At 39.8% G+C, this 143,310-nt stretch overlaps 8 protein-coding genes across 18 annotated transcripts; 5 read left to right on the top strand and 3 right to left on the bottom strand.

The window, feature by feature from the left end:
- Nucleotides 1-4,443: 4,443 nt before the first annotated feature.
- LOC308140119 (KN motif and ankyrin repeat domains 1-like) lies at nt 4,444-15,577 on the bottom strand. Of its 7 annotated transcripts, none has more exons than XM_080509795.1 (10): nt 13,181-15,577; nt 12,007-12,159; nt 10,774-10,882; nt 10,045-10,173; nt 9,837-9,924; nt 9,000-9,195; nt 7,862-8,010; nt 6,009-6,209; nt 5,170-5,268; nt 4,444-5,080 (listed from the first exon to the last, which is right to left on the bottom strand). In XM_080509795.1, exons 1-10 carry the CDS (start codon nt 15,441-15,443, stop codon nt 5,018-5,020), a joined length of 3,450 nt encoding a protein of 1,149 aa, XP_080365921.1. In that variant the 5' UTR covers nt 15,444-15,577; the 3' UTR covers nt 4,444-5,017. The 7 variants fall into 7 exon arrangements, 6 of the variants coding, with proteins under 6 accessions (XP_080365921.1, XP_080365920.1, XP_080365919.1 ...); XM_080509794.1 differs by having other exon boundaries at nt 9,000-9,216; XM_080509793.1 differs by having other exon boundaries at nt 9,000-9,219.
- Nucleotides 15,578-22,711: 7,134 nt separating this feature from the next.
- fbp1b (fructose-1,6-bisphosphatase 1b) lies at nt 22,712-26,444 on the top strand. Its single transcript, XM_080509680.1, has 8 exons — nt 22,712-22,931; nt 23,760-23,922; nt 24,012-24,104; nt 24,553-24,693; nt 24,814-24,951; nt 25,737-25,856; nt 25,982-26,171; nt 26,255-26,444. The coding sequence occupies exons 1-7, from the start codon at nt 22,762-22,764 to the stop codon at nt 26,168-26,170; spliced, it is 1,014 nt and encodes a 337-aa protein (XP_080365806.1). The 5' UTR covers nt 22,712-22,761; the 3' UTR covers nt 26,171; nt 26,255-26,444.
- A 12,174-nt stretch (nt 26,445-38,618) lies between these two features.
- On the top strand, nt 38,619-40,527 carry LOC308140702 (growth arrest-specific protein 1-like). Its single transcript, XM_080510582.1, has one exon. The coding sequence runs from the start codon at nt 39,074-39,076 to the stop codon at nt 39,851-39,853; it is 780 nt and encodes a 259-aa protein (XP_080366708.1). The 5' UTR covers nt 38,619-39,073; the 3' UTR covers nt 39,854-40,527.
- A 7,452-nt stretch (nt 40,528-47,979) lies between these two features.
- c9 (complement component 9) lies at nt 47,980-53,600 on the bottom strand (the record flags this gene model as incomplete). Its single annotated transcript, XM_080509810.1, has 12 exons — nt 47,980-48,137; nt 48,253-48,487; nt 49,984-50,159; nt 50,470-50,589; nt 50,720-50,960; nt 51,049-51,107; nt 51,198-51,360; nt 51,448-51,586; nt 52,048-52,189; nt 52,309-52,459; nt 53,336-53,426; nt 53,527-53,600. The coding sequence occupies 12 exons, from the start codon at nt 53,598-53,600 to the stop codon at nt 47,980-47,982; spliced, it is 1,749 nt and encodes a 582-aa protein (XP_080365936.1).
- A 6,569-nt stretch (nt 53,601-60,169) lies between these two features.
- Nucleotides 60,170-68,117, top strand: dab2 (DAB adaptor protein 2). 4 transcript variants are annotated; one of them, XM_080510240.1, is made up of 16 exons: nt 60,174-60,326; nt 61,644-61,706; nt 62,485-62,761; nt 62,989-63,128; nt 63,475-63,573; nt 63,669-63,800; nt 63,888-63,971; nt 64,241-64,267; nt 64,366-64,410; nt 64,525-64,587; nt 65,282-65,896; nt 66,430-66,565; nt 66,654-67,271; nt 67,364-67,536; nt 67,631-67,712; nt 67,800-68,117. In XM_080510240.1, exons 3-15 carry the CDS (start codon nt 62,617-62,619, stop codon nt 67,688-67,690), a joined length of 2,337 nt encoding a protein of 778 aa, XP_080366366.1. In that variant the 5' UTR covers nt 60,174-60,326; nt 61,644-61,706; nt 62,485-62,616; the 3' UTR covers nt 67,691-67,712; nt 67,800-68,117. The 4 variants fall into 4 exon arrangements, with proteins under 4 accessions (XP_080366365.1, XP_080366367.1, XP_080366368.1 ...); XM_080510239.1 differs by lacking the exon at nt 61,644-61,706 and having other exon boundaries at nt 60,170-60,326; XM_080510241.1 differs by lacking the exon at nt 61,644-61,706 and having other exon boundaries at nt 60,170-60,326; nt 67,631-67,708.
- Nucleotides 68,118-70,665: 2,548 nt separating this feature from the next.
- On the top strand, nt 70,666-82,997 carry LOC308140398 (uncharacterized protein). 2 transcript variants are annotated; one of them, XM_080510164.1, is made up of 28 exons: nt 70,666-70,762; nt 71,438-71,643; nt 71,741-72,389; nt 72,795-72,898; nt 72,999-73,064; nt 73,230-73,385; nt 73,477-73,610; nt 73,715-73,809; nt 73,904-73,958; nt 74,046-74,180; nt 74,271-74,504; nt 74,702-74,765; nt 74,851-74,992; nt 75,077-75,186; nt 75,297-75,660; nt 75,848-75,982; nt 76,420-76,456; nt 76,546-76,659; nt 76,758-79,545; nt 79,636-79,796; nt 79,891-80,024; nt 80,741-80,792; nt 80,920-81,073; nt 81,159-81,304; nt 81,548-81,649; nt 81,746-81,992; nt 82,105-82,330; nt 82,404-82,997. In XM_080510164.1, exons 2-28 carry the CDS (start codon nt 71,444-71,446, stop codon nt 82,518-82,520), a joined length of 6,921 nt encoding a protein of 2,306 aa, XP_080366290.1. In that variant the 5' UTR covers nt 70,666-70,762; nt 71,438-71,443; the 3' UTR covers nt 82,521-82,997. The 2 variants fall into 2 exon arrangements, with proteins under 2 accessions (XP_080366290.1, XP_080366291.1); XM_080510165.1 differs by lacking the exon at nt 75,848-75,982.
- Nucleotides 82,998-86,244: 3,247 nt separating this feature from the next.
- On the top strand, nt 86,245-103,500 carry LOC308140198 (rhotekin-like; the record flags this gene model as incomplete). Its single annotated transcript, XM_080509883.1, has 12 exons — nt 86,245-86,435; nt 87,373-87,419; nt 89,745-89,798; nt 90,185-90,302; nt 90,522-90,767; nt 90,861-90,955; nt 91,046-91,152; nt 91,246-91,374; nt 93,048-93,210; nt 100,025-100,123; nt 101,227-101,314; nt 103,452-103,500. Exons 1-12 carry the CDS (start codon nt 86,275-86,277, stop codon nt 103,498-103,500), a joined length of 1,356 nt encoding a protein of 451 aa, XP_080366009.1. The 5' UTR covers nt 86,245-86,274.
- Nucleotides 103,501-105,150: 1,650 nt separating this feature from the next.
- Nucleotides 105,151-108,767, bottom strand: arid6 (AT-rich interaction domain 6). Its single transcript, XM_080510414.1, has 6 exons — nt 108,668-108,767; nt 107,960-108,116; nt 107,742-107,794; nt 107,314-107,411; nt 107,063-107,219; nt 105,151-106,714 (listed from the first exon to the last, which is right to left on the bottom strand). Exons 1-6 carry the CDS (start codon nt 108,677-108,679, stop codon nt 105,398-105,400), a joined length of 1,794 nt encoding a protein of 597 aa, XP_080366540.1. The 5' UTR covers nt 108,680-108,767; the 3' UTR covers nt 105,151-105,397.
- Nucleotides 108,768-143,310: the final 34,543 nt, after the last annotated feature.

Here is a 143,310-nt window from a genome sequence, read left to right on the forward strand (position 1 = left end):
TTTCATCCTGACAGAGATTTTACTCTAATTGGAGGCTAAACTGGTGGCTGCAATCCTTTTATTGTCTTTAAAGTCCCACAGATTGCCTCTCAGGAAGGCAATAACCCCCATCAGCCAAAACAATGTGAAAACCAAATGTTGCAAATCGATATGAAATTATCAATAATTCAAAAACCCCATCCTTTTTTTGGATCAATTCTCATGTTAAAATATCAAAATTAATATTTCTGTTAATAAACAAACATACTGACACCACATGTGCTTATTACTGCCTTATAAATCCATCATCATGCGCTGACCACAAACTATAATAAGGAATTTTTAATAACAACCTATTTAAAGAAAACACCTTTAGCTTCTTTCTCTTGCCACTTGATCCCAAAGTTAACCTTAAAACATTAAACTTAAGGACAAATATCAGCTTTGTATTGGTATTGGTGATATCACACATCACTGGACACACACACATGCTCAACTTCCCATGTCTGCGTCAGATGTTTTTATGATAGTTTTTGGGGGAAAGTTTTGAATGAATGGATGCTCGGGAAGCTGCTTGTTTCACAAAGGAATGGAATTTTTTTTTTTAAACAAGGTTTGTTTATTCAAGATTCAGTTAAACAATATTACATTGGAAATTACCAATAGTTTTTCCCACTTTTCTTCCCTCCCCGAACCCCACAGTCAACATATAACAAGAAACAAGCCAGACAGGTTAAAAGGAAAAACAAATACAATAATAATACTGTCAATAATCACTGCCAATAAAATACCTCAGAATGCACACAAAGATGTTGTGTAATTGACTAATCTACAGTAGGCTTTCCTTACAAATTATTAGTTTACAGCTATACAATTTCAACTGCATCCATCTTTTGGAAATAGGCAAGGAAAGGGTCCCAAACGTCGTGAAATTTTTTAACTGAGCCTTTTGTTGTGTATCTGATTTTTTAAGGAATGGAATTTTAAAGAAATATTTCTCATGTAGGTCAGCTGAATGGATGTAGTACAGTACTGACATTATATGAGCATGTAAATATGGTGTTTTGCAGTGAATTTGTCAACAGACAGTTGTCTTTTTACACAGCCATAGAGTAAATATAAAATACAATTGCAACAGTCAAGCATTGAATCATAATAAAACAAATTAAAGTGTCAGAATAAGCTCTTCCAAATCTTAACCCCAGTAAAGTAAAATAAATAAATAACTAAATAGATAAAAAGGTTAACAAGTAACCTTCCCTCAAATGATTCCTAACAGCGTTTGATGATTACACCTGAAAATCGATAATTTCCTAATGTCTGGTTTGCTGAACAGGAACAAAAACATTATGTTTTCATGATGAGTTTTCTGTCACCAGTGCAACAATTGTTTATACTGGTGACATGAAATGTAACCTAATGGAAAATACATTTTGATTCTGTTACGACTGCATGTTGCAATTCGTTTTACATGTTGAAAAAAGATGAGTTGCATCACTTGCTCACCTGAAATATTCAGAAGAGCCACTTAATTATTCACGGAGCAGCCGATGTAATGAACCTGCAACATTTTGTCACTGTGCAGGCGCAAACGTGGCCACCCATTGACACCATGTCTGACATTATTGTAACAGGATCACTTATGATTGCTCATTTTATGTTTCTCACATGCAAGATTCCACTGATGAAAAAAAAGAAGAAGATCTGAGCTTCTTACTGCATCTCCTCAAGTGAGCAAAAAGGCATGTTGCTGTTTGTACTGGAATAAATGACTGAAGCGTCTCACCTCGGTGAAACACAGATATTATTTCTGAATTATGTTCCCAGGAACCACTTGCTCAAAACTGCTGACTGTTACCATGGCAACAGCAAATTTTGATGGTGGACCTTGTATATCATTGTATTTTATTGCCGTTGCTGGGAAATGATTCAGAGAGCCCTCAATCACACATGCACAAGCTTGTCGGAATGGGACACGGTGACACGCGGGGTGGCGGTTGCCCGCGGCATTGAACAACAACAACAACAACAACATCATTTTATACTCGGGGTTTTTTTTTGTGTTTTCTTCTTTGCAGCTTTTCATCTTTCACACCGAAGCACCACTTTAAAAAAAGGCTTGGAAACAGGTAAAATGCAAAATGTGTGGGCAGCACTGGGAAACAAAAGCTTAGTGACAGAAAAAAAAAAAAACACTACATGTTTCATTGAGGGAGAAATATCTTTAGAAATTTTGTTTTCTTTGGGGGTTGAAAATAAATAACACCCCCCACCCATACAACACAACCATCGGGTCATATAGTTCTGTCATCATTGTGTAAATACCGCTCTTTTTATTGTAACATAAAAAGTTGTTGTTAGAGACTTTTAAAGAAGTAGTTTACGACAATTTAAAGTCAGTACAAAGAAACACAAATACATCTTCCCATGCATCCCAGCTGAAGGCAGAAGACACACTGGATGGGTATACATCACAGGGAAAATACAGTTACCAGTCACATACACACACACACACACTCACGCACACGCACGCGCACACGCACGCACACACGCACGCGCACACGCACACTCATAAACAGGAGAAGGAGAGTCACATAAAATGGTATTGTTTTATGGCAAAATCCACAGATGTAATGGTGCTATACGTCTAACCCGCTGGTCATCCTCTATAACTATTGGTTTACACTAAAAATAAAAATAAAAAAAATTAAAAAATCCATCTGACAATTTACAGACCATTTGATATTCAAAAACAAAATATTGCATCGTGATTGCATGCTTCTTATCAAAAGCTGGCTCAAGTAAAAGAAAAGGTCAAAAACTACTATGAGTTTACAAAGATGTTGAATAGAATGACATACTTCATAACTTCTGGGTAATAAAAAAAAAATGCTAAAAGATTTGTTGCTTCATATCGGCTGAATGCCCCTGGTTCAAATCGAGGGCAGGCTTCTTTACCTTGCTTTTGTGGAGTTCTACGTGTTTGTGCTCATGACTCAGGAATATGCATTTGAAGCTAATTACTCTGAGTAGCTCCCTTTCAGGGTTCTCTGCAGCAGATTTTGCAGTATGAACATTTCATTTATTTTCTGTAAACGGTCTTAACTTTTCCATGGTTAGTTCCGAGCAAACAAGCAGAGATGTGGAAGTCACCTCATACGGTTTCCTGCTAAAAGGTTAATGTCAAAGATAAACATTGGGACGTTCCAGTCTATTTCATGGATGAGTAACAGCTGCAACATTGTGGTTCCTTAAAAGGGTTCAAAATAGGAAAAAAAACAACAACAAATCTTTGAATTTATGGCTCATCACATGCGCAATTGCCAAAAGTGCTCTTATGGGAGATTAAAATGAGATAGTCTCTCACTTTCAGGACAACTTCAGAGCAGGTTTATCACCCCACAAATACTGCACCCAGGCCAGTGCCCCTCACAAGGAATATTTATTCAACCATCCAGAACTGTGGGGCACAGTTTATTCTGGGTGTTTGATAAATGATTTATGGCTAAGTTCAATTTTTGTTTAGCTTTTCAGTTTGTGCAAACAGCAGCAGAGCCAAGAATTACCCGGGCTCTTGAGGTTAATATCTACAATGTCCAAAGCAAACAGACCAGGTTGGGAGAGGGAGTGTTGTATCTCGCTGCATCGTCTTCTATGAAATATATAATGAGTGCTCATAGAGGTGACAGTCAATGAGGTACACTGACTTTACTGAGGATACAGAGAGGGAATGAAGCTGTGTGGGTTTTTTTTTTGTCTTAAAACAGAGAAGAAATACCTCCTCAGGATATAAATTAAATACATTTTGGTTTTATTTATACACACCAATAATAGAAGGTTACCACTTCACATTCAGTGGAAAACAAGGAGGGAGAAAAAAAACCCCACAACAATAATTCCAAAAAAGCAAATATTGATGACAATGGAAAAGAAATACTTTATGTCTAAGGAGGTTCGGCAGGACCAGATCCAGACGGAATGTGGGATAAAGCCCTTTAATTTGAATGAAGTTGTATATTTCTAAATGCTAAACTGAGTCAGGTCAACTGGACTTGGATAATGGGGGTGAAATGTCATCCAAGACATAGGAACGGGTCCAGCTGACCTGATTCAATTTGTTTTGAGATGCTTTCTACCTGGAAAAATAAGAATATGCAATAAAAATGTTTGCTAATAATAATAATTTTTAAAAAATCCATCCATTTTCCATCAGTTAACCTGAAATGCATGTTTGTTTGTTTTTTGTTTTTGTTTTTGTTTTTTTTACTGTGGGAGCTGAAGATAGCTGACATATGCATGGGGAGAATATGCAAACTTTATTTGAAAAAGGCCTCCAAAACCCAGACTTGAACCCGGAATATTCTTTCTGTGGGGAAAGGGCAACAACCACTATTCTACAATGTGGGCAAGACAACATGCACATGCAAAACTCAAAAAATTTCACAGTAAAACAATAGCTCGTTTAATATTTATTTTTGATATACAGTATTTACTAAAATGTCATTCTTGTAATACATACAATAAGTGTTTAGATCCTAAAAAATTGGATAAAAAAAACTTGAGCTGGAAAATAACCACATAATTAATCAATACTGTGAATAATACCGATAAGTGTAATTCTAATTGTGTTGAAATATTATTTACATATCACCGACCACCTTCGATAGCATGTCGTTGTAGTTTTGGTTGATAATACGAAGAAAGGGTACATGATAGCAAGGTTCTTGAAATATCAGTTCAACCATAAACACAGTAAAAGCAGTAGATTCTATTTATATATCTCTCTGAAAAAATACAGTTAATAAAAATACAGCAATAAAACAGACTATGTATTTTAACTGTTGAGTGATTTTTGTATATCATGCACTTTTAGTGTTGCAGAATTTATATTATAAACATGCTTAACAGGTGAAAAGTTGGAAAACCTGTTGTTCAGCAATCATAATTCACCAATTCGACCCACTTTTACGTCATATAAACTCTGTCACTTCAAACGCAAGACTCATGTGGCATTCTCTCTATCTTTAAGGGTGTCGTTTCATTCAAAGATGTTTCTTCCGCCAGTGGAGTGAAGATTCCCACTGTGCCGAGCCACTGCTGCCTGTTAGGACACAAATACATTCGCGCAAAAAAATCCTCCTGTCAAACCATCAGAATATGTAATTTGTGTTACAATGGAAATCTGCATACCGCTGTCTGTCCTTTGGAGAAATTGGCGTGAGCGTAAAGGAGCACTGCGATGTCATTGTGTCCCGCCTCCAAAGCAATGGACAGGGCCGTGCTGCCATCCTGGTGACAGATGAAATGATCCTCATTGTTCCTGATACTGACGTCATGACAATATAAAATACAGCAATTTCAAAAAATATTGCCATGTTTCATTAGGCCAGAAGATCGTTCTATTCTTGATAATCAAAGGGAATAATCATCTCAATTACTACATTTTAAATAAAACATTATATTATATTTTCTCAGAAATTCATTCTGCAAAACAGTAAAATGTCCAAACGTAGTTTTTTTTGAGGCATTTTAACTCATGTAATAACGCTTTTGTAATAATATACTACATTTTGTAATAAAATCCTTGAACACATTTTCAAATAAACTTTGCCGCATTTTATAATAACTTGTTACATATTGCAAAGGTTATTATGAAATTTGGATGTTCCACTTTTATTTTTTTTTAAGAAAATGTAATAATTTGGAGCATTATGTAATACATTTTGCCCTTTATTCACGTATATTTAATAAGAATATGATTCAGTGGGACGAGAATTACATGTCACTCTTTGCTTCTGCCAACATATCAATGGCAAAACGCAGGGCTCTAAATCATTTCGATCAGCTGCCATTGTGGCTGGTAGATTTTTTTTTAAAGTTACAAGTCAGTCAGTATTTTCACCAGACATTTATTATTGAAATGAAGAAATGGAAAGGTCACCCTGCTTTTCTAATAAAGTGCCTGAAACAAAATTCGACCACATCGGAGCTTGAAGTCAGCAGGCTCACTGAGGCCGTGACTCACATACACTGTCAGTCAGGGTGGCGTCACACTGGGCTTGTGCCAGCAGCAGTTTCACGATGTCGGCATGGCCGTGCTCGCATGCACACATCAGCGCCGTGGAGCCCTCGTCGTCCTGGACGTTGACCTCCGCCCGCTGCGTGAGCAGCGCCCGCACCATGTCCATCCTGCCGTGGCTCACAGCGAGCATCAGAGCCGTCTGACCGGCCTGGACAGCGGCCGGCGATGGCCAGATGAGAAGAAACTGGATGAATGAAGCTGAATTCACACTTTTCAGGCATTCATGATCATATTTTTTTTTTAACAGGATTGAACTTAAAATGTGATCTCAAATATAGACTTTGATATGGAGAATGAGTGTGACTATACAGAGAAAGAATTTACCCAAGGAGGACAATGAAGAAAAACAACATAACTTATAACTGTTTATGTCCTATTAAATCCCCCACTTCGCATTTGTCTGTACTTTCCACTCAAAGATCACATTTTACGACCACTTATTGTGCAAATGGATCATACATTTTCTCTCGTCGCTGCATTTCTATTCAGGCAGTGCATCAAAACCTCAGGTTATCACAGGACACCTGCAAGCGTTAAATGTTTCAGCGTGCAAACATGCATTTTAACATTTAAGATAAGCTTGCACTCTTACTTAATTGACATTGAAGTGCGATTTATGTACTGAATGACAGACACAATATATACTGTGGCTTGAGTTGCTATCATTGGTGTTTAAAACATGAAACATTATCAATGAGATCAACCATTTTGTCACCTCAAAGAAGAAGAGAAGACTGATATTTGTTAATAGCAATGATAATATTTAACCTCTACTTTACTGAATCCCCCTAAAGGGGACCCCACTTGTCAGAAAAATTATGGCCACAAGGGGGCCTCCGAGAGACGGTTGATATTAGCTCCATATCAACAGCATAACACTTAAAATTACTTAGATTGCAATGACACATTAGGCATCCCCCCTTGTGGGGCCCCATTCTGTCTGCATGCTGTCTGGTGCTGTTGATGGACAGGACACAATGGAAGAAAACAAAACCCCAAAACCAAAACAAAAGGAGGATGAAAAACAACAATGAGACAGTGATGAGAGAATGTCTTACATCATAAAAGCAGTAATGTTACTCGGTTCCAGGCTATACTTTTCCAAACCATGTCTCCACTTGTTCGAAGGACATGCTAAATGACACAGACGGTGAAAAGCTTCTGGATCTGTACAGTAATCTCAGTATTGCACCGTGTCTCTTCACTCTTCCTGTGACATGAGCTTTTCAGCTTTGAAACAGATTTGAGGTCACCCTTGTGCCAGGAGATACACACAGAAGTTATCAGCCACTGTTTTTTACTGACAACTTACCAGGAGTGGAAAGTATATTTTTCAGATATCTGTATGTCTTCTGGTGAATTTTTAACTTTTCCTGCCAACACTTGGTCATAAATATATGTACGTCTTACACTTTACATTCTGAAAATCGGCTCATTTTTTGTTTTAACCGCTGTGAAGATGATTTAAAGTGGAAAGCTCAAGCAGTTGACAATAAAAGCAATCGACACTGATGTTGCAGAAGGTAAAGAATTGTACTTTTAAACTTTTGCTTAACTAAATCCTTTTACTCTCATCAGTCTTTTTTGTGTGCAAAATTATCTTCTGTTTAAGTCAAGAATAAGAGTGTTTTTGCCAACTCAGCAACTGTACTCATCACAAAATTGCAAGCAGAGAAACTTAAACCACAGAAAAATCTACTTTCATTTGTACCATGGAAGAACCATTCACACCTTTTCACCCCACTATGCAGTAAAGTGCCTGACTTTCCAGAAATGGCAAGAAAAGCATCATAACCTCACCCTGACCTGGCTGGCCTTGGCATTGACGTCTCCTTCAGAGAGGAGCTGCTCCACCACGCTCATGCTGTCTGCATTCTCCACGGCGGCGAGCGCCGCCAGCATGATGGGCGTGTAACCCGCCGCGTTCTGCTGATTCACGTTGCACACCTCTGTGGGGGTGAAGGTCCATCCGAGGTAGTGTGTATTTAAAAAAAAATTATAAATAAAGAGAGAAAGCAGAAAGTGTGTCACTCTTTTAACTCAATGTATTCATAAATTAACATCAACTTAACATTTATTTACAGTATCTTCACATGTTATTCATGCTTAATAGAATACAGTACTTGAGGGCTCACATTGCACCATTCAAGGTGAATATTCTTAATTTAAATATAATCACGTGACACTGAGGAATAATTGGCTCTCCCCCCGTTGTTTTTGTCACTTTTATATTTTTGTTTACAACATATTTCTATTCAACCTTCCCTTGGGTAGGAGATTTGGGTTTGCTGTCTTTTGAAAGCAACAGCAAGGCCTCGGTGTAAAAGTAGGAAAACAATGCTGTCCTTCTGAGCCCCTCTTCAATTTGTCTGGAGAAAAGTTTCAGAATAGCCTGAACGATCTTTCTGAACCGCACATTCATTTAATTTATAATACATTTGTTGAAAAATAATCAAGCAATCTCCATTCAATATCAAAGCGGGAAGAGAAACTGATTTTTAAAGATCAGTTTCTTTAATCACAACTAAGGTGTTGTGGTGTAGTTTTCAAACACACAGACTCATTTTGTGAGACAAGCTGTGATTTTATGAATATATTGTATTTCATAGACGTTCACAATATTATGTTGTTGTTCCAGATGCAGTTTTACTTGCTCGGCTTTGCTCCCTTTTGCCCCCCAGTGGCCGACTGGAAGCACATTAAGCTGCACACAGAAAAACTTAAACCAGAGCACTTATTTGGCTTGTGTGCCGTTGAATCATTCAACCTTGTCCTTGCTTGGGTAACTGTGGTGAAACACAGCTCTGCAGCAGCTTTTAAATCACAGCAGGTCAAAGAGCATCAGTCAGATTATGTCTCCTTTTGAAAACGAGTTAAATGAAAATATGGACGCCATATTACGCAACATCCTCTACTTTGCCTTTGAATGTTAATATACCTGCATCCAGCAGCTTCTTGACAACGCCGAAGTTGGAGTGCGAAACGCTGTAGTGTAGAGCGGTGTTTCCGTTGCCGTCGGCCATATTGGCAATGTGTTGCAACACCGAGGGCGAAATGGCCCGAAACGTGCACAAGTAGTCCTCCACAGTGTCGGGAGAGGCCGACTTGTGACTGGACACGGAGAACCATTCCTGCTGGAGTGTGTGGAGACAATCCTGCTGTGAGGAATTAAAAATAAATAAATAAATACGCAGATAGGAAAAATAAAGCACATGTTTTGTTTTTTCAATAATCATTCTTAAATGCCTTCCAAGTCGTTGGAGTTGAGTTTTAATCACAGCAATTTCAACGTTGGATTGGGTAATTATAGTGATGTGACTGAAAAGAAAAAAAGACAGACGAGCAACATAATCAAACAACTCAATTCAAAAAGCTAAAAGATAAGGTAATAAAAGAAAAAATTTTGATGCCTGCTATTATGATTCTCGACATTTCTAGTTTCAATACGATTGATTTCCCTTTCCGATATATTCCTGTCTTTGATCCTTCCGCTGAGTTTTTCCTTGTTGTTTGGAAAGTATAGCAGAAAAGCCACCGTGCTCCAGTCCAGCAAAATAAATGTCCCCGCTGGAAAATTACCACACCGACACATTCCAGCTCTTTTTCTATCCTATGCCAAAGTCATTTCTTTTTTAAATGACATACTTGTACACGCCCCGGCCCAACTTCCCTCCACACCCGTTTAGGGACATACTATTAAATGTGCACATATATCCAGGATCACACATCTGCCCACACAGAAACCTCCAGACTGGATGAGGTGAAGGAAGCGTACCAATTCCCTGCTGGATAAAGTGTTGTCATCACTCAGATGCATCTTTAAAGCTTGGCAGGCAAAGAACATCCTTTCAGTTAACTTGTACCTGAAAATCGTCAAAAAAATAAATGGGTTAGAAGATGATAAGAGGCGATCCTGAGTCTGGCTTTAACCCTTTTAGTGACTTCTTCCACATTACCTCTGTTGTGTATATAACTTTACAGACCCTTTAAATCTCTTGTTGGAGCCGTCTTTTCCCTTTCTCGCTTGGATTCCGTCTTGAGACACTTCCCTCTGTGTTTTATTTCCTCTTATTTTCACCTCTTCCTGCTCGTAACTTGAAACAGGGTCCAATCTAGGAAGGCAACAGAAGAAGTCAAGACATTACTTTTGTCTACAACATCCCAGTATCCCAGTACAGTTAGTTGATTACTATATTTCCTTTTGCTTCTAATTATTTATGACTGGGGTCAGTGAAATGTTTGGCCGGTCGGTGGGAACAGGGATGAATAAATCTAATTAAAGACCCAAATATGCTGAATGTTAAATACACAGACAAAGATGGGGCCTAAATTTTGGTACATTTACAGGGATGTATCGGAAAATAAAAATAAAAAAGACTCGTACCACTAACGACCTGCTGGGTGTTGAGCATTACACCTAATGTGTGACCAGTCAAAGCAACAGAGAAGACAACATAACTTGAAATGCAACAGAAAAGATGACCCCTTTGAGAAATAACTGTCATTGTATGCCTAAATAATGATTCACATGACTTGTGTGAGCAGGTTATCGACATCTTCACTGGCAAAGTTGAAAACATACAGCAACAAATCACACATGTATTATTAATTATACATGTATGGCTGCAGTACAAAAAGTTACTAAAGTTCAAACCAGCTGTTGCGTGTTTCTTTACAGTGCAACGCACTGTCGGAGGCATTTTAATACGCACCCTGTTGTCACTTTCAAAAACTTCATGTTTTTTCTGTTGCTGCTGCAGCTCTGGTCTCCGTTATGCTTCTTCGTCTCAGGCCGAGGCTTGCCGGCATTATTTGACCTGTCTAGGAACAGTAACACAAGCCTCAGCGTGATAACACAATTTATTTTTAACAACGCGTCACCTAAACAAATAAGATGTTTTCTGTGGTGTGAGATTGTTTGCCGCGACACAGTGCTTCATGACGGAAAACCTCTTCATTTCAATTTTAAATGGTGTCACTTTTATAAGGAACATGCATTTGTGGTGTGAGCAGCAGGGATGAGCATGTAGTGTGCTTGTGACTTTCCTTTCGGGCTCCTTGGCTGCCCCTCCTCATGTTTGCTTGCTGTTCTTCACCCTGATGTCTTTCACCTGTGCCTGAGTGTGTGATTGTTGTCACCTGGTGGCTTTAGTATATAATGGGCTTTTGTTGTGAGTTCCGGCTCTGTGTTTTTCTGTCTCTGCCTTTATGTTGCTTCGGCACTTCAGTGTCTTTTTGTGGCCATTGCTCCTCTTTAACTTTTACCATTCAGATTCTTTGATTTTTTTTTTGGTTTCCCCTTTTTTTAAAAATAAAGTAACAACCTTGGTTGACCACCACTTCTCTCAGCTTGAATGTGACAATGTCGTGGTGTTGGCAGAGAAGATTTAGCAGATTTTTAATGACTGAAACCAACACAATTGGCTTTAATACTCATCTCACAAATGCATGTCACGAACAAACGAGGTACTATTTAAAATCCACAGAAGCAGCGTCGTTACAAGAAAGCCACAATCTACCAAACACAATTCCCTTACTTTTTTTTGTGCTACGTTTACCTCTAATTAAGTTTAACTTGTCGCAAATCTAACAATGTATTCCTTCAAATCTGTCGTCCTCATTTGAAGAGCAAAAGCTCTGTCCGACACTGGTTCCTCCTCCGACGTCTTCAGTTTTAGACCCTGAGCCACAAACTGCCATGTGGGCCGAAAAAACCATATGTCATTCCAAACATTGCGAGTTTATCCTTCACAGAGTCCACTTGCCAAGCCAACGATAACCACTTCCCCCTCTCAACCCAGAGTACAAGTTTAAACTGTGCCTTGGGAGTGGCCTCAAAGTCAAATATTTTAAAGCTAAAAATACATTTTAACACTCCCAGCAAGATGTACTCTGGACATGACTGCTTGGAATTACAAAACATCAGCTTAAACATGCCTGATTACCTTGCAGAGCAGAGGATGCCTGCTCCTCCAACATTTTAATCATTCTTTTCACTTCCGATTCATTACTGCCCTGTTGGCAGTGTCCTGGACTCAATTTGTCACACTGAGGAGATTCAAGTGGAACAGGAGACGGATCCTGAATGTCTCTGCTTGCTGCAGGAGGAAAAATAAAAGAGAGTGGTTTCTTTTTTGAAATGTATGCAAGTGGTTTTGTAGATAAGAATTGCATTCAGCACACTGTAATAAAGCATGAGTTATGTTTTTACCTCGGCTGATTTGTGGGTGGGGCTACTGAAAATCAGATCTTCTAAATATCAATTAACTGAAATCACATGATTAACACTTTCTCAGGAAAGTAACCTTAAAGGCTGAAAAAGTCGGTTGAACTCAGTGGCTTATTTTTCTGTCGTAAAGCTACAAACATCAATATAAGCTTGTAGGTTTGCCAGTTGAGAATTGAGTCTGAACATCTTAAAATATCCTTTGGAGGAAAAATGTTGACAAAATTCAAAAATATGAAGGTCAAACTATTTTGTATCAAAGTTGAAGGAGTTTAAATCAAATGCTGCGATATCAGCTTTTTCCAACATGCTGCAATGAGTAATATGTATATGCAAAGATTACATGTGAAGATATGATGTGTGCACAGATTATTATTTTTTATTAATTTTTTTTTTAAAATATGCATGTAAAACCAAAGCTGATTTTATTGAAATGACACCAAGATTTTGGTAAATTAAAGGTAAAAAATATGTTTTTTCAATGACACCAAGACACAGATTATCTTTTTCTGTTTCAGATATTTCATCAATCATTGTACCTGTTTTAAGATTTGAAATACATTTTTTATGGTTGCAATCTGTTTTTGCCATTTTGTATTAGAACAATAGATACATTTAAGCATTAATCTGCACGTCACAAACTTTCATACTTTGGTTTTAACCTATTCCAAGAATTTATAATTAGTAGGCTGCAAATGTCAAGAAAATCAGCACAATAACAGTGAAATATATTAATATGAAAAAGGTTCTAATGAATAATACAGTTTTAAAACAATTCTAAATGAAATGAAACAAAATGTTGTCTAATAAAAAAACATGTCAACATAGTCTTCTATTCACATAAAACCTCTAATCAAAAGCTCTTAAATGAAACTGAATTTGAGTTGTGTTACCGGTTAGCTGAGTATTGCGCTGATGGATTTCTTCCTCTCCTTGTGTCGCAGCTTTGTTGTTCCAGGGCAGCTGGGAGCCGCTATTCCCTTGGTTGCTCTTACTGTCCGTACAGTCCACTGCCAGGAGGTCACCGTGCTCCCGAAGGAGCCAATGCATCTTCTCTATGTAATGGTTGAGCTCCTGGTCCCACTGCAACTGTGTAGTTTTCTGGGTCTTCTGGTCAGGTGCACTGGACAAAACCGACAGCTCCCGTATCCTTCCTTCGCCGACCCCGACGCTCTTTGTCTTGACGGGGTCCGGAAGATGAGACGGTCCAGAGGCCATGTTCCGAGTCTTCAATCCAACCAGAAAATTCTCATTGATGTTTGTGAAACCGACTCCAGTGTCTCTAGTTACCTTCGTTGTGGTCTCTGGTGTTTGTTTCGAAACACCCAGATTTGCCCCCACGCCAATTGTACGGGTCTCTGTCACGCGTTTGATGTCTTGGACCCCGCTACCTACGGATACCGTTCGAGTGAGAGTGTTTGTGGTGTTGGTGTGCTTGTCTTGGGTGCTGAGGAACGTATTGGTGCTGGAATCGACACAGAAAGCATGGCTGGTGTTTGTAAAGCGAGTCACTGAACTGGACAAAGTGTTGGTGCGCTGTGAAGCGGTCTGGGGTGATGCCATGATTCCCAGATCAACCCCTCTGACTGGGTCTGTGGTCATACCTTGGGAAATCACTTCTTTGGCTTCACTTATGGTCACATTAACGGAACAATCGCCACAAGCCACTGAATGAGTCTCTGCCTTTTCCTTCTTTGACCTCAGCTGCTTCACTGGCTCCTCTGTGTTGCTTTCTGCATCGCACACTTTCACCTCTGTCCCAACTCCTTGTGTGCTTGTAAAAACATGGCTCCCCACTGCCTTATCCCGAGTCGCCACTCGCTCTCTGACCTCCCATCGGTGCATAGGTACATCGGGCCCCGTGCAAACATCTGTCAGCGTCGGTTCACAGGATACTCCCACAGTCTTCAGCTCTGTGACTTCACCAGTGCAGGTATCTCGAAGTTCTGTGTGATGACCCACTCCCTGACTGGTGGTGTGAGGCCTTGCCTCTATGCTGATGCTTGTAGTGGACGGCCTGGCGGAGACCGCCTTATCAACCCGGTTTCTGGCGCCTGCAGCATGAAGCTCCAGTTTCAGACGGATCAACTCTGTTTGGAGAGCTGATTCTTTTAATTCTGCTTCCAAGTGACATATTCTCTCCTTTAAGGCAGCGTTTATTAGCTGTTGGAGCTCGAGCTCGGCTTCCTGTTCGGTGTGAATCCCAAGATTGACTTCAGACACTTCCGTAGCGGTGGATCGTGTCTCTACCTGATCAGTATTAACACATTTGTTTTCTTTGAGAGGGACAGATATGTCTTTGTCCATGCCAACTGCAACTGACTTGACAGCTTTGTCAAAGTTGGGGCATTGATTTTTTCCACGTGATTCCACTAAATGTTCACCTTTGACGGCTCGTTCCCACGCCCGCATCTCCTCAGTCAGTTGTCTGAAGTCGGCGTCGTCATTTTCATCTTCAGTGTTCACCTCAGTGTCACTCCCCTCTGTGCCACATGCCCTTTTCCAAACCACCTCATTTGAACGTTCATTGCTGCCTTGGTTCCTGACCTGAGAAGCCAGTTGCCTTTTCTCCTCCTGAAGCACTGAGATTTTCACCTGCAGGACGGGGATGAGCTTCACCTGCTCCTCCAGCTCTTTCAGCCTTTGCAGAGCTACGACCATCTGGTCACGGACATGCTGCAGGTGTGTGGGGCCGGTGCCGGTAACGGGAGTGCTTCGACCAGAGCTCTGTGGGCTCAGCCGCAGGCAGCCTGTACTGCCTCTGCCGCTCACAGATGAGCTAAGGTAGAGGTGCGTATCAGATGCTGTACCGGCAGGCTTGTTCCCATTGTTGTTGTGATTATATGCCCCCAAGCCGGTGAAGGGTGAGGGTGACCCAGGGGAACTCACGCCTCCAAAGCTGGCCAGTCGTCGACGGGGGTACGGCTGGGGTGGTTGAATGGTCACTTCCTTGGTCGACTGCTTGGCGTTCTCTGCACAAGTATTTTCCATCACAGGGCTTGGTCGTTGTGAGGCAAGAGATCTGGCAGCAGGCTGAGGCTTTAACTCGGAAACTATTTGAGAGGTCGGTTGAACTTCACTCCTGGAGGGTTTGTTTTCCAATGAGCTGGTGTGCGGTGGCGGAAGAGGGGGTCTGCCTCTAGCCGTAGAAGACATGCCAAGCAGTCTCGTATCATCACTGACAGATGGCGATAAGGACTCTGCAGAATGCCACTGGCTCGGCGAGATGCCACTCTGCGATTTTTCTGCATTATTGACGGCCACTCTGGGCCTCCTCCTGAGGCTTAGTCGCTTAATGGCGGCGCAGTTTTGGAAACCTTCCACACACTTGAGGTGGTCCACGTCTGGCAGATAACTGAAATCAATCCCGCCAAAGTCAGGGACACACTCCTCAGTGCTTTGACCTGTCACGCCAACAGAAAAATAGGCTGAATTTATTACTCTTCCACATAAAGAGTCATAATGAACAAAAAATATAAGCAGTTGGCTGAAAAGCTGGAAGTCCCAAACACAATGAAGGCTCATAAAAAGCTAAGCCAACCAACTTTTGAGAGTCCACACATATTTTATATATTCACCCCCAGTGTTTAAAAGCAGATTTAGTAGTTCATTCAATTTCAAATACAAAAATATTTCTTCTATTTTAAACAATCAAAATAGCAACCATTGAGGTTGTTTTAAACCATTTCAACCCCTGAAAGCATTTTTTTTGCTTTAAGAAGTTCCCCAGGAGTTCAATGTAGATGGAAACTCTGCAAAAGCTTTAACTGAACTCTAAACCTTGAGAACAAATCACTAATACTGAAAACATAAAGAGAGCTGAAGACTTTATCACAAAATATTGTAGAGAAAAAAAAAACATGCTAAATATCCAAACTCTGCAGCTTCATACCGATTCAGTTCATAAACTTTTGTCTTCTGTACTCACCTCAGCAAATGCTCATCAGAGAAACGTTTCTACTTCAATCTCCTCAAACTGTCTTTGACGATAATCTCTGAGAGTCGCCCTCTCAAGAGGAGGAGAGACAGAGGAGGACTTACCAATATTGTAGACACTGTTTTCAGCAGTCACTTCTCTTCAAATGGTATGTCTCTCTACATAGACTGAACCCACTCTATAATTACTGTGCAACTCTCTCTCTCTAAAATGGCCAACCATTCTCCTGGCAGCTTGTCCTAACCACAGACATCTCCCAAGCATTTAAGCCCGTGGATAAACAAAAAAAAAAGCCAAGCAGATGCTTGAAATAATTTCATTGTAGTTCATTGAATGTACACCATGCTGATGAAGAGCTTATTTTTTTAATAACATTTCCATCAATAAACTAAACACTGAATATAATTTGTGCACTACTGGCAGAAAGGCATAGAAATTCCATGTGCATCCAAACTATTGATATAAAAGAAATAATAGTTACCTGACATATTTCTCATGATGTAACTGCCTCGAGCCATGAATGTATCCAGAAAGTATCACAAATGGAGGTTTATATCAACAACAAATCTTGATCTGAAAATAGAAAGAAATGACCGTAAAATCAACTTCACACGGTGATTGGTAGCTTCTTCAAGTGGCCTCTTGCTGCCTCCCTCGTCTCTGGCGCAGCACAGATTCCAGCAGTCAATAACGGCTATAACATTACAATGCTTGCATAAAGGAAATGCAATACTGTGCCGCGACACATTATCGTTAATTCGGCGAAAGTACAGAGAGCGAAAAAGCTGAGAGCAGGACAGTGACTCACCTCGATGCTATGCTGTATCACTTTCTCATCAGTAAGCACCTTTTGTCTACAGCTTGCTTTCTCGAGGCCCCCCTCTCTTTATATAACACTAATATGTTTCTCCTTTGACAGAAAGTCAACTATCTAAAAGCATATTATGTAAAAAAAAATATTGATGGGGAGTAAAGAACTGATATTGAGCTCACAAGAGTTTTCTTACTTTCATAGAGTGACATATTGTTCATTAATGTAAGCTTGTTTGAATGTTAGTTCAAAGGGCTTTTCTGTGTAGAGATTCTACAGTATGTTTCTCCTGCACCAGTGTCAAATGACTAGGAATAAATGATTCATGTACGTATGTGTACACACTGGGGGGAAAAAAGAAAAGAAAAATAATGTCAAAAAGCAGGAAGAAATTACTATTGCAACAACACATCATCAGTAGAGTAAAACTAACCTGTCTCATGCAGTTGCATGCACTTTCAGGTTGCCATTCATACCTTCATACCCCTCAAGACTTAATACATAGATACATTGGTGTAAAACAAATCCATCTGAAGACTTATTTTGAGCTGAAGCCTGTGCGAACAAGTTGAAATTGCATCGCGTCTCATGCAATAAATCCAAAATGTTGTCTTTAGAGTTGCCACATTGGCTCAAAGCACCACTCCTGCTGCTCTCAAATGAACGTTAAAGCGTTATTTAGATTCAAGGTGAGGCATTTTATAACCCAGGCATAAATTTATGGATACATTCTGTGTTTTCTACTGAACTCCAACACATAGTTTGAACATAATACAGACACAACACAGCTGAGGTGTTCTCAAAGCAACTCGGACGTCCCAACACATCATCAGCTCGCATATTTAGACTGACCTGCAGACACAAACTGAGGCTTTTCATCTGGGAGGATATTTATTCTGATCTCAAGCCAAAAGTCTCAGGCCTACTTAAAAATCACAAAATCTTCTGGGGTCCACCCAACTCTAAAATCTCAAACCTGACTGAAATACAAGCCTGAGATTAATTCTACAGAGGTTCAACATACTTGTGAGACTTAAAAGTTGTAGTCAAGTGTGGCAAGAATAGATCCCTGAATCAGTTACGTGTACTTTGCCAGGAATCTCTTGTACATCTTTAAACATATGCAGGACGTCAACCTTAAGATAATGACTCCATATAGAGCTAATTTGAGTTGGAAGTTTGCACATCTGAACCTGCAGTAGTAACTTTCACTTATTAAAAAAAAAACCCAAAACACTTTTCTTTGTTTCTTTGTAAGCGACATGTACTAATTTGTAGCACACTTTTCAAAAACAGACATCGAAAGACCTTCAATCAAAAATGAGTGTTTTGCATTATCACAATGAAAGTGGGTCCAAAGTCCTCTCAAAGACTTATTATTATTCAGCAGTCCACTGGGAGACAAATTGCACACAAATAGAGATGATTTAGTTTTCTGGCTACTCTTATTGGAGTGGGTGCCCAGCCAAGGTCTTTTCAAAGTCAACTATTTCAAAGTCAAATTGGCGGAGTGCAGAGCCATCACTTTGCTATTACCATTATACCACCTGTCGGCAAGGACGGGGAATTTAAAGCTTTATCAAGGTGTGCAGAATAAAATCAGGGAGGTAGGAAGTCCCTTCAATTTAGATGAAGGGTCATAAACTTGAATGTAAATCTATAGGGAATGGCTACAAAAAAACAATATGTCATTTAACAAAATCCTTGGTTTCACAGTTTTTTGTTTGTTTTAGTTAACTTAATAACCCTCTCATTAAACCAGTTGCATGAGTTTCTCTTGATATTTCACACTTTTTTTTAACTGTTGCTCATAATAGGCGTGAATGTTAAAACACAGATACATGCAGTGTATATATGCCTCATGTGGCAAATCTGCACTTAACAAGTAACCTGATAAGATCCACCGAAACAATGAATACATTTTGAGAGAAAGTAAAAATATTTAAGTCATGTGACTCCTTAAATTCCACTATTAAAGCGATGAAGAAAGTAGGTAAAATTAATAATAAACAGTAAACATTTACTTTAATACCTGTTTTGTGGTTATGAATTCTCAGCTGAAAAAAATTATATTTTGTGTTCAGGTCTGGTATGGATTTTCTGGACAGGATGTTTAAATGTTATTCGTGTGCATGTATTGGTTGTCTACTAGGTTTCCTCACACAGTCCAAAAACATGTATTTGAGGTTAATTTATGATCTGAATGAGTCAATGCAAGTGTCTGTGGTTATGTGTCTCTTTGTAAGATGAATATTTTCTTGCACGTATTATCCTTTTCTTTGTGTAGTTCTGTTTAAGCCAGTGTTTTTTTTGTTTTGTTTTAAATCGGATTGATTCTGATTTTGGTATTTTCATATTGTGATTATTTGTTTCCTTCAGGCTTTTTCAATCTACAGTGTATCTTTAAATGCATTTTTCCATTTCAACCTTATGTTATGTTGTACTTCTTTGATTTGATCTGCTATCATTGATATAACCTGCACGAAGAGTTGATTTATTCAATTTACCTTAAAAAATTTTTTGAAAATAAATCACCTTCAGCCACATCAGATCTCACTGTTTTAGGACAATGGGACACAAACTCTGACGCTATGTTGCTGAAGTCTGACGCCTTGTGGTCACAGTGACGAATATCTATAGCTGCAAGTGGAGGAAAAGTAGATAGGAAAGGAGGGACTATTCGGGTGTACCTACGCTGTTTCTTGCATTACATAGTTCAGATCTTTCGCTTTTAATGTGCATATGAACTCACCTGTGAGCCTGCATTACTTGTACCTGTGCAGAGATGGATGTCAACGCCTACATGTTCAGCTGGTGTCCAAGTAAAAAAAAAAAAAGTATTACCGTTTCAGTTCAAAATTGTAAAATACTACCTTTTCAAGCAATGATTCAACATCTTGAACGCCTGCGATTATTTGTTTTTGGCTGCTTTTCGGTCACTCCTGAGAAGAAGTTGTCACCCCCACGCAGGTACAGGATGCACACTGCGCGTGCGCAGACGGTCGTCATCCTGCAACAGGCGCTCTTGGTAGTCGGTCAGGTGACGCAAACTAAAATATTGATGATGTGTTTTCTTCTATTTACTCGATTACACACACACACACACACACACACACACACACACACACACACACACACACACACACACACACACACACACACACACACACACACACTGCATGCCGTCCACGGAGATGCAACTCGCTCCTGCATCTTGCAGTTTGTCCGTAAGATCCGTTTTGATGTTGTTAAAAGTTAAGATATAATTTAAGCGACTCCTAGAATTTCCATGAAGATTATTCAGCAGAACTGTGAAACTTATTCAGCGCAACTGCTTCTGCAGAGATGTCAGCAACAATCTAACAGGATTTCAACCGTTCATCGAAGATTTCTTCATGCGTAAAGTACTTAGCGACATCATGTGGACGTATTGCAGAAATACATTATGTAGAGAAAAAAAAAAATCGTTTCAAAGGACAATTTGAAGGGTTCCCCCCCCCCCCCCCAGGATCACTCTTTTTGAAACAGACTTTTAAAAGTCAAAATATATAACATTACAATTATTTTATTGACCAATCCTATAGTGTTCAGCATGGAAAACCTACAATATAAAAAAACCAACCTAAACCTGCCTCCAATTTCTCCATTGTCATATTATTACTATATTTATATGTACTGTGATTAAATGCGGTATCAAACTATTTAAAAATGTATGTAGTTTTCCCCCAAAAAAGAATCAAGTTAGGTGACCTCGTGCACTGACTAAGAGGTGGGTTCCCAAGGTTAAAGGGCAAAATACGCAAGTGCTTGTGTAAATATATGAGAAGTTTTAGCAGCTCTGTAAAACTATTACATTATTGGCACGGCTGTTAAAAATTCTACACAAGCAGCACTTAGTTCAATTTGTCCCACAGCTATTGTATGGCGTCATTGTCATTAACCCAACATTTGAAAAAGAAAATATATGCAAGAAGATAAGTTCGGAGGTTTCCAAATGTGGCCAGTCCTTTGTGTTTAAGAGCAGATGTATTAAATATACACACAGGGTCCAATCTTGCCAGGTGGTGACCCTGCAAAAGGTAAAAATTGTTAAGAGAAAATGAATTTCATGCTCGATGTTCCCAATTGGTTTACATTGGTTTAGTTTTTTTTCTCTGAAGTTTTAGAAAAAGATTGATTGTGCCTGCTCCTGCTCTTATTATTACTTTTTCTACTATTCCAGTCCAGTTGAGATGAAACTGAATTGGAGAAGAAAATACAAATGACTGCATATTAATGCAACCATGATGTTTGCAGACAAAACTTTTTACTGAGTCCATAACATTTCCTGTGTTGAGTTCGCGTCAATCCATTTTCTACATGTCTTTATCCAACTCAGGGTCACTGGACATAGAAGTCAATCTCTGCTGACTATAAGAGAAGAACCGGTTACACCCGAGGCAAACACAGAAAGACAGACAGATACAGTCACATTCAGAACGACAGGCAGTTTACATACATGCATTGATAACATTCCTTGACATTTATATTGTATGACTGTGCATCATTAGTCTTACTGATGCAGTCTTGTGCTTCTCAATTTCTGTCTTTGAATCAGGGGGTGTTGTTTCAGCCTTTTAAACACCAGATACACTTAAGCTATGTTTTTTTATATGTTAACCCAAAACATCAGGTGTATGTTAATATCCATAGCTACTCCTCATCGTGTCAGTAGTTATTTCAACAGATTTTCTTGTTGAGTACAAGGTTCAGCTTTGTTGTGAAACACGTCAGTGACTCGTTTTGCGTAAGCTGATGATCTAAGTGACTCAGTAAGCCATGGGAAGATGTTTTCCATAATACATGTGTGGCGCAGAAATCACCACAAACTTAAAACCATCTGCATGTTGACACACACATAAACATGCAGTATGTCCCACCACGTACTCTGGAGGTGTTTGTCTTGCTCATACATGTTTATCACCAGAGTTTATCGCCACTGAAGACATCAGGGAGAGAGACAACAATGACAAAGAGCTCTGATGTGAACTTTACACTTCTTCAGGATCATGCAGGGGAAGCATGTCTAAGTGGGCTGAGTAGATCAGGAAATGTGCTGAGGTGGTCACATAGAGAACAAGTTGTTTTTCTGTTGAAAACTTAACAAGTAGTACCACTTATTTTCCATGATTGCACTCCGACATGTGTAAGTTTTGGCTTGAAAATGCAATAAGTTGTTACATTTAAACCAAGCAATCAAAGTGAGTTAATGTAATAGTTGCATGGAAAATAAGGAGTCATGCAACAAACTAAAATAGTGTTTGTTGATACTGTCAGAGAGAAAAAAAAGGACTGAACTATATTTTAAACAGTTTCTGTGAAGAGTTTTTGTATCGAATATCATGAAACAAGAACCAGCTGTGTTAGAACAAAGTGTTCATTCAAAAATGTTTCCTAGAACTTGTAGAAAATCCCCGTCAGGAATGTGAATGAATCAGTGTAAAGTTTTGTCACTTTAAAACAAAAATGTGCGCTATCTATTGAACTTTGCTCCGTTAAACCCTATGTCACAGAGGTGATCAAACCAGTCTCTGTGTGTGAGGGAAGCTGCGCTCTGATTGGTCAGAAGAGATGCACACCCCTGTCGCTTCCCACATCTCTGCACCGGGAGTTCACTTTTTAACTTTGGAGAAACACTCCTCTGTACCACATTAGGTCCCCGTCCCGGTCCCAGGCCTGACAGCAACATGTCCGACAAAGGAGCTTTTGACACCAACGTGCTGACCCTCACCAGGTTTGTTCTGGAAGAGGGCAGAAAGGCCCACGGCACAGGTGAGCTGACAACACTGCTCAACTCCATCTGCACGGCTGTCAAAGCCATTTCCACCGCTGTCAGGAAGGCTGGGATTGCTAACCTGTGAGTACTTTTTATTCATTTATTTTCTTGCAAATCATTAACTCTCCCTTGTGAAGTTAGTTGCAAAGCGGTGTTGTGCATGTCTCTGAATATCACTTTTATGCAATGAGTTTAACGTGTTTCAACTAAAGTTGCAGTCAATCATTGACAATACGTGTACAAATGTGTTTAAAATACTTTAAAAAAAGACAGACTGTTCACTTCAGCATTTCCTGTTGTTGCACACAGTATAGGAGGGGTGTCAAACATACAGCCTGTAGGACCAAAACTGCCCACTAGGGGGGTCGAATTTGGCCTGCAAGATGACATTGCACAAGTTCTTTCTGATTTATTCACTGCAGATCACAATGTTTTAGTAAGAGCAGCAGATATAACAAAAACCCTGACACCGGATCAGTGATGCAGCAGTGAAAGCTATTGTTGATGCTCACTGAGTCGCAACACAGTGTGACTTTGTAAAAACATGTGGAAGGCTGCAAGATATCCCAATTGGTGTTGATGGCTGTTGGACATGTCACTGTATTTTGCACCAGATAACATAGTTGAAGCAGCTTTATGTTTCGTAAACATGTTTATTTTTTTTCTTCAGAAGTTTGGAATTGACCAAAAATTTGTATTTCGGGGTAATCATGCCCCAGAACCGAGATGAATTTGACACAGCTGCAGTGTATGGCACGAGAATCTGTGCGCTGTTGGCCTATGGTCAAGTCTGCACATGTGCACGTCCCTGAGGGCAAAGATCAACAACATAGTTGACTTTTAGACCTGGTGCCGACATCCCTTTGTCACTTTACTTTTCAAAACTTTATTCTTCACCTCGTCCCGCAGATATGGCATCGCTGGGAGCACCAACGTGACGGGGGACCAGGTGAAGAAGTTGGATGTCCTCTCCAACGACCTGGTCATCAACATGATCAAGTCCTCCTTCACTTCCTGTGTGCTGGTGTCGGAGGAAGATGAGAAAGCCATCATCGTGGAACCAGACAAGAGAGTAAGTGCATCTGCATGCATGCATGAAGGCATGAATAAGATTTTTTGGAATTTGCATTGTTAAAAAAATAATAATTATTTAACCAACAGGGAAAATACATTGTGTGCTTTGATCCGCTGGATGGTTCCTCCAACATCGACTGCCTGGTTTCTATTGGAACAATCTTTGCTATCTACAGAAAGGTCAGTGATTGTGATACTGCATGCAGACTTTTATAAGCTATAAGGTTTTTGCAGCAGCAGCTATTAACTATGGTCTTTCTCTGAGTTCCTATTTTTAGCCATGAGAGCTGCATATCTCTAGAGATGGCACTGTGGCCAGTTCAGACTGAAATAACATGAAATCATGTACAACGAATGAAACATTTAACTTTAATGATCCGAGGGAAATGTCTCAACTGCTTCTGAAATACGCTTCTTCTATGTTGACTCTGATACTGATATAATTGTTCAGGGTTAGCATATTAAACTAAGAGGCATTATGAATAAGTGCTCAAGGTTTTGTAAAAAGTCCCAGTAAAGTACAATCGCTGTGCCGCAAATACCACTCAAATGTTTTTCTAACTGTATGTCACATCTCATTGGTTCACATATAATCACATATAATTGCCTTTCCTCATGTACGTCACAGACCACGGATGGGGAGCCGTGTGAGAACGACGCTCTGCAGCCTGGAAGGAACATCGTGGCAGCTGGTTATGCCCTGTATGGCAGCGCCACCATGATGGTCCTCTCCACTGGCCAGGGGGTCAACTGCTTCATGCTCGACCCCGTAAGAGATTTACTGTAACAGATGGAAACAAAACACGATGTGAAGAGGCTTTTTTTTTTTTTTGTATGCGTTTTTTTTCTTCCTGTAAATAATGTCTGAATGCTTCTGTGTCTTCTTCAGTCAATCGGCGAGTTCATCTTGGTGGATCGTGATGTGAAGATTAAGAAAAAGGGGAAAATCTACAGTCTGAATGAAGGATATGCACAGCAGTTTTATCCTGATGTGACAGAGTACCTACAGAAGAAAAAGTTCCCAGAGGTAAAGCCATGGAATAAAAGGGGAAAGGGTAGCTTTACCAACCATCCATCCATCCATTTTTGTATGGGGGTGGGGGGCATAATTCATTCACAACCATTCAAAACATATAGATATTCATAACATGAGCTAGACATCTAGTATCAGCATTGTGAGGATATATGGTTTTTGATACAGAGTAAAAAACAAATTGAGGCGATGATTAAAAAAAAAAGTATTTTATTGAACTTATAAATACATTTTCAAGAGTTCATAACTAGGTTCTTCCTGTGCCTGTGGTTCTTGTTTTTCTTGGTTCTCAGTCCAAAAACATGGATTTGAAGCTAATTGATGGCTCTCAACACAGAAAAACTCTTTGTTTGTTGTTTACTGGGATTGATCCAGCAATCGTGAGCCTAAATGGGGGGAAAAGCAGTAGGTATCGAAGTTGGGTGGATGAAGTTGCATCGGGTGTTGAGAGAAAGAGGCTCTGGCTTGAAAATTAACAACTGGAAGTGACAAAACAACAAAAAGGCTGAGATATACTGAAAAAACCAACATGCTGACAGGTCAATAACTGGAATTACAGGCTGTCAGAATGAATGAGGGAGTTCAAGATTGATGAGAAGCTACACCAGTAAACAAGAGTTGAGTGAAATGGTAACAGTTAAAACAGCTCTGGGAGATAGAGATCAGCTCTGCAAGTCTTTCTTTTGCATGCCCTCTTCCTAGCGTATATTAACAGATGGCGCCATAATACATCATGTTATTCACAACACTTTGAGAATAACATTTCTGCGTTGTTTCAGGACGGTTCGGCTGCTTATGGCAGCCGCTATGTTGGCTCTATGGTGGCTGATGTTCACCGTACGCTGGTGTACGGCGGAATCTTCTTATACCCTGCGAACGTCAAGAGTCCAAAGGGCAAGGTGAGTTGACGGACGGCGCTTCAGCCTTCGTTAAAATATCAAATTATCCTTGGTAGGTTGTTTGAAAATGCACACGTCAGACAATAACATGTGTTGTCGCTTCTCCCTCATTCTCTGTTTGCCAGCTGAGGCTGCTCTACGAGTGCAACCCCATGGCCTTCATCATGGAGCAGGCTGGAGGCATGGCCACCACTGGATCCGTCGCTGTCCTGGACATCCAGCCCACCACTATCCACCAGAGGGTCCCCGTCGTCCTGGGCTCTCCTGATGACGTGCAGGAGTATATTTCCATCTACAAGAAGCATCATAAATGAGGTACCGTCATGAGAACTGTGTGAAGAAAGGCTTCAGCAGGCAGACCGTCCAGTGAATTACTGATGTTTGCTCTGTATTTCCAGTGTCACAACCAGGTCAAGTCTGGTGTTAACTTAAATGAGGGGCTGGACATTCAAGGTGCTTTTCATTCGTTTCCTCTGTTGCACTGAAGAAGGAACCAAGTGCTTCACTGGACCGGCTAACTCTGTTTCACACTGAGCTCATTTCACCCTGTCGCTTTGTGTCTGGGGAGAGTTAGCCTGTATTTTTTAAATAAACACAAATACAACGACCCGTGTTTCTTTTATTGTGGCTCCCCAAGTCGTTTTGTTATTGTTGATTTTTCTTTTACAAAGTGAAAAATCTTTTTTTTACTCATGAAAATATAAAACATTTTTTTTACAAATACAACATAATCTTTCACCTATTATGGCCAATTTGCCACAACTGAGTGGTGTTTGCAAGCAAAAAACACAATTTTGTTTCACGAGTGAATACATTTGGGTAGTAAAGAGGTAACCACGTGCGAAAGAGCAATTGCTACTTTAGACCATTTAAAAAGAAAATGATAGGCTAAAGTGAAAAGTAATGCTTATACATTTTCACAAAAGTTACTCAGTATTATAACAGTGGGCATCTGCTCTTGCACGCTCGGCCTAGTTTTTACTGTTCATTCTGGGAATTTGAACAATAGAAGTTATTTTTTATGATTCTTTTCAGATCACTAAAGTTAATCATGCAGCTCATTTTATTGCATTTTATTTTGACACAAGAGCAAATCAGGATACAAGCACAGATGTTTCAGAAAAACAGAAAAGGATATTATTGTCTTCCCCTCTGTTATTTGAATAAATCAGTGACAGAAAAAATTAGTCCTGTTGTGGTAGCACACAAGACAAATGATCAGTGTGAGTATATGTGCTACATGTGCATAGACCAAAACACTTTTCTTTACCAGAACACTCTTGAAACCATCTTTTAGGAAATTGCTGTCATTATAGAGCTCAATTTTTCAGAATATGGGAGGATGAGACCCCAACCACTGAGCCTGAACCACATCCCAACTATAAGCTGGATGTAATCATACTCACAAATAATTTAAAATTTGTTTGAATGGCCCAATTAATGTTTTCCACAAAATAAGATATTATTGTGAAATCCAGACAACAAAACCATGGTGTATCTTTTGCTTATAAATAATGGTCAATACTCCTACCTAGACTATATATATACAATTGTTGTTACTGTTACATTCATAGTTTTGAACTAAAGCTTATTTTCCGATTTCAGTTTATCTCAGTGTAAATTCAAATTTTTTCCGCCATCAAATTACCAATAGTTTTACAGTTTTACAGTTCAATTCTTCTTGATCACTGGATTTTTCTTATCACTTTAAAAACTCTCTGGCACACACGATTTATTAGAAATAGGTATGGAGGACAAAGTGCAAACAGGGAAACTCCAAACCATTGTCTCAAGACATCGAATGGTCAAATATGATCAACACGGACGTGACTAAATTTGCCTGAGGCCATGTTTACACGTACCCATTTTTTTTTTTTTTTTTTTAAACGTCATTTACACTGACCCACACATATAAAGCTGGTTCGGAGCTGCTATGAGAATGCCAAACCTGTAGGGGGCAGTGTAGCAAGAAGCATGAAGCCATGATAGCCAATCAGAATCCTGGGGAAAAAAACACAGGACGCCACGAATTGTGACGCAAATATCCCTCCTACCCTCCTTTAGATGCAAACAGAGACACAGATTTTTTTCCAGATCTCCACTGTGGACAGAGTTGACAGGAATAATCGTTTATGGTGAGTCGTCGCTACGTTTATGTGTAAATCCACCCAAACACAGAGAAATATCACAGTTTTTTTCCCAATATCCAGGTACATGTAAACGTGGCCTTAAAAAGGGTGGGAAAACACTGAGGATACACAGTACACACACACATACACACACACATAGGAGGCGTTAACAAGGCACAGCTGACACGATCAGATGATCAGCCAGATTATTTGATTGTATCAGCTGTGGGGGGACATGAGGGCAGAGTCATCAAAACTTAAAGCAAGTTCAGCTGCCTTTTCCAAACTTTTTTTTTTAATAAAATATTGAGAACGAATCCTAATAAAAACAAACACGTGGAGGGTAAACCTATTAATCATTTTATTCAAACACATTTTTTTACAATTATTCACCATTTATTTGAGTCATAATTTAACACTTTTGACAGTTGCAGACTTAATGTATCAAAATCAAAAGCATTAAATTGGAACAAGAAACACTTTTTGTTGCCTTTGGATCAAAACAGCCATTAACAATAATTACTCTTGTGAAAAACATCTCGAAGTGGTCCTTCAATAAATATTACCACTTCAAGTGAGACAAAGCGTGTGCAGTGTGAAAGCTGAAGGAAGCAATGTGGATCGTGTATCATATCAACATGTTTTCTGTTTGACATTTAAAAATCACATCTTTTTCTGTTTATCTTTGCAGTTTCATTATGTCCATTAACAACTGGCATCTGAACTTTTGATGATTTCTGGCATGAGCAACACACCCTGACAGGCTTTAACGGCCTCAGAAACGTTACGGCTTTGCCACAAAGCTAATGAGCCGTAGACACTCGCTGGAAAAGCTACAAAAAAAATAACATCTCACAACAGTATGGACATACAAAAGCCTCATTCAGTCAAGTTTATTTAGGAGAGCTGTCGCTATGGTCCGTAAAAAGACATCATTTGCAAACTGTATACCCCCTTAATGTACTTTTGATGATATCGCAACACAAAATGTTTGCAATTTAAAGGTTTCTTTGCAAATTATTATTCATTATTCATTATTTATTCATTAAACTGCATATAGGGGATGTAGCGATGTAAATAACATTAATTTAGACCCTTTCAGAGACGTCGGTTTCGTGCATGTATCGGTGGCTCCACTTTGCTGGACGGAGTCCACACTGTCCTGACGTCCACTGAGAGCTGAGCCACTTCCTCCTCTCCGTGTGTGTCAGCACTCGAGGGCCCCGGCGTCCCGCGGGACACACAAACACTTACAGACGCACTTGTTTATTTCGATTTTGTTCAGACTGTGTATGATTATAGGTTAGAGAGTCAATATTTAGATTGTGCAGGAAAAGCTCAGCTAAGTCTGTTTATTTTTCACTTTGCTACTGTGCGAGGAGCGTGTGTGTGTGTGTGTGTGTGTGTGTGTGTGTGTTGTTGAGATGACAGATACTGTTTGGAACAGTTGGATTTAGTCTTAAAAACAATGCTTGTTGTTTGACAGTGTACTGAAACCATCAGCCTTCATTTTAAGAGAGCTATTCTTATTTAATTGTCTTAAAAATAGGCCTTTTCCTATGTTAGAGATAGAACACGAGAGATGGTGATCGCTCACACTGGCAGAATATATTCAATAGGCCCCATTCTGCTAAGTGAGCGTCTTTATCCCCGAATAATAATTGAGCATGAATTTTCAACTTCTATTTGAGAATAACAACATTTTTCCGTTTCTGTTCTTCAAATTCAATTAGCAACACCCCCACTCCTTACTTTTCCCTCCTGTTTTTACCACGACATCGCCTGTGGTTTCCCTGTAAAAAGAGTTCTTCACCATCAGACTGACATCCAGTCCAGGTCCAGACAGGCTCTGTTTACTTTACACTCTAATGAAGAGCGGTCTGTGCAGTCTCGGGTCTGTCTGAGCAGATGACAGCTTACTCAACAACATCGCTCTCCTCTTCCTCCTCCTCCTCCTCCTCCTCCACCTCTCATTCTCACAATTGCTGGCCGGAAATGATGAGCACAAATGCAGCAGATCCTCGGCTTCATATATTTTTGTATAAATAAAAGAAATACAGAAACATATTCAAGATTAAATCTTCTATCAGAAGCCATAGTGGCTTAATTGCAGCATCGCAAAGTCATTCTAATGATTCTTCCATTATGAACACTATAGTCTTCGTGGTGCATCATGAAAATACTTTAAAACTGCTTCGCTTTTTTGTTTAACTCATCTGCATGGCTTTCCTCAGCAGTTAACAGAGAGCCAATGTTTGAATCCAATATAAACTCTGTCTGTCCCAGACCACCCTGAGTGCAGCTAACTGCTAATCTAAATATTGCTTCAGACCTTTTGTCCAGAATAGAGTTTCATCTGTACCTCATGCTTGATTTATATCAGCTTTTCTTTTTTCTTTTGTTTCCAAGAACTCTGAAGATGATTTAGCGGTCAAAAATGTTCCGAGTCACTGCAAAGAGCAGTAAAGCCTCACATGTTCAATCTGAATCTGACATCGACAGTAATGTCTGATTGTCGAGAAGCGGTGTCACCCTGGAAAATGCTTTGATGTAAAGTAGGCCAAGTTAAAAGGTAAAATAGTGGGATGTTTATTGTAAAAAAAGCACTGATATTCCCTGCGGTGCAGCAATCCGGACGATTGACCGGAATCTTGCCTCTGTTTTGACAAGCTGCTTCAAATAGAGAGAAAACCAAAGTATTTTGATACCTGTATGTCCCTCCGCTTTGTCTGACTCAGGGTTAAAAGGAGTCAGGCCCTGCTTTCTCTGGACGGAGGCGGGGTCTAACATGACAAGTCACCCGTACATAACTGGACGGCCACAGAAAGACAGGAAGTTACACACAATATGCACAGCTTAGAGTCAACAATTAGCCTGATGCATGATTTCTGAAAAAAAGGACACAAATTCAAACAGATAAGCAATCAACCTGGACTCAATCCAGGAGCGATGTCATTACGCTGTGTCATATCCACTCAGATGATCTTTATTGGTTTTGTTAGATGTGTATCTTGATCTGCCAGTTGGTTATTGGCTTCATTTAGAGGACAGTTGGAAAAGACTCGTGCTGCATAACTGGTGGTGCTGTTGGACTAAAAGTAGCCAGTACATGTATGACTCAATGTCTACATTTCTAATATTTGTTGATAGATATTCTTTTGAAATCCCCACTATTAGAGCCACTGCTATAAAAAAAAAAAAAAAAAGAATGGTTTCAGATGAGTTATACAGATCTGTCATGATTTGATCCCAGGCTCGGGGGCCAATCATTGTGGAGTTTACATATTCTCTCCCTGCATGTACACTATGTTTGTTTTTTTGCTCCAACTATCACAAGAGATGTGTGTAAGGTTAATTGGTAGCTGTTAATTGTCCTAGGTGTGTGTATGTAGCAATTATTTAAAAAAAATTTTTAAAAGCACTAGCTATAAGACACAGTTAAGTAAACTGCAGAAAGGAAAATTACATTTCCATGTTTGTGTATTTGAATTTTTGCTAATTCTTCTTCGTGTATGTGAAAAAATACAGTTTGTCATTGAGCGGGTGACAACGGGTTAACCCTTTATCAGCCAGGTTCAGGTATAGCTTCTTGCCCTTATAAAGGAGGTTTCTGAGATCATTTTGTGGTTTGTGGGGGGAATGTCTCAAAATTCTGGCATCCAGTATAGAATGCTCTTAGATGTGTTCATATATGCATTGAACATTAATCTACATACATTTTCCTACATTAACCTCAATGGTTGAATATAAAACATCTTTTTTAAGACTTGTGTTACACTATCTGCAGATAATCATCACAGACATGTACCATAATACCAAAAAGCCTCAGATCAGCGCACGCACATATTTCCTCTGTCCCCAAAGTTTCCGAAAATACAGGATAATCTGGGAAAATTGGTCTGGGCTATTTAAAAAAAGTGTCTTGTATTCTGCACAACACTGTGATTACTCAAATGTCAGAGGAGCCTGAGGTCATATCTCATTTTCTGTCTCCTGGAACAGCAGCTGAGCCTAAAATGTGCCCCACGCTGGCAGGAGGCCAAACGGACTGAGCTGCAGAATGCACCATGAAAAATGAAATGAAAAAACCCCCCCCAAAAACCGAGTTATCTTGTAGTCTTTTCTCCAACTTCTGAAGAACTGAGCCGACTGTGTGAAAGCTAAGAAGTAAACCCCCAGCAATTCTTTCCATCAGTTTTGAGAAAACCCACCCTCGTCTGAATGTTGGGCGGCTTTAATTTTCAGAAGTTCAATATTATTGGAACTGAAGTGATCCTCAGATGAAATGATTATACTGTACTTCGAAACCTACTATTTAAGGTGCTTTGAGGTTAAAGGGAAACGTTTTCAAATATGATTATCCATTTTTTTTGATGACAGATACACAGTCAGCACAAATACTGTAAACATTGCTATTTTGCTATTTGATGGCTTAGATATTCCCAGAAGCACCTCTAAATCTCAGAAAACTGACACTTGTGATTTTAGGGTGGTTGGGCTTTACTAATATGTTTGTAATACTCCCGCCTACTTTAAAAAAAATGTCATTCTTACACTGTGGACACAGGAAATGAGCTGGCTACAAAAATAGATGAACTAAATAGAGCTGTACAAAGTGGAATTACATCCAATGTTACTTGCAATACTATGTATTATTACTTGCACTGTTAAGAACTGATTTGAAATGAGTACTGCAGGTACACATACTTTACTTTTGCTGCTTCTTGTTGCTGTCTTTCGTTCATCTTTCAAGTTCACCAACATATGAATCATAGAGCATGAATGAATCAATTGGGGGGAAAAAACTGATGCAAATCCTCACGTTAAAAAGCTTTAATATTGAGATGACACTGTGTGGATTTGAGACAATATCAATTTTTTTGAAGGCGTAAACCCCCAAATATGCTTCCTCTACGCATGTAAAATTCTTACTTACTTCAGTATGGTTGTTAATCAATACGCCCAGTGGCGGACAGAGCACAATGTTGGTATTATGTGGGGAAAGTTTTTTTTTCTAATCCAAACACTGAGTCTTTTGTTGAAGAGATCGTTATTTCTGCTGCTGTCCAAGTTCTGTTGTCTTCTTTGTTCTTTTTATTGGTTACTGCTCAACACTGCCCCCACATTTCATCGCTGGTATTACTCTGTTTGGTACATCTCCAGAGACTCGCCGAAAAAGTACAAAATTAGATGCATAAACATAAAGGTCCCATCCTCCAGAATGAATAAATCCGAAATGGTTTCCAATCAACTCGTCAATGACAGATTAATTGCTTCAGAAATGACTGAACTTGTTAAAACTTTTACAATAAAATCTTCTGCTCTGTCTCAATCAACATGAACAAGATGAATCTGTGAAGTGTTAAAAACACCAGATCCTTTGTTTTGAGTTGCTTTCCTTCATGTTTTCTTCTCTTTCAGTTGCTAATTGAAGCCTATCCCACATTGATGAAGATGTTTCATTGATGAACTTTCTCCGCAGCACAAGGTGTTCATCCTCCTCTTCAGCTCTTGGATGCTGGACAGTATTTTTTTTTTTTTTTGTCAGGTTTCAGTCTAAGCTCTGGTACAGTGAACAATGTCTTCTGTGTGTCGGGGTTATGGTGGTGTATCCGTTCCTGAGCTGCTATTTCCTCTTGAAGAGATACACGATCTCAGTCTGGAGAGGAGAGGTCAAGTTTCAAACAAAAACTACAGCTGCTATCTGCCATAAAGTCTCAGTTTGTTTTTTTTGTTGTTGTTTTTTTATTCGAAACCTCCTTTTCGACACAGATATCCAATAGAAGTAATTACCTGGGAGATTCTGGGGAGAAATTGGCTTGTCTTCACTATCTGCCTTACTGTGTACTGAGCAGAAATATGCCTCTCTTATCTTATCACCAGACCAGTGTCTCAGTATCTCTATACAACAGGCCTAAGTAATCCGGGAGGATTCCCATTGTTCCATAAAACACAGACTTCACTGCAAAAGTCCTTAGTCTTCTGCTATCAATTTCAGTTACCCTCCTTTGTGTCCCTTTTCTGACTCTTTGCTCCAATTTGTTCTGCAGGTTTGTTGCTTTTGCTTAAAAAAAACCCAAACAAACAGGCAAAACACAAATCATTCACTGTGAGCTATAGGCCTGTGTTTTTCAGAAATGTGCATTTCGCTCAGTGCATCCTCGCTTAATGCCTGTTTTTAAATGTTTGGCTTTTGTAATTTTAACACTGAGTCTGTTTACGGCCAAAAATGACCCTTGTTTGAACTTGTCCTGCGAGTTCAAAGTCGAACCCTATCCCTGCTGCTTTTCCTGATGCACTCCCCCTCGAGGGATGCACCATCTTGAAACCATCTTGGAAACATCCTTCTGTGAAAAAAAACCAAAAACATATGGTGGAGTCTGGATAGCGTGAAGGAGACGTGAAGAATATTGAGAGCACCCGACATCCGTATGGACTGATGACGCATCGGATGCTATCAGAGGTGAGTCTCAACTATAAAACTCCTGATATGGATGATAAAAATAGAATACCGTCTGCAAATTATACCACTACCGGTCGCCATGTTTGTTTACAAGTGGATGAGCGGGCGGAGGGGGAGAGATGCGCAGCAGCAGGCTCCATCGCCTCCGGCAGTCTCTGCGACCATGAAAGAATCTTTCCACCTTGGGAGTCGGTATAAAAACTTTGTGGATACAGTGGATCCGCACACTGGTGTTGTGTAAAACAGACCCCCCCCAAAAGTGAAGAAAGTTTTGCAGATACACTCGTATTCGTTGCCGTGTAAACGGGGCCTCAGTGTAACCGTATACATTCATGAACGCAAACGCGCGAAATGAATCGACCCAAAGTGTCAGAATGATGCAAAGACAGTATCTGTGAGGAATTAGGGAACTTAAAAAACGAATATCTAACTTTTAAAAGATCTGTCTGCAGCAAGTCTTGCGATTTCCCTTCAACTAACTGAAGTCGCTTCAGATGAACGTCAGACATTGAGACCAACCCACAAGGTGCTGACAGTTCAGCTCATTTGTCACAGCAACACTACAATCGTCCGGCTGTGTGCACTTCAACACAAAAGTCACTTTCTAAAAGCAACTGGTTCATTTTTACAGGAACAAGTAAAGGAACTAGCTGACACCATCTTAGGTAAACACAGTGGCATGTTAACTGGGATCTCACAAAACAAACTCTTCAGGTCAGAATGAAGTCCACATTAACTATTTGGTGCCACATTATCTCAGAGAAAAATCAGACTCCAACCTTCAGGGAACCATAAACATCTGGACAAAATGTCACAGCGGTCCCTTTTTATAGCTCTCGATTTTTGAACTGGCCATATACCTCAGCCCACTGAAATCGTTTTGACTCTGCATGGTTTTTTTTTTTTTTTTTTTTTTTTTTTTATCCCTCCCGTGTCTCATTTTTCAGGTGCATACCAGGAAAACAGATGACTTCAGTGCCGTGCTGTCGACTCCATTCAAATTGTTCACGTGATTCATTTCATAACCATGCGTGGGGTTATTTTTCCCCGTCCGCACGAAAGTGATAGAAAGTCTTCTCCATCGTGTTAGAAGAAGACGGGAATGGCTATAATGAGTATATCTGAGGCAGACATCTGAGAAGATTTCCCGAGCTGCACAGAAAATGAAAAAAAAAAAAATGCAGGCAGGAAAACACTTGGCAGCTTTTTTAACATTGACTCCCCTTTCTCCCTCGACTCCCCCCCCTTTTCTCTCTCCCTCTCTCCCTCTCTGTCTCTGAGCTTGGAAGCACTTGAATACAAAGTTCAGTGAATTGTTCTGGCAGTGCATCATGTCCGTAATGACTTCTGACAGCAGTGGAGACAAACCGAAGAGCACGTCTGCCTCTGCACGAGTATTTACAAATCTCCTCTGGGGGAACCGCATTCCAATTCTGGAAACGCTATTACCATGAGAGTCGCCATGAAAAACCGCATGTACTGGATCTCATATCTGAAGGTACTAGTTTGAAATAAGCAGGCGAGAGAGCCTACAAGACACTGGGTTTGGTGCTGCCACGAGAACTGCAAAGTTCAGGGAAAAAACTGAGAGTGTTGGTGTCGTATTAGAGAAATCCAGGAGGTACAGTTTTAGGGGAGGGAAGCAGTCGCCTGCTCCATCGTATGGAGCTCAACTGAATCTGGCCGTTGTTCTCACCTGGCTGCCGTCCAACACTGATGGGATTTTGCTTTCTGCTACACATTACAAACTTTCTAAAAGTGAAATGCAGGCAGACATAGTCTGGGTGTGTCTTCAGTTTGTTCTCACTGCTTTGTCCCCGAGAGAATCAAAGGTACACGAATGTTTCGTCTTCGATTAGAAACCTTCACGACCAAAAGAGCTTTTTTTTTTTTTTCTCCTCCCCGATGTCCACCAAAGAAAATCCATCTGGAGTCTCAAAACATATTTTCAACCCTCAAAACAAAGGCATGCAGTTTCAATAAGTGGGTTATACACTGTGGGATATTTGTTTTTACGAAATTTAACTATTATCAACCAGACATTTTACTGCTGTTTGAAGTGTTTTGGCTTTTTTTTTTCTTTTGAAGCCAGTTTACCAGTTAAAGCTGTTTTCAATTTCTTAGTAATTTTAGTGTTTTTCTCTTCTTCATTTGAGATGTTTTAGCAGCTTTGAGCTCTTTTTATGGTGCGAAACACTTTGTGGTGCAATATTTTTGTATGAAAAATGTAGCAATAAAGATTGATTGATTGATTAGCTGTTTTCAGCTACTTTTAACAGATTTTGCTATTTCTATTTGAGCTATTCGTCATCTCAAATAATTGATTATCAGTGTCGCTGTTGCTTTTTAAAAAGTAGCTCCAGCCATTTGAGCAGTTTTCCCTTTCTTACCTATTTTGTTAGCGGTTTTTACTTTTTTTGTTTTTTTTTTAATTCACGGTAGTATTTATCCATTTCATGCCATTTTCTCTACTTTTTTTTTAATTTTTTTTTTTTACCTGTGGGCTGTTTTCAGGAAATTTAGCCATGTTAAGTGTTTTAGCAATACCAATTGATTTACTTTTTCTGGGAGGTGTTTTGCTCTTATAGCAATTTAAAAAATGTAAGTTACTTTAAATACATACATTTTTGTTGTTATTTTCTTCCCTTTTATTCCCTAATTCCCCCCATAGATCTGACATCTCGGCAAACATCATTGTTCGCAGTGAAATGGACCCCTGGCCTAAGCTGTTTTGGATGATGTCAGGCTCTTTGTAGTTATGAGCATTTCACCATTTGAGCTTTCTGTAAGCTCAACTTTGAAATTGCCCTCCGTCCAGTCTGCGGTCAGCCTGTTGCTCTGGAATGCCAGCTGTATGAGCTGGAGAGGGGTGTGTGGGGGGTGGAGGGGGGCTGGAGGGGGCCTTTGGGTTGTTTGGCTATGAAACCCTCCTGCACTTGTCTTGACTCCTCTCTAATCTCTCTAATTGGAATCGGGAGGTCTCAGGGTCCCCGGTGACCTGCCAGATTGGGGTGGTCATAGTTTGGTGATGTGACGGGGTCAGAAAGAACAGAAAATGGGTTATATAAATGATCTTTTTCTTTTCTTTGCTATAGTTTGTTCTGTAAGTCCCCAAGGGCCCATCAGGCACTTTACATGTATTTGAAGTAGTTTCACAATGGATGCTTGTTTATCTGGCATGTGTGCTGGTCACACTCCTCTTCACTCTTTTTTCTTTTGTGAGTATTGCTGGAAAATGTCAGAAGGCAATGACTCAATTATTTATTTATTTATTTATTTATTTTCGGGCTTTACTAATAATTTGGCTCCTAAAGTGTTAATACTTGTGACACCACATTTTCTCTTTTTGGATAAATTTTTTTCTGCTTTGTGGTTACATTTCAGATCAATGTGTATTTTCTTTAATAAAAGTTGAACTTGTTGTGTACATGTCAGTCCATTCTGTATCTTCTTCCATTTGTGGTTAGTGATATTATTATGGCTGTATATATATTATATTTATATACCCCACACATGCTGGCACTCAAGATGTCTGAGGCTGCGATGTGTTCATGTGAAGACCGAATACAAACACAGTCCTATTCAGAGCCGATATAAACAACAGGAGAGAATGTGGTCTGTCTTAGTGTCTTTTTAATGGATATAATTTGAAAGATAATACCTTTCAATCCTTTCGCTTACCACATAAGCATAGAGTTACCCTCAGACATTAGGCCAAGGGTTCTCAAAGTCCCTCCAACTGTCATGCTGCATGGTTTGTTTCACAAAACAAGTGGTTGATTGTGGTTGGACACCAAATTTCCAAATCTTTTCCCATAAGATATAATCGTTAACGGCTGTTTGGGTCCTTGGAGACTTGAAATATAGTAGGTTATTACACAGTTCTTGTACTTAATTCAGTTCATCTTCACTATCTATCTATCTATCTATCTATCTATCTATCTATCTATCTATCTATCTATCTATCTATCTATCTATCTATCTATCTATCTATCTATCCATAAGCAATACCATTTCTACCCCCATAATAATATAGTATTTCACAAAATGTTGCCTTTGGCTGAACAACACTTGCTGACGTCACAGTCCACGGACCAATCGGAGGTTTTTGCTGCTGGAGCCTAATCAGCCCATCAGAACACGCACACACGCGGACACACACTGAAAACACACGCGCGCAGCCCGCATAGACTCAGATTGCATTTGGAGTAGATGAGGGTCCTCGGGAAGAAACAAGAACATATCGATGCATGTGGGACGAATACGTATTTTATTGTTTGCTTCTTCTTCTTCTTCTTCTTCTTCTTTTTTTTTTTTTTTTAAAGAGTTTTGCAAAAACTTCTGGACTAAACTTCGGCTCCTGATCCAGACGCGCAAAACTTTCCTAAGACGAACAGGGTCTGACTGCCAAGCGCTGGAAACTTTCACATGGACTCTGAGAAGTGTTCAGATCTCATCATGATTTGCTTGTTATGGCCTTCCTTGATGAGCAAATGTTTTTTTCGCGGCGCCCGAGTGATTTCAAGTCATCAACAGTGACGTGATAAAAATGAAATCACCCAGGAGGAACGCGATGGGATTACACATGCGCTTATGAAGTCTTTCAAAAATCACCCTCGGAGGAAATGGCAAGTCGTGCCACATTGATGGAGCGAATAGCGGCGTTGATTTGTAGTGTAACGATCCTCACCGTCGGCCTCTGCGTCGGATCTCCCAACCACAACCACCGGCTGGTCTGCTGGAAAGCCATCCTCAAGTGTCACGGAGAGCCGGAGTGCCATTACGCGTACGACCAGTACCTTTATGCGTGCGCGTCTGTCATCAGCGGGGAGCGAAAGAAGTGTCCAAGCCACTGCATATCCTCCCTGATCCAGCTCAACCTCACCCGGAGCGGCCCGGCTCTGGAGGACTGCGACTGCGCGCTGGACCCGGTGTGCCGGAGCACCAAGCAGGCCATCGAGCCGTGCCTGCCGCGCACCAGCACCATGGGCTGCACCGAGGCCCGGCTGCAGTGCGAGATGGACACTTCGTGCCGGACCGCCATGAGGGATTATCTGTTCCACTGCAGGAAACTCTTCGGAGGGCAGAGGTGCTCCGAGGGATGCCGCCGGGTCATAGCCAACATGCGCTCCATACCCAAAGCGCAGCAGCTGGACACTTGCGAGTGCGACGGCGCAGAGAGGAATATATGCGAGTATATAAAAGTCAGCATGAAGACCTTCTGCTCTGATTCCACTGACAGTTTCGCTGGCAGCGGATTTTCGGACACCGAGGAGGATTTGGAAGACGATTACATAGACCAGGAGGATTACCAATATGTGGAAAACTCCAGTGGCTGCACACTCTGTCAGACTGTGATATTAAACGTCCTGCCCACCATTTTGGTTTTAAACAAATTTACATGAAACGTTTCCACCTTTACTGAAACTCCTCCAACCTAAACTCTGCCATGTCAACATAGATCCCTGTCATTTTTATCGTTTGTTTAAAAAGCATGCAAAAAACCCCCGGTATGAATCAGATTTGTATATTTTTAAATGTTACCCATCTGATCACACTGAAGGAGCCCATTCGTTTCTGTCTTTCCTACAAATATGTTTATTGTACAGCTGTTTAAATATATTTTTGTTAAAAGGTTTGTGAATATAGATTTGCACTGTTTGAAAAAGGTGTGTCAAGCTCATGTACTGCATAGAAGAAAAATGATATATTTTGCTTAAAAGTGCCTCAAGGTGAAAGTTGCATCAAGTTTTTTTAATAAACTCCAAAACTTGTAAGCCACTAGAAACTCATATTACCAGGCCTGAAAGAAGCTCTTAAGAGTAACTTTAGGCTTACAAAAAAAAATGGTTGTTTGCATAATATATTAAGTGTTAATTCCTGAAAAGTGTTCAAACAGCCAGGAGAAAGGGAACTCCTCCTCCTGGAGATCTGCAGCACCAGTGGAGTCCATTCAGCTGGCTTGTTTATCTACACCCCATGTGTTTGTTAGAGGTCTTCACAAAAGGCACACGGGTTGTGTTTGTTTTGGAGTGAGCTGAGGTTTTAATCGCCCATTATCAACACAGACATGTGAATGTACAAGCACATTAAATAAATACAGATTTAAAAGTGGTTCTCCTCTGTACTCTGTGTGTATAATGGACAGTATTGGGCTCCAAGCAGGTTTGTCCAAGACTGAGGTAAGTCTAATCTATTCATACATCACAATTGACGCGAAACGTTGTTATGGCTTGGAGCAACAAATTGCATGAATTTGCATATGGAAGAGGATTGCTCCTACGTTACAGATCTTTCTAAGTATTCTTGGTATCCAAACTTTTATCGAGATATACCTCAAGGCCAGTTTCTTCACAATTTTTTCAACCTAACATAACAAGGTTCTTAAAAGATGTCTGAACACAAGACAAAATACTTTTGAGATTGGTGTACTTTTGCACAGGCTTTTGAAGAATTTATGACAATTGTAAAAACTTATGCTATCATAACAGAAATTTCTTTATTTTGGCGTTTTGCTTTGAGGATGTGCCCCCTACTTGGTTTACAGCATGCACAGCATTTCTAAAAGTGGGGGAAATGAGCACGTTTGTTATTTTTGTAGTTTAAATATGTTTTTGTTGTATATTATTGGTTTAAAAGGCACCTCTTCCATACCACTAGAAGATGGTGATTTACATTCAATAAGTGAATCATAAAGGGTTAAATCCAAGTCAAACCCACTTTTGGTGATTTAAAAGCAGATTATGCAACCCAAGGTATGCAAATTTGTATGCAGTTTTATTTAGTCTTTTGGAGCAGTTTTCAGGGTCATTAAAATGCAAAGATTTTTATATTGTATACATCATCTTCAATCAGTTATATCAAGAGGAGATAAGTGTATCTATCATTGTTGAAGCAATTCAGGCTCCTTTACAAGAACTTGGAAATACATTAAAATAAACATTAAGGTGACATTAAAATTCAGTGTGTAGTCATTAAACAAGCAATGGTTAAAAAACAAAAACAAAAACAGATTGCATTTAAGAAGTGACTGTGCTATGTATGTTGTTGAGATTCATTCAGCTCTGTATCTTTACGAGAGAAAAAAACTCGTCCTCCTTCACTTGTGATGATGAGCCTTGAAACTATTGATGGCAGCCATGCTGCTTTACAAGGATAAGAGACGAGCCCTCCGGCTCAATGATTGGAAGAGAAGTCGAGTGGCACCTCTATTATGGAGAGGCAAAATACACAATGGTGCTGCGGCACAATGTGGGGGCACTTCATTCACTCCGTTCCCCTGTCAAACCCCCTTTCAGTGAGTGGGGGAGCATGAGGGGACAACTATCCCAGGAAAAGATGGAGGAGTTATGTGAGAGAGTTTAGCTTTCTTACTCTGTTTACAAGTAGAGGTGTTCTTTTCTGTCGTCAGTCTGTCGTCTGTTAGAGCGATTTCCCCCCTTCAGCATCGCGAAGCACACTTTTTATGACTTCTGGCTTTGACAGTCTGAAAAGTAATTACCCAAATAATAAATCGTACTATGACAGTGACTGTTTAAAAAGCACAGTGTGATGTGGGTGAAGCCATTTTTTGGGGCCTTTTGTTATGAGAGGCAAAAAGCCTGCCACTGTCCCTTTAAGAGAAACGGCCTCCAATCCAACCATTAATAATTGTAATGCCTTTTTATCATTGTTGAGGATAATGAAGGGATGAGAGTAATATGGGGGCCCCAGACAATGCACCCTTCCTGAAATGTTTTCAATTAACTTTTGGCACCGGTGGAAAATGGGAATGTTGTGTTTTTTTTCCCATGAAGACACAGAAAAGAGTCAACTGGGGCTTTTAGTGTCGGGACCAGAACCTCATTAAAATAGGCTCATCATAACTCAAACTGTTGGACGACCTCCCCTCTGCCCCGCCTCTAATCTCTCGTCCTCTTGGTTGATTTTCATTTTGGAGACAGTATCCGCCCCAGCCAGCAATGTTCACGTCGTTTATCTTCTTCGAGAGCAACCAATCCTCAAGTGGGCTCAACATTTTTCCCCATGAAATGTTGCAAAACAACAACGAAGGGACATGTAAACTACAGCATACGCGTCTGTACAGTGTGATTATTAAAAGGCCTGTTTGGCAGCTCGTCCGATTTCACAAGCTGCTCCGTGGAAAAGAGATGACTCCCTTCCTCTCACAAGTCCCGGAGGAACTCTGCAACAACATTTTCGAGCAGATCAGCCACCGTAGAAATTTTTTCCAGCTGAGCTTATTTTGTTAAGTCTCAGGTTTGAAACACAGAAAGTAGAAAAGTCCAAATCCTTCCGTTTTAAATTTGTGTCTCCTGAGGCATGAGGTGGAACAAAACTGGCAGAATCAGAGGAAATATCTATCTATCTATCTATCTATCTATCTATCTATCTATCTATCTATCTATCTATCTATCTATCTATCTATCTATCTATCTATCTATCTATCTATCTATCTATCTGTCTGTCTGTCTGTCTGTCTGTCTGTCTGTCTGTCTGTCTGTCTATCAGTCTAATCACCCATTTATGATATATTCAATTGTACATTTAAGACATTATTGATAATTGTTACAATCTGTTGTTGCCCGGCAATAACCAGACAAACTGCATTTATATGAGGTAAGAAAATAGCTTCTGTTTTAAAACAGACCAATTTAGTTAGGCGTTTTTGCCACATGTGATTATGAAAGATCAGATTTATTGCTCATGAGTTTATAAGGATTTTTTTCTATTTTATTTCAAAAGATATATATAGTCTGTAAAAAAAAAAAAATCTATAACGTGTAATAGATAAATAAAATAAAAAAGCTTAGTAAAAGTGAAGGGAATTAAATAAGTGAATAAACCCCAGTGACCCACAATAAAAAAAAAAGGGGGGGGGGTGAGCTGGGGCAGTACCCTCATCTGTGAGAGAGGTGGGAAAGGTGGAGGAGGGGTTGATTTATGATTGAGGGTTAATGGAGGGAAGGGGCTGGCTGGGAAGAGGGGCTGTGCTAGGTTGAATGTCAGGGATTTTAAGCCTCTCTGAATTATGATGCAAAGAGGGAATGTAATGAGCCAATCAGGAAGCTCCTCTCCTACGGCCTGGTAGAAGAATCGTGCTTTTTGAGTCCCTCCCCCTGTTTCCCTCCTGCAGTCGGGCTGAAGAGCCAGTTTTCAAGAGGGGAACACAAAACATAGCTGACAAGGGGCATAACTTCATTTCCACGGTGCCGGAACAGCTGTGTGGAGTAATCTGCCGTGGCAGCCCTCTCAAACTTCAATGCCTTTAGTGACCCAGGGAAGAGGGGAGGGGGGCAACTCCAACAGTGCACAGGCATTTAAGAGCGAGGGGGGGTACTTTCACACTCCTGCAAAAGGCTTTTGTTAAAAAAAAAATATCCCTTACTTCTTGGTCCCTAAAAGCAAGGACTATAAGGTTGATGTGGTGACACAACAATGCCTGCAATTTTCAAAGACATCTTTAAATGTGTTTTCCAGCGTCTGTGAGTCAAAGCAAATACCTCGGCACGTTAGGTTGAGATTTCACAAATCTCTTTTCGACGAGAAAACAGTTTCTTCGTGTAGCTTTACCGTCGCGAAAAGCAGAGTTGCAGTCATTCTTGTGTGTGTGTAAAGAAACACATGAAAAAAAAAAGTGTAATTAAACTTTCATACAACTATTTAGTTGCATCTGTTTATTACATTAACACAAACTGTCTTGGATATGTGTATTCGTTATGGCTACTTGGCGCCATCAGTAGAAAAGGTGTGTATGAGTTGTTTAAATTCACGGTTGATTTCCGAAAATACTTAAAGTTTACTTTCTGTTGCTCTTGTCTTAGTTGTTTTTTTTTTTTAGTAATATCTGTAAAAAGAGTATCGAGCAGTCTATCAGTGACGAGGGGTTCATTATTTTGTGCAAACTGTTCTGTTGAAGCTTGAAGAAAGAACAAAACATTTTGGACTAAGATAATGGCCCGAGGCTGGGTTTCTGTCCGGAGTGAATGGGGTCTCCCTGGAGCTCAATACGGTTTCAAAGTTTTACTCCATTATGCTGACATCCTAAAGGCCAGGGGCCACCACCCCCAGTGGTTCAGTGGTTATTTCTCAAGTATGCATTCATCACCCCTGCACTGCTCTCTCTCTCTCTCTCTCTCTGTCGCTCTCTTTCTCTCTCTCTCTCTCTCTCTCTCTCTCTCACACACACACACACACACACACACACACACACACACACACACACACACACACACACACACACACACACACACACACACACACACACACACACAAAACTGTATATTTACATGGCACTGTGGTCAGAGTTGACAGTTTATCTGCGAGTAGATCGACAACAATAACAATGACTGACTCACGAGTATTTCTAGATTTACGGCACCATCATTTGGATCACATGCAAAGACGCATTTCTTAAACCACATACTGGGTGGGCCTATGCACTGAAGAAATACAGTTTGAATGAGCTTGAATGTTTATATCGTACTGTGGGTGGTTGTCTTACAATGATTACAACGGCAAACTATTTGCCAGATATGAAAACAACATCATCTTCGGCGATCCTGTTTCTGCGTGTTTAGAAATCATTCTCAGGACATTGTCTTCACAGGGGCGAAACTGTTCTGAAATTAAAGCAAAATAAACAATGCTGTTTCCAGTTGACTGACGTGAAAATGACGCCTTCGATATGATTTTACAATTTTATGACTTTTCTTGACAGATGTGTTTTAGTATTTCGATCCCTAATATGTAGATAAACCATATACATATACATATTTGTGGATAGTGTTAGTTTTAGAGGCCAACACCGGCTGAGGCCCTGTTTCCATGATGAAGTGAAAATGTATAATTTTTCCATAATTGTTTCAGGAAAGTTTGAGGTTTACGCAGCAATGTTCTGAGAAAGATGTCGTTTTTATGTTGTGCCACTCGTAGGTGCTGTTGATTGTTTTTGTAATGAAACTACACACATGCACGCAGTGAAAAATCCACTATAACATTGTTGAGTACACAGACAGTTGATGCATTTGGATTGCTATTACAGGTGACTCTCATCTATAAAACTGCCTCAGGAGGATATGGACTAGGAGTTATGACATTGTTGGCATTGTTGTTATTGTCCATCTTCTCTTGCATATGTAGAACAACTATTTACTACGACCATGGTGTGCATGCGCAGTTGCAGCATTTCCAAAATCAACGGGGCCGAGCGTTTCCAGAAAGTGTCGTTTTCACCCATCACCTTGGGAATCAACCTAAAAATTTTGTGTTTTCAATTACTTTGAGCACCAATTTTGTGTAAACGGACACCCCATAACCCTTGAATTCATGCAAAATATGCTTTATAGTGTCTATGTGTCAGATTGGGCCCCACAAGCATGCACACATTTTTTTTTCTTCTTCTTCTTCTTCTTCTTTTTTTTTTAATAAGATTTATAGATAAGCCCAGATAAGTTCTATTTTATGAAAGCAATTCATTCTTTTCAGGTCTGTGCACATTCCTAAACATTGTGCAATCTGTAGCTGTGCAGTCGCTGCTATCTCACCTTCCTCTTGTTTGCTTTACAAGGCCACGGAGCTCTCAAATCATGCCTGTAAGGCCACATAAAATGTTTGAATTTTTACCCAAGACCCAACACTGGAGTGTATTGGTGTTCAACTAAAAGCAAATATGGCTGTCGTTCTTACTGTGTATCGCTTTGGAAAAAACCATGAATATTAAAGCGTGACCCCCACGGTAATGATTTTGCCACTGACATTTGGAAAAGGCGTGAAATTAGGGCCGGTATTTTACAAAACACAAAGAAAGCAGGAAATGTTTCTGGGTGCAGCATTGAACTTGGATAAAGTTCAACATTATTGATTAAGCATGGCAAAAAATGTGACAGTGTTATAAATATCAGAGTCATAGTGTCTCCTTTGTTGCATTAAGCGATATCTCTGGAAGAATAAACCAGTTTAGAATGTTAACACTGATGGAGATAAATGAACTTTAGTCATTTTACTATATACTGCACATACAGTACATGCACACGCCACTGAGCAGCCAATGCGGGACTTTGATATTCTGATTATAAGAACAAGTATGTTTGACCCATTTTTAAAGTGGAGTTTAGTTAAAAGAGCCACCGACTGTCGCCAAGCTCCACCTTATCATTGTACAGATGATATTTCAACTACAGTAGAGACTGTAATAAAGGTGCAAGGGACTATATTCAGTGTGCTTTACAGAGCTTAATGCAAATGTTTATCTTTTATGAGTGACATCTCTCCCACATGCATCTTTTTGATTACTGTCACCAGCAGAGGGCACAAAAAACATCTACATGGATTGTTTTTGCAGCTTGAAAACGTGAAACATGATGTCAATGTGCACCTTAAGATCTAATTCCTTGAAAATATTAACAGAGGTGAAACTGTTTCTATCTGAAGCATCTGGGAATTACTATGTTTCTTGGCCGTGAAGAAATACTTTATTGTTTCCACTAGAACTTGGGCACATCTGTCACATTTTATGTATACTCATTGTTTTGACTTTGATCTTCTTTTAATTTCTCTTTTGCTAAATATGTGAGCTTGTATATTTAACATAGTGAGGCAGTTCAATCACCTTCAGATTGCTTATTCTAAATCGGCTTCTTGGGAATTCAACAGAACCTGAGCCGGCATGCGAGATAAGGGCCTCATACATCCTGCACTGTTTTCCAGTAGGTCATGAATGAAGCGTATCTTTAAATAAGCATATCTTTGGATTGCATAGGAGACCTTAGGTTAAACATGCAAACTTCAAACTAAAGCGACAGTGAAAAGTGCCAACTGCTAAAAACAATGTTGCCCAGTTAATGATCCTTTGTGGTTTTACGCACACGTGCAACAGAACCATCAGGAACTGTAAACAAACACACGTATCTTTTATTAATGTTGAATTGGTGCCCAGCACCAAAACGTCTGATCTCTGTCCAGTGGCTGTTTCTCATCGTCCTCGGTGTCGGCTCTCCTCTGCATCCATCTGGTTCTCATTTGCGCAACTGGAATGTGTGCGTGCTTTAAAAAAATGAGTTATTAGCTCGCTAATACATACTTCAGCCAACATTAAATAATGAAGCTGAAGCTGAAAAACCCCGTCTGTACGTCTGAAGGACTCCTAACTCTTGAGTTTGATTAATGATTCAATGTTTTGTTGTGAGTTAATCTGCATGATGCGTTGCTCTTTAGTTGTATAGGACTTAAAGAGGCTAATCATTATTGGTCTGGACACAAACTTGTAGAATTCCACTACAGCATTCCTTATCCCGTATGTGAATATTCATTATACATGAAGACAGAAAAAAACAGCAAAAATCACTTCCATAGTGTGATAAAGTATATTTCCGGTGTATCCACATATTTCAATCACAGAAACTAAAATAAAGACAGATTTGTATTTGACTCCATTGATCTCCGATCCCAACATGGCTGCCTTTTTTTTCTTTTTCTTTTTCTTTTTTTTTTTGGGTTGCGTCGGGGAAAACACAAACGGTCGTCCATCAGTTTAGCAGAACTCCTGACTGTTTGTGTCTCCCCTGCAAGTAGCTCCAAGAAGCCCGTCTGTGTTGCAGCCGCGTGTCCTGCTTCTTCTTCCCCCTCTACAGCCGGACCAGGCCGACCAGCACGACCAGTTCCCCTCCGAATTCACAGTCGGCCTCGTACCTGGGAGATTCGGGAACGACGTAGAAGAATTACTCAAAGAGGATGATAAGGATGGCTCTTGTGGTATGCTGGGTATGCAAATTGTGGCTTCGCTTATCTTGAGCACAACTTGTACCTTGGTATCTGGCCTTATCGCCCTTGTAATTCTGGCAGGCTAAGCCTTCAAACAGGTGAGGGCACAGACAGATACACTTTCCGTCCAGCAGCGTGAGAGTGGCTCCATTGAGACAGGGCTTACACTTGCACATGTTATATTCTGCCACATAGTCGGCCGTGGCCTGTTTCAGGTTGGATATCCTGGCGTTGGCGTCTGGCGTGTCCAGTGGAATTAGATTGTAGATGGGCTCTGGCTGTTAGAAAGTGTATAAAGATTGCATTATTCGTCTTGCCAGATCCTGGTCTTCCAAGGGGGGAAAAAAAAAAAAAAACAGTAATATCACACAACTTTTCTTTTGCAATTACTGCATGCCTTCACACAAGACAGAGGGGCTGTATGCACACACTTTTGTTTTTTCTGGCAGAAAACCATGAGCAGAGTGAATTTCAGCTTTTCCCATTTCAGCTGGCAAGATTTAACTGCAACTACATACTGTATGGAAAATTAACTGAAATTTGCTCAGTAGGCATGTGTGCAGACTAACTGGCAGATATGAAAGAAACATTCATAACAATCGACGACATCTAAAATATACACAAGAAATATATACCTTCTATATCCTTTTTATGTTTATGTGTGTGTGTGTGTGTGTGTGTGTGTGTGTGTGTGTGTGTGTGTGTGTGTGTGTGTGTGTGTGTGTGTGTGTGTGTGTGTGTGTGTGTGTGTGTGTGTGTGTGTGTGTGTGTGTGTGTGTATATATATATATATATGTTTCTAACTAGAAATAGCTGCTCTTCCTAAGTTGTCAGCAGGTGGAGGGGATTGGGACAACTTTTTTTAGTAAGACTGGCAGGCATCACTGAAAAATTGCACAGCCGTTTGCAGTCAGATACTGCAGTAAAACCTCAACTACACTTCGAGGGTGAGTTTTTAAAAACATGCAGAAATTCAGTTGCCTGATATTTAACAGGCTTTTGCTCAACATGCTAAAAATCTAAGAGGAAACTCTGTTGCCTTGAGGTTTCAGGGGTTGCACTAAGTTTGGAGGTTTTGTTTTTATCATGTAAGAGATATTATCATTTCAATGCCTGATTCAAATCAAATTGGACTGTTTGTTGCCCTTTCGCTTAAATAAGTTTGACACTCAGGCTCAACAAGTGCTGCTAATATGTGATCGTTTCATAGTTTTGTTTTAGTGTTCACACTAGTAGAAGAACATATGAGCATATGTGTTGTCATAACAAGACAGAGATTTTTATATTTCATGTGTATAATGTTATCATCTACTAAGACGAAGAGTCGTGTTCAAAGAAAAGCATCTAAATGATATGAAAGATGTAAAACTCCACACATAAATCTCCTTCACTTCAGGTTGTGGACAACAGGAGCCAATTCCAAATTAATCGGATTGGCAACACATTATCATCATAACGTTGTACAGGGAGACACATAATCACACTTATGGGAATTTGAGAGCAACTGATTAATCTACTAAAAGTACCATGGCTTTGGTTTGGGGAGTATTTGCTCTGGCTGATGATGTAATTAAATGCTTGGAATGAAACTCTACATACAGTATTTTGGCTGTGCAATTGAAAAATGAGCCCCAATAAAAACCCTTGGATGAATTTTCCTCGACATTGTACGGTATTTAAATAAAATCTTCACGTCCATCGTTCTGGCTGGACCAAAGTTGTAAACCGACCCACCAGAAAGACCGTCATCACAGGACACGGCTGTGATCCCTACCTCACTGTTAAGCAGTGCAGGGGAATCTGCAATGCTTCGGGCCCATTGTTGGTATGTCTGAATGTCCATTTGTCCGTCTCTATTCAGTTTGGCCCTCATAGTAGCAGCAGTTTCAAGAGTCCCTCCTTTGACCGACGTCATCACCCTATCCACCAGGGCTTTTCCATCAACTGTGCCTGTAGGCCAACAAGAGATATACAAGAACAAGACATGAAAAGACAATCATATTGACTTAGTTTGTGTTCAGAGCTTACAGATCTATGTTAATACAGCCTTTTTCACTGCACATCATTTTTACGCATATAATTTACTTATATTGCGAATTTTCACATCAAACTCATACACACCAAAGCATAGACAAAATGCAAAGTTTTCCACTGCAATCATGCAACATGCACCCTCAAGAGTGAGGTCCAGAAACATCTGTTTTTAACATCATTAAGCATCTCTAATCAGTGTGAAGCAGGAAAAAAGTGTATGGCAGACCTTCGTCCTTAGATTCTGTTTTGTCACAATTATTTACATTGACATGTGCTTTTATGTCAGTGGTGAAATCTGCTGAGATTCCAAGTTTGATGCATTCTTGAACTCTCCTCTCCGTGAGATCTGCAAGGATCATAAAGCAAAGACAATAAATGCTTATTACTTTCCAGTTCAGTCAACAGGAAATGTCTGAAAGCATGAAAGGAAACTTTAAAAAATGAAAATGTTACAAATAAATTAGGGTTGTATTTACTTCTTGCCTTGATGGTGTCCTGGTTCAAAACATAAATCAACTCGTATTCGCCACCGGACTTTCCATTTTTGGTGTAGTGCGTGCCGTAATCTTCCAGGAAGGCAAAATAAATCCCCTTCTCATACTGCAAAGGCAAAGATTTGGCATGCTGCAGGAATTCATCAGCCACCCGCAGTTCACGGGAGCGAAGCCTGTAGGTGCTCAGCTGTACTCGGCCCTTCACCCGCATGAAGTTTTTGTTCTGCAAGGTTTTCATGGAAGACACATAAGTGCGTGCAGCATGGTAGGATGCTTTGGCCACACAGGAAGAGCTCCCAATAGACTTTTACCTGAATGGTTGAGAGTTCGGACACTTCCTTAATCATTGTTTTCTTCTCATACTCTGCTCCTGCTTTAACGCTGGAACTGGCACCGGCACCAGCACCTGCACCGGCACCAGCACCGGCATCGGCACCAGCACCTGCACCGGCACCAGCACCGGCATCGGCACCGGCACCTGCACCAGACAAGGACTGCTCGTTCAGGTTGAACTTGAACGAAAGACCAGCATCAACCTTGAAGCTCATCTCCTGCAGCAGCTCCCTCAGGAGGCTGTGTGTGTCTTCATAGATCTCTCTGGACACGGTTTCCTCCACCAGAGTCTGGAACAACAGGGCACCAATATGTTGATATTGCTCGCTGACGTGTGTTTGTGATGTTTTTCGAACTGAGAGAGTGTCCCGGCGAACCTGATAGTTGAACACACCGACATTCCAGGGCAGCCTGTCACTCTTCCCGGTGTAAGGATTCCTCACTCGATTACACTTCCCATCGAAATAATCATTGTAGAAGGGGTTCATTCGAGGATCTGCACCTAAGACTGTGAGTCTGTTAAGTAGACGCATTGATCACCTGGAGGCCGAATACAGTATATAATAACAACCCTGTGGTGTAGGAGTTAGAATATTAATGTTGTATGCATGTACTTTCTCCAGTTTCCCCCCCAACAATAGAAAATTATGCATTTGAGATTAGTTACTCTGAATTGTTACGGCTTTGGCAGTTTATGGAGTTTTATTCTTCTTTCTTGCTGATGAATGTGATTAAAAGCATCTGTATATACCCATGTGCAAAAATAAACAAAAACAAAAATAACATGGAACAATAATTTCTCTCTTCATAAAATAAACCGCAGTTTGTTATTTTTCTGGAGCCTTACTGCTTTCTGCAGATCTTTTTTTTTTTTTTTTGCAGTCTCTCTTTGACTTTGGATACTTGCAATGACGTTGATCGTTCCCGCTTGACGACTCAGCAGGTGACACAATACTTGATGTTCCTAAAACTCTTACCCGTATCCTGCCGTCCTGCTTTGCTCGTTGGTATCAAAAAATGTGTCGCCACAGGGTTTGCGTTCAGGATCACAATCCTCGTCTGATCCGTCTTCACAGTCGTAGTCGCCATTGCACATTAACCTCTTCTTGATACACGATCCTGAAGAGGAGGGATGTTAAAATTATTTTCTGAACTCAGCAGTTGAGACACATAAGTTAAACTCCAACTGACAATGAGAGAGACTGCCAAGTCCTGGTGGAGCAAAAGGTGGTACGTACCCGACTCACACCTGAACTCTAAGTCGGAGCACTCAGCAGGTGGTGGAGCTTCACAGTTGGTTTCAGGCATACAGAACTCCCTGTCCCCCACTGATCCCTGGCAGGACTCACCCCCAAACTGGCCAAACCTCTCGACGGTTCGAGAACGCCTCTGTAGATGATAAGTGATGTCATGTCACTCTTCAATTATGTTTTAATGTTTCAGGCTTTACGTTGTTGTTTGTCTCCTGCTAAATGCTCTCCATCCATCCATCCATCCATGGTATTGACAATTTTAGACACACCGATAAACTTCAACCACGTTTTTGGATTGTGGGAGGAAAAAGAAGAGTCTGTAAACTCTGCACAGAAGGGCCAGCCCTAGCCAGATTCAAAACAAATAATCTCTATGTGAAGCAATAGTCCTACTAGTGTGACTCATGGATTCATGTGGTAAAGCGTGTTTACTGCCAGAGATGTTGGAATAAATGTGTATGTAATATGTGGACTGAGTAAAAACATGTTGAATCAGATATAGGTATCAGTAGTAGCTATAGCATTATTGCCTCATAGGCTCCTGGATTCACAGTTTGCATTTTCTCCCTATGCATTCTACTTGGAGAGATAGGCACTCTCAGTTTCTTATTAGTGTAGATGTGTGTGTGTGTGTGTGTGTGTGTGTGTGTGTGTGTGTGTGTGTGTGTGTGTGTGTGTGTGTGTGTGTGTGTGTGTGTGTGTGTGTGTGTGTGTGTGTGTGTGTGTGTGTGGGTGTGTGTGTTTGACTGAATGTCTTTCTGTGTTTGTCCTGTGATGAACTTCTACAGAGTGTATTTTGCCTTTGTCCATAGTCAACTCGGATTGGCTACAGCAGCCCACACCTCAGAGTTTGAGTAAAACACTGTAGAAGATGGATGAATTGTTGCTGAACTCTAAATACAGGTCTTTAATAAGAAAGATGATTTGGGATACAAAATTAAAAATTCACAACCTGTCATATCCTCACTTCTACACAGACATCTTGTATTTTTTTAAGTTTTCAAGGACTCACTCTGGTTTTTGTGCAGTTATCACAAGGACTCCACTGTGACCACCGACCCCATTGACAGTTCACGGCTGGTGGATCAGCAAGTTCTACACTCCTGAAATGCACATATTAAATGCACAGAAGGTTTTTGTGATATCCTGGGGGAAAAATACACATGTGATGAACAGAATCCTCCTCATTGGACATATACATACATTCCTTCCCCGAGTAGTGCCAGAGTGAGACACAGGCCACAGAAGCCCACTTGAAGAGCAGCCTCAATCCTCATGATGAACCTTTGTGGAGAAAAAACCAAAACAACCAACCCTCAATTCGTTTGTCCCTTTTTTGTCTTATAAGCTCGACTTTGTTAATGATTATCCGACAGCTGAAAGGCCGTGCTGTTGTCATAAGGGTCAATAGTTGGGATTTCAGGTGCAGCATTATTGATTCATTGCTGGGAAACTACCAAACATCTTACTCATCCAGTTATTAAATTTCAGAACAGAACATATCCCCCCCACAAATAAGTAACCACACATGTGTGGTTAATTAAAATCTTAAATCAGTTTGTAAATGAAAATGATACTATGTGTTGAAATAGCCCCTAATTAAATATATAAAGGGCAAACATAAGTGACAGGAAGTCTGATGACAGCAGATATTTTGCTATGAATATTGTGTTTAGATTACATTTGGTTAGATGTCCCTTTATCGATAAGGTCAACCATTAAAAATAAAATGATGTATAAAGAAATGTGTAAAAAAAAAAAAAAACTATAAAAATACATCACAACATATAACAAAATGTGTATAGTAAAGATATACGCAATATTTTAAAAATATTCATACAATATAATATAAACCCTGTATAAGATAATAGATTACAAACATATAATATAATAATATAAACACAATATTGGAGAGTTGGCACAATATCATCCAATATATTATACAAATAATGTATGATTAGTATGAAAATAATATTAGACATTGTTTCAGTTTGATATTTAATACATTTTTTGTCTTTGTTTAACAAAAAAAACACATATAAGTTAAATCAATTTACCATCCAGTGCATAAATTACATCACTGCTTTATTTATTAAATCATTTAGTCGTGCTTGTTTTTGTTATTTTAGTCATTGCCGTTCTATTCCTTGAGAATTGTTTCATTTGTGTGTTTCCAGGATGATGCAAGCAAACAGCAAATATTGACACAGCTCCCCTTTGACGGCTGCAGCACATCAGTATGAGAAGTCCATGGTACATTTAGGTCATCGGCCCAGAGCCAGAAGCTCAATGGGAAGACTATTTGAACACCTCATTAAACATTTTGAAAATGGCACAGATTTTTTTATTTTTTTTCTCCAGAGCGTGTGCAACGTTTTCTCCACAAGATGGCAACGTTGAACAGATATCTGCTTTTTCCCAGCTCCTGTTCCAAAGCTTTGTTTATGTAGTCTGGTTGAAGAAACAGGACAAATGCTGCAACTTTTAGTGAAAACAATTGCATCACTTTTATTTAATAGTGTATGAAATGCTGTTTTATGTCTTGAATATTTTAAAACATGGCTTGCACAACGCACAAGGAAGTTTCTTCTTTTTTGTTTTTTTAACTGTTGCACCCAGTGATCTGCCATGTGATCTCAGGGGTTTCTGCTGAGTCTGCACTACTCTGTTCTTCAATTGGAAGGAGTGAAGTGAGTGTAAACAGTTTCAAATAAGAGGAAAACTGTGTCATTTTCCTCGAAGAGAGATACAATGATTAGAATAACAATAAAACTTTCTTCTTCTTTTTTTGTTTAAAGCTTTAAATCATGGTGTTAAACATCTGTATATGACCAGGCGGACAATGATTCGCTAAACCTTTAAAATGTGTGGATTCATTCATTCATTCATCTGAGAGAGAGTACAACTGGTTTTAACTTCCAACAAAACTTTGGCTTGCTGACACGTATTTTTCTGCTGACTTAAATAAACACGCTCGGGCTATTCCCCCGATGTCTCCAAAGTCAATCTGGAGGCTGCCCCCTGCGCTGGTTCGTTCCCCATGTCTGCGAGCGGGCCTGGGGTAGTCTGGGGGCTATGTGGTCACGGCCCGATGGAGAGGCACAAATATGTGCTGAAGTCACCACTTTCACGAGGTTTGGCAGTTTCCTCCCAGCTTTCTCAGGAAGCCAGAGGGTAGGTAAGGTGCTTGGCCAATATTTCTCCTGACTAGAACAACTTCCTGGTTTTTTTTTTTTTGGTTTTTTTTAGAGGGGGAGGTTGGAGCTATGTGGAAACACTTGTGGAACAGCAACACTTTTACTGTAATCTGCTCACTACCTCGCATAGAAAGCTTGTCATCGTGTGTGACATATGATGACGTTGTTTCCGCCACTGCCATTTGCCCTGCAGCTTAATGCTGTATTTTTAGAATGAAATGGCCGGGAGTTGAAAAGCAAAGAGCGAGAGAGAGAGAGAGAGAGAGAGCGAGAGAGTGAGAGAGAGAGAGAGAGAGAGGGAGGGAGGATAAAAATCTAAGGCTACCTCAATTATGGACTGGAGATAAGTGGCTATCTTGGGTTCGGGCTGTGGTAGAGCAGCTGGTTTCAGGATTCACGCCCTGAAATGTTTGATGTCTGATTGTGGCCTTCCTGTTATAAACTGAGGAGAGGACTCTCTCCTATTAAGATTGCCCTTGTCAGCATTGAAACATAACTAAATCTTCGAGCTTCTGCCAACTGTAGTCCTAAGCAGAACTTCTTAACCACAACCTTTTCCCGAATGCTAAAAAGTGTCACGTCTGATGCACTTGTGTGCAAATGCAACAGGAAACAGTTGGTCATCAATCAAAAATCATCTGACAATAGTCGGACAGACGGACACGTCATTAAAGGGAAACCATGAGCAACTTTTATTGGAAGAAACAAAACAAAACATGTTGCAATTCCTGATTTCCTGTAGGACAACATATTAAAAAAATACAACTCAAATGAGGTCCATCATTATTTCTTGCCAGTGTTCTACAAGTAGAACGTGTCAATCACATTAAATGTTTGATATATTCTTGTGGCTGGTGAACAAAGGGGGAAACAGGTCCTCAGCTAGTCAGTAATCTGGCTTCTGAGCGACTCGTCTCCTAAAAACCAGCTTCTGTCAGCAGAACACAGGATACACCGCCAGGAAAGACATCCTTCCTCTGTCCCTTTCTCTCTTATTTCTCAGCAGCTCTTCAACGCACAGCACACATATACTGTACATTTTTGTTTTGACACAGGGCAGCAATGTTTGGCTTTTGTTAGCAAAACATATATGAACCTTAAATTATTGTATATCTAAACATCCGTCTTAGCCCAACATAGGAATCCCTATTTCTATCGATGTCTATGGGGTATTCTGCACACGCATGTGAAATGTAATGTGATGCAGAAGAAAAGCTTTTTAGTTAAGTCATTGTGTGCCATTCTCCCTCTGATCATCGGAGCAGTTATCTATTGTCTACAGGCTTGTTACTGTTGAACTGAACAGCATCATGATCAAGGTCTTTCTCGGTAGTTTCACTCACATATTAACAATCACAGCATTTAAACCCAGCTTTCAAGCACCCAACTCTCGCATCGATTCTAGTAGATTGAAGTCAGCATACAGCAAAGTATCTTAACCAAAAATGAAGTGAACAAAAGGTAATTTGCTTCAGATGTACAAGATCCCATTAGGTTGGTGAGTATAAGTAGTAAAGAGTGTTAAGGTGGGTCGTATAAGAAGCCAGACATTTTTTTTTTTTAAAGGGACAAGATGGTATAATTGACAATAACACAAAAAAAACAACAACTGACTGATTATGGAGGTTGCAGCAATATTTCAATAAATGTATGATAATCAGGTCAGCTAATAATAATAATAATAATAATAATAATAATAATGATGATGATGATGATGATGATGATGATGATGATGATGATGATGATGATGATGATGATGATGATGATGATAATAATAATAATAATAATAATAAGGGCTTCGATTTAAATTTAGGATATTGCTTATTTCCCAAAAGTGCCTCAGTCAACATGAACACGAGAGCCAAATATGATGAAATTCACTTTCAGTGTTGATGAGGAAATAGAAAGGACATAGTGTCTCTGGTTGTTGATGGCGCTTTCGCACTAAAACAATGTAAACATCAAGGAAAAAAGTGTGTATTGCTATGTGGTTAAGTGGCCTTGGAAAATATAGTAATCAGACAGACTTAAGCCGTTTTTATTCATCCATCCATCTTCCTCACTACTTTATCTAACTTGGGGGTCAAAGGGTGCTGGAGCTGACACCAGATAACTGTGAGCGAAGGCAAAGTTCATCCTGGACAGTCCATCACAGCACAAACACAGAGATACAGTCAATCCCACACACTCACATTCACATTAAAGTCGGGAATTAAGCTCAAACGGAATGTTTTTGGACTGTGAGAGGAAACCCACACAGAGAGAACATGCAAACACGCATGCTGACGGCTGCCGAGCCGGAACCTGATCCCAGAGATGAGCCTATAATGAGGCAACAGTTCTAACTACCACACTCATTGTCTCTCATTGTCAAAATATAGCATTTTTGGAAAGATTATTTTTCACGATTTCAGCTCCTCGCCATCAGCGCCGACATGTGAACCTGGTGCTTCATGTGTTGAATGCAGCCTTGTAATTCACTGGCCGCTTACATGGAAACACTCGGATTTAGAGAAGTGAAACCCACCAACACGCACGCAAAAGCCGCATTGACATCATTACTCATGTCAGTGCAGATGTCAGTGTTGACATTTACACAGGTTTGTAGCTGCTACAGATTTCCCTTCCCTTACGCAGAATCAGCCCGAGTCCTCAGTTTTTTTGTCTACAGGCGTGCCGATCTCAGCTTATCGTGGCAGATAATGTTTGAATCGTCCCCAAACAATCACTGAATGCCTCTGCAAACAATCAACAGAAACACTCCCAGTGTGAGCTGAGGATTGTCTTCCTGGGAATATCACAGATGCTTCTGAGCCCTCAGCACGGCAAATATAAAAACTGTCATTACGTCGGAGGCTGAGGAGCATAAAGACGTGAAATAGATGTTTATACAGACGAAGCTGATGACCCAGTTCCAGCCATCGGTTTACTGTAACGGCAGTAAGATTAGGGCAAAGCAAAGGAAATGTCATGCCTGCACTTTCAAAAGATTGTGCTGCGTTAGCAGCGGAGGAGCTCTGGCTCTCTGGGCTCGTCTCATTCCTCCTTTTCATACAATAAATGTATACATGTTAATCCTTTCCAGAAGGCACAAATGTTAAAGTGCTGTTGAAGGATATTTCCATAGAAGGCAATTACAATATCAAACCTGATACACATGTCACCACTTCTAGTTGAAATAAATCGCTAAATAGGATTCAGCCCAAGATTCACTATAAGTTATTGAATACTGATATCTGACAAATGCCTTGTAAATAATTATAAAAGCATTGAGCATATTTTTTTAAATGGAACATGTATTTCTGTGTGCCGTGTGTGAGGGTTTGTATATTTTAAGGATAAATTCATCTCGAGTACACTAACTGGTGTTTCTGCTCGAAATACCACAACAATGGCACCTTTCTCTATGATTAACACAACAATTTTTTACCTATATTATAGTATTTACTTCATCATTGTCGGTTTTGAGAAAACATGAAGAGATGCACAAATGTCCAAACACAGTAACTTGCCAAACGTAGAGAGGTAACCAACTTATCCTCCGTATCAAGAGTTTGTGTTTCATTTTGATGGTTTGGATGAATTCTTCAGTTCTAAAGACCTGAATTCGCTACCACGGTGGAACTTTTTGAAAATGGTCCATCTCTGTGTAAACGGGGAAAACGCAACTTTTGTGAAACATAGCTTCTGCACATTAAAAAGTTCCTCTGCACATGTGTGAGTAGATGCACGGTTTAGTGCACAGCGGTCGGATAAACACGTTTTGCTTCTGGAGGACAATATTCTTTCGATTACGAGACACTGAGAGTTTAATGAAACTCTAAATGCTGCAGCTCAAGGATTGTGATTAATGACGTCATGTGTTTTCACAAAAGAGTAAAGTTAGTCACCATGTCGAAATTGTCATAACTTTGTAGTTCATAGATTGGCTATTGTGTTGGTCAGAAACAAAGCCTGTTCTTCCGGCCGCTGCACACTACCGCTGTGGCCTTTTGCGGGTGTGTTCACCCTCTCTGGGCCACCATACAAAACTCAAAATCGACGCGTTTTCACTTAAAGCAATGTCACAATAAACTGGGCCTGACACTTTATTACAAAAGCTGGATTTAACCTGCGTTTTAGTCTGCACAGCAAAATGTTTGACACCAAAAACATCATCATTGGTGAGAATTACAAACTCTGAAATTAATTAAAATAAAAAATAAAAAAAAGCCTAATTAATTGTTGGAGATTATTATAGGTTTTTTTTTTTTTAATATACACAGTGCACAGATTTTAAATTTTTTTTAATTAATAATGATATATGAAAACGTCTTTTAAAAAAACAACAACAAACAGACAGTTATCTCACAGTATGGATGTAGCGTTTTTGGTTTTTTTGGGGTCGGTTTTGACCTACATAATACATAACCGCTCTCTCTCTCGCTCTCTCGCTCTCTCTCTCTCTCTCTCTCTCTCTCTCTCTCTCTCTCTCTCTCTCGCGCGCGCGCGCGCGCGCTCTCTCTCTCTCTCTCTCGCTCACTCTCTCTCTCTCTCTCTCTCGCTCACTCTCTCTCTCTCTCTCTCCGCCCCTCCCCTCCAGAAACCCGCAGCCTGTCAGTGGCAGCGCGTCAGACACGCAGGGGTTAAACGGGGAGTCCGCAGCTCTCTCTCCTTTCTGTCCGCAGCGTTTAGCGGAAAACATCTGACTCCTGCTCGTTTCTTTTCTTTTTTTGTTTTTTCTCGTCCCGAGGCTTGTGTTTGATTCGTACTCTCTTCGCGGAGGCATCAGCACGGCTGGATTCCCACTGCACGCTTTTCCAACAGGTACCTCGTTGTGTCTTAACAATCTTATTTTCCATCCCTGCATTAATTACAGGTCGACTTCAGGTGGTCGCTTACAAAGTTTTACCACTTGAATTCGCTTGCTTAAAAGAACAAGCTTCCATGAGGAGAAGAGGTAGTATTTATTTATATATATGTTTCAGATTTGAACCTAAAATGAACTAATTTTCTCCTTAAATTGTCACTTTTTTTTGGAGACATTTCAATGTTTTCTGGCTCTTGTTCTGTCCAGTGACCATTTCCTCCTCTTTGTCTCTACTCAAACTTATTTATATTGCAAACCTTAAACGGCACATCGCCTCTTCTGTCCACTCACTTCTTCCAGTTCAATGCAAAAACAAACAAACAAACAAAAGCGTTTCCATTTTGCATGAAAGTGTTTGCATGCCTCCAGTGTCCACAGTGGGCCTGTGGTATTTCACCATCTCATTCACTTGCAGACTGAGTCATTCCCTGATTTCCTCCAGATGTGCAGTAGTTTACGTTTCCTGACGGCCCAGGATTGTGACATTTCTTGCTCTTGTGTCTTTTATTCTGCTGACAAATATAAATTCAGCCCCCTTTGTCTTTTCTCTCACCCCTTGTTTCTGTGGTGCCACTGCTGGATTCCTATAAAAACTCACGAGTTTTCGCCTCAATCTGATTTGTTTGTAGGCAGCCTTTTGAGAGTAGCTGCGAAACATGTTCTTTAACTCACTTAAAAAAAAAAAAAAACATAATTAGGCTTTCCTCCAGCAAGTGGGACTCTTGACACCTCTGCAGCCGCTTGATGAGTCAAGTGCAGTCATGTGTCATCCTCCTGCATGTGTTAAAGGCTTGACGCTTCCCAGCATGGCAGCGAGCCCTGCTGTAATTTGCATGGAAAAAGACAAACATACAAGGCCACATTGTGCCCCGTTTCCTTAATTTCAGTGCTGGCACTGGCTCTTAAAGCAATGTTTTTATTGTTCCACAGTGGCATGGTTGTTCTTGTGAGGCACCAAAATCTGCTCTTGCTTGCAGGTTTGACTTATTTACTGACTCACTATCCTTCATACTGAGGCTTAAAGCTACATTGCACTTGGTTTACACTCATTAATCTCATTTACTCTATTTTCCTATATCCTATGAACTACTTGATTTGAATTTTTTTTTTTAAATATAGATTTCAGCATTACTGTTAAGATTAGGTTTTATAGACTGCTGAGATTTCATCTTGCTCAGCTGGGCATCACGAGATCCTCTGCTCTGTTAGTGTAAGATTAACTTCAGTTAATTGCACAACCTTTGCCCATTTCCAACCTTCGGTCTGCCCTTTAGTGCTCACAGGCTCTTTCTCTCTGGTGTTGTGGCCAGTGTAGCCTCTGGAGCTGGTCCTGAAAGGTATGTGGGTCCCACACAGAGCAATGTTTGTGTTGGTTGATTTCCAGTTCTGGTATAGAGCAGCGTTTTCTGTCTTTCTTTTTCTTTCTTTTTTTTTTTTTTTTTAAATTGCCTTTTTTTTTTTCTTGACTTGCATGTGACTGTTGGATTTCTTCTGTGCACATTTGTCTCATTGCACACCCAAATGGCTCAAATTGAAGCTGTTTGGTACAGCTGAGGGAGATCTGTTTCTTTTATAAGACATTGTGCTGCGAGTTTGGCCTGTTCAGGACATGATGGTGTGTTGGCTTACAAGCTGATATGATTTGATATGCAGATACAATTCACTGGTTCTGAATCTTTTTATTGGTGAGCCAAGTCGCACCATGCAGCTTAATTGACAATTATCTTTATCAGAAAGAGAATTAGCAGGATTCTTGTATATCTGTGCAGACATTTTTTTTGGTGGTATTTTGCTAATCTTTCAACAAGCCAAACAAGCACGATGGGTTGTGTAAGATGAGGCGTGTGTATTCTGGGACCTTGTTGTTTTATTGGTCATATGTCTTGTCATCTCTCTGATGGGTGCTTCTGTAGTTGTAAAGGTTTACTGTGCATTCTTACATGATATAATTGCTTATGATGGGCGAAGAATCACTCTAGTAGCGCCTCACAAAGCCTTTTATCTGCACTTGAATGGTAGCTCTTTAAATTTCAATATCTTCTCGGCAATTTTCTTTTTCTTTTTTTTTTTTTTTTAACCAGAATTGACTTCTCTTTTTGTGTGTGTGCGCTTCAGACAGGCAGCAAGAGAAGCATGTGTGGGTGTTAGAGTCACACGCTCGGTTTAACTGACTGCCCCTGAACCCGGAGCTGCCGTCTGCTTTGCCTCCGATCGTGCACTTGTCCAGAGAGGCCGACTCCCAACGCCATGTCCGCGGAGGTGGAAAACAGCGTGCCGGCCCCTGCTGACCCCGGCGTCGCCTCCCCATCAGCAGCCTCGACCACCAACACTCCTCCCAACTCTCCTGCAACAGCTCCAGCCAAAGTCCCCTTCAAGAAAGAGAAGAAGAGAGGTGATTGGATGATATGATGATGAAGATATTAACTATAGATGGAAGAGAAAAAAAAAACCCTTTCTAAACAATCTGCTGTCCATTGGATCAAAGTGATGTTCCATATAACTGAATATGTGAAGAATTTCCTGTCATGTTATTGTTTGTTTTTTTGGCCTAATTATTCAGTATTCAACTATCAATTCACCACAATCGGGCCTGAGTCGTGCTTTATCCACTGTTTTCAGTGCCTGAGAAGACAGATGAGTACCTGCTGGGCAGGTTTCAAGGAGATGGTGTGAGGTACAAGGCCAAGCTGATTGGCATTGACGATGTCCCAGAGGCCCGAGGAGACAAGATGTGTCAAGACTCCATGATGAAACTCAAGGTATAGCATGGCAGCCATAGCCTTGTCCTACGAGCACTGGGCTTCTTGGAAGCCAGGGTCCTTTTTAGGCTGTCTGGTACCCAAAAAGACAGGAAATGGCAAAGAAATACACGGAAGTGACACCAACTTGAATAGTGTTGCATGCAAAACAAGAGAGAAAACATTGATGACACAGATCACAGAAGAGGCAAAAAGCAGAAATCTCTAAGTCTTGGTGTGTCACACAGTCTGTTTTGTGACCGTATGTGTGCTGTTGTCTGCCTCCACTTTCCTCCAGTTAATAACTCGCTGCTCTCTGTGGGGGGCTTCACAAACAGACACAGACTTTCTGCTTCTTTCTCTCCAGGGCATGGCGGTAGCTGCTCGCTCCCAAGGCAAGCACAAGCAGAGGATCTGGGTCAACATTTCCATGTCGGGCATCAAAATTATCGACGAGAGATCAGGAGTGAGTCCCGCTCGTCACTGACATTGACGTCGGATTATAATTTGGAGGTGAAAGAAGCTTATCCGAGGCGGTAATCAAATGTTCTTGTTTCTTAGGTAATCGAGCATGAGCATATTGTGAACAAGATCTCCTTCATCGCCAGAGATGTAACAGACAACAGGGCTTTTGGATATGTGTGTGGAGCAGAGGGACAGCATCAGTTCTTTGCCATAAAGACTGCACAGCAGGTGAAATGCGCACCACAAGTGTGACCAAGAGAAAAGGATGATGAGTGTGCCACGATGAAAACGACCCGTCTTTCTTTCACCACACAGGCAGAGCCTCTGGTCATCGATCTGAAAGACCTCTTTCAGGTCATCTTTAACGTGAGGAAGAAAGAGGCAGATGCCTTACAGAAGGTAACAAACTCAAACGGGGACATGTTTGGCAGCAACAGCTTTTCTTTTCTTTTTTCTTCTAAACTGAAGGAAAAGCACACTGTGCTGTCACCTCAGAGAGTTGACAGGGTACATCCACAACTGGATGCACCTCCCGAAAGTCAACAGTGCCTCTCTGTGTTCCCTCAGTGAATCACAACTTTAGAAAATTCTTTTGAAATGACACACGTCTGTGAATTTAAGAAAAAAAAAAAAGTGTAATCATTAACAGTCAGCCTCTGTTTACGCAGGGTGAAAATGGCAGTGCTGTAGTTGAGGTAAGCGCTTAATTTTCCCTTTCTTAATTTCTTTTTTCTGTTGTTGTTTAACTATTATTTATTGTTTTTTTTGTTTTTTGTTTTTTTTTTAACTTCAGAATGGAAATGATGCCCTTGCAAGTATGGAAGCAAAAGCTGCCCAAGTAAGATCTGCTCTGTTCTGTTACCAGCGTACAAAGGGTACAATCAAATGTTACATTTAGTTCTTTTATGAGCTGGATAAATACAGTATGTGTCCGTTTGTTTTTGACATCCAGCCAGTGGAGCAGCATGACCTTTTTGGAGCCATGTCAACCCCTCCAGACATACATTCTCCGAATGTAAGTATAATGCCCCAGTGTAGATTGTTTCCTTCATATGGGCCTCATACCTTAAGCGCCCCCCAACCCCCCCCCCCAAAAAAACAAACAAACATTTTATATTGTGAAAAAAGTGTTTGCAAGTGGCTAAATGACTCCATTAAATAATTTGAGCACCTTCCAGATCATCCCATGTGTGTATTCATTCAAACTCAATTCTACAAAAAAGTTGTTTTTTTTCTTTTTTTAATTGAAGAATTGATTAAAAGCTGACTATCCCTCATTTCAAAAGACAACTCTTTTAACGAATTGGGTTTATGCTTCATGTTTGCCAATCTCATTGTTATTGATCACATTTTAAAGCTGCTACAAGTAGAAGATGTTGAAGATGAGCACATTTAATTTTGTATTGGCTTCAAATGACCGCTGGAGTTTTATATCCTGGTAGTCTTTTATATCTCGCTTGCTGAAACAAGCCATTGCCTCTCGCTTCACGCCAAATTCAAAGATGCTGACTAACTATTTAATATTTGTTGCTCAAAGATGGACTCTGGACTCTGTTGATATTCTACAAATGGCAGCTTTAAACTGTTTTTGTCTTTTCACACCATTTTGATTAATTGTTCATTTTGTTAACACATGTTTATCTGTTGCCAAACTGATTCATAAATCTGTTTGTTTTTGTCTCTCTCACTGTTCCTCTCATGTTAACCAGGAATCTAATGATATTCTCTTGCTGGACTTTTCCGCTGAAGTTGACAGCAATCAGAATTGCATAAAGGGAAACTCCTTTCCAACTTTCCCTGACCATAGGGCATCTCCCCAGACAGAGAATCCCTTTTCCTCAACTTTTGGCTACTTTCCAGCACCAGACAGTGACCCTTTCAGAGATGACCCCCTTTCTAATTCGTCCCCTCGCCCGGAGGCCGATAATCCACAGATCTCCCTCACCAGCGACCACCTAAACAACACTGCTGGCAGCACTAATAAGACAATTATTAACGGTGGTTTGAATGAAGACTCCGAACATCTCAGTCAGCAGATAAATGGTTTATCTAGTAAGACCATGATCCTGGCTCTCAGTAACGGACAGTGGCCACTTGGGGGCACAATAACTCAGGGCAGCACAATTACCATGATGGACGGAAATGAGTCTGGATTAGCTCTCTCAACTAAAAACCCCTTTTTTGACTCGCCTTTGACAACTCCCCACGTCTCTAACGGCGTTGCTCATCACCCCGAACCGCCGGTGACTCATAGCAAGGACTCAGTTGTCATAAACCCGCCTCCGCAGAACTCTAAATCTGGACGAGGCCGAAGGAGTGCAAAGGTGAAATCACAAAGCCACGTGAATTGTCATGAAGCTGCATGTGTCGGTTTGCTGCACATTTGGAGCTAACCTCTCCCACTGTTGAGTTTTGGGGGTTTTGCATTGGTGTTTGACACTATGTGCACTGGGTTGAGATCAGACGGAAAGCCTTGGGTTAAGGGCTTGTCTTTATGCATGCACTGGTGGTCATATGCTTCTCTAACGGGCTTAAAAAAAAAAAAATATATATAGCATTTTCAACCTTAATGCTCTACAATCGACTGTCTTCTCTGCTTAAAATCTGTCTTCCTAACCTTCATGCTTCGGTGATAGACCGCTGGTAAGTGGCAAAGCATGGACTTGCACAATTTTAAGGTAAACTTGGTAGTATTCATAATTGTACAAAATGATTATTTGCATTTGGTAAATATTTGCTAAATATGAAGTTCTTAGTGTTGCATAGGCAAGTCTGAAGCTATGCGATTGTGATGCATCACTGTCTCATAATTTTTTTTTTTTTTTTTTTTTTCCTTTTTAATTCCGATTGTGGTTAGTCCACACCAATTGACCTGTTTGGAGCAGATCTGTTTGCTGCTCCTGCTTCTGGTCCTTCCGAGGGATCCTCCACTCAAGCTGACCTTTTCAACAATGCAGCTACAAACTCTGCAAGCTCCTCCATAGCTGCCCTTGGTAAAACCACGTCCCCTCGTTCAGATGTGTTTTTAGTCCTGTTTCCTTCCCTGCCAATAACTATTATTCATTGTTTTGCTATGTTAAGGGAACCTTCAGCTGGGTCCAGCAGCTACCACATGCATGCCCACTACAGGTATGTGGGGAGCCCCCACTGCTGCGCCCACCATGTTCTCCATGCCAGGAGTGACTGTTCCAGGCCAAATGCCCGCCTACCCACAGCCATCTGCCTTTGGTGGTTTACCTATACCACCCACTGCCTGGGGCCAGCAGATGCCCCCTCATTTCAGTCCCCCACCTCTTTCTCCACCTCATCTTGCTTGGGCTCAGCCTGCCATGACCAATCCTTTCCAACCGGGTGCGTTTCCAGCAATGGGTGATCCGCATGGCCCGTCGCGCCCCCCACCTCCCAGGCCGCCTGTAAAGGACGCCCCTCCAAAAGTAGAAAACAGTGCCTTCGCAGTATTGGATCCACTTGGAGATAAAGAGAAGAAGACTGGAAAGGACATGTTCAAGGACTTCCAGCTTGCCAAACCGCCGGCGATCCCTGCAAGGAAAGGGGAACTTGCGTCCGGCTCTACTCCAGCGCCCAACAACAAAGAAGCCGGTGCATTTGATCAGTACTTTTCCAATAAAGTCGGCATGGCCCAGGACGCAGCAGACCACGATGACTTTGACATCAATCAGTTGTCATCGCCTTCAAATGGTGAGTATGCCACAACTTTGCCTACGGTCATAACTTTGCTTGATCATCCGTACATCTGCGACCTCTCACCAATTGTCCTGATTCGTATCTAGATGGCACAAAGGCTGCTGCGGCACAAAACTTGAATTCTGGGCTCCTTGACGCTGCCTTCTCCTCTGCCCCCTCTGCTGCCCCCGCACAAGGCCAAGGATTCAGTCAGGACATATTTGATCAAGTATTTGCAGCCGAAACATCCAGTCCCTTTGGAGCGCCGCCTGTAGCTCAGGTAAAGTCATTCACACAAGCTTCATATTTCCACCACGGACAGTGACAAAAATATCACGATGAATGTATTTAACTGACTTCTTGTCTGATTGCAGGATGCTTCTGTTGGTCAGGCAGCTTCTTTTGGGGATCCTTTTGGAAATCCGTTTGCTTGATCACAACTTGGCCCATCAGTATGTATGTTATCCTCTTTGTCATATTCCATCAGACAATTTTTCTAATCGGCCCGTTTTTCATGTTTTTTCTTTTCTCGTGACCCCACAGTTTAAATGGAGGAAAAGGAGACCTTTACATTGAGTAACATCGTCGGGACGAGCTGCTCTGTGCAAGACAATCCAATTGATGAACTTTTCTACCTTCTCGCCCCCCCCCCCCAAACACCCTTCATTTACACCTTTACCTCTGATGGTGTTGTTTTCTTCTTCACAATCAGTAGTTCCCTTTTTTCCTCAAGACCACTGATTTAAGAAGTAAATGTTGTGTCTTGATCTGCTGAAGAAAGAAATGTGCTATGTAAGAAAAGGCATGTTCCAAAAGAGGTTTACTGCTGATGCTGTCTTTGTAAAAGAATAAAGTAATCATTCATAATGCTGCGTGACTTTGACAAGTTCATTGATAAAAGGTTGAGTGACGGTTCAAAGAAATGGAGAAATCAGAATTTAGGTTGCAATTACCTTGAGAAAAGTAGAATGGCTGGAGTTTATGATACAAGCATCCTCTATCGACACTCAGTCAATCTTTATTGCAAGTAGTATTATTAGTGGCCTGAATTCCCACCTTCCAGCAAGAAAGCAACTGTTAAGTTTGCATGTTCTTGTTTTTCTTTTTGAATGTTGTGCATATTATTAATTGGTGTCTCTAAATAGCAAATATGTTAAGTACATGTACCTTGCCTTTCTCTCTCATCAACCGAGGCCAACTTCATGATCAATTTCCAAATTGGGCAGTATTGATTCTTAAAGAACTCAAAATGACAGACAGGAATTTCCTACTTGTTGGGAGCAAATACGCAAACTAAAATCACAGCCATTGATGGGGTATTCACCTAAATTATTTGCAGATAAAGTTTTGAAAATCGTACAAATACACAAAAACAAAGAACACTTGCCTTAAAAGTTTGTATATTAATTTTCTTTTGTTGGTCTGGTTCGTTCGAGATCAATTTGGGTGATATGTAGCCTGAATGGGTAAAGGGCTTTATTCAGATCAAACAAAGGCACTAAAATAGCTTTGTTTCTTGTGAACCCCTTGACATTTAACTTCACAAAACTTTCTTGCTATAGTTCATTCATGATCCAAAAGGCCGCTTTCATGATGTGTCAAACATCAACTGGCAGGACAGATGTTGTACTTTCTATAAAATCAAAAGTAAATTACTGAAGACTATGTTTTATGGATTCAAAACATAACTTTCATTTGTCTTTGAAAGTTGCTTCATGACAAGGAAGGACATCAGCTTTTTCTTTAGCTCCAGTTTTTAGTGTTACTGAATTCACGATACAACTAACTGCACAGCACAGTGGTTCCATGGTGTAATGGTTAGCACTCTGGACTTTGAATCCAGCGATCCGAGTTCAAGTCTCGGTGGAACCTCCTTTACGATGGAAAGGTAAAATTATAATATGGCCATGTGTATCGGTGTAATGGCTGACTCATATGTTGAATTCACATGTAGTTCCACCACTTCTTTCGAGAGAAGGAAGCTTTAAAAGCTTGATGTTGGCTCTTTCACACTGACAATGACGAGAATCCGCAACAAGACAGCTGTAATATCTCATAAAAGCAGGCTCAGTTTTATTTGAAACAGGCACTGTAAACTGGCCATATTTCTTGTTGTGAGCAGGATTTTATTTCAGAGGCTCAACGAAGTGTGAAACAGAAGTTCACTGAACTTGTAAAGGAGATGTGCTTTGCTGGAGAGTACAACTTTGTAATAAAACTGATATAAACAATTTTCAAGACCAACCTGTTTTTGCCAATTAATAAAGTACAGTAAGTTCTTACTGTTACAAATAGGAAGACTTATCATATAATTATGTAATACTGACTGTTGTCATGCCCCTAAACATAGCATCATCATCAACATGATAAATTGTGGTCAGAAAAGCTTTTACATCACTGCAATAATTATAGTCTTATTCCATGGGGGTTCCATGGTGTAATGGTTAGCACTCTGGACTCTGAATCCAGCGATCCGAGTTCAAATCTCGGTGGGACCTGAGTTATTATCGCAAATTGGACAAATATTACTTTGTTCTTGAAAAATACAGATTCAATGACGAATGTAAATAATCAGCAGGACAACAAGTGCAAACTGCTCAAGTCACAGAAATATTTGCTCAACGGATTTTAATTGCAGTGAAGAGGACCTATTGGCAAGGTAACCCACAATGATCTCCATGAGGTGCATCTTCCTTCGGCTGTGTGTGCAACATGTTTTTAAAAATCCCCAAATCTAATAGATTTGTCCATGGATGATGAAAAACCATCCCTGAAGATTTCATGCAATTCCTAGTCTTTGCAAAAAGTTTGTGAAAAACATACATAATACGTGCATACAAGCGGATCCATAAATGTATACACGCAGACAAAAACATCTCTAAACTTCTCTTCACTTTTGTTGGTGAAGGAAACAATGATGCAAAGATAATGCAAGATAAAACAATGACCTGTCAGATGTCGGATTTTTTTGTGTGCAACATGAACGCACCGCGGTTCCATGGTGTAATGGTTAGCACTCTGGACTCTGAATCCAGCGATCCGAGTTCAAATCTCGGTGGGACCTGATTTTATGTATCTCTCCAGGCTACCCAACGTCCTCTCGTCAACCAGAATGATTAAAATCAACGTCATGATTTCGCATTATTTGCCTGATGTCTCGATGTATAACAATAATGAATGCATCGGTTTGACTACAAGTCCTGACACCCTGCTTTTCATTCAATAACAATGTCACGTAAACTTCACGATCCAGCTCCTACGAGTAGATTCTGATAAACTGGTAAAACGCGGTAGTCGCAGCAATCTTGCTCACGTACGACAAGATGTTGCCTCATCCAGTTATATTCGCCAGACTTCGTTTCCCATAATCCCTTGCGCTCACAAGCCTGTTTCGTCACTGAGAAACATGGCGGATTAGTGAATGCATGGAGTCGGTCCGCTACACAGCGTTCCTCGTCGTTTAATAAAAGCATATTTCTCCATGAAGACGACTCAAGCCTGAGCGGGTACGTGATTTAAAGTGAAGTAGCACTTTTGGACAAAGTAAATATTTACATACAGTATTCTCAGTCACGTAGCATGACCACAAATACCTAACAACTCCAGTAGTGTTGTCATACGAGTTTCCCAAGCGTGTAGTAGTGAACCTTAACTCATTTTCATTGATAGGTTTGATTTTTGGGTGCCAGTTTCCACTTTACGTGGTGTTTTCCTGGTTTTAAAATCATCCTAAGCAGTCTTTCTCATGTTAACATAATGTTAGCTTAACGACAAGCATACAAGCTTGTCATTAAAGAAAAATAAACGATTTTCTCTATATTTTAAACAGTTTAGAAAGTCTGTTTCCGCGTTTTTATACGTTACACTGACTAAATATCACTTTACTTACAGAGATGCACCAGCATCACATGTAGAGCACACTGGCTGCATTATGGACTTTACAGTATTGCAATGCTGCCCGGCAAATTTCATGTAATCTGGATCTTTTGTTATTGCTGAAATTTTGCTATTTTCTTTCCCATGAATTATTCATCCCTAGTGTAGTTAAAATTGCTGCATTTAACTGGGTTTACATGGACACAGCGTGTCTTACTGAAAACAAACTCTTTATTCGGTTTTGTTTTTCTTGGTCATCAGATTTGTGTGCCATAAATGCAGCTTTCACTTTTTGTCTTTTTCAGGTCGCAATGTTTCGCAGGTCAAGATTTAGTGCCCGCCCTAATGTTGGCACCGTGGGGCGAGGAGCAGCAGCAACACCTCAGGAAGCACCGCCAGCGAAACAGGAGGCCAACGAAACCCTGACAGACACCAGTGAGACCAACACTGCTACAAGTGCCGTGGTGGAAAATAAGTCAGACGTGACATCAGAAAAAGCTGCGGCTCCAGAGTAAGTGACGTACAAATTGGAGTCCTTATATTTAAGAAAGGACATGTACAGTTTATGAAAAGATTTATGGATATAGCTTTCTTTTTTTATTACTCAGGGATTGCAACGATCAGAATGGGGAAGGAACTAGCTCTGCAGCAGCGGTCCAGCGCAGGAAGCGATTTTCTGTTAAACCCAAAGTGGCCCCTGGTCGCCCAGCCACCCTTTCACGGACGCTTCGGTCCCCCATTAAAGCGGTCTCTGAAACGCCCGTTCAGTCGTCCGGTTCTGGTGTTGAAACGTCCGTTTCCACCAGAAGTGGAAACACACCTGCCACTCAAGGACTACAGTCCCCGAGACGAAGGAGATCCTCCGAGGGTAGCAAATCGCCACGAGTCCAGACCAAAGCGACCCTCGTTTCCTCCGACAGCTCGGAGCCTGCAGTCATTCCTCCAGCTGAAGACGTGCCAGAGCAAACCCATCTGCCATCTCCCAGCAGCAGCCAATCTGAATTCGCATCCGACTGTCAAGTGAAAGAAGTTCCGCCGATCAGGCTTCCAGATAAAGTACCGCCTTCTCTACCTGACCGGGAAGCTAATGAATTATCAGAAAAAGCCAGAACTCTGGTGTCGTCAAAAACCGCTCTCTCGCTGACGTCCTCAGCATACTCTTTGAGTCGACTCCTGAACGGCCCGTCAGATCTACAGAGGCTTGTGAAGGCACAGAAGCTCAGAGAGTTGCTCAAGCAGGAGAGATGTAAAGAAAAGGTGAGCTTGGATATATCATTTTATGATTTCAAATGTTTTTCCTGGTTTGCCTTTTGCTTCACGACAAGATTGTTCAGGCTTCAGACCTGCTGGCTGCATTTGTTGAGTCAGGAAGGAATATTTCATTCGCTAAAATGCTCAATAAAAATCAATTATGACAAACATACATTTATAAGGGCTGTACAAGCAGTTGTTATGATAGTGTAGTGGTTAGCAAGCTCACCTGGCTGGAGTGTTTTTGTGTGGCGATGACATGTTCTCCCTGTTTCTGTGTGGTTCTTTGTAGTTTCCTTCTTCAGTCCATAAATGTGAATATGTTAGAAGGTGTCTTATTCATGGTGTTGGTTGGTGTGAAGCAGATTTGATGCATGGATTTTTTTCATGAAGGCCATTCTTACATTGCAGATCCGAAAGAAAGCTAAAGCACGTTCAAAGGAATATTCTTTAGATCCCACGAAAATGACGATGAGGGACCTTATTCATTATCTTCCGACATCTAACCCCATGTCGTAAGTACCTCTGGACTTTTTTTATTCAGCGAGCAGGAGTCGCGTTTAATTCTTGATTTGTCCAAATCTTGTATCACATACTTTTGCTTTTTCATTCTAGGTATGATTTAGAAGATTCAAAGCAAGAAAATGAGACTGTGCTCCCACCCTCTCCAGTGAGAGAAGCGTAAGTTGACCAACTACAATTGAACAGTCTTCAATCGTCATTGTTAAATTATACATAGTTTACAATTATCCTGTGAACTTGAATGACTTGATAATTTATTTTTCCCTTACATTCCTCAATTAATTTTTTTTTTTTGTCTTAATATTTGCACGGTAACTTCTGAAGTTCTCCAGAGCCAGCACAAGAACCCGAAGCCCCTCCTAACAGCACGGCGAATTCAGGGGAGGAGGAAGATGGGGGCGAGGATGACCAAGAAGATGCTCTCATGGTTCCTCAGGTCAAAGTAGCAGAAGATGGCTCGTTGATTATTGATGAAGAGAGGTAAGAATAGTTTTGTTTTAAGACTGTGGTATCTTGGGAGATCATCATCCGAATTGCTGTCCTAATAATGGGCTATGAACTCATCAAACAGTTTAACAGTGGAAGTCCTGCGAGCCAAGGGACCAAACCCAGCACAGGATCGAGACCCTATATTTGAGCGAGGCTCCACGACGACTTACTCCAGTTTCAGAAAAGGGACCTATACAAAACCCTGGTCCAGTGAAGGTAGCTCTGATGGAGTTAAAAAAACAAACAAACAACTAATTACACACATTAGTTTTGCTTAGTTGCCTTTTTTCACGTGTTTTTCTGATTTGCTTTAATCACAGAGACGGACATGTTCTTTCTGGCTGTGAGCATGGTGGGGACAGACTTTTCCATGATTTGTCAACTGTTTCCACATAGAGCCCGGTCAGAGATAAAGGTCAGTATTTACATGATTATTTAAAGAGCACTGACTGAGCAAGTCGTACGAAGCGAGTCGGATGTAATGGTGTTGCACCGATGTGATCTTTCAGAACAAATTTAAAAAGGAAGAGAGGTTGAATGCCTGGAGGATTGACAAGGCTTTCAGTGAGTATCCTGTAAATATTATGATATCAGTCTATTAGGGACCTCTGGGTGTGTTTTTTTACACTTTGTTTGTCTTCTTCTTTGTAGAAGAGAGACGGAAACTGGACATTGAGTACTTTTCTAAACTTCTCGAGAAAATTCTGGAAGTTCAGATGAATCGGAAGAAACTCAAGTCGCTCGCTGAGAAAAATGCCCCCAAGCAGTGCAAGAGAAAAGCAGCTGGTAACTGTCCCTACGTGCATTTTTTGTTTTGTTTGGTACTCTAAAAATGTTCTCAGTTTAATAATATTGGTGCTCTTTGTTTGTTTACAGCCAAGAAACGTGCAAGAAGGCTGAGTAATGTGGAGGAAGTCGATGAGGAAGATGAGGATGAAGTCCCTGACTTGGAGGAAGAAGGAGAAAAGGAGAATGAAGACCTCTGCAATGAGGGAGGTGTGCCTGCCGCTGAGCCAAAGAGGAAGAACAAGAGTAAGAAGAAAACAGACGCATCAACTGAGGAGCTGAATGGCAAGAAAAGGAAAGCAGGGAACAAGAGCCCTGAGCAAGGTAACTGAATGGAGTATAACATTTCAACATTGAACCACCATGAGATTATAACTTTGTGTTATGAAAAGTGACATGGAAAGTTATTGATATAAATGCAAGCGATAAAAATTCAATTCAAAAATGTAGTTCAAAATGTAGTTGCTTTGGCTTTTATTTCCTGTTTTCTGCTCAAATGTCTTCCGTGTTTCTATTTGCAGGTGAGGCGGACGTACCTGAAGACGCCGAGGCACCGCTCCCTGACGATCACACAAATTCAGACACGTAATAAAAGTTCTATTAACATTTTTAAAATTTGATTCGCTTCTGAATTTTCATTGACCTTTGCTATCTTGTTTGAAATCTTCAGTACTCATGATGCAGTCAAGCCAGCTAAACTCTCACGAGCAAGAGCGCCAAAACCAACCCTGCCTCTGGGCCGGAAGTGGGGCAAAAAGACGGCGTCTTCCACAAAAGTCAAAGATGGAGATGGCAGCGCGCTAGAAGAGCAGGTCATTTCCTGTTCAGATCAGAGCTTCTGAATGCATTCACATGTTGCAACTATGTCTTATTAAAAACTTCAACCAATACTTCAGGTAAATGAAGATGCATCAACTTCAAGTGAAGCCAACAAGAGGAAGGCAGCAGATGTTGACATCTCAGACGAAGACGAGGACACGCCCGTTCAACCTCCAAGACCGACGAGGTAAATGATCTCATGTCTTCACCCAAAAGAAGCTTGTTCAGTTTCCAGATGTCATTCAATGCATTGTAGCCTCCTTCCTCTTTTAACGTGAGCAAAATTGTATTTTTCAGATATGGCAGAGTGCCTAAACCCACCAAGCCCTTGACTTACTCCGACAATGATGATGCCCACTCGTCTGCATCTGAAACCTCAGCGTCCCCTCCCTCCGCTGCCAAACCTAAACCCAAATGCACGACCAAGAGGGGAAGGCCACCAAAGCAACAGTCGCCCTCTAAAAAGCCCAAACTGGTCATGCTTCAGGCTTCTCGGTCAGAATTTAGTGATGAAGAAAACGAAGGCCAGTGGGGTGATGAAGTTGAGAGGCAAGAGTGGCCATGCAGCTCCAGGGCAGACGACAGCGCCTCCGTATTTGTGCCCACAGGCCTGCACACCCTTCAACCCGAGATATATGAAGTGGATGAGACCATGGAGGAGGTAAAGGGAAGGAGTTTCCCCAAATTAGATATGTTGTACCCAACTCTCACTTCATTTCCTTTCCCTTCATTTCATTCATAAATTTTTTTTCACCTTTTCACATTTTTGTGTTTTGCTTTAGTTTTCTACTGTGTTTCATTTTTCAAACCCTCCACTCCTGACCCCCCTCGTTTCCACACACGCACAGCTTGATATCTTGGCCAGTATGCCCGATGTGTTGGGCATTTCCCAAGAAGCACTGTGCCCTGATCCATCTTGTGAGCAGTCACAACATGAGACAGACACAGCTGAACCATATGAACATCAGCTGGACCTGCTGGTTGTAAGTGACCTCTGCCTAACGTGTTGCGCCAGGAAGTTTGGAAAGTTGAGCTCAGTTTCATAGCTATTTTGTAATTTGAAAAATCTTAATATATGGGTGAGTCATTATTATTGTTATTATTATTATTGTTTAAAGGTTTTCAGATGTTTTCTTACAAATTAATTGTAACATATAATAGATGAAAAATGGCATTAAGCATTAATATAGGCCAAATTTTGATATCCAATATTATGTTGTGCTTGATAAAGTTCCTGTAATCGTTCTGTATAAGCATAACCAGCACAAAGATATCTAAAGAAATTGAGACAGTTGTTTAACTGCCGCTACTAATATCAGTGTTTTCTTTATATATCACACCCCTACACAAATTCACATTTACTTACTGGAGCTTGTAAAATAAGCTTTTGAAGTCACAAATGTTTGTGTTTGCCCTGCAGGACGTTATAGATTTCCTTTCCGCAGACCACACAGAAGGTAAAGTGAATTTGTAGTCATTTTTTTATCGACTGTATATACACTTTTAAATCACTTAAAAAAATGTTTATTCACTTTTTTATTTCCAGTATCTGAGGAACAAAGTTACAATGAGGCCGCACAGACCCTGTTGACTATTGGCAACGTGGCTCACATCGCTCAGTCCCTACAGAGTCAAGAAACCATAGACGATCCCAAAGAAGGTGACACACTTTGCCATACAATTTACTGAGCTGAGGTAGTGTTGCATTCATTAATAGATTGATATAAATCTAAAATGTCCTCTTGTATTTGAATGCAGGCACCTCAGAAGACAATAACAAACCCAGCAACTTAGAGGAACAGTTGGCCTCAAGGCCTGCTACAGAAGAGGAAAGTGTTTCTGTAGGAAGCCAGGATGTTGCAACATCAGCGACGGCTACCACAGTGGAAGTAAAAGCCACTGAAACTCACGCTGGGAGTGGTGACGTAGCCTTTACTAGAGCTTGTGATCAGGCGAGCACTGAGCAGGAGACTGTGATTGAATTGGAACCTGAGCCAGAGAGTTCAAATAAAAAAACACCACAAACAAGCAAGGGTCGCTTGTCCAAGCAGAAACCCAAACCGAACCTTGCCCGGATGTCAAGGACTTCGCAATCAAAGTCTCAACCAGAAGCATCACCTGGTGAAGTGAGCCATGCAATAGCGCCTGCTCAAGAAACAGTCCCAGAAGCTCAAGACTGTGCTCCAACAATGTTAAAAGTCAATATAATAGAAGAGCCGTCTTGCCAGGAAACGATTGTTGACCCGGTGGAGACAAGTGCAGCAGTGTCACATCAGACTTTATCAGAAATCCAGAGTTTTCTTTCAACTGAATTCCAGTTTGAACCAAGTAGGCTGACAAGAGAGGATGCAAACGTAACATCTGAGTCCACAGATGAAAAACATGCTTCCCCGGTTGAAACATCTGAGATGGTAACCTGCGACTCGACACTCACAGAAGTCGACCAGGACAAAGTCGTAGATTTAACCATTAACCAAGAGAGCAGTGACAAGTCTACCCCACCAGCTAGTCAGGTAGAAGGAAGTGAAGTTGAAACCGCGCAGACATCAAGAACTAAAGCTCAAACTACCGAAGAACCTGCAAAAACAGAGTCAACTTGTGAGTTCATCAAAGAAGACCTGACGTCGAGTTCTCAAACATCTGAAACTGTCCCAGGGACACCAGTTCAACAAGAAACGGATCCACAACTGTCCTGGAAACTTGAAGACCTTGAGTCTTCTGTTGTGGTTGCCACACCTGCAGAAGAAGAACAATGTACTGTATCTGCTCATCAAATGAGGAGAGGTCGAGTCCAAAAAGTTAAACCAAACGTACCCCAGATAGCAAGAACTGAAAGGTCTAAACCTCAAACTAGCAAAGAATTAAATGTAGGCCTGGAGTTGGACGTTGAACCCCAACCAACAGAAAAACTTAGTCAGAGCACTGATCCTGCTTCAAGTGTTAACCCCTTATTTAATGTGGATAGTACTCCTAAGGAAATTACTCCAAATGAAGACAAACATACACATCCTGAACCTCCAAATCAGGTCGACTTGATTCCCTCACTGTTTGAGGAGAAGACATCACAAAACGAGAAGCTTTCCATCGAGCAGAATATCACAGAACCAGGCACTACATCTAAGGTCATTGATGAAATCCTGCCTGCCCAGGTCCAAACAGCTGAGATTAGTTGTGAGGATATGTTGACAACTGACCCGTCAGTCGCACAAACACAAGTTGGACTAGAATCAAATGCAAATTCAACCTCAGTGCAGATTCAAACAGGCCAGGATGATGATCCTGCTTTTGGTGCTACTTGTGTTAAAGAGCCACCAGTCAGTCAGGAAGAGAATCTGGCTGCATCAAGTTCTCAAGGGAGGCGGGGTAGATTACAAAAAATCAAACCCAAACCAATTCTACCGCAGACATCACGCACCAGGATGTCAAAATGTCAATCTACAAAGGAGCCTGTGGAGAAGGGATCGAGTCTAAGCACCAAAATGGAGGTGGACCCACAGCAACTATGTCCTTGCTCTCCAGAAAAAAGTCAAAGTAGTCATCCTGCTGTAGCAGTGGTTTCTGCTGTGAAGCAGGTCGCCGGAGATCCACGTCCGACTTCCTCGATCGCAGAAGAAAACCTGGTATCTGACGTCGAAGCAGGGGAGAGTGGCAGTAATGATGTGGTGATGTATGACCTCGCAGGCCCAGAATCACAAATTGGAAAAGGATCCAACGTACGTTCAACTCCAGTTCAAGTCCAAGAGGGCTGCGATGATCACACCATTGCCACAGGTATCAAAGAATTACCAGCCAGTCAAGAAGATGCTTCCGTTCCATCAAGCTTGCCAGTAAAGAAGAGTCGATTGCAGAAAATCAAACCAAAACCAAATCTGTCACAAACTAGAACTGTCAACCCGGTCGCTCCTGTGCAGCCTGTGGAGGAAACATCTATTCCAACTTTGACGGCTGAAACTAAAGACACAACAGCAGATGGAGAAATGAAACCATCTTGTAGTGCCAGCTTACTGGAGACATCAAACAAAACGGAGAGTACTGATACATCAGTTTCAGACTGCATACCTTCAACTGAGCAAGAAACAAAAGAAGATGCCCATGGTCTCGCCTCACGCTCAGAAGGAACAGTAGAAAACACATCTCAAAGAAGACGACTTTCCAAAGTCAAACACAAGCCCAACCTACGTTTGTCCACTCAAACTGCACAGATAAAATCCCCCGAGGACAGCCAGCCTGCAGATCACAGCCTGAAGGACATTTCCTCAAGTTTGTCAACGGAACAGCTGCTAAGTGATACTAACAATGCACGTGGTGATCTGGAGCTTGCAGAGAAAATTGACGAGCACCTGCCACCAGCGCACAGTCCATCAAAGCAAGAACCCACCTCAGTGAAGTTTGATAAAGGGGATTGCAAGCTGGACATGTCAGCCGGAACTGCAGAGCCAAATAGTCGACTAATCATTGATCCAACTGCAGATTCTTCTGCAGAATCAATAGCATTGTCCACTGATGCCTCTTCAGTGCATTTGAAAGGAAATTCAACTATTGAAAGGTAAATTACAAGCGTCATTAAATGGACCTCAACACATGCAGATGTATGCCTCCAAGAAATCCAAAGTCTCTCTTTCTTCTTCTTTTCAAGTACGGAGGATGTACAGTCAGAGTTGACTGACTCTCCTCAGACATCCAAGGAAGCCCCCCAGGCTCGTAGAGGCAGACTCATAAAACCCAAACCCACCCTGGGTTGCGCCAGCCGCCGTCGCCAGCCGCAGGAAGCAAAGGACATAAATCCCACAAAACCAGGTTTGACTGAAACAAAGTTGCTTTATTTTGAGCAAATCTGAGCAGATTGCTGCCTTAACGAGTCTGATGACTGACCATGATTGTTTTTTCACAGAGTCTGGCAGCAAATCGCTGGGTGTGGGGGATTCTGGTGACGCTCAAGAACCAGTGGTGGGAGTTACTGATGAGTCCATTCACCAAGAAGCACAATCTGCTCAACCTCCTCAGTGTGGAACATTGTCCAAAAAGGTACAAGGAACACCAGATTTTCTTTGTCTTTGCAAAAATATTCCACTTTTGACCAAAGACAATTTTGCATAAAGTTCAAGGTACAGAGTAGCAGTCATCCACTATGTGAGCCTGGATGTGAAAAAGTTTTTAATGATGTAGACGTTTCATTCTAGTTTTGATATTAGCTGGATGAATGGAGGTTTTCCTTCCAACGCTACTTGATCAGTCGGGGCACGTTTGAAAGAGTATATTTGTGAAGTGGCAGTATTTTTCCTTTTTTTCTTAACAAAAAAACCGATTAAGTGTCATTACTTCTCTTGGATCAAATATTGAACATCTCTTTACAACTGCTATTTGATTCTCCAAACAAGGTGTTTTAACTCCACATAGCAGAGAAGTAGCTACTTGAAAAATGAGCGACTGTAATAAAAGCGACTAGAATTGACATACTTGAGGTGTAATTTGATGTTTCTGTAATTGCAATCTAAACACAAGAGGTACGTTCTCTACTTCTATCATGCAGCCAGCAGGGGTCAGTCAATATCTGTTATCGACATGACCTGCCCTCTAGTCCAGATACATATTTGTTTTAAAGATACCAGGTTAATTAGACCATTACACATTTTATATTCAGGCTTTTTTAAACACATTTGGTTCACTGCTAATATTTAACACAAAAACACATCACTAAATCTCAAACTTTTTATATTTCCCTCCAATTTCCTAATCCCTAGGTTGCACCATCACATACACAAGAGAGACAAAGTTTTCCAATACTTCAAGCCAGTGAGTATGATTTCTTTTATTGTTCTCACTCACATGATTAGACTGCATACAAAGTTTTCAGTACATACTATGTTGGGGTTTTTTTTTTTTTTTTTTTTTTATTGAATGCCATTTCTCTTGCTTTCAGTGCTGCCGGACAATGTGCATTCAGATCCCGATGAGCCGTTTTTCGTCTTGTCTCTGACTGAGATCCCACTGGCCTCGTCTCTGGAGGCAGCGAGCAGCGTCGCCGAGCCGCCGTCTCGTCGCACAGCAACCGATACATCAAGACAGCAACCAAGGTGAGCGTCTGCGGTTGCTGATCTTCCAGGCAGGAGTCTCTTTTGTTCAGTGTCTGATCCACCAAACGTCTGCATGCCTCCACAGCGTTTCAGGAGCGAGTTCAGTCACAGCGGGAGAGCCAGCTCCGTTTAATGTTGTCATATCCACAGAGGAGAGTGCTGACAAGGGCCTCTCCAACGTAAAAGACAAAGAGTCTGATGCAGCCGCCTCTAACGTAAGTGAAGGATCAAGTGTTCACACATCTTGAAAGCTTCTTCATCTAAAATCTGTCCTGCTTAAGAAACATTTAGGGTTTCATTGTGTTGAATTCATTAATTTGTCACATATTTAATTCTTCCCTACACATGAATTTTACCGCCTCGGGTCCAAAGTTGTCACAAGGTAAAATATTTACATATTTTGGTAACTTTTTTTATTTAATTATTTACATAGTATTGGTTTTTAATTTGAGATGTTCCATGTTGAAGAAACAGGAACTGTTTCAGTTGAGCCCCAAAAGTGCCCCCAGTCTGCAGAGAGCGATGAAGTTGCCATGACTTCTGAAAAACAGAATCCAACAGGCACTAGGAGAAAAGGTATACAAAAAACCGTACACGTGTTTATTATAGTCATTTTCAGCACATTAAAACTAACCTTTTCACCCTGCGCCCATGATCTCTGCTTCCAAACAGCCCAGTCGCAGGTTAAACCCGTTCTGACGAAGAAGAGACAAGTCAACAAGGCCCTCGATCCCAAGGAAGCAGAGTTCGCTCTGTCTCCAGCAGCTCAGGACTCAGAGCAGGCCGGGACCTCTCTGCAGCCACAAGTTTTTGATAGGGAAAAGAGTGGCCATGATGTAGACAGCGAAAGTCGGAGAGAGGGCGACGTCGGCTCGAGCGCACAGACGACGCGGAGCACCAAGGCCGGCAGGCAAACGAGGTGACGGCAAATTTCACGGAGGCTCCTATCTAATCTGCGTGATTTGCTTAATTTATGCAACGCCTTCGATCACTTCGAAGTCAATATGTCTTTCTTCTCTCCCCGGTGATAGAGCCAAAGCCATAGCGGCGCCTCCAAACAATCCCCCACCAAGCAAAGCAGCTTTGAAGGGATCAAAGGCCAAAGCTCCAACCGCCAAGAGAAAAGAGTCGTCGCCAGAGCCTGCAGCCTCCACATCACATGCCGCCGTTTGCACACGGCAGCCAAAGGGAGTCCGCGCACCGACTATTACATCACCTGCAAAGGAGACACCGACTCGTCTGCAGTGTGCAGCTGAGGTAACAAGGCAAAGCTTTTTTTTACACACTTGTATCAAGTTGATCGCAGCTCATCTGTTGCTCTCTGTTGCAGGTTTCCGACTCTCAGCAAAGTGTGACTTTGAGAGGCCACTCCCAGGACGACGAGGAGCCTCTCAGTGTGTCTCAGTATTTCTTAAGTGACATTTTTACTGCCGTGGACGATGAGTAAGAACCATGGGGCAAAAAGGACTAAATCGGAGGGCAAAAACACACATTTTTGTGCTCTGTGATCTGTTGATCTTAATTTATAAGATTTTATTTTCTAATGTTTTTGTTTTTTTTGCTCTGTTTAACAGAAACAAACCACATCCAGAAGCACTTTGAACTTGTACAGGAATTACAACTGATTAATCTTACTTTGTAAACTGCAAACTGCCAACAGATCGGTGAATTACTAGCGAATGCTCTTGCTGACTTGTTCCTTTTTTGTCATTCAAGCTTCAAATATCTTAGGATTTTGCTCAAAGCTGTGAAATATAAATAGTGTTCAGAAGCGAACCGTTTCATGTTCAAACTTCGCACATTTCCAGACAACTACACTGGTATAAAGATTTAACACAACGTGGCAACTTCATATCATCTACAATTGTATATTTGAATGCAGTAGCTTTTTTTTTTTCTTTTCAAAGTAAAGATAAAAAATAAATCATAACACTTTTGTTTGGATGATGTTGTTGCAAGGACGTGTCTATGAACCAGAGTTTTATCTGCCTCGCTGTTGTCAGCCTTCTTGATATAGTGTATTATGTATACACTTGCGCTCATACGTTTACAGACCCTAGCAGTATTTGTTATTTTTCAGAGAATGCGATTATTAAGAAATGTATTTCATTCAGTCAGTGGTTGGGTGAAGCCATTTATTGTCAAACAACTGTATTTATTCTTGTTTTAATTACAACTAAAACTCCACAGTCTGCCAGGGTATGTAAACATATAAGCACAACTGTATAGTGTGGAGTTGTGGAGCATTTCAAGAATACATTTTTCAAATGTGCAGCTTTCACATGATGTTTAATACAGGAATTTAAAGGACATGGAATAAAATGTTTTTTTTTTTTTTCAGCTCGTATTTCATAAAGTTGTTTGTTTTGTTTTGTGCAATCTCCTGATGTGCTGAAGCATTCAGGAAAGTAGTACATTTTCCCACTTTTTGTGTTATGTCTACGGAATGCCTGTTCCATTATCTCCTGGTCGACTCTTAATAATAGCAAAACAAGCATTGCTCTACTATTTTGATATTTAATTCCTCTTTTTATAATGCAATGTCAAACATTGGATGACTCTTCCTGGGTGGAAATCGAAGATTTCCCACTTAACATATACTTTTTGGATAAGCCCTCTCTACTGCTGAGTAGTTTACGGGAAGAAAATAAAAATCCAGAATCAAATATCTTTCAGACATCTGTTGCAAGGCAAGGCCAATGTTTTATGTCACTTTGTGGGATAGTGGAGCCAATGTCAGCCGAGTGGGTGAAAGCAGGTTACACCACAGGCCAACCATCAAGAGATCTGACCACTCCCCAATAGTGTGCACATAAACAGCTGAGAAATATTACCAGTTTTTTTTTTCTTTCTGTTAATCGCAAAAGATTATTTAAGGCATTTTTGAGGATCACCAGAAACTTGTTCAGCAACCTGAGTGATACCTTAATTCAATCTACTGTAAAATGAAGGTCGTCTGGTCTCATTTTTGATACTTTCGTTGTTTGACTCACCTAAATGTGAAACCAAGACCTGCTACGTGACAGGGCGGTAAGAAGACTTGAATGAAAGAGCAGCTATTTGTCGGTTTTCATTATTGCATTTAAGGAAAATGTACAAGTTCAGTACATATTCCAAGCCTTTTTTAGTGAATCTTTGTTGACATCCCTCGTGAATAAAGTGTCCAAGCAAAGTGCTTTAAATGTTGGCTACTTCTGACACATCTGGATTCTTTATTTGTGGCCTCGAAATGTACAAAATATGACTTTATCTGCTTGAGTGCGTTGTCCCTTCAATAAGGGACAATGCATTCGAGCAGATATTACATAATGCAATCATATAAATCAGTCAATCATGGCACAACAAGTCATCAGAATCGAGTCAAATAATGTCTCCAGTTCCCACAAGATTTCCCACCATGTACAAGGAACAGTGGATTAGTGGTTATTGCGCTTGCCTCACATTGAGCAATCCCTGGTTTAAGTCTGGTTTCCTACAGAAATATGTGGTTGGTGACTAACCAGTGTGACAGCTTGTGGATCGACAGACGGTTTCACTGAGGCCTCTGGTAGAGACAATAATCTTGTTGTGACGCTCACAATGATGCAAGTTCCACACTTGAGTTTTGGTCAGTTTCTGTGGGAATATACATGATATTTTAGGATCCATCGGTGCATATGGTAGAGCTGCTGGATCGAAAAATATCTGAGATGCTAATCTGTCATGCTGCAACCTCTTGTAGGTGGGGTCGGGAGTGGGTGGGGATGGGGGGGGGCTGTTTTGATCCCTCAGTTGAGTAACTAAGTACTCTGTCTGCAGGTCCACTCCCAACACTTGTTTCAGTGAGCGTTGAGATTAAGCCTGTTCACTCAGAACTGCCTGACTGCGCGGGGAGCCGTCCTGCAGAGAGGGAGCATGAATGACAACATCCAGGTCAGTGAAACCACATAGTTTTGTACTGACTGCATTGCAAATGACTGCAAATGTTGTGTTTTAACAGAGAACAAAAGCGTGTATCTGATATGTCTTTTAACATTAGCTGTCGCTTAATCTGTGTGTAATCCACATTTGTGTAAAGTGTGTGAAAGAATGTCTTCACGTCTGTCGTTTGAGTGGCCCATTAAATCATTTGAGATGCAGTCACTGAGTAAGATTTGAAATATCAGCAAGGCTTAAGTAAAATAACATCATTTAATTACGCAACTAACTTCTGATCCCTAAATCTCAAGTATGGCTTGGTGACGCTGGGTAATCCCCAGACAAGCGTCACAAGGGACTCATTGTTCAGCCAGTCTTGAAAGTCTGATATAATCATTTAATGTCCTATGTTTTCTGCTGAGATCAAAAAGCTCATTCAGAAAAGAGGCCTGGCCAGAACAGTAACAGGAGTACAATTACTCTTAAAGCAACTATTGAAAACAATAACACATGTTCATACGCAACATGGAAGCTGTAGCAAGGCGTTCACTTAAAGAGAAACTAAGCTGCAATCAAGAGATTCAACTTTTGTCATCAGCCTTACTTTCCTGGGGGGGAAAAAAGAGTTCTTCATTAAAAATAATAAGAATAAAGTTTTTGTGATGAGGATTGCTAATAGAATAAAATTCAACCTGGTTGTAATTTTATGAAAATAAATTCAGTATTCCTATAAGGAATCTCATCTACTGTAAGTGAAGATTGAATTATTGCGGTATATGCTAAAGAAATTCCAGGTCCTTGCCGTGGGAAACAATAGGTAACAATACCTCATATGCAGAATTACAAGAGTATTGGCCCAATCTCACTTGGCATGACATCACTTTAATGGATCTTACACCTCCCGTCTGTGGATTAAAGGGATGTGACCATTTGACAGTGTTGCCTGGTCAGTTCTACACGCTTATGTAAAACGTCTGAATCGAATGCGTGTGTGTGTGCGTGTGTGTGTGTGTGTGTGTGTGTGTGTGTGTGTGTGTGTGTGTGTGTGTGTGTGTGTGTGTGTGTGTGTGTGTGTGTGTGTGTGTGTGTGTGTGTGTGTGTGTGCATGTTTGACAGATTGACAGAAAACAGCAATCTGGGCCACGGGGATGAAGTGACCAACCAGACTATTTGTATTTAGTCTGTTCTCTGTATGTGTATTTCAATTTATCTTAAGTGTCTGTTACGTTGAACTGAAAGCACACACTTTCACAAACTGCCAACAGGCTGATGAGGTGCTGCGGCAGGTCGAGCGGGAGGTGCGGATGCGGGAGGGAGCCAGTAAACTCCTGGCGGCCTGTTCCCAAAGAGGCCAGGCCCTGGAGGCCTCCAAGAGCCTGCTCACCTGCAACGCCCGCATCCTGGCCCTGCTCAGTCAGCTGCAGAAAATGAGGAAAGCGCAAATCCTGCAGAGAGTCGGACACAGGTCAGACGGGGTTCAAGTGCATATAGGCTGTGTTTGTCCTTGAATGAGCTGGGGGGAAAAAAAAGGCTATTATGAAGAGAAGGGATTTAAAGGGCTGTTATGCAAAGGTATTATAGGTCACACAGTTCTGCTATGTTCCCTTATAAACCACTTACATCCAGGGATATGGGTTGTGTTATCCATATTTACTGAAAAAAGGATGTTGGACTTCTTTTATAATTATGGAGTTTCTTTAACAGTTAAAGCATGTTGGAGCCCAATATGTAATAAAACCCAAACTGTAATAACTGGTCCATAATGTAACAAGGCGCTGAGCCCAAAACCTCAACAGTTTTTAATATTTTATTATGGGGCAGGCAATAATATTTTTCCTCTAATAGGGAAATCATTTTATTACATCATACTGTGAGTCAATGGTTTCATTGGATTGGACTTGAACTGCTTCCTTTTAAATAATGCTGAAAGAATGAGTTCTAAAAGTTCGAACTATTTGTTTATACATATATCGATATAGAGTTTATGGTATTTATGTATGATTGCTGTTGTCTAAGTCATTTATAGTTTTCTGCTCTCCATAATCTGTAATCTACTTCTCCAATCATCAGTACAAAATGATGTATAAGTATAAAGCATATTAAGATCACATTTAAATTATTGTTTAATCTTTTAACATTATTGACCAGCTATTACATTTTGTTTCATTTAATTAATTAATTACATTTCAGGCTCTGTACTTTTGTTACATTATAGACCGTTTATTGTATTTTGTATTTTATTACAATATATTTTATAACAATCTGGCTCTAACAAGGTAAGTACAGTGTTGCTTTTAGTTGTTTTTAGTTTTGCTATCAGCACTGTGTTCACATTAGTGTTCCTGTTATTTTTGTTTCCACTCTGCTTGAACTGATGATTGATGAAAAGTGTTTCGCTGCAGGCCATCTGAAAATCCAGTGCCCTGCACGGGCAAAGTGGCAATATCGGGTGAGTGTTGGCAACACATTGTACCACAGACATATATAGAGTAAATGGATTCCACTTATACAGCAGCTTGCCGCTGATTCATCAGCTGCCAAAGCATTTCACAGTGTTCGTCACAGTCACCCATTCATATACAAACATTGACAGACTATGGTGGCAGCTGCCATGCGAGGCACTCAATCCATCCATTGGAAGCAGTTTGTGGTTCAGTTTCTTAGGATTGAACAAACTTGTTATTGAAGGACAACCTGCTCTTCAGACTGAGCCACAGCTGCCCACAACATGTATATACTGTATGGTCTCGTAGACAAAACTGTTCAAAAAGCCACGCAAATACATCCCAGAGAATCAACCCGATGATATAATTCAAAATATGACAAAAAATAAAATAAAATAACAACCAAAAAATATGTACACTGCTTGTAAAGTTTTGCTATAACTGCAAGCTGTATTGTAATAATTATACTCCAAATGTTCAGTTTTGGCTGTTCACTTTCGGCGTCCAACAGACAAGGTTTTATTAAATTGTTGGATTTTTTTTTTGAGTGAGCTTCAACGTGACAGATGTTCACCAAAACAATTATTATTTACATGCAGTTTGTGCAAGTTTAGCCATCCATTTTCAAGGCTCTTTATCCCATTCAGGGTTGCTAGTGTCCATCACCGTCACACTCAGTCCCACCTATGGGCAGGTTCACTATTTAATCTCAAATGCATTGTGGGAGGTAAACACAGTGGCATAGAGAAACTTCAATTGCTGACAGGTCTGACTCACAGTTCGAAGCTCAAACACAAGATAAAACAATGCAATAACAATCATAAACATGTCATAAGGTTCCAACTGAAGATAAAAGTAAAATGGTAGCACAAACATTATCTCATCAACCAAATAGCAGAACAAACTTTTACCCCTGAATATGGTGTCAATAACAACTAGAAAAAACATCAGTGATCAACATATGATTGAGATGGAAAGGTTTTTAATTAGGCTGATACTATTTCAAAATGACATTTGACAAAAGTGATTATCACTAATGATATAAAGTCGAGCAGATTCTCCTTAAAATAAATTAACCAATAATAATCATTCAGTTTCTGCAACTTTTTTTTAAAATCTAAAACTAAACTAGCATACTGCTGTGACACGTGCTCCACATATTTATCAGTTTTTCAAGCCTAATCTGGCAACACTGAAAGTTACGTTACTCTCCACGGATCTGGCAACCCTCAGGTCCGACAGAAAAGTGTAATTGTAGTAGAAATGGTTTGGTTGTTGTTGTTGGTTTTTTTAAAAACTTTATTTATGAAACAACAAACAATACAATTAAAAACTCCTGTAGAGGAAAACAATTTCAAAAATAAACAATTAACATTTTTTATGGAACATCCTTTAAAATAGAAACCAAAGCTTAAGAGGAATAATATTTAATTAAAAAAAGAAAGAAAAAAAAGGAGCATCCATAAAACTAGTCAATGTCTACAAAAGAAAAACACATCTTAAAACAATACGAATTTGGATAGCTGGTGATACATTTTTCTGACCATTTTCTGCAGTGCTGAAAAATACCATTTAAACTCATTAATAAAACAAGGAAATTATGGTTTCTTATTTTTCCCATTTGGAACAGTGGATGTGATATTTTGCCAAAAGAATAATTATATTAGTAATGTCCGAAGAAGCCCAGTTTAAATCATCCATGTAGAACTCGTATGTGCACTCTCCAAAGCAGCGCCTGGGTCACGTGACGTCACAGCAATATCCCTCCGCCTCACAGGTGTGTCATTACTTGCAGTAATTGCAGCTGAAGCTGGTTAGCATAGCCTTAATAACATTGGCGTCTATTGTGTTTTATGGTTGGTTTAGAATATAAACGTAGAAATAAATATACACAGTGGAAACTAAAGTATAAATGTAAGGGACAGCAGGTGGTACATCGCAAAGGTAAATTGATTTCCTTCATTAATTTTCATAATTGTTTCTTTTTTTTTTTTTTAATGCTTTTTGTTAGAAATGTCAGAAATAGTCATTGGTTAATTATAGAAATACTTTACAGTCAATTAAGGTTGTGGTACTATTTGTTTGGGGAGCCGAAAGAGCCATAAGTGTTAATTTTCTGTAAGAAAACTTCTTATATATCATGCCAAATTCTATTTGAATTTATCATATTTGATGATCTTGTCAAAGTAACTGCAATTCCCCAACATATTTGACTTTCCTCCACTTGAAGCTCACCTATTCACAGAAGGAAACGGGCACTTTAAAGTTTAAACTTTAAAGCACCTTGACATGACTGCTCCATTTCCATCCTTATCCTTTTCATTCTGCAGACCTGCGGATCCCCCTCATGTGGAAAGACTCGGAGTACTTCAAAAACAAAGGCGGTAAGCCACAAAGGTTTCTGAAATGTTTCAACTGAGGCGTCTGGCATTGTTTAATTTATTCAGTGTATTTGTCAACTTATTTACCATGAGAAATTATAGGTAAAATCTTTCAACTATTCAAAGCCATCAATCTGTCTCTTCATTTGTCCTCAGAGGCTTGCGTCATATGTTAAAGATTCTTTTTTTCTTTTGAATGTTTTCTTGAATCCTAATCTTAAGGCCTCACAGATTAAATCTCCATATAACTTACTTTTAATGCATATTTTAATTGTATTTTGTTGGTTTTTCATTCTTGTATGAAAGCGCTTTGTAGCCCAGGCAATGTGAAAGACGGTATGTTATTTATATTATTGTCCTCTTTCCCTTTTTCCCTTCTCCCTCCCCAGAGCTTCATCGCTGTGCCGTTTTCTGCCTGCTTCAGTGTGGCACGGAGATCCAGGACACTGGTGTAGTGATGGTGGACAGGACTTTAACTGACATCTGCTTCGAAGACACGATCATTTTGTGAGTCTGGTTTATTCTCAGTATAAAATGATTGCGTGTAACTTTGTAACAGATCTTAATCCAATACAATGAAATTCAACTTTATTTGCATAACACCACATTCAACACATTCATTTCTAGGTGCTTTTAACAGAGAGACACCAAACAAATCCACATGGGCGAGAATAAGCGCTGGTGGAGAGGGAAAAAGCCTCACCGTCTTCCTGTGTTTTTCAACAGCAACAATGTGGGCCCGGAGTTTCAGCTGCGTGTGGAGTTGTACAGCACTCGTGCGGTGGAGAATTTCCCAGCCGGTGCGGTGGGACAGAGGAGAGGCGTCCGTCTCGGGGGCTCTCTGGGCTGCTACTCGGGAAGAAAGATCCGCGCGGCATTTGAGTCTGCAACTCTCTGCGGGTACATTTCCACTGGAGGAGACGTGAGACCTGGAAGCTTGTCACCACCTTTATTTCCTTACCTGTCTGCCTTGTATGTGGGGGGGAAAAAACCTCAAGTAACACTTTAATGGTGTATATCCTCTCTGCGATCACATTTATTAATGTCCGATGTTTTGTCTTGAAGGGGGCCCAAGTATAACCTCTTGGCTCACACAACATTGACAATTAAACACGTCCAGGAGGCTTTCAAGACGCACGATTTGTTACTTTCAACGACAGGTGATTTGTCTTCTTTATCTCTTTCTACTCTGGTCGGCCTCTGTTTCTATGTGGTGCATTCCGTTCTGGACGTATCATCTTGTTTTCTAGAGGAAAGTCCATTCTGGTTGCCTCTGTACGGGAACATGTGTTGTCGTTTGGTTGCTCAGCCTGAGTGCATGATTCAGCCGGTGATCAGCGGCCAACTCAAAGTCAAGGTGACGAGATTTTTTCATGTTCCCCCACTTTACAAAATTCATTCTTAGATGATCATCACTCATCGTCTTGCTTTCCTCCCTCCTTTCCCTCAGCTTGAAGAGGACTGTAATCACTGGGAAGATGTCTACGGCGTCCTCAGAAAGCAAACTCTTATCTGTTGTCGGAGTCCAGCAGACCTGGAGCCTGTTGACGAGCCGTTGCTTGTGATCCCCATCAATAAGGTCTGTGGTGGAAAAAAAAAGTAGAGCCTGGTGAATAGCTGCAGCATGTCATTACAATTTTTTGTTGTAGTCTATCTTTATGCGGTACTAAGCTACAGCCACTAGGGGTCCCTGGTGAACTATTAAATAGAGGGGACAGGGTGAGTGTCTATATATCTTGAAGGAAAGTAGAATCCCTATCGACCTATAGCTCTGCAGACAGTTGATCACAATATGAGATTGTATCACACAGCTTAAAACGGCAGTAGAAAATCAAAAATGTGGCAACTTTTCTATCTTGAGTCGGCTTTTCATTGCATGATTTACACTCAATTCTCACTAAATCTTAGACTTCAACAATTTATATTATTTACTGTATCAGGGATGTCAAAAGTAGTATGATCTGTTTCAGATTTTTGTCATTTCTATTAGGATTTCTAAGGAATTAGCTCTGATCATTCGAGTGATTTAGAACTACAGTGAACATGCCACTAATAAGTACAATAAATAGACACATGCTTACAGTCTTTGCTGTTTTTAAATTCACTTTCGCTGTATTACCAAGTAGTGGGTAATCCAGATCATCGATAGCTTGCTTGTGCTTTTTAAAAACTAATTTGCAACATTCACCAAATTAGATTTGATATGTCTGAACAGATGTTCTAATTTAAAAAATCATACGATTACAAGAAGGAACATGATAAACTGGATATTTATAATTCATGATGTGATTTCATCTTCATCTTTCATCAAAAATGCATTTCCAAACACTTGACTTGTGTTTTTATATCTGAAAAGGAAATGACAGATTTGGATGTCATGTTTTTTTAAAAAAGTTAGTTCCTTTTGCTTAAAGCTTTGCACCTGAAACCAGTTTTTCCAAAGGCAGTTTGAACAAGTGGCACAGTTAATCCAAAAATATGATCCGATGATGAAAAAATGCATTGAGTTTGTTTTCCTGATAGTTCAGTTTCACTCGACTATCAAAAATAAATAACTGACTGAGATTTTATTTTAATCATTTTGACATCTAAAATTAAACTATTGGACTTTATATAAAGTGCAGTAATTTAATTTAAATTCAATATCAAGTGAATGTCAACACACAATGGAGAACTTAACCAGAAGAAAGCAATGTGAACAGCATGTACTGGTGCAGACAGAGATGTACATTTCACAGTCGTCTTTACATCTACAAGAGAAATGTGTGGGTTTTCTTTGTTTACTTTCACCTGCAACTTAAGTGACATTATCGGAGGTTTCAACCGCAGTGAAACGTCAATGTAACAAACTCTGTGAATGTGAAAACCGTTGCATAAATGAAAAAAATTTGTATTGAAACATGGATACACTATGAATTCATGTCAACTCGTGCAAATGTGAGATTACTTTCAGGGGAGATGAGCTCAGGAGCATCTTTACTCTATAAAGAAGACAAAACATCACTATATAGACACTAAGATATTGAATGGCCCCCGAATGTTTGGTCACAATGATTTAAAAAAAAAAAACATTGAGAAAATATTATTACAGATCAACTATGATCCAAATTGTCTTAAATATTACATTATTTTGTCAGTGCTTATTGGCGCCCTCAGTATTACAAGTGATCTCTGTTCAGATTATTCTGGTTTGAATTCATGCAAAAAAAAAAATCCATCTAAACAATGAGATGTTTCGTGTTTCCTTGCTAGGATACCGTTGTCCGTGTGTCTGACGAAGATGCCATGCATTGCCATCACATCAGCATCAGCTCACGGTGTCAGGGAGAGACTGCAACCTCCACTCTGACTGCGCACACGGCTGAAGACGTGCAGCGCTGGAACCAAGCCCTCTGGCAACACATCTACAACCTGAGTGAGGCCTGAATGAAGTTAAATTATTCTCTTATCTGTAGGACACTGTCCGTATGTACCTACAAAGCTGCTTTGGCTGCATTTTCGCAGGGCCGGAGCAGGTTTAGACTTTCCCGAGAGGGGGACATCGGGGAATTTTGTCTTTATTTTTTAAAATGATGTATGTTTAGATGACTGAAAGGTGTGAACACCAAAAAAAACAACGACGTCAATGCCAAGAAAACGGAGAGTTCGCTCTTGTGCCAACATTATATGTTGTGTTGATAGTCTTGTTATTTTTGAACACTAAGAATTGCAAATGGATTTGGATGACATCATTAACCAAACTTCTTCTTTACACTGTTCTATTTGAAACTTGTTTCAACTTTCTTATCTATATAACTCAAGCAGGGGAACTGGAGCCGATCCCAGTTGACGTGATGCCGAAGGCAGGATCCATCACAGGGATCACAGAGAGAGACGGATAATTACACTTAAATTTACAGAATGGACAATCACAAGCATGTTTTAATGACTGTGGGAGGAAACGGGAGTTCCTTATACACACTGGGAGAATATACAAACTCCACACAGAAAACTCCAGTAAGATACACTCATTTAGGAAGAACAGCTTTAAAAGGCAGTGATAAAGGAACAGTGGATAAAGGAACAATGGAAAAAAAAAAAAAATGCAGCACCTCAAACGTTTGCGATAATTTTTTGATTTGTGATGTGCAAAAACAAGTGACTGACATGCTTTCATCAACATACAAAAGCAGGAACATTCCAAATTAAACCACTGGGCAATTTCCCAAGACTCAAATTCAGTTCTTCTCCATTTCTTTTTTACGTGTGCAACCCTAATGGTGACGATGGCAGACAAGTCCTTTTGCCTTGAAACCGCTGCTCTGCGCATAACAATTTATGTATATTCCAAACTGTCTCTTGTACAGTAACTGATGTATAGATTTGTGTATAGTATTGTTTGAATTATTGCGAAAACACTATCAGAGCAATTTTGCTGTGAAAAATTACTTCTATCCACTGTGATCTTCAAGAGCCAGGCAGCCCAGAAACTGTCTGCATCACGGTGTGTTGATTCTTAGAGCTGCTCTCAGCACATGGGTGCAGCTGCATACGTCAAAGCCGTATGTTCTGCTTGTCTCGCGTCAATGTCATAATTAGGTCGAGACCCCTCCTACAGGTAATACTACTAAGTGTGAGTCACGATGTGTACCACATGTCCTGATATGACTGAGTAATGTGACCGTTGAGCAGCGTGACAATCAGACCTGTATTTCGAATACGGTTGGGTGGAAGAACAGGATGATCAAACTTGACTGGTCTCCAATTGAGGTTCTGTAAAAGTAGTTGGAGGGGTTATTTATCTGGCTTTATGCACGTCCTTGCAAAGAGCTCAAACTATACATGCGGATTAATTGTTTGTCATGTGACCTTTATGATGCAAGAGACACTTCCTTGCCATGTATTCAATGAGTACATACAATCATACAGTTCATACAATCACAAAACTGCAATGATTAAATGGTGAGTTTTCCAAACATCTGAAAAGCTACTGGTGCAGTCAGTATTTTTGTTGGGCCTACTTCTGCGCACAGTACCACGCCAGTGTGGTGCAGCTTTAAGGCAATCATCTCTACCTCAGATGTTACGGAGGCCCAGGTTGCCTTGAAAAATCTGTGTTGTCCTTTTGGTGTTGCTCATCTTTCTCTTGCTCCCAATTTAACATCCCTTTTTTTTTTTTTTTTTTTGCATTGTAACATTTAAATTTTCAACATTTTGTGTTTTCAAGACACGTTCTTAAAAACTCTTTAAAAAAAAAAAAAAAAGCAGTGGTCTGGAAAAGAATAAACAAACACTCAACCCGAACATGAACTTTGCAAAATCCACACTTGGTGCTGCACCCAGAAAAGAAAAAAAAGGTTTTTAATCGGTCTGATAATCAAGTTTACCGTTGCAATCTCGTTGGTTATCACATCAGTGAGCTGCGCTCCGTGTCATTCTTGTTTTGCGGAGCCAGTTTGGAATGCATCTGAGAGATGATGTGGGCGGCTTGTTGATGTGTCCCCCCCCATGGTCGATTGCTCTGTGTGTGTGTGTGAAACTGCGTAAAGCACATTGAGACTGCTGAAGTGGTAAAAGGGTAAAATTACTCACATAGAGCATCTATAACATCTGCTGAGGTCTTGCGTTGCTGTATCCCCTCGAGGTTTCTGCACTCTTTGGATGTAAAATGATTATTTAGATTACAATGTAAAGTTATCTTGAAGAGTTAAAGCAGGGGCGCAGTGCGATAAGCCACATTAAATTTAAAAATTCAAGTTAGATTTTGAGGGGAACTAAGATTGGTAAATAGTGAAATATGATGCATTATGACTGATAAAACATTAACTAATTACTTTGAGGAGTTTGAAGCAACAGGAGTGTGATGCCGTATTGCTTTATGGGTCTCTGACAACATTGTGCCATCTTGAGGATTAAAGTACCTTAGTGCAGTAACTAGTTACTACTTGATAAAATAGTGGTGATTGACAATAAAAAGTAGCTAATTACCTTTAAAAATTATTCTCCTGAAAACAAAAGAACCTTATCACTTACCTTATGCTTCCAAGAAAATACTGTTTATTTTTTAAGAAGTATGTTATGTGAATTAAAAAAGATTTTATGGACTTCTTGCAACAAGAATTGCTTAAAGAGAATTGCTAGTCTTTTAAAAGTAATGGATGGTTACTTTAAACTGTTTTCTGTACTCAAAATTAATTACTGATAAGTTACTAGTCACTTTTTTATTAAACATTTTTGTATTTGTATTTCCTGCAAATACAAAGTAACTATCAGGTTTTACATGTGTAACGTAGTCTTGTGTTAATGTGCACATATGTGTTTTTGTACCATTGCTGTGATAACTAGATCAACCTTAGTTACATTACAGGAAGATGCTGTAAAGCCTGGACATAGTCAGTTATTAAAGGAAATCAATTTTTGAAGTAATGATGAGAAGAAGCAGCAACATTTGAGATCAGTTTACCGTTGCAGCTTCATTGCCAGAGCTTTATAACTTGGTTAAATTCATTGAAGAACTGGTTAGTGACTCACCACTGATTAAAGTTTGTACAACATTCCCAACACTGGTTAAACGATCAGGACTTTTATAACAATGAACAGAGGATTACCTTTTTAAAAAACAAATCAACTGTAATTATTACTTCATATGTAAGATTGGCTGGATTCAACTTTTTACAAATGAGCTGAGGGCAGCTCCGGAGCACCTCCATTCATCTTCTATATCGTTTATCCTGCTTGTTTCACATAGACAATAAATGGGAAGCAGGAAATTCACATATCCTCTGGACGCATGATTTTGACTCGCCAATGCATCCGTCGACTCAGGATTATATCTGATCCTGTAGGCATGCGAGTGACTGTCGTTCTGTGTTTACCCTACGATGGACTAGCAACCTTTTTAGGGGATGCCCTTCCTTCACCTTGAGTCATCTTCATTTGGCTTCAGTCCCCCACGACCATAAGTTGGGTAAAGTGGCATCAAAAATGAATGGTTAGTAATTAAAACAGTTTTTGATAATGTTGCCGGGGCCAAACAAGTTCAGTTGGGTGTGACGTTCTTTATAAGGCAGTCATGCAGTGTTTTTATTTGTATTTTTTCTGGCATTGCACATGCAAACAAAAGCACCCTAACAGGTTCCTGATGACGTGGGTTATGACTATGAGAGATATGCGAGTCTGTGCCTCATGGTTCTTTTGGGTTTTAAGACACTTTGTCGTCCGAACAACTGATTGGGAAAAAATAAGACAGGTTGGCAATTAATTTATTCTTTCATTCCCTTAAGTCTCAGTTGTGTGTGTGTGTGCATTTTAAATCAAATCTGATTCTACCTCATTGCTATTATTATCCTCTTCTTTATGCTTGGTAATCACAGTGCTCTAAAATGACAATGAATGGGAACCAGGAAATTCCATATCCTATGTACGCATGGTTTTGACTCACGGATGCACTCGGCTTAGATAGGAATCTGCATTGGTATTTGTCAATATTTAGTTTTAACAATATAGGCATATTGGATACATATCGGCACGTATCTAATATTGTGTATCCCGATTGAAAATCTTTGTAGATGTGGATTTTTCTGAATTTCAAGTACCGGTAGGTTTAGTGTGAGCAACCATAACATGGTAAAATCCGCTCAGATCTTACGTGGTCCCCATACAGGTGAAAGGTTCGACTTCAGGAGGTGACTCGATCATATTTCCTCTTGACCCATTTTCTCTACTGCAGTGAAACCGATGGAACAGGTGTGCATAACGTTGTCACGCATTGTGTTACCTCGGTTTAAATAAATGTACGCATCTGTATACGACGATGATTCAGATGATAGCAAATTGTCACAGTAATGGCACCACAGGAAAAAAATAATGTGGCGCCAGGCATAATAATACAAGTTTCATTAATTGCCAATGGAAAAAAAAAGCAGACCTACAGGTAAAAGCTGAATGATCAAGGGGTGTGGTGCTTGTCACTTTGATTATGGTGACATCTAAAGCCACATTTAATTATAATCATAGCCTGAGCTGATGATAGGTTTGTCATGGGAAACGACGCCTTATTTTAACATAACTTCTCAAAACCACTGCCAAGTAGAAACTGAATATTGTGTATGTCATCTCAACATTATTAATGCATTTGAAATTATATGAGGAGGAACCAAATGAATCGTATTTTAATAGTCTCTTTGGGGACGTTTTTACACCTAATAAATTGTCACAAATTTAGTCATGCCCAATGCGTCAAACAAGTGCTTTGAGAACCTTAAAAAAAAAAAAAAAAAGCGTGATACTATAGAGCCACTGGCATCATGATGCGAATGACTCACAATCTTTGGGTGTGTGTTCCATCATGTATCATTATCATAGTTTTCTAAATTGAGCTGATCAACTTGTTTGCAAATAATAGCGCACAGTCATCACCATCCTGACATAATAATAGGCTATTTAGGGCAACATGCCAAATAACAACTTTCATTCACGCAGACATTTTCATGTTTGCTTCTTGTAGAAATGAGACAAAATAAAAATCATAAGATCCAACTCGTAAAAGCTTGAGTGTTTTGGGCCGAGTGATTCCATCAAGGTACATGTCGTTCTGGGTTCTTTAAATCAACACCAAACGCACTCAGCAAAAAAACTTGGTGTCAGACTGGACTCTAATCATAAACTCGATCTCCAAGTAGTCCAGCTTTTTTCAGTTGAGACAATTAGCCAAAGAAACCTTTTCTGCCATTGCATCACTTTGAGATTTTAATCCATGCTTTTATCACCACTCGTTTAGATTATTGCAATGCACTTTACGTTGGGCTCAGCCAGTCTTCACTCTCACGTCTTCAGCTGAGTAAAAATGCCGCCGCTCGGCTTTTAACAGGTGCCAAAAAACACAAGCACACCAGTTTTAGCATCGGTTCACTGGCTCCCAGTTCGTCTTACGATTAATTTTTAAATTCTTTTATTTGTTTTTAAATGCCTTCATGGCCCAAAGATTGTGGGATGAGTTGCCTTTACACATCAAACAGGCCGACTCACTTCCTGTTTTTAAAACCTCAATGAAAACGCACTTTTTCTCTTTGGCTTTTAACTTGTTTTTTTAAAGTTTGAATTATTTGTATTGTTTTATAATGTTTTTATTGTTCTACATTGTTTTTTATCCGTGTGTTAATTTATTTAAATTTTTATCTACTCCTGTCAGTGTACAGCACTTTGGCCAACTGTGTTGTTTTTAAAGTGCTCTATAAATAAAGTTGAGTTTTGAACACGAGGTTGATGGAGCCGATCCTATGGTTAGCACCAGAGTACTAACCATGGGATCAGTACATGCAAACAAAAGCGTTCTGATCAGGTTTTGGAAGAAGTTGGTTATGACTATGAGAGACCTACAAATCTGTGCCTTGTGGTTCTTTTGGGTTTCAAGAAACTTTTTGTCATCCATCTCTGAACAATTGATTGGGAAGAAATAAGACAAGATGGCAGTTCTTTCATTTTTCCAATTCTCAGTTGTGTGTGTGCACGTAAATAAAATCTGATTCTACCTCATTGCTATTATTATACTCTTCCGTATGCTTGGAAATCATTGCTTTATGCTGTAAAAGGAAATGGCTTGTTTAATCCCTTTCATGGGATAAATGAACATATAATGATTTTCCAATGATTTCTTGTGTTTGGTTTAGCACTGCGTACAAAGAATAGATTAGAGGAGCCATGTTTGATCATGTTGTCTTCGTAATGGTATGAATTGTGGTTGCACTGAAAGGCCACGCCTTCACACTGCATGTCTTTGTTCGTGGAATACCTATTGTGCTATCGCAATGTCAGTCATTTTACTTCAAGACTGATTCTTATCAATTGAATAAGATGCATGCAGCAGAGGGTGTGCAGTTTCTTTACAATCACTGACGAGTGACTTAAGTGCAAAAAAAACATGGGTACACCAATCAAGTTTTTTTTTTTTTCTTTAATTTTGAAGCTATTGCAAGCTGACATTCAACTATCACTTTATTCTTTGGTCAATCTTTGACTAAGTTTTTACTAAGCACAACAAATACCTCAATTAAATGATCTGTTAATTTGAAGAAACACTTTTTTTCTATTTTTGACTACATGATTAAACGTAGTCCAACATGTCTGACGCTATTTGCAATGAGGGGAATTTTCAGCCTGAATGCTTTGGCTCGGCACACCCATGTGATTAATTGCCATCACTACTTTTGACATTTACTATCGTTATAAAATGTTAATCATGTTTGTTGCAGGCCAATGGAAACAGTCCTGCGATAATCTGATGAAGATTGACACACCAAGCCCACGAAAATCCCTCGCAGTGAAGCAAGGATCTCTTTACCATGAGATAGGTAGTGTGACACACAAAAAGGGGGCCACTTGTGCTGAACTCGGATAAAGATTACCTGTGTTTTTAATGTTTTGTTCCCAGTAGGGCAAATTCCCTTCAGCAGAGCGGTTGAGGAGAATGGAGAAAGTGATTGGAATCAGAAGTTAGGATTTCCCACAATGTCTTTTTCCTTGTCATTTTAAGAGAAAATCATATCAAAAACAATAAGTGGAGTATTGGAGTATTTAAATATATTTTTAATATATATTTATAAAATATATTGAGCAAAAAAAGCTATAAGTTTTAAGTTCAATGATAAATTGTTAGTGTGCTACATAGGATAGTGGTCGCCAGTAAATATTTGAAGTTACTTGTGTTGGGGTTTAAAGTGTTTAATCAAAATTAATAATTTACAAATTAATTGTTAAGGCTGAAAATGACACTTCACAACCTTGGGAAATATCATGAACTACAATACATTTTATTGACTATCACGTGGTGCTTTAGACTTTCTAATTGTTGGAAGACATTCTCTTTGACATAAAACAAAAATGACGATGTAGGGCGTTGTTTACTGCGTCAATGTTTTTCACAACTGAATTGCACACCGATGTTTGTTGACTGCTTGACACCTTGTTCATTAAACTAGTTTCCGCCATACCAGAAATTCTCGCAATGACAATATAGGCCGTCAAGGTTTTATCTGCGGAAGGCTGAACCGACGCCTGGCCAAAAAGCGGACAAACGAGTTTGGGCAAATAGCAAGCTGTTGAAGAGATAAAGGAAGGTACCCAACAATGACCTCAGACTGCGAGCCAGACATCGCCAACTTGAAGAGTAATAATATGCCTCACACCTGCTGACTAAAATGCCAGTCATGCATGTCAAAACATCCAAAGTTGAACTCTATAGCGGGCATGGTGGGGTGATGGGGGAGGAAAAATATGTTGGTGGCTATAATGTGTGCATGGTTGAACTAGCTCAATGTTCTTTTTGAAAGAAAAAAAAAATTGTGTGGGAAGAAAAAACAAAAACTGCCGAAATATTTCCAATCTCAAAGGGATACTCTTTCAGTATTTGACCTTTTGAAATAAACATAAATCCCATTCTTCCTTTTTTTTCCAGTCACACCCTCCTCTCTGAGAAATGGCCCCACGGTTCCAGATATAGACATCGAGATCCGCACTTTGCTTTCCTCTTACCACAAAGAAAGGTAGGCTCTTTGCCACGGAGCACACGCTACTCTCACCATTCGCTCATCAATCTGCTCGTTCGACTTGCTTTCCCCTTGGCGTACTAGAGACAAAATCCTAACCAATCCTAACGCGTCAAGGATAATCACCTGTTTGTAAAGACAAGGTTTATGGGGCTTGCACTGTAGCTACAAGCAACGAAACGCTTCATGCTCCTTACTTCTAACAAAAATGTTTGGACCCACCTGCACAGACAAAAAGTGTTGAGTGATGAAATAATCCCCATCTGTCTACTCTGTGTAGACGAGCCAAATTTTCCTCAATACAGATAATAAGATACATTCTCGTTATGACGTTTGTTTTTCAGGATAATTTGGAGGTATTGTACATTTCATGCTTTCTGAGCCTGTGCTCTTATTATGTTAAATGGACTGTGAATTACTTAAGCATGTTAATTATCCAACTTTGTGGTGATTCAAGCTATAATAACAAGTTTGTTATTAAGTCAGAATTACTTGTTTGTCCAGTTTTATTTTTTATTATCATGGGAAAGGCAGTGACAGACATCAACTTTTTCTTTTCCTTATTTTTTCGCACGCCCATTGACAGCAGCAGCATACTTCAACAAGTGACATCAGAACTAAGCAAGATAAATACCACTTGGGTTGAAATGCATAGTGGTCCTCTCATAAAAATGTGGACCATGTCATGAAATTTGATAATTTGATCTCTCACAACGGCAAGCAAACAAAAGTTAAAGTTTAGATCTGTAGACAATACACAGGAGTGACAGCAAGTATAGAGTGTGTGGTTTGTGTACAGAGAGATCAGTTTGGTCAGATGAGTTTGTAAGAGTTGATATATGTGTAGTTCAAACTAGGCTTTTACAATGCTGGCTTTGTGTGACTCACTAGTTCTGTATGTACGTTTCCGCTAGTATGCAGTGTTCTCTTCACAGGCCAGTAGTAAGTCACAACTAACGATTGTATGCATGGCCATACAGTGACCAAGTAGTTGGATGTATATGTGATTTTCCATCTTTCTCTTGGAAATCCAGTGAGTCACTGGTGACATCCTGTGACGTTCAGCCCTGATAGCATGACAATATATCACACATTTCACCTGTCACGTGTATTACAGTTTATAATGAGAGATCGGATGAAGTTGTTTACAACAACACATGCCACATGACAGTTTCAATCGTGGATCATGAAGCTAAACCTCTCATATTTGAAATGTGTAAATTGCTAATTCAGTGTAAACGGCGATAAAACTGTAATTTTTTTCTGGAGTTAAATGTGGTTCATTCATATCTGAAGTACTTGCAGTCTTTATCAGGGGATTTGGCAAATGGAGTCTGCTGGTAAATACCGCAGCCATATCCTCATAGCAACCGAGACTCTGATAAGGCACTGGTAGACGCACTGTTTTTCCACAAATAGTTGTTGAATAGTATCAGGTGGCTGCCAGGCATGATGGGTATACTTTCACATACCGGAATGTTTAAGGGGGGGGGGGGCACTACGGATTCTTTCCCTGTGATACAATCCATAAACTATCAGGTATCAAAAACAACATTGTTTGAAAGTAATGAGGCATATTTAGTACCTCATCACCAACCTTCATGTTTTTTTTGGCGTGTTTTTATCTTTTTAACTAATATTTTTCTGGCTTAATTTTTCAGTTATTGATGGCCCTGGTATGGTTGTACTGAAGAGGCGATAAACTTCCTTTTTCTGGCTGTATGGGCTTACCATGTCGAGCCAAAGAAGTCGACGTGGCCAGTTTTACACATTATGTGGTGCTCTTTGAAGACGACACTGGACTACGCTTTACCTCTTTCCTGATTTGTTTTTTCATAGTTAGAGGAAAAATAAGGTTATTGGTAGCAAAAGCCTTCTTTCCATGAATATTTTGCCTCAACTTGTTATACATATTGATGCTACAATATGTGGACACCATCAATCAGACTATCCTGTCCACATAAACATGTCATAAATGTTTATTTCATCAATGTAGTGAAAAAATAAAAACGACCTGCTCTACTTTTGAATTGACTGACAGTTCATTGAATTCAAAGACTCTAACTGGATGACACACATTCATCAAGCCGCCGTCAGACCCCCAGATCTTTCATATCGCTGCATCCCCCTGAAGGGCTTTGATGCGCCCCCACCCCCAGGAGAACCCTCCACCCTACCGTTGAAACTTCCTGACAGATGGGAGTGGTTGTTCCACCGGTTCAAACCAGGATGTTCTCCCAGTGAGTCAAGAGCATCAAAGCGCTTACCACAAGAAAACCCAATAATGTAGAGGAACACATTCCCTGCAACTTTCCAACAAGCCCTCCTTTTCATGCTTTAAATCCTAAACCACAGAAGCAGTCCTGTGAGCTCGCTTGTGACTTTCGATGAGTCACAAACAACACATTAAAAAAGAAAAACTTCTTTTACTAGAAGCAGACAATGAACTTTACTGTATCCACCCCTGGGTACAGACACGCAGGACTAGGAGTGCTCACATTTGGCTTCCTGTGAACCTATGACCAACCCGATGAACGCATGCCAACACATAGCAAACAACTGTTTCATCAGCAGCACACTTCTCTGTGCACGAATGATATATAGACTAATAACAAAAGGCACATTAATGATGATCATTGCAGTTTGTTCTGCTTTTCACATGCAAAAAGAGAATTCAAACCATTTGAAATTTCTATAAATACCTTTCATAAACTCACACAAATTAGTTCTAGGCCTTTGTTATAGGAATGTTTAGGTTGCACAATACATAGATTTTTTTATCAAACATTTGTACATAATGCACATGTATAAGCTGCCCATGCCTCAATTTTACTATGTTTATATATTTATGTGTAAAGCATGACTAAGTTCCACCTCCATAGATATTGATAAAATCCAGAGAGCCTCAGCTTCCTGATGCTGTCATGTTCCATGTTATATTTTGTGTGCAACTCAAAACCGAAGTGTCTTCTTTTAAAAAGCTATAAAGGATCCCAAATGTGAAGTGACTGAGACCCCCCAAGTTAAACAATTACCCTCCTGTATATTCACACAAAAATATTTTTTAAACATGAAATGCCAAGAGTCTCAATAATACAATATCAAGTACATGAGTTGATACAAACTAACTTGGGGAATATTTATTGATTGATTGCATAGCCTTCTGGAAATACTGTTCAAGCTAAATTCTCTCAAGACTGAGAATATCACATGGGTCTTTTGTGATGTTAATGAGCAATTTGTATGCAACAATCAGCGTCAGAAGATCCAGTAATAGGAGTGGCGGCACAGTAAGTATGTTGCTGTCATGCCAAAATAATCATTCACATCATGACCTGAATGCCAAAAAATGATAATGATAGTAATTAACATGTCCATGGGATGTTTCACCAATTAAAGGTAAAGATTTCAAACTTAAAATGAATGAGCATTCTGTTCACTTAATGATCTGACATTCAGAAGGAATGTTTGAGGTCAGCGGTGGTACATTAAACTTTAAATGAAACAGTTAATAATGTCCTAGCTGAATAAAGTATCAGGAATACAACAATAAGCTATTTGGCATAATATACGGAGGTACAGTTCAAAGCATGTTTGTCAAATGTTTCACAAGTAAAACAAAAAAGGTGTTTTGCATTTTTCCTGTGTGCATTTCCTAAATATATAAAATACACAAACGGGGCCGTTGCAGTACCAATTGATAAACATAAGCAGTCTCAGGGTGGCTGAATAAAGTATTTGTATTCTATTTTATTACCATCAACAAATCAGTCATGAAACGTATGCCGCATGTGCTTAAATTTATTTAAAATTCACAAAATAATTAGGCTCAATATTACATGTGCATCACAAACAATAGTACTGTACAAAACAAAGTGGTAGTGCACTTTCTCTCTACATTCAGCTGACAAAGTGAGATCATTGTGGTGCTATTTTCTTATTTCCAATCCAATGAGGGATTTATATACAAAACGTACAGCTTAAGTAAGATACAACATATGTGAGGACAATATTTTTATTAACACACGAGTCAGCTTTGGTGTGGTGTTGGTATGTTGAAGCAATTCTATAATCTGACTTCTATGATGAGCTTGAGATCATTTTCTTCAGCTTCATGACCTCTTCAGTGGTCAGGTGCAACAGAGAGTTGGAATTCACCATTAGCACAGCCTCGGACTTCTGCCTCGCTCCCTGCACAATGTCTTCTGTACACAACTTGGGGACAAAGTCTGGCTGAGCTCTGTGAGGACTGCCGTCGGATTTCACCGGAGTCAGGGGAGGCTGGTCCGCTTTGTCACGGGCGTCCCAGATATGTGGGGATTTTGAGTCGCGTGACTTGCTTATGTCCCGCAGATCAAATGGATAGACGTCTCGGCTGGCAGCATTTCTCAGAATGCCACCGGAGGGCAAGGTATTGTAGCTGGCGAGGTGATTCTGGCTTGGATAGTGGTGATTGCCGGTTGCCTGTGCGGTTGGCGTAGGGCTCGGCGCATTCCTCAGCCTGAGATCCTGCGCTGAGCTCTGGGTGTTCATTTGAAATGTCAAGTTGGCATTGAAGCCCTCTGTGTCGGTCCAATTCCTTTGTCTGAGATACTCTTCCTGAGCAGAAAGAGAAGCCTCCTTGGCTTTGTGTGCCAGGGCAGACGGCCCATACAGCTTGAGCCAGTTGTGAAAGACTGACAGTGGTATCTCAATTTCCATCTTGCCTTCTTTCTCCCGAGGAACGGCCGGCAGCATATGACCGGGACTGAGGGCTTTTAAATCTGCAATGCCCTCTCTGTCTTCTTTTGGCCTGATTGTGGTGTCTGTTTTTGGAGAGCTGGCCTTCCGTGGCATTTCGGTGGCCTCCTTATCACTTCCTGATGACAAACTGTATACGGGGCTATTTGACTCTCTCCTGGTCTCCCTTGCTTTCACGGGATAAGGATATGTTGAGCCTCCTTCACCGGGATCGCCCTCCTGTGTATCAGATCCCTCGCTTCTTGGCGCGCCGGCATGAAGACTGGTGTAAAGCGGGGAGGGCTTGTTCAGAAACTTTGGGTTCTTGCTGGATGAAGGCGGGGAGAATGACGACACGGGGTAGCAGTTCAGCTCTCGGGGGGACATCTTTTTGCTGAGGTTCAAGGGTTGCTGGACCAATCCAGTCGAAGTCTTGTACAACTCTGAAAGGCTACGCAGGTGCTCCAGGGGCTCTGTGCCTCTGTCTATTGAGTTCAGCAGAGATGGTGGAATTGGAAATGGGGGTTTTGCGGCCGGGGGCCTGTGAGGTGTCATCACTGCAGAGGAGATGGGGACGTAGGGGGACAGAACTGTGTGGGCTGGGGGGAAGAAGTGAGGGTAATGGAGAGGAAGGGAAAAAAGGCTCCTATGTGGATCTGACTGAAGATGATGAGGGGCCTGGTGGGAACAGAAACCAATGTTGTTAAAAGAAGTCCACCGTAGCACTTTTCTGTTTATTTCTATGTTTTCCTGCACAGACAAAAATGCTGGAAACTTGGCAAGGAAACGCATTCCTCAAAAACTGTCTTTTACTTGAGTGTATTAGCTTCACAGACATTCTGAAGACGAGGATGTACACATGCTATTTTGTTGCAATAATTTGCAGCATTAGAAGTCGATCACTCCCCAAAAAAAGAAGCTTCAAAACTGTTTTAATTAGCAGCATTTTTCTACCTTTATTCAATGCGCAACTGTTGATCATCTTTCATATACCCTAATCTTTTTTGACTGTAAGTTAACCCACACCTGGTGCATTGGTAGGGACAGCATCCTGCGTTTGATAGGCCTCGGGTCACAGTCGTCGTTCTTGCTGTAGGAGACGTAGTGGAAGGGCTTCGGCTGATGCTGAGGTAGGGAGCTCATTACGATGCCTTTTGTGTGGCATTCATATGGCAAGAGCAACCTAAACACACAATGAAAACATTGGTTTGGATTCAAATCGGTGTGAAAAAGCGCTGCACACACAGTCTGAGAAAGGAACATGAAATGTCACTCACTTCTCATAGTGCCGGCGGGTGCAGGTCGCTGCGCTCGTGCTTCGAGGATTTCCTCCGAGTGTGTTGTATACCTGTTTCCACAACTGTTGAGAAGTCACCTGGAGTGACACAAAAAGATTTTATGCATTTTGTTTTAGCCTATGTTTATGAGAACATGGAACGAAGCACATTAATTTGTGTGGCCCCAAAGATCATGGCCAGGAAGATCTTTGCTGAACAAAGATTGCATGCTGCTATTTTATACACTTTCTGTTTCGCAACTTCTGAATTTCTAGCAATACAAGCAGTATTATGTCATATATTTCACATTATGTCATGTTGATATTCAAATGAATGCATTAAAAAAAAAAAAGAAAGTCTACCAAATTGTAAATATTAATCAAGGTAAATGTGAATTTCAATGTGAAGATGAAGAACAAATGTTTTACCTGTGTGTAGCCTCCTAAGTCATTGACGGTCTTGAACATCAGAAATAAATCAACTGAAAGAAGGAAAAAGATACATGAATATTTAGTTTTTTTTAATCTTTGCACTAATTACTTCTTATAAGACAACGAAAGTATTATTTTCTTAGTTCAATATGTTAGCCGTCTAAAGTGTAGCATCAAACACTGTTTAAAATAAAAGAGGAGATATGTATAAGTACTTTGTTTGAAGCCCAGATGTGGGATCCTCTCTACTGGTGTGTCCCTTTTCCTCATAAAAATGTAAAGCTCTTTAAGGAATTGCTCCTCGTTCATCTCCTTCGTCGACTCTTTCGGTCGAAGCTCTTGAAAGTCTTCCTTTGCCCTCTCCATGTGTACCTGAAAGCACAATGAACAGAGAAACCATTGTCAAATGCTTATATGACAGATATTTTAGTTGCAACGCAGAATGAAACACACCTCTCAATGTGAGATGCTACAGTGCCTCCCTGTTCGCGAGGCCACATCAAATTGATTGATGGTGGGCAAACACAAGCAGATTTTTGACTATTTATCAACGTTTAATCGCTTGTCTCACGGAACTCTGCCCTGTTCTTTCAGACAACATACCACAGATGTGACTCTGAGGTGGCATCAATGAACTCTTTCATTCACAACTTTCCACTGCTCTCCTGATACTGCTATAACTACGTATGGAATATGTGTGTCGTTTATATTATGCATTCTAACTTTTTAGTCCACTCGTGACTACAGAAGACGAATAAAGCACCTGCAGGTTAAATGCATTTAGACCAATAGTCCCCAGTCATAGCAGAAACTTCATGCAGCAAGACATTAAAACAAATGGTAAAATTCAGCATTATTATTCAGGTAAAAACAATACAGAAAGAATGGCATTGAACTCAATTCAGAAGTTTAGTTTATTTTACCTGTTTCTCCATTGCCGGAATAATGATGGTTGTGTTTATCTCATTCCTCTGTTGATCACAAATATTTACTGGTTGGAAATCCCACCACTGGAATATACAAATCGTATAAAATAGAGCAAAGTCACAGCGACGGTTCAGCAGTGTAGCATCACGTCAAGCGCGCACCTGTCCCTCGTGTCTGTCAGTGTGACTATGTGAGAAACTAACTGTGGAGGTGTTTACTCTATAACGTCTTCCTGCAGAGATTTCTTTGGTCGGACCAGTTCGACTCGCTCTCGGTCGTGTGCCAAAAAAAAAAAAAAAAAAAAAAAACGGCACACAGGAACACGCCTCACAAATTGGGAAAATAATATAAGATCCAGGGGAATTTGGTGCCTTGAAATGATTTTAGAGCCTAAAATGTGTTGTTTTTGGCGTATTTATTATAAATAACAACCCTGGTGAAAGCACAGGACTGATCTTAGCTCTCACTTCAAACATTTGTACACAACTTGGGTCATCATGAGGGCCACAAAAAATTCAGATCAGATCAGAGATGATGTTGATTGTATGAATTCTCTTGTATTTGAACTCTGTTGGCTGCAGTCTGCCAGGCCCCTCTTGAAAAACAGATTCGGCTCAAGCAAAGGAAAATTAATAAAATGATGACTGATTTTTAAATCAACAATTTTTTTTTTTTCAATCCACAATATATTTTGCATTATAGTCGTGATATATGTGGGTAGATTGACTTTTGGAAGTGTCCAAGCCTGTTTCCCAGCATATAGGTCGTCATCTTTATAGTCATATGGGACAAACTGCTTGCTTTCTAAGAATAGCACATGAATTGCGTGATGAATTATTTTATTGCATGTCGAACTGGAAAGATCGGTTTTGAATGAGCATACATCTTTTTGATTGCAACGGAATGCTAAGGTCATGACGGTGGCTCACGCTGTTTTCTCTCCTCGGCTCTGTTTTGGTGTATTGTTTGTGTGTTGACTGGTTTCTTTTGAGGTACTCGGGCTTATTCCACAGTTCAAAGACGGTGACTCTGAATGGCCCATCGGTTTGTGAGTCATTGTGCACGTGTCTCCCTTTGACTAAACCAAATCAAGAAAGTACATTCAATGAAGAATCAACTTATATATTCTGCTGTCTCAATAAGGCTTATGTTGAAACGAAACCCCAAGCCGCCATTAGATTAGATGGTGTGGCAGTGCTCAAATGTGGGTGTTTGTGTGTGTGACAGGTGTGTCTATTGAAGGCTGCAATGACAAGCTTCTATTTTCTGCCGCCAGACATGAATTTTATGTTGATTGGTGACAGTGAATGTCATGGTCCTTGCTCGTGTATAAGATGAAATGTACTTTACAGCCATGTCTTTCAGTGGCTACAGAACATATTTACTTGATCCTATTGACCGACTTAGGCTTTTCGCTTCCTGCAGCTCTGGTCTGGATAAAAGAAAGGATCATTTGTATAAACAATGAATACTTTAGATTACTCGGACTTCATAAATGATCATAAAGGCTCTTTTATTTTTCCTATTGACTCTTCTGTTCCATTCCACATGTTAGAGAAAAGCAAGGGTGGTGCGTTGAAACTGGTGAATATGACTGATGATTTGTTTTAACTGTCAGAATTCCTTCAGTGATTCGTTGGCATGTATTCATTATCATATGCTCTCTCTCTTTCTCTCATTTCAGTTTTTAAGGTTTGGCAAAATCCTTATCAAAACACTGTGTTACTAAACTACCAAGGACACAAACCTAGATAAATATTACGAGAAATAATAATGGCATTTAAAAAGTCCAATGCACCCCAATGCAAATTGGGGTTCTAATTGATATTGTTGTGGCTAAGCAAACGCATAGAAACAAGAAAGATTCAATTTTACCTCATTATTATAGAAAGGTGTCAGTAAATGGGATACTATTCAGTGTGTGTGTTCAGAATGCCGCAGGAGGTTATTTTCAAATGGGATAATATTATTTTGCATAATTGCGCACAAGCCAAGTCAATAAAATGGGGGAAAACATTTTTTTTAATTAATTTTGGGAGAAGTTTACCAATAACATCATTATGAAGTCATCAGAGACTTGGTCTTTATAGTTTTTAAGTTTTTGTAACTTAATTGAAATTAGGCCTTTGTATTTTTTTTTTATTACATCATAACATCAGTTTAAATGCAGTAAAACCAAATTACATGTCAAACTAAAAGATCAATGCTTCTATCTTCTCAAGATGACGTATTCTGTTAGAAATCTGTATTTGTTACAATTAACACATTCAAATTTGCCTGAAATTAAGAGAGTTGTGGTGATTTTTACTGCTGGATTGACAACAGTCACAAAAGGAAGCTGAACAGAATTAAATTCTTTATGTTTTAATTTAAATTTGTTAGTGGAAGTAAACACATGTCAGACACATCTCTCTTTTTGAGTGATGTTTAGTTTGGGTTTTTTTTTTTAACTTGTGATGATTTACCTCTACTCCAACACACTTCCACAGATCCACAGGTAGGAAAATGGATCAAATCACTCTGAGGCTTCAAATATGTTTATATTTTCCATAAACTGTTTATTGGAGGTTACAATTCTTTATTTCTTCAAAGGAGCAGAACTCTTTCCTCGATGAGGCATCGAAGCGCACATCTTAACACACGATTTATTGATTATTTTGATTGGAGTGGAATAGTGATGAATATAAAGGCATATCCAAGTGTGGAAATCCCCTAAATGAATTAAAAGCCTGAAAAATTCACAAGAAAGATAATATTTTTTTCTTCCTGTTCAGATTACAGTCCCAACTGATTGAAATGTGTTGATTCAAACACAGAGTTTATCAAGAGAAGTGTTGGATTTATCAAATTTAAAGTTTGTTACAAATGCTGTATATGTACTGGAGGATATAATAAGTTGTGAAATATTCCGAAACTGACCAAACCCAACAGAGAACAAAGAGTTGGCATTAATAAGGATTATTTAGAGTAACAGTTACTTGGAGCCGGGCACGCCAACAGGTCTGCGACACAGGGAGTGGGAAACGGCGTCTAATGAACAATCCGTGCAATTTATATTAAAGCTGCAATTACTTCACAATTAATGCTCAAAAGAGGCGCATGACTGGACAGTCTGTGTCCTCTAAATAGCGGCCAATCCCACGTTTCATTAAGGAGCTTTGTTACTATGCCGCTTTGTAACTTTCAATATACACCCAAAGAAAAAAACAAATCCCACTGTCGTAGTGTGGCATGAGTTCGCAGAGCTTTATCAGCTTTATCGCACAAGAAATAGGTAAATAGCAAATAGGTTGAACAACAAATGAACCAAGAATAATCATAATAATCCTAAACATGAAGTTACAAATTTAAAGTCTGACTGCAACAAACAGCTGATAAACTCAAATGCCCCTGACTTCTTTTTGTGATTTCTTGCTCCGCTGTGATCTTGTAATTCAGAATATCTGATCATATGATGGTACAGCCAGGTGCAAGGCAAGAGCTGGACCTTAGCCATCACAAATACGTAGAGTAGCTGTTGTTGCTCATACTGCAGGACTGCTAAAGCAATGGAAGCACAATTATGCTTTGCCACAAATGTCCATCCTAATGGAAATGATACAAACATTAATTGGGTAAACCAAAACATTGTTCTGTGACAGGCAGAAGATTAATGAATGTCAGGTTTTCTAATAAAAGCAAACGCACACAAAGCTCAAAGAACACACACCTGACATTTCTCTTATAGAAAAGCCTGTCATAAAATCATTTTGCCAACTTTACACAAACACATTTCCTTGATTGTAATCATTGAATTGCAACGTCAAGGAGTTTAAGATTTAGGATAGAGACATTTTTCCTTCCAAATAAAACAAACTCCACATTGCACAATAGAAAGAAAACCAAAAATATCTATTTTAATTTTTATAAAAATGTCCATAATGCAGTGGCAAATTGAAAAAAAACTAACAAAAAAACCAAACAAATCCTGACATCCACCATGCAAGCTGCCAAATAACTTCACAAACAACAACATTAACACGGCGGCAACTCCCAAATCTACACCAGGACCTAATTCCACAAGCATCTTGTTAGACTGGGTTTGTCCATACCTACCACGTTATGATGAGCTGACGCCAACTGAGAACACAATGTTTTAATTAAGTGCCTGCTGAGTGAAAAGGGAAGAGAAATGAACAGGTGTGGCCAATTACTTTCAACAATGGCGTCTCAAAACTGGAACACCTTAGATAATGAGCGCTTTTCTAATGATATTAATCCAGCTTGTTCTTGGCAGCTGAAAAAGTTTGCCGTGAGAGTATTGCAAGTTTTGTTTTGTTTTCAGTCACCGCGCAGGGCTGAAGTAATACATTTATTTTAATTTCGTAAATCACAAACGACTGCTCTCCGTGTGTCCAGTCACAGGAGGTCACGGCGCTGGATCATGCCCTAGATTGAACTTAGAGTTGAAATAACAACAAAGGACACGTTGACTCTGCTTTGATGCATATCTCTCAGCCAAGTTTTCAATCAAACCGTAACCACCTTTATGAAAGGCCAAACCACTATTGAAAAAACTCATGGTGCACACGTATGGTATGTGCAGTAAAATCATCTCATGCACGCTGTGGAGAGATCACCTTATATCTATCAAATGAATGTTCTTGCGGGGGGGGGGGGGGGGGGGGGGGGGGGTTGCTCTGGATTTATAGTTTTTAGTATATCTTTGGGCAACAGGCCTTTTTTAACTTTAAATTGTGGTGTTTGATTCTGGAATTTGAGGGTTTGTGTCTCTATGGTTTACATTGTTTATCGTTGTCGTCACGGTTTTCTATGATAGGCATGTTGGCTGCAGGATGCCTTTATATTATTATTATTATTATTATTATTTCCCCAGACCTCCACACGGGAAGACAGATATGGTAAGAACAGTGGGCAGCACATAAGGGATGATGATTGTGAATCCAGTTTAATTGTCGAGTTATGGAAAATTGCAGACAACTTTGTCAGCTTTGCTATATTATGGCTTAAATGACTACTCCAGGAAATCAATTCTCATTCTCACAAGAAATTGTGTTGTTTTTTTTTAGATTTAGTGTGAATTTGCTTCTGTCATCCATTTATTTCTGTAGTGGTCAAATCCAAAATGTGCTGCTGATTCTCCCCAGAGCAAAATACAAGAGTTTCATCAGCAAAAAGAATCATTTTGAAACATTGCACAGATCAGTGATATATAATACAAACCCTAATACTGGTACCCCGGAAGTAATAGCCATATAATTTGATTTGTGTTTCCCAGGTAACTTCTCACGAGCTCATGCTGGTTCCCTTTAATCCATTTTGGTTATTGGTGTTGATTGTTTTTTGTTTTGTTTTGGGGTTTTTTCCAAATTGATAAATATTACAATCTTGTCAATTCAATGCTGATCTGCCTGCTCTGAATCTACTTTAATTGTCAACAAGGTGTTTTCCAGTAGGATTTTTTTTGATTGGTTTCACACGCAGCCTGACACATAATCACTCGTGCGCACACAAACTGAGCTTAGCCAAGAAATGTGAAAACAAATCTTATCTTGAGACAAACGCCTCAGAGAGAACACAGTGTAAACTATGTACTGAACAATATCGGCTCCTGAAAAAAACAAAACAAAACCCAAACCCTTAACCATGGTGAACTTGTGACATACTCGTTAGATAATCACGTGTCCCTTCTTGCATTCACTTTACACGTATCAATGATCCAATACAATGACGTATGCAGTTCTGCATACAATTTCGGTTAATTAAAATTACATTGAAACATGCCATAGCTAATGGCTGATGGAAACTATTTTGCCTCAGTATCGAGATCAAAGAGAAAAAAAAATTAATTCCTTGTTTTATAGTTGGTAACACAAGATGGATCATTGACGAAGCATACCTCAAGTCAATCAAAGCAATGACATATAAGTCCGCTGTGTCACTCAGGGACACCATACTGCACGATGCAGTGATCGCATCTCAAGGGGGTGTGAATTTAAACCGGTTTATAAGTTACAATTTAAAATATGCTTTAAGACTCATGATCAGTGAGCTCATTAGTTTACTGTCACCTCAAGGAGACCTGTTAAATGCTTTTCATAGTTCAAAACAACATACTAACTTTTATGCAAGTCTTCAAACAAAAAAGAAGTTAAAGCTATGTGTCTAAGAGCAAATGTTATATTTTTACCACAATTTAATTTGCTTTACAAGATGATGAAAATTTTTCATCAATTTACATTTTTTTTACATGTTAAAAGTGGTGACAATAAAATCACCTTGAGACTGTTCTGATCATATCGAACTCATCAGGAGCCACAAGAAAACCCATTTTATGACTATATTAACCGATGACTACAATGATCAATGACCAATGTTCACATTTAACAGTTGTTTTTGTTTTTTTAATGTATCATGCACAACTTGAAAATAGGTCATAACAGAGCTTCACATGTACTTTACATTTTGCAGCGTCATCCCACAACCTGGATCAAACCCTCATGCACGTATGTTGTGGCACACGGTCACAAGCTGCATGTTTTACTCCAAGATGTAGAAGATCTCAATTATGTGATTATGAAAATAGTCCATTTACAAACTAAATGTGTTCATAAATACCATCATATGACTCTAAATTACTTGAAGTCAAAGTAAAATCATCCCATCTACCATAAAGACGAAAAAGAAAAGGGCAAATGACCACTTTTAACATTTACCTAAAGTCAATTATCACAGTAAAAGCGATTAAATGAGTCAGTTTTCGGAGGGAGGAATGGAACACACAAGTCTCCCACCCACAAGCAAAGGTCATTTAAAGGGCCACACGTGTTGTTTGACAGATTGACATGAAATCCAAATTAAAAAACTACTTTATTTCTTAAATATCTTAATATGTACCTGCACATTTATATCCATTGGGATGGAACGATTAGTCCAGCTCTGCATAATTTTTTATTATTTTTCTCAGCTTTACTTTAACTATAAAGAGAAATGGCCGAACAAACAGTTTTGTTTGACCTAATTTTCTTAGTGTTTTTCTATATTCTTTCTAATCATTTCCTGATTGCGAGAAAATTCTTGTGCTGTTTAAAGGAAGAAAACCTACAGCATTTCCTCACACTGATGTGAGACATTCTTGTCCCAACACAACACGATTCTTCCAAAACCGGTGTTTCCTTGTATCTTAATAAAATTTGATGCCAGTTTCATTACAGATATTTCAACAAAAATCCCAGCACAATTGATCACTTGTTGTGTTTTTTCGGTATGAGGATGTGGTTTTCTGTCAACTTGAACCAGTTAGACGGCTGACTCTGGATAGAACAATATGGTGATGCCGACATTCTCATCAATGGGGGTAAAAAAAAAAAAAAAACCTCTGAAAGAAGACATTGTTCCAATTGGGCAACAGAGTAGATAAAAATGTTCTGTTCACATCACTTATACAATGTTCCTTGACCGAGACATTCTCGAGTATCGCTACATCAACTGAACAGTTTGGGCTGATTCTTTCTCACCTCCGGCCGGTATTACTGGTTTCTTTTTCATTTCACTTCTGTGTTAAGTGTTGGAGTTGTCGTGGCTTCCAGAAATAATTTTGTACAAAGTGACAAATGAACAATAACAAGTCTTCGGGACTGCTTTCCGATCACCTCCGATGTGAAGGTTTTGGAAAGCACGGTTGAACATCTGTGGATGATCCAGTCAAATCAAAAGCATTATTTTGTGTGTTTTGACTGTTTTGTCCAAGTGTAAAAAGCACTTTCTTTACTCTGATTTATTGTTGTTTTGATGATCCAATATTACATTTAAATCTCACAATTTGGTTGATTCACTGCATTAAGAAAATCCTCAATTCAGTGACAATGCGTCCACATTTGTCAGGTTTCGTCCGGGATTAGATGGCAGTTTTTAAACATTAATGGTTCACACGCATTTTTATATGCCATCATATCCAGCTTACAATTCTGCTCCTTTTCTATTTTATCTGGGGTAACTTGGCTCTTCCGAGACGAAGATTTTGTTTCCTGTATTTTCTGAAAGACATTGGATTTCTGCTTATGTTATCATGTGGCGGTATTTATTCGAAACTGGAATACCATGACTGGGGCGTGTCGTCTCGCCATTTCATCTGCCGGGAACCAAAACTATGCAGGTGATAAAAAAACAAACAAACATCCAAGCTTCCTCCTCTTTGCAAATCTCAAAATGTCTTTCAACATACATGAACCTGTTTGTTAAAGGTATAGTAGAGGATTTTCTTCTTCCGGGTGGATCATCAAAAAAACTGGTCCTCCCAATTGTCAATCATTCTGGTGATATATGACGTAAGGCCGTCGTACGTGCTCGTCCCTGCGCGCAGCTCACTCCACACGGTCCTCATCATGCCGGTGGCCGACCCGACGCATTATTCTCGGACATTTTTACACAGTTTCACCCCCTCTGGTGCAAATCTTCTTGTAAAGTGAGCTTATGTGAGCGATGCCGACTTGTGACTTGTAAACAGAGCGTGCACGAGGAGAACTGGGCTCGTGCATGTCTCTCGCACGCGTTTTAGTAGGCGTTCCGTCTCGGGAGCAGGTACAGCGTTGCGCATGCGCATTTTTTTTCAAACGGTGGAGAAGGCGGTTCTTTCCTAAAATTCCTGAAAATCCTCCTGTATACCTTTAACAAATCATAGAAAGGGAAATGTTTGTTTAAAACAACAACAACAACTCTGTCGTTCACCATTTAAGGGGTTAAGAATGATGAGATAAATAGAAATGGCTATTTTCATTATCAACACAGTTAAAAAAAAGTTTTATTGTCAAATATGCTTATTTTTCTGTGTGATTAAGTTAATTTTGAACATTAAACACATCTCAGTGCAACAGTTTCACAGGTGGGCACATTACAAATTGACAATTAAAGTAGTGTCAGTACAGCAAATTATATAGATTACCTGAGGATTAAAGGCTAAACTGGTGGCGGCTGGAATGTGAAATAACTGGTTTACGTTTAGTCATAGGATACAATAGAATGCATGTATCTCAGGCTTCCCTCAACAATCTGAAAACACTTTTACCCTCAAAGTCATGTTTACATTGTTAACTGTTTATTTGCTTGTATGAAGCACAATATCTCCATACCCCGAGTTGTAATATGAGCAAGTCACATTCATTTGAAGTAAATATTGATGTGGTGTGATTTTTATGCATGTATACCATGGAGTCATCAGTCAAAACTTGCAAAACTTGGAGACTGGTTTTTGCCAAGATATTCTAAAACTAGCCGTAATCTACATGTAAATATAACATCTGTCAACTTCAAATCTACACAAAGCGGCTTTATTGTAAACCATTTTTTTTCTTTTAAATCGAATCGCATCAAATTGCATATCGTTGCATGCTATTCATCTTCCATGTCCAAGTTATGGAGACTGGGGTCTCATAGGGTTGGGCTTGTCTCACTCAACACACTGACTAATGAGGCGTTCACCTGGAAAACCTCACAGATCAGCACAGAGATGAAAGACGATAACCAGTGCTGCACAATTCACCCAAAATAAGAGCCCAACTACGATTACTATTCACTTCTTTAAAACAAATGACAGTTATTAGTCACTCTCAATGACCACTTTGAATCCATTTGATCATTTAGGAGTGTCTTAATAATGCACATGGCCAGTAGACTGTTGTGGCATTATGTTGCATGATGCTGCAAGGTGGTGTACTGGTTAACACTCTCACCTTACAGTGAAAAATCCCCGGTTCAGGTCCACTTGGTGGCATTTTCATGAGGAATCAAAGGTAACAGTTGACTCAGTGATCATGAAATAACATCTCAGCAGCTCTGCAGCTTTTCAACTGTTTCCTTATAAGACAAACATAATACGTAACACGTCCACTGCTGCTTATGGAAGCAAAAACAAAACCCCAAGCTTGACAGAACTAGCATTTGTTTGAGATGTTGGAGAAAGGTTGGGATAGTTAAAAAAATGAACTTTTTTTTTTTTTAAATCCACAATTGTCCATGGAGAACATGCAACTCCACGTACTGGGCCCACAGATTTGAACCAGGAACTTTATATATTCATATATCAGTGGTGTCTAATGCATTCCAGTTCACATTTAGTGCACAATTTCATCTTGAGAGTGCAGGGGCCGGTAAGATTGTGCCATAATAACCTCAAAACTCAAGCTTTTTGTTTGTTGTCTATGAGTGTTTGTTACAAAAATATCAATATTTTTGCAAAACCAAACAATTACTATGGAAAATGACTCCAACAACACAAAGCCAATTTTAATGAAACCTTCTGGTGCCAAAATACAGTTAAATGACAAATTCTCCTGTAGCTGTTGAATTATGCATGTTTTTACAAACTCATAGCATGGTTTCAATGCTAATTTGCATTAAAACCATGCAAGGTAGCTGGCGTTATAAGATCTGGTCTTGTCGTGTCCATTACTATTAAGAAATCTGTAAAAAAAAATATAAAGCATTTTTTTTTGCTTGGTGGTTTGGAACCTCTTGCAGGCTGATTTTGGCCGAAAAGGCCTTTTGTTGAACACGCCTGCTATAAAGTATCATCGCTATCTTCTGTACCCAGAAATTAAATAAATGTCCTGTCGATTGAACTATTATTATCCTCAATTAGACGTGCCTGTTCCAGGTGTGGCACCATGCTATCTTCTTCCTAATCTGCGCCTGTTGTTTTCATTGTGTGCTGATCTACCAGCTAATAAGAATGGCAGAGCAGTGCAGAGCTGTAGTTTCAGAATGCAGACACGGGTGGGGCATAGACAGCGCCCGTATCGAAGTTGCGCAAATGCATATTGAAAGCAACACCTGCACAGGATACTAAGAAATTCTGGTCGTCGTAAATGTGTAGGCATTGCTCAGATATTTTGAGAGGTGAACTTGATCTTCATCTATGTGATTTTCAAAATGAGATCAATTGTAAGCAGTGTTTAACCCGTTTCAGTGGTTCCTGGAAAAAAAACAAAGGCAGAGGCTGAGATTGTCTGTTGGTTCTCCTGGACAATGAATAGCGAGTTAAATCAACACACAAAAAAGGGATAATCCATAATAAAAAACAAAGAATAATTGAGGATTTGTCTTGAACTCATTACTGTTAAAAAAAGGACATGTTCCACTATTTCTACTTCTTCAAAGAAACAAGAAGCTAAAGGCAATATGTCATATTTCATGTCTTGAATGGCATCCAGATCTTACAGTTGGGAATATTTCTTTGTGGCACCACAACGGCACAATAAATTCTTTACAAATGGCTGTTGGCAGGATTGATTTGACAAACCAGTTTCATTCCTCCGAAGGCATGCTTTGTTTTCTTTCTATTTTTTCTTCTTTTCATATCCTTGTTTACTTGTTAACCGTCTTCTTTGTTAGTTGCACCAGTGCTGTTCTTTAAAGATTTTGCTCTCTGGTGTTTATGCAATCAGAACAAATCATAGACGAAAACATCCGAAACCATTGCTAAATCCTGCTAATGGTATTCACTAAAGGTACCTCTGAGAGACAGATTACAATCTTAGCATTATTATGGAGCAGCAATTAAAACAGATTCGGGCTCTCGGTAATGTTGAATGTAGACATTTTTAGAAAAACCCACCATTTGCACTTGTCGCCACTCTGAGCTGAACCGGGTGCAGCAAATTTAATTGCATGTGACAGCGAGACAGGAAACAACACAGCAGGTGATAATCAGAGTAATCACCTCCACTGCATGCAAGGCATAGCTTTCCAGTTCATGTAACGTGTTAAATGTCGGTAGGGCTCTATTTTCGGGCCGGGTAGTCACTGTGTAGGATTACTACCATACTTTGGGATATGCGATATCCCAGTTACACAAGTTGAGTCGGTGATTTTTCATTAATTATAAAGATGAATATCTTCTCTCTCTTTGTTGACTTGTTCCACTTTAAATGCGCAATGAATAACCTTCACTGAACTTGTTGCTCAAGAATCCAATTTTAGTTTGTCTGAAAGTAAACAACACTGGTGGACACGCTTTTGTCCGGATTGCAATTTATGTCAAGGTGTGTGCGTGTGACAGAGATCACACCTACGTCAGGTGTGAAACATGCTCACAGGATCTTTTACTTTATTGTCATTTGGTTGAAACCGAAATCATTGGGATAAATGAAAAAATAAGCTGCCAACATTTGTCTTAACCCTCTTTTTGGTCGAAATGCTCAACGTTGACTAGATCGCTCCTCTGCATGCTGGTTGTTTTGGTAGTTTGCCACACAGTGGCGCTGTGACTCAAGCTTTCATGCTGCTCTGCCTCCACTCACATAAATGACTGGAGCATGCAATATGTTTAATCTTAAATTAAACTCCCATACACATGTTGTTGTTGTTTATTTTTAATTTAATGCTGTCTTTAGTATTGTCAGCGATCTGAGGTAGGAAACAAACAAAGGTGTCAGCCATGCAGATGGAACTCATTAATCTTGAAGCTTATGTTTGTGATTTTGTTCTTTTTCAACAGACAAGTCTTTTTTTTTTCTTCCCCCTATTCCTGTGACATGTTACAGCCTGCACAGAGGACTGACGCCACCATTCGAGAAATGAAGAAAATATTCAGATTAGCTCTGTATTTCTGCTGTTTCAAATCAGCAGAGCTTGTCGAGTTTGTAATGGAACTTTTCCTTCTGATAACATGGCTGAACCTTGCTTTTGTTATGCTGTGACATCTTAAAAAAAAAAAAAAAAGCCAAATCAAAACGCCGCCGCCGCCGCACGCCCGGCTCCTCTTCCGATAGTCGGCGGGGGAATGTAAATTAAAACTTCAGTGGCAAATGGTCAGATCGACACTGGATATGTTTGGCGAACTGCTGCAAAGGTCACGCCAAAGAGGGACTCCAAATGTCAAACAGCCGTCTCTGAAGTTGAAGCCATTGTAGGATGTGATGGATTGATATTCTTTTCCAGACTCTAAAAATGTCATCACTGATGTTTTGATGCAGGATTTTCTTCTTTTTTTTTAAAACTGACAACTATAATTGAGCTTTGATGAATGTTTGTTGGAGACAGTGCTTAACGCTTCACATGTGTGTCATGTCTTCCAACACCTGAGTACATATCATCACAGATTTTAGCACTAAAATGGTGGAGGAGCAGAGACTTAGTTGTGAAGGTGGAGGTTCAGATTGGGTGAACGGATGTAGGAATTCATCATGATAAAGTAATACTGTATTAGTATTTCTATATGTTTACCTGCATAATGGGAATCTAAATCTATTAACTCACTCACATTGTGGGGACTTGTTGTCCTTGTAGGGACAAGACGAGCCAACAATGAAGAAAATCCTTTATATTTTAAGGTTAGACCATAATCAGGGGGGTCGTGTCAAGGTTAGAGTGTCTCTGCGGGATATTATAACATCACTAACTTTATTAATATAGCACCTTCAAAAACAAAGTTGGGAAAGTGCATTCGGAAGAAAGTCAATGAAAGGTCCCCTGAAGTCATGAAACATGACATGTTTCATCAGCCATTACAAAGACCTATTGAAAATAAGGGACCAAATATCAGGTGTACATAACTGCCTCACAGGCCACTGCTGCCTGCAGTCCTGCCTCTGATTGTGCCTCTTTGTCAATACCAACATTATTGCCACCTCTTGCCTTTGTTGCCAAGTTATCATTGTTGATTTCCTTCTTTTACTCTCTGAAAAAAAGAAAAGAAAAAAGTATTATACTCTTTGTACTGGGGCATTATGTTGATTTAGTGACGCCCTCTGGTGGATTGAATTCCAAATGCTCGTTCCAATTCATTGAACAGGTTCACATATTTGTTTTCTTGCATATGCAGAGCATAAATTGGCTTTTAGGTAAGCCTCGGGATTAGGAAAATAGTAGTTTTCACTAAGGTTTGTGAATGTCTGATGAAGGAGACTAATGTAGTGGTCCCGTGTAGTGATGAAAACACAACTGTGTGTGTATGTGTGTGTTATCATTGCTGAAGTGTTATTTCGAGTAAATACTGCTGACCTTTGTTGCCCTTGGTGCCCTTTTAAACCAACATCAAATTCCTAATAGAGAAAACCACCTGAGACACTACAAACTAAAAGGGTATATTAACAGTTTGGAGGGCATTTCCAATTTGCTAAATGTCACTATTTGCATGCTCCTGAATCTCGAAGGGTAGTTTTGCTCAACAACTACTTGAATTTATGAGGGTTTTCATTTGAAGGGGGCATCAGCATCTTCCTGGTGCTATTTTTCTTTTTTTTTTTTAGCGACACTATGTTGTGGTTTGCCTAATCAGAATGATGATAGGGTCCACCAATAATACAAGAATGATTCACAACACAGGCAACATTTCGAACGTGAGGTTTTGATGACAAAGAGTCACCTCAAGTAAATCTTTAATTAGGGCAACATCTCTCAAAAGGGTGTGTAGTTGAATGAAACGTCGAGACTTGGCAACAATACCCGCGTTCTTCATTGAAGAAGACGCACACACAATTGTGTGACAAAATACTTTGCAATGAGGAAATATTCCAGTTCATCTTCTTTGCTTTGTGACAGTGAAAATAAGAAATGATAAAAAAAAAAAAAAGGTAATAAACTTGCTGATCTTCATCTTCAACACTCTGGAATTCATTTTAAATCTTTATTTCGGAGGGATTTTAAAGAAGAAAACAGGATGCCTTTCAAGCATTTACCCATGATGCAACTTGGTCACTCTTGCCATATCGTGCTCTCCGTCACGCTGATTCACCATCTGAGGAGTTTCAAGGAAATGAACAACACTGGAAAAAGAAATTCTAAAGATAAAGCCCAGACACCTGAATAATCTACTTGAGTACATTACCGAAGTATGAATACTTTATAAACATTAGTTAACTAAAGCACCCCATGGGAGCTTCTCTTAAGTTCATACAGGGTCCATGACAAAGTCTGCTTTTAGTAACCTCAACAGTATTGCTAGCATTTGTCTGAAAGCCAGAGAAGCAGCGAAGTTGGGTTTTTTAATTTTCTAACTCAAACCAGCTTTACTATTGTAATACACTTCTCTTGGTCTCTCAAAAAAAAAAAAAAAAAATGTGTAAAACACACAGACTGTCTACATGTCAGTTTTGTATTTGATTTAAATTTGATCCCACCGAAAACATATTGCCATTTTTTTTTTTTTTTTTTTTTTTTTTAAAGGAACACATTGAATCACATGCTTGCATTGCATCAGGCGGCCTGACCCCTCAGCTCCTCTGGCGTGGCTGTTGGTCGTCCCAAAGTGCAGCGGCCAAAACCAATGATGAGGCATCTTTCAGGTTTTATGCTGCAGTGAACATTTAGCCTGAGGATCAGACGACAGCCGGGAGTGTTAAAACTTTTATACAAAAAAACAACCTAAAACCTACGTCTTCAGCTTGGCCTTTTAATAAGAAGCACTGCAGATTGATCCGTTTTGCTTTATTCCAATTAAAAGTTTTCAGTCTCTCATATTCATTCTAGGTTTTTCTTCTTTTCAAATTTGCTCCTTTGTATTTGTCTTCGGTATTACATTATATTTTTTTTATTATTTTCATCTCCACCCTGCCGTTGGAAAAGTATTTTGATGTAGTTTTTATTACAACTGATTTAATAAACTGCTGGTTTTAGCCTCTTCTATGTTTTTCCTCTTCATAATGGCTTTGTCTTTAATGTTTTATTGCTCCCAAGAGTTGCCTTATTGTCCCGTCACCCATCTTTAAAGCACCTTGAACCACAGGAAAAACTACAAATCATATTGGATTGAATTATTTTGAGCAAGCTTTCTACTCAGAAGGGCTGAAGTTTAATAAAAAAAATTTTAAAAAAAGGATTGTTTTTTTCAATATAAAATCTTCTGCAAATTGTTCTGGAGAAGTTTGTGTAATTTTTCTGAGCCTCTGAGGGATAAGTGCTAATAGTCTGCTTCACTGATTTCTGTCATTGAGTCCTGCTTTGATGCTAATTGAACCTTTTTTTTTTTGGGGGGGGGGGTGATTTCTTCACTTAATGGCTGACAAAAGGCTCCACGGACACTACTTGTGCTGAAAAAGTAGAATTCCAAAAGGTCTCTGGAGGCTTCAGTCTGGGATGAAACTGGTAAACCTTTAGCTATTGGCCAGATTTGATCTTCTTGCCGTTTGTAGGAGCAGATTGTGATATTGATCGCGACAAACTGGGCCACACAATGAGGGTTGTGCTTATATTGGCAAGCACATGTAAAAGCAATAATTTATTGTGTGTGTGTGTGTGTGTGTGTGTGTGTGTGTGTGTGTGTGTGTGTGTGTGTGTGTGTGTGTGTGTGTGTGTGTGTGTGTGTGTGTGTGTGTGTGTGTGTGTGTGTGTGTGTGTGTGTGTGTGTGTGTGTGTGTATATATAATGTGAGTTAATCTGGTTTATTCTAGTTGATTGAAATTGGTTTTCCTCTCAGAATTATGGCTTGGTTCAGTTAAAGCAACTAAAAATGGTTAATCGTGCTAACCGATAGGTCTTTATGAAAGGTTTTTAAATATTCTTTAACAATACCTTTGTGTTAAAATTCTCCATTCCCATAAATGTTCTACAAGTGGTTAAACTAGAAATTATATTTACCGGTACTCAGACTATTGACAAATTTGACCGATAGCAAAATGTGACTTATATTCTGAAAATATTTGCGTTCAGGGGCCACATACAGTCCAATCTCATTTTGAGTGGGCCGAACTGGTTAAATAGTCCCATAATGACATTTACTTTTACTCTTTAAGTTTTTTCTTTGTTGTGATGCAAAGTATACGTGATGAAAATATTGTCGCAAGGCCACAAACAATTACTTTGGAGAATGACTACAATCTCAACATAAAGCCAATTTTAATGAAACCCTCTGGTGCAAAACACAGTGAAATGTCAAAATAAAAAAAAATAAAAAATTCTCATATGGCTGTTGCATTATGCATGTTTTTATAAACTCACTTTGACAACATGACTTTGAGGCTCGTTTGATAGCAACCGAATAGCTTTCATGGCCGCATCACCAATATCTCAGCTCATGCCCCAGAGTTGAGGTGAACTGGTACATTCATAATGCTTCCTGATGATAATTAATTTGTGTTACCACCCAGTAAAGTTTGGCAAAGAGAGTCAAACTATTTAAAGGTCTCTCTATATGCAAATACACCTGGGTGTTGACCAACTGGTTTATAACAAACCACTTTTTGATTATGTAGCCACCAGACGACACGTGTAACAACCCAGAAAGATGATATGACATGATAGTCATTAGCGGCACACAACAGTTTCATACCGATGTATCCTCTAAACATACCGGAATTGACAGCCTGTCTAACAAATGTACTGATTTATAATGTGAGTCTGTCTCAGAAAAAAATTAACGTCTTCCGCTGAGGAACCCTGCAGAAGTGGCATGCATCCGAGCAGTGGAAAAATAAGAGTTTGAATGCTTTTTGATCCGATGTTGATTTGAAGGTTTCTTCTCACAAAAAGGAACCTTTCAAGTACAGTTTCGGTTTAAACTGTCTCTTGTGTTGCTTTAGTCTACGAGCTGGGATTTTTTTTTTGACGTGCAGCACGAGGGAAATAGTTTGGGCTTCCGAGTCGAAATGAAAGCGCTCGTTGAAATTCTGTGAAAACAAATGCGTAAACACGTGTCCTCCGAGAAAGCAGTCCCAGTGTGTGATGCGATGACATGAGGACAAACGTATATGTAAAAATATATATGTAAGCAATAAAATGTTTGTTTAGAAATTAGAACAATTCAACTCGTGCTCATGTCAACACCTAGAATCAAATGCTTGACAAAGAGGCCTCCCAATTGCTATTGGTCCAAAGGTCACATCTAGTTCTTGCACAAAACTGCAGCATTGTTGCTTTTTTTTTTTTTTTTTTTTATCTATACTGATGTCAACATTTTAAAACAAATAATTCAAATAAGGTGTGCAAAGAAAAGGAAGAAGTAGGGAACATTTGAAGGGTTAAAATCCCACACATTTGAGTGGCATCCTGGGAAATCTAGTTGTTTTCAGAAATTGACTCATCAAGGCCAAAAAAAAGTCAATAAGTCATCAGTGTATATCTGCCGCTGCCCATTGACAGGTGTTTTCATGTGTCTCTTGTGAGTCCCCCAACTTCATGAAAGTGTAAAAAAAATACAAATTGCTGGAGAAGGCTTTTCATACTTTTCCCAAGATAATGGTTCTCGTTGTTTGGTCTCTTATAAAAGAAAGCCATCCTATCCGTGGATGGATAGATAGATAGATGGATAGACATAAGAGTGAATCATAGAGGGTTTTGATGCTCAAAAATGTTGAGAGTGGGCTCACAGAACTTGGACATGGAGGATTCTAGAGAACCCAGATAAAAGCTGCAAGGTTCGAGAGCGTCCCATTACACTGTAAGAACCTACAAAGAAAAAACTGATAACAATCAATCAATCAATCAATCAATCAAACTTTATTTCTATAGCCCTTTACCCTTGACCTAGTGGTATCCAAATGCTTTACAACAAAGCTATATATATATATATAAAAAAAACCAATACATTAAGAAATAAATATGAGAATAATACATAAAAACAATAAATAAAACACAGGTGCTGACTGTGGGAGGTGCGGCGGTGCTGCAGGTTGGTGAAGCCTTCCAGAGATTCATAAAAACACAGCATACAGAATAAAATACACTTCACAGGCCTTAACTACAGAACATATAGTTCACTTACTAATATTCTTCACATGTCTTTTGATGTAAAAGATGTTTTGCCATCAACAATATTTAATTTTTGACTGGCATGTGTCTCAGGCTGTGGACTTCTGCCCGTCTGGGCGGGAAATGTAATGGCTCCAGTAATTAACAAAGCCTGGCAAGTGACAAACTCAGATTGAAGCTTAATTACAACCACTGAGACACCCAAGAGGTTTTGTCACTCTTTGGTCCACATTGTCACACGTCGACCGTTTAGCTGCTGTCGTACTCGCGTAAAAACCTCCAAACCTCCATCCGCAAAGGCTGCGGAGAGGCGGGGTCCTAAATCTGCGGCCGGGTTGACGGCATAGCCAGAGTTGTAGCCCGTTGACAGGCCGACGCCGAGCACAACCTTGAGGAACCGGACTGTTGCTCTTGTCAACAATGGCCAGAATGCACATGATCAATGCAGCCGTTCCAGTAATCGCACAAACAATACCATAATTTTTTTTGGGGGTGAATAATTTTCATCAGAAAGACACCAGATAATGCAGGAATGAAGGTAGTAAAAGCGAGAGCGAGGGCAGACGGGTATTGAGGTGTTTGGCTGGTTTCATCACTATTTGACAGCTTCTCAGGTCTACCCACACGGTGGATCTGCTCCAGATTGTTCGACGTGCTGTGACATGTCCACAAGTGCAACAGCGGCAGCTCTCTCTTGTGGCCGCCTCGGCTGTGATAGCCAGCATGCTCGATGATGTAACAGAACTGCAAAAAGCTCCAAAGTTTCTCTCTTCTCTGTCTGTCTGTTTAATTCTGGGCTGTGGTTTGTGTGAGAGGAATCAAAACTGATGAGTGTATCTTAGTGGATCATGCACATCTTGAAAATCCGATCAAAAAGGTGCCAATAGGAGCAAAAGCTACTTCAGAAGTGCATCCAGGCTTCACTTACGTTAAACACTTTGTCACATGGCAGGCTAGTACTGCAATACATATGTTTTTCATTAAAACAACACAGGCTGTGATTAAAACTGTTTTTATTTGGCAGATTGCAAGATCCTCATACAGAATTGAGTGCAACTGCTGTTGAATATATATGAAAGTTATTTTACAGTTGAATGTTCATATAGTAGTATGAGTGAAAAATACATTTTACTCATTTATACAGCCATTGTCCTTTTCCTTTATACCACAGAGGTCTACACAAAATCTAGCAATGCTGACTTATAAAAAAAAAAAAAAGGTAATTTACTATTTGCCTATACTGCCCGTTTATCTAATATAGCATGTTTCAGTATTTCAGGGAATAGGAGTATTGGCTATATTATCATATAATTATTGCCTGCCCTGTGAGCTGCTGATTAAATCTTGGCGAGCCTCACGAGGCTCGCTATTTTTTTTTGTGGAGCGCAATTAGATTTGTGATATCATGCTGAAAACGCAGCGCCGTGCACGAGTTACAGTGACCTCAACAATCTTGCAAATCTATGTGGCACCGAGGTAGAGTATGGACAGTGACGCAAAAATAATTCATGTGTGCTATTTGTGCTTACCAGAGACGCTGGCAGAGTTTGTATCCACCGGGAGGTGTTCTGCTTTACAGTTTGCAGAGGTTAATACTTGGGTAGCAAAAATAAAGGCACAGTTACCTGATCAAAGAATCTATTAATCAGGGTGTGATGTTTGGCTGGGTATGTGGCAAATATCCCAGCTGTGGCATTCTTCCCCACCAAAATGAGCTGCCCCTGGCCAAAGTCCCACAATGCATCTGGATTGGAAAAAGAATCATGTGCAAATTGCTTCAATCTTTCTTTTTTTTCCCCCCTTCCTCTAAATGATTTTCTCTTTAAAAAGAGTTTTAACAGGCCCGGGATTGTCAGAATAAAAGTTGATCATTTAAATTCCCCCTCAGACAGTTGCCTTAAATTTAATTTCAATTTCAATTTTTGTGAACTGCACGTCATCTGGGAGGAAGAAATGTTCCATTCCCACCACAAAAATGTCCAGGTACCATTCAAACCAGAGTGTTCCACAGAAACATTGATGGCTCAGGTCCTTTGAGGCGATGTAGCTTCCATTGCAACAGTGAGTCTCCGATGTTTTGCATATATATGGCGAGGGAAAAACAACGCAATCATGCAAAGGTCAGGGAGAACATGCACAAGCCATGGAGCTGTATGCATTTGTTTGACAAATGATGCACACACTGCTACTCTCAAGTCCATGAATGCATGTATGAAGAACATGGCCTTCTGCTCAGAGCACACGCTGTCCTCCACCTCCAGTCGAACATGCTCACGATCTGGAGAGGCACAATGTCTGTACATTTTTTAAGCTTCTCCATATGTTTTCTGCAATTCAGTTCAAGGTATATACATTTTTTTGGATGCACTACAAGCAAAATAAAAAAAAAAAGCCCAATCGTTCACACAGTGGTCACTTCGGTGTACCTACTCATTTATATCTTGTCCAGCTTTTAAAAAAACTGTAAATGGACTTCATTTATTGAGCAAGTGGCACCACTTCAGCAATCCCAAAGCGCTTTACACTGTTAGTCACATTCACACACAGATGGCGACAGTTTCCATGCAGGGCGCTTCACCGCAGGGGATCGAACCTTGAGATCAACCTTATGATTGGAAAACCACCCACTCTACAAACGCAGCCAGCTGCATTGCGGGAATTCTGCAAAATTTCTTGAAGCAGCTGATGAGCTGTAGGAGCATCACTTTAAATTTTATTGAAACAAAATATATCCTTTATATTTGTATTATATCCTTTGTTTCTTTTAATAATAAGCCAGACCATATTTAGTCCTCCATAGTCGACTTGCAGGATGTAGTAAGCTTATATTTACAACCTACATCAATTTTAACAATAACTTTTTTTTTGCCAAATGGATTATTTCATGGTTTTAAATTTGCCTTCATTACAATACTATTCACAATAAAAGCATTCAATTTCAAAGTGTTATGTTGTTTTTGTTTTTATATTAATTGCTAGTTGCACCCTTATCTTATTTACATGATATATTTGTTCTCGATAATCAAAAAGAATTGTGGGAAATTAAATTTTGTTTCAATTATTTGATTTCACACTTAACAGATGGTATAAACTCCATATAAACACCAGAGAAGCAGGATTTAGGGCTGTGGCAGTGATTTTCAAAGAAAATCCATTAACTTATGACTGATGAACACTACACATTGCTCTTTTTTAATTAGCATTGAAGATTTAAACTAATAATAATTTGACCTTTATGAGTTGGAAAACTTTTTCTTGTTATTATTCTGCATGAATGACAACATGAGGCCTTCAGGTGCCTTTCATCCATTCACTCATACTGTAAATATGTGCGCTGCAGTGTTTACTGATGTGTATTTTGAGATTACAGACACATTTTGTTTGCTGATTTATTTTAGATTGCTTCCTACAGGTTGTCTGAAGCGTGTTGTGGTGGCCACCACTGGATAAAGTGCTAGATCTAAATGTAAATTTATATAGTTCAAACCAAAAGTTCAGACATGATCAGCACATTATCAAACAAAGTGTTTCATACAACTTGCTTGTGTTGATTTTAATTAGGAATTATGGCAGAGTGACGCTAAAGCAGCCGATGGTGAGAAAAAAAGGTGAAACATAATTACTGAGTGATCATTTTGCATTAATTATGATTGAATGGCAAGGCTTCCTTTTGTCATTAAAAGCAAAAAATACAATGAAACACATTGTTCAGACATGTTCCCACCTGTCTTTACTCTGTAACTTCAGAGTGAAAAATCCAAAAATACCTCTTTATCTCTGACACCTCTCACAATGAGCTCAGTGAATAATAACTTTGGTTAGGCAAGTGGTTGGTTGTAGGGTAAACTTTGTGGAAATTAATGCAAATCAGTTGAATATCTGAATCAGAATACATATATGCTGTGTTTCAGATGTTGCAGAATTCTAGGACGCCCCAAACTTTTAGTTTTTCAGTTTCTTCCAAAAAACATCTTCCTGCACTCACTGTTTTCTTAATCGAAGTAATCACAAGATCTCACACACAAAGGCGACATTCGAGCAAAACTGTAGGTAAAACACTGTGAAATGTAAAAAAAGGAAAAAAAAGAATTATGTGGTCATAAAAACATATTTGAAACTATGCATGCATGCACGAACCTTGAAGTTCTCAGAGTTCATACTTTTTGGGTTATAAATACAAGAAATTTCATAATTCCATAAATTGATTATATGTATTCACCTAAATCCACCACCATTCTCACTTTAAGCTGATGTTTAAGCAGACTTCAAGCAGTCGTTAATATTTGTAACGCCATCAGATACTTTGTTGTGTTGTAAAATAACATCAGAATTGAAGACATTTCCTGGAGCATATTAGTATCCGTATTCAGTGAGTGTCAGCACTGCTTGGAGTTTATGTTCTCCCTCACAGAGTCCCTCGCTGGGCTTCAGACTTGATTTGGTCCTTAAGTTTTCTGAAGGATGGGAAAATGGTCCGTTTTCTCACGTCTAATAAACAGAATGTGTATTCACCTTGGTGTATTTGCAGTGGGTTTTCTTTTTTCTTTTTTTTTAGTGTTCAATAGCTAAATCTCATATAAGTTTTGGCAGTGGGGGGAAGAAAAGCTCTAATTGAGACCATGTTGAGCTGTGAAGGCCTAAGCAGCAACTGCCTCTGCAATCGTTAAATGTTCATACCGTACTGTTGTAGGGGGAGGCAAACCTTCCATTCAAAATTGGTTCTCAAGGTCAAAATTTTCATCTACAATCTCAAGTATCTTATGCTGTAGTACCTACAGTGACTTTTTAAAAGCATTTTCGACTTGATTAAGTTGTTATTTTTCCATTCCACTTAACAAAATGCATGCCGAACACAATGGCTGCACCCAGGAAGGCTCCAAGTGTCTCGAAGGCAAAGAACAAATGGAACTTGTTCTGAGGCTCCCTCCCAAGCAGACGCAGCATGAAGGTCACTGCCAGATTCCAATGGCCTGCTTTAACATGAGAAACAATTTTAAGAATTTAGCGAGTTCATATACATACCTTGTCAATCGGACTTTGTCATCCACGCAGAGAAAACAAGGCTACTTCATCATCTCTGATAACATCCCTTCTTTTCTGAGTCCCAACATGGTGCACTGTATATTCAGTAAGTACAATCTCAGTAGTCCTATTAGGATGGTAGGTCTCAGTGACACAAATTAAATTGGAGGGATGAAAAGATTCAGGGAAGTATGCCTTTTCCCTTTTTTTTTTTTTCCGTAACCTTGAAGGGGTAAGAATGGCTCTGATGGCACACTCATGTGGGTGCCTCGCCTGTATTCACACCTTAATCGTGTCAGGGTTGGAGATATCTAATTATAAGAGCTTACTGTCTCGGCTCCGATGTGTATTAGAAGGGGACAGCCTCATTATAAAGACATTGAAGAAGTGAGCATGAGTGAACTGTGGAAGCCTTTGTAGTGTGGCTGCTTTTGACTGAAGCTACTGGGATTGTGAATTGACTCGCCTCGCTATCCTTTCAATTACAGACCACATAGTTTTCAAGTTGAGGGCTACGGGCACTCTCTCTCTCTCTCTCTCTCTCTCTCTCTCTGTATGTGTGTGCATACAAGCTGCGTTTTAAACTTTGTATGCCTCTGTCCACTGCTTGCTGTGCTGCTTCCCCCGCTGCCTCTAATTGTCATTCATCTCGCAAACGCATCAGTGTGGTAAATACTGCACTTCAGATAACTGCCAGTTTACCTTTTGCTGATATTTAGTGCCTGTCAAGCCATCAATAATAATGACTCCCTGTTATGCTGATGGAAGTTGAAGAAAAGCTCAGTCTCGTGGAAACACTCTTTGAATGACAGGTACTTCATGACAGTGATGCAAATTGACTCCAGCTCAACAAAGTGTGATTTTCACAATATTATTCAAGTTTTCCCACACATTCTCACCAACTAACATTTCAAATTCTTGAACCCGCTTACATTTTGCTGACACCTAGCAATGCCCCTTCATTGTTTTACCTGATAAATCCACGGTTAAAGGAACAACAACAGATTTACTATGAGACACAGGCCCTGCTGTGTATATTATGACAACTTTTATTAGTTTTAATGCATATTTGTGTAACCTTATTAACCCCTTAAGTAATAATTTTTTAATTATCATTATAAATTCTTTTTTTGAAGTCGAGTAATATAAGTAACCCAGTGCTCTAATGATAAAATATCCTCAGGAGAGTTATAAAATAATAATACGAGTCCTCTCATTACCAGGCTGGAATGACATTTGAAATTAAAAAAGGCCTTAAAACAAGCATAAATCAGAGACCAAAGAAACAAGTTAGTAACACTGAAACTATTCCAAATATCCAGAACTACAACTGCACCAAAAATCAGAAATGAACTACAGTGATGGTGGATATATTATGGTACCAGTTACACGGTTCTCAAATGTATTACATATATAAAAGCTTTAAAATGGGAGCCACGTTATTTCACACTTTGGCCAGCAACATTAGCAACTCAATATAAATGAAGCTCCGCTTATCCCTCATTACTTTACCACAGGACTGTCAATCATATGGGCTGAGTACTATAAGGGGTCATCAGAAGGTCCAGGCTGTCCCACAGGAGGACTTTTTGTACATATATATATATATAATTATAATATATAATCAGGGATGAAGAACTATATGGCATAATTATCAAAGAATCTTCATATTAGGAGTAAACATACCGTCTGAAAGACAGTATCAGACAGTAAAGACAACCATCACATACACTCCGATGCAAAAATAAAAAAAATTGCAGAAACAACTCTGTGGACCAAAAGCATGTGATCTTCATGAGTTATTGTTATCTGCTTTTAATATTCATAATTAGATCATGCATTTTAAAATATTCAAGCAGCACTGTGTACATTTAAGGAAGCTGACATGATAATAAATTGTTCATTATATTTTACATGTTTGGGATGTGCATGAATACATTAACATTTCTTGATATTTTTTGACATAATAGTGTTATTGTTTAGAGTAGCTGAACCCCGCAGACCTCCATGACAGCTGAAACAGCTGAAGCCCACCGAAAATTGCTGGAGGCGATGCAACATTTGGATCACGGGGCATTTCTGGACTTGCAGGCGTTGCAGGACTGACCACCGATGTGGAAAATGCGAGTGGTCCGGGGAAGCTTTAACTTTAGCCACACAAAAACAACAACAACAAGAACAACAACAAAAAAAGAAAAACTCGCCTAAAGGCTCAGCAGTGACTTGTCAAAACAAAATGACAACAGAGAAGTGATGCGGCAGCGAGGCGGAGGGTTCGGTTTTTATCTGAAGTAGATAAACGTCTCTGGACAAACACGATCATTGTTGTAGTTTTGTGAGTCCCTCTTTTATACGTCTCTTGCCTCGAAGATATCAAGTATAAAAAGAATATGAAGTCACACAAAATGTCAGAGGGGAAAGTCGGTTGTTTATTTATATGTCGGCTTAGTAGCAAGCTGCTTGCTAGCATGTGAGCTATGACATGCCCACAGGGACCAAAGAGAAGTGTTGGGATTAGTAGCAGCCAGTGGGCTGGTTTGTTCTCAGACCTCTTATCAACAAACTTTTCTAACTCCAGCCAAATCCCGGCGATGTTACCACAGTAAGACAAATATAAAGGCTGTCAAAGGATCAATATTGAACGATGAGGTCATTTTTCTATCCAAAACATGAAGTTATTAGTAAGTTAAACTGAAGCTTTTTACACAACTTCACATTTTGCTTTTGTTAATGATTGCAAATTTTATATCAGATCTCCATCTTTTGCAAGATTGTCTTGATTCATTTCTCTTTTCAGTATCGCAACTCTTTTGGTTTCGTCATTTTTTTTACAAAATGTAAGCGAGCAATGTGAGCGGTGTTGTAATTATGAACTGAACTTGCGTCACAGAATACAAACACAACCCCATTACGAGCTCTTATTTAGCCTGGCAGAGGAACAGAAATAATAATCAGCATTTGTATTTCATGTTTGAGTGTTAAATCATCATCAATCAACCCTGGCACTCAAATTTTATTAAGAGAAGTGGACCGGAGGCAGGTTTTTTTTGAGGGGCATTTTTTTATTCTATTAAGCAAATAATGAGATACAGCAGCCATTGCCACTAATTTGCTTGTTACCATAACATTTATGACATAAGATTACCATTGTAATTTAAAGGGCAACGGTATAGCGCATGTTAGGCTTTCTTTGCAGATAGTTTCAGCATGTTGATTTAAACTGGGTAGAAATAAGAAAAATAAGAAAAAGCAAAACAGATCATTTGGAATTCATTGCACAACATATTAATGAACATCATTCCTAAGGCCATGAGGTTTCCTACATATCCTCGCCCGCGCTGTTTTAGCCTTGTTAATCCACATAATTTAAAATTAACATTCAATTTGAACGCTTGAATACACACAGTAAAAATGCCTGTGTTAATTTAACACCCATGTTGTTAATTTTAACACCACAAAAGTGTCTGAACGTGTCCACACTAACTGGTGTTAAAGTAACATTTCCTGAGGTGTTAAAAGATTGACATCCATTTTTTTGTTGAAATAACACCAGTTATTGTTAATATTCAATGCTGCTTGGTGTCACATTAACGTTACAATGGTGTTAAAATGCAATGTTGAAAATAACACCAGCATATTGGTGTTATTTTCAACATTGCATTTTAACACCATATCCTGACAAGACATGGTGTTGGAAAAGTTAATAGCTGGGATGATGGCAGGTATTAATACCAACCATAAGTGGAATTTGAAACCATGATCTTCTCATGACAAGTCAAGAGTGCAATTCTATTCTATTCTATTGTTCTGTCCAATTAAATAAAATGGCACTGGCAAAAAAAGATTTTAATATTGCAACCGTGACATGAAGGTGTGGCTTATTTTGACACCAGAGATGCAACAGTCCAGTTTGACACCATGAAAATGTAAAAAAAAAAAAAAAAAAATCAGCAATGTTATTTAATTGCTGTGTGGTGTTAAAGTTAATTTAACACTGACACCAATACTTTTAACACAGGCATGTTTGCTGGGCACGTACATTTCAAATCCATATTCAAAAGCTTGTATGAAATGAATAAGTTTAATCTGAAATCAAAGGAGGAATCAGCAAAATATAACTTTAACTGTTTGATCAATGACGATAAATTAGTTTTTCACCAGTGCTTGAGTTTTAGTCACAGTTAATAATGCAATTAGTGTGAAATTATTGTTGCTTTGACTGGACAGCTCAACGAATTTGGTGAGGCTTTGTCTTTCGAACTCAAGAAAGTCAGACTTCTACTTGTGCATATTCTACTGCTCAGAAGTCCAGCGAGACATTTGCTGTTTGGCGGAGACACAGTCCGGAGATGAAGGGGTTTTCTGAGACAGTAGAAGAAAAACTTCAAAGAGAATAATAAAGCCCCGCGGTGGCCTGACCTGGACTCAGGTGTCTGGCGGAGCCTTGCTTTTTTCGTCTTATCCTGGGTGTGTCTCTCTGACCTCGGAGGTCATGCGCATGTTATGGGTGGGCTTTGTGAGGGACCATTGATGCGTACAACAATCAGACTCCACCCGCCGAGCGGTCCTCCGCAGAGGGCCACCCCTGACCACCGAGGAGACGGCTTCGCCCGCGGAGCGAAAGGTCTGGTGGAATTAACGGATCAGTCGCAGCCAGGGAGCGGAATAATAAAGGGCCATGCGCTTCACCGTAGGTGCCCTTTTCTGATATTTGGCTTGCCGGTGGGTAACCAGGAGTTCCACAATGAAAACATTTTTTGCTTTAATTCGAAGGAATTTTTTTGTTTCTCTTTGCGACAGAAAAGGTTTTGTCGTGGACCGGCAGATGTTTGCTCGTGGCCTTTTATCAGGGGCAGAAATACAAAGACTGAGTGATTAAAATGAGAAGTAAAATAGCAAATCAAGTGGATGAAGGTGCTTTAACATTAAAGTTCTTAATCCGTTTGACTTGACAGATATCCACAGTGATTTACTGAGAGGAGTTAAACTTTCTTTACCTTTTATCCACCTCTGTGAAAAGGGGGAAAAAAAAAGTTGTCTTTGAACATCAAATTAGCCTCGCGGAAGAAACCCAGAGGACATCGCAAACACAAAAACAAATTATTAACCACTCAGTCATCAAACAACAACAACTTGCACATTCCATGATAACAAACTCTCCACTTGCAGCACAAACATGTTGGACAAGAAGGGTGTACAATCCCTTGGGGGGGCTTTCAAAAGATCTTTTTTTCTTATTGGTCGTGTCGAGAGAAACTGTTAGAAAGCTTCATGTTGTTAGTATAAAAAAATGCCCTTTGCAGCTTGTTAACCGTTTATAATTGTGTGTCTGCTGAGTGCTTTATTGACCTCTAAAGAATAATTATAAAACCACTTTTTCTCCTAATTGGCTTGTTGCTTGACATCCTCTTCGACACCATTTATTTTTTAGCTTGTCTCCAGTTTAGATATTGGCACATGTGCAATATCTGTGTTTTGTTTTTGCTTTGTATACATAATTGGTGTTTAGCAGCTTGATGTCTCCCACATCTCATATAATTAAGATTAAGTATTTGATCATCGATGAGCAACCTTATTATTGTGAGGACCACGATACTTTCATTATTACCGCCAGAGAACCATGTTATGATCCAGACAGTTTATCAGTGTAGGTTGGATGCAAATCTCGATAGCTAATGTACTGAGCAGAACTGAGTATGTAAATTAAATCCATTAAATCAACATGCGTGTAATTTGTATTATTCAACATAAAATATATTCAGGAATATAGTCAGTAAAGATTCGTTACGATGGATTGCTGGTTTGAGAGTGATCATCATAATGAACTTGCTGCTCCCAATACTTGTCATAATGTTTATTTATTTATTTATTTTGAAGACTCCCATTGAACAAGCAACGTCCATCTGTCCAAGCTGTAATCTGGAAGTGTATTTGACAGCTAAAACAAGTTGAAAATAAACATTTTAACAGGCTGTAATCTCGACTAGTTGACAAATGACACATAAACACTACGAAAATCTAACACATTCAGAATCAATTGAAAGGTAAGTTAAGTCCAACTGGTTGTATAATTATTGATTTGTCATCAAGTCGATCATGATGGGCAAGAGAGGACAGCATGTGAAGTTTCATGCAGACTTGACAACATCTGAGTTATGACCATTCATTGCTTTGGTTGCAAGCCATTGACCGAAAGTCTCCACAAAGAAACTTGCCACTTTGATAATGTTTCATCTTGTAAATACAACTATGTGTGTGTGTGTCCTGTGATAGACTGATGACTTGTCCTAATTCTTTTCAAACATATTTTAATTGACCTTCAAATGACGTCCAGACAAGACATCCAGACAACGTCCAAGAAAAACTTCAATTCTGGCCCCTCTGAGGACGTTATATTGATGATATTTTCAAATTTGGTGTCCTTTAGCCAGAGTTAAGCAGCAACGAAAGAAAGATTTAACTTTTCGAGATGATATAAATGAATGTCTCAGAGAGCTCTTACGTCGAAAGCTCATGTTCGATTCAGATATTCTTTTTCTAAGTAGACCAAAAACATACCCAGGCTGCGAATATACTTAATCTAGTGGAATCATATTATCTCCCTAAAGTCCCCTGCTTCCAGTTGAGAATTTAGATACCAACTGCTGTACAGTGGATTTAATTGATTTTTATTCATGGCGCTAATCCACTCTACACCCTGCAGAAGTGATGCAAAAATACTCCTTACTCACCACCAGAATGAGTGTTTCCAGGCATCCTGCCAGGGCCTGCCGGAGGAGCACACGCCGGATGCGAAAGGTCGTTGCCAGTTTCTCTAAAATTTGTTTTTGTCTTCTCATGATTGCAGTTATTAGAATATTTTTCTCGAGGTAGGCTCTGCGGCATCACAATTATTGCGTGCCAGTGAGTGAGCATCAGCATTAAAGGCTGTCCTGAGGATCCCTCCCTAAGAGAGAAAGAAAAAAAAAAAAAAAAAAACCCAGCTCCTTTGTATGCCACTTCCACACACATTTCCACACTTCTTGTCCACAACAATTCTGTGGGAATATTATTCCGCTTTGACTTATTTTTTGCTTTTCACACATCTGATTGTCACAGTCAGAATTGGTTTGTAGGAAGCTTCATCTTTACTTTACAGGAATCTGGCTTTCACAATTTAAAAATATCTCAAAACGCAGAAATTAAGGGAGTCCGTGTGTGAACACATATATTTCATGGGTGCCAACCACATACTCGGCTCTGCTGCTCATCCCACAAATGCATAATCTTTAGAAACCTGGCGTCATTTAAAAGGTATCCAAACGGGCCCATTAAACATATGTGGCTGATGCATTGTTTTAAAGCATAGACATTTAGTGTTTGTCAAGCAAAGCTGTTCAACCAGTTTGAATATGATAATGAAAACTTCCCCAAAAAAGCCCATTCACCCCTCGAACATCATGAGTAACATAGCTTGAGGAAAAGCCTTTCGTGGAAATCATGCAACTAAACAGAGCAACTACAGCATGGGCACAATGCTCTCCAAAATAAGTCAAAATGTTCTTCATCAGAGCTTTAGTCTGTGCTGTTTTCATTGTAAGTACTGCAAATCCTCCATATCGGCTTCGCAGGGTGGATGGATTAAAAGCCAGTGTGAGTTTACAAATGAATTTTGAATCAAAATAGTGTTTTCCTTGGCTTCACCTTTTCCTTTTTCAGCTTTGACAACATCTAAAGGCAGTAAACAGCCTCAGAAGGTCTCCAAGAACTATTCAGAAAACTGCAAAACAACACTTTGTTCATCAAATTTTGATGGACTTTATTCCTTTTTTTTTTAACACTCGCACACAAAGGTGCTGTCGTTGCAGTTGGACTGAATCCCGACTTTAGACAATGTGCCCGGTTATACTCTGATTTATCTGTGGAAGAGATCAAGGCTGGTGGTAATGACGGTGACTTGATCTTTCCACAAATTTTATTTATCGCATTAAAACCTATTAAAGCACTTTGTCCACGTTAATCTACGTAGAGAGCGGGGCGGAAGAATGAAATAAGGTGTTTAATCAAAGGTAGGTTTAACCTTGCTTTATAATTCAACGTGTGGATGTTTGCCTTGGTGCAGCTCTTTTAAAATCGGCTAATGCGAGCGCTATCATTATCTGAGAGCGCCCGGTAATTAAGATGTTCACATCTATTGCTTCGTTCAGCTTATTAGTCCAATGGGAATGGCCAGAGGATAGAGCTTTCATGGCTTATCTTGGAGGTCAGAAAGAAAAATCTGGTTGACTTGCTGTTTCAGCACAAAGCAGAAATCTTTTGCGATAACTTCCATTACTGTTTATTTACTAATCGAGCTATTAATCTTTTGTGTGTGCGTGCGTGTGTGTGTGTCTCCCATGAGGCTTGTCCATTTATCCAGAATGAAACATAAATGTTGCTTATTGAGTCATGTATAAAATCACATCCAAATGTATAGAAGAAACCAGATTTTAATGGCGGCTTCAGAAGGAAGGGCATGAATAATAGACATCTGCTACTTTTAATATGAATTGTCAGGTGCATTCATGCCAGGTTAGTTTTAAACTATTGATGATGTGTTGTTGCAATAATAATTTAATTCCATGTAGCATTACAGTTGGAAAAGTTCCACTTCCGAGTTGCGGGTAGTCACATTACAACAATAAAAAAAACAACTTCACTTCAGTTTTTTTCGTATTAAGAAAAGATTACATTTTCTCATCAGTGATAAAACCAACATAGTGATAACTTGTGTAAAGTCAGTATTATATATTTACACGTGTTAATATAATGCAGCTTTTCTTGCAGCTAATTATGTTGGTCTAATTGTGCAACATTTTTTTTTGTAAGTATTTTAAGCGATTTCGCTGTACAAACACAGTTGCTTAAAGTTTTGTCAAATCCACTTCCCTGTGCCTTGTCTATTTTTTTCCACACTGTCGTCAAGAACTTTCAAACATCTCAGTCGCCCATGAACGCACCATTAGCTCAAGAACTATTTAGTTCCATAAATAACTTCTCCAATGACTTCTGCAAATCCAGAAATAAAGCAGACTTCTTTTAAACTGCTCTAAGATTCAGCAAGAGTGTTTGTAAATGTTAACTTATTTATAAATGCATTGCTGTTGTCTATGGCTCAATGCACGTGTACGTGATTCTTTACACAAACAGTGATTAATTGTGTCTGATAAGTCTCTTGATTTAGATTGACCTTTTGAGAGGTAACTGCTCGCAGGAGCTCATTTCCCAATGACACACGTCCACAAACCCACAGGAAATTAAACCAAACCATTACGAGCTATGTAAATACAGTTGAATTGAATTGAATCGATTGTTTAAAACAACCAGTTATTACAAATTTGACATTTGTTAGTCTTTTTAGGAAGGACTTTACAGAATCTTGCTCCAGATCAATTAATCAGAGAATTAATTACCCCTCTGGTAGTTAGAAACATATTCCCAGAAGTGTTTTTCATTGTACACAGTTCTCAACCTATGAATACTGATTCGTGAACGTAAAAGATTAATTGATATTCAAAGTAAAAATTGCAGTGATGCTTTATGCTCGCTCCTCAGATTGCCTTCAGTCACACTGTTTACAACCGTTAGTGCCTATAATCTTGACATATTACTGCCAGACACACTGAGTGCAGGGTTAATCTTGTGTTCCCATTTTAAAAATTAAACACACTCGCAGATGATTTATATTTCATATTCCTGAGCTTGATTCATAATGCATTATGTTGTTCCGTGTGTACAAAATCAAAGGTCGTATATTGTTCTCGTTGAAGCTACAGGTAATGGGCTTTTCAGAGGCACCCTTGCATGTTTATGTGGATGGGTTACACGGGACAAAGGTAAGGGACAAAGACGGGAAAGGTGTAAGCTTATTATTTACACAGCCGTGATTATATGCGGCGTGTACCCAATGGGATCTGCCTGAATAAAATGAGTTTCCATTATCGGCAGATCATATGAAACTTCACGGCTAATGCTGGAAGGTTGCTCGGTATGTGTGGACACAGTCAGGAGAGTGCCAGTGTATTAGCATAACATCAATGTCAAGCTTATATACCTGGATTGAACTAATCAGTATTCCTACTGTCACATTAGTGTGGCTCTCAGAATCTGAAATATACGGGTATCTGGTAATATCACCAATCAGCCATGTCTACATTATGCCGCAGTCACACACTAATGGAATTTTCCCCCCAAACCCCCCCAAAAAAAATCACACATGAAATTTAGGTAAATCAAGAACGACTGGTAAAGGTGGTGTATTGTAATGACAATGAACAATCTCAATTCTGTTCTGAAGAGGATGATGGTGACATTTCTTTTCTTTTTTTCTTTTTTCTCTTTCCATGTCAGAGCTTCACAAACATGTAGTGTTGGCGCTGTGTTAGTAGCATGTTTGAATCGTTGCACCCTTTAGGTGCAAACAGAAAACACAGTGTTGATGAAATTACAAAATATCTTTGAACCTCTAATATGGTTCTTTGTCATCCCAAGAATAACATTTGGGGATTTAGAAGAATTGTGAATTCTTCCCACATTGTGAATTGGTCAAACATTATTGTACTCGATGTGGAATCATGTTTTGAAAATCATCTCTTATTGCCTGCAACCGTTGCCAAGATGGCTCATTGCCACATGCTCCACCTCTTTTTTGTCCCTTTCTCACTCTCTGTCGGCCTCCTTTCCAACAGGTGTGGCTGCTCAGCAGTCAGAGAACCTGTAAAGGAGGGACTCCACCTCACGCTTTTCCCTCATTCTGCCTGCAGCTGCAGCAGAGATCTTGGTAGTGATTGTGTGTGACTTCAGTTTGGTTTCCATTTCCTTTGTGTTTGTGGTGGGGTCCAGCAGTTCAGTTTTAGCAGGTTTATTTCCCCTCTATAGGGTTTTATTGGAATTGTTTGGGTGCAGGGAAGCCCCATGT

The sequence above is a fragment of the Blennius ocellaris genome, assembly GCF_963422515.1.
Source record: "Blennius ocellaris genome assembly, chromosome: 15".
NCBI lineage: Eukaryota > Metazoa > Chordata > Actinopteri > Blenniiformes > Blenniidae > Blennius > Blennius ocellaris.

What these genes read in the sequence shown, in the direction of transcription:
- LOC308140119 (XM_080509790.1), bottom strand. Translation starts at nt 15,443, where the DNA reads ATGTCTTCTACGGCTAGAGGCAGACCCCCTCTTCCGCCACCGCACACC. An exon ending in GCGCAATACTCAGCTAACCG is followed by an intron (nt 12,160 to 13,180) that starts GTAACACAACTC and finishes TTCCTCCTGCAG; the next exon opens with CAAGCAGAGACATTCAGGAT. An exon ending in CCAAGGCCAGCCAGGTCAGG is followed by an intron (nt 6,210 to 7,861) that starts GTGAGGTTATGA and finishes GCCGCTGTCCAG; the next exon opens with GCCGGTCAGACGGCTCTGAT.
- fbp1b (XM_080509680.1), top strand. Translation starts at nt 22,762, where the DNA reads ATGTCCGACAAAGGAGCTTTTGACACCAACGTGCTGACCCTCACCAGG. An exon ending in AAGGCTGGGATTGCTAACCT is followed by an intron (nt 22,932 to 23,759) that starts GTGAGTACTTTT and finishes CTCGTCCCGCAG; the next exon opens with ATATGGCATCGCTGGGAGCA. An exon ending in AGAAGAAAAAGTTCCCAGAG is followed by an intron (nt 24,952 to 25,736) that starts GTAAAGCCATGG and finishes GCGTTGTTTCAG; the next exon opens with GACGGTTCGGCTGCTTATGG.
- LOC308140702 (XM_080510582.1), top strand. Translation starts at nt 39,074, where the DNA reads ATGGCAAGTCGTGCCACATTGATGGAGCGAATAGCGGCGTTGATTTGT.
- dab2 (XM_080510239.1), top strand. Translation starts at nt 62,617, where the DNA reads ATGTCCGCGGAGGTGGAAAACAGCGTGCCGGCCCCTGCTGACCCCGGC. An exon ending in AGGCAGATGCCTTACAGAAG is followed by an intron (nt 63,972 to 64,240) that starts GTAACAAACTCA and finishes CTGTTTACGCAG; the next exon opens with GGTGAAAATGGCAGTGCTGT. An exon ending in CTCCTCCATAGCTGCCCTTG is followed by an intron (nt 66,566 to 66,653) that starts GTAAAACCACGT and finishes TGCTATGTTAAG; the next exon opens with GGAACCTTCAGCTGGGTCCA.
- LOC308140398 (XM_080510164.1), top strand. Translation starts at nt 71,444, where the DNA reads ATGTTTCGCAGGTCAAGATTTAGTGCCCGCCCTAATGTTGGCACCGTG. An exon ending in GTGGAACATTGTCCAAAAAG is followed by an intron (nt 80,025 to 80,740) that starts GTACAAGGAACA and finishes CCTAATCCCTAG; the next exon opens with GTTGCACCATCACATACACA. An exon ending in AACAGGCACTAGGAGAAAAG is followed by an intron (nt 81,650 to 81,745) that starts GTATACAAAAAA and finishes GCTTCCAAACAG; the next exon opens with CCCAGTCGCAGGTTAAACCC.
- arid6 (XM_080510414.1), bottom strand. An exon ending in ACATCTGGGCTTCAAACAAA is followed by an intron (nt 107,795 to 107,959) that starts GTACTTATACAT and finishes TCCTTCTTTCAG; the next exon opens with TTGATTTATTTCTGATGTTC. An exon ending in TGTCCCTACCAATGCACCAG is followed by an intron (nt 106,715 to 107,062) that starts GTGTGGGTTAAC and finishes TGTTCCCACCAG; the next exon opens with GCCCCTCATCATCTTCAGTC.